The sequence below is a fragment of the Aythya ferina genome (genome assembly GCF_964211825.1).
Source record: "Aythya ferina genome assembly, chromosome: 1".
Classification (NCBI taxonomy): Eukaryota; Metazoa; Chordata; class Aves; order Anseriformes; family Anatidae; genus Aythya; species Aythya ferina.
Window position 1 is genome coordinate 154,564,499 of NC_140296.1, and position 144,179 is coordinate 154,708,677.

Consider the following 144,179-nt stretch of genomic DNA (forward strand, 5'->3'; position numbering starts at 1 on the left):
TGATCCCCAGACAGAAGGTGTGGGCCCTAACACAGCAAGCAGAAAACAAAGAGGTGCCATGTGGTCAGAGATCTCCTCTCAGAAATGCTTCTGCCATTTGTTCAAGGTTGTGTTGGTTTTGTTTTTAAGGAAAAGTGCAATCAGTCATAGGAGGAGAGTAAAAAAATCTTTGATTACTCTTTCACATGGGAACAGCCAAACTGCTGATCATCATACTCCTGTTGTCCATTCACTAGTAAGATAAGTTCATTGCTGCAGAGCACACAGCTTCAACAGAAAAACTGGAAAGTATTTTCACCAAGCCTCTAACTAAAGAGTTAGAGAAGGTAGCTTTGCTTAAATTTGAATCACCTTAGATGGAGGAGAATAGAATTTGATTAGATATTAGGAAGAAATTCTTTACTCAGAGGGTGTTGAGGCACTGGCAAGGCTGCCCAGAAAAGCTGTGGATGCCCCATCCCCGGAGGTGTTCAAGGCCAGCCTGGATGGGGCCTTGGCCAACCTGATCTAGTGGGTGGTATCCCTGTCCATGGCAGGGAGGTGTAATTGAGTGGTCTTTAAGTTCCCTTCCAACCCAAACCATTCCATGATTCCATGTTTCTAAGATGTTAGCTGTACATCCAGTGCTCTAAGCGTTTATTGACTATATAGAAAGGGATATTACATGCCTGATAACTGCCTTTTAGAAAAGGCAGAGCCCATCATAACTGGTTTCTAGCTACTACTAACTGTATCTGTTTGTGCAGTAGTGAAAACACATAACATCAAATTTGTCAAAAGAGATTGTTGAAAAAACTGTCACTATTAACTTCAGACAGCCACTACTTACGTCTGGACTACTAGTCTTTGTCTTTCTTCCTTTCTTTCAAGTTTTTGAGCTGGAGGAATCTATTTAAATAGCCTAGAATTATCGCAGAAGGTCCACAGATAAGACCCAGAGCCTTTAAGATTATTAAAATCACATTTGTAAGAAACGAGATTTTCCTGGTAGTCTTGAAAAGATGTCTGTGAGGGCTGGGACTGGTTTTGGTTGAAGGAAATAGAATTGAAATGCCCAGTATTTACCTGCAAAGTTTCTTGTGACCAGCTAAAGAGAATATCTACTTTTCAGATTGACAGGAAAAAATAAACCAAAGTTTGGATTTGCATTGATGCCCAACAAACACCTGTATATTTCCAGTAAAAACTACTTCCAATTTGGTCCTGATAGTACATATACCTTCTTAATATAGAGGTTGATTTAGATGATTACCACAGTAAAATGGCCATGTTAGTCACCTGTGGGACTACTCAAGTACAAGATTCTTTTTTGGAAGCTGGTTATGGATTTGAGATAATGGCTATAAATTGGGTAGACCAATTGACTTGCTGACTTTTTGCTAGGCTGTTCCCATGAGACAGCTCTTTTAAATAAAATACATGCTAGATTTTGTTCAGGTGATTTGTGTTGTATGAGACAGTGCACAGCTTTGTTTTGGAAGAGTTTTGTACACTAACCTTAGGGAAACAACATTTGAAGAAGGTATAGGCCTAGAATAACTGTCAGTTAATCTTTAGAAAGAGATTAATTCCCACAGGTGGAAGTTTCCAAAGATATGAAGAACAATAATGTGTATCACTTGGATCACTTTATTGGTAAATTTTGACTACCTTTGCTGGAATTAGAACTTGTTTTACACTTCTGTGGGATATTGATGAACAAGCATTAGTATGCTCCAGTTATGTACTCTTCAACAAAACTCTATATTGTTCCATTCTTTGATCTGAAGTTTTAAAAATAATTTTCTGTGTTAAGGAACAGTAACAACTCCAAGAGTTATAGCAGAACTAGGGGAGGCATCATCAGCTTCTTTCATTCCATTTTTCATAACTTTAGTTTCCATGACAACAAAGGAGGCAATTCTACAAAGCCAGCAGCTCATTATTTGAGACAGTTTTCAGTTTTCTCTGGAGAAGTGAGACACTTTTTTAAGTCTCTTGTAAGAAATTCATAATTCAATGGATGAAATCTGAAGCAAAAATAATTAAAGTGAAGCCCCCCTTTGGAAACAGGGTATATTTTGTGAGGAACACTTACTGAGCCTTATATTGGTTCTTTCTCCACTCCCAATTCACTGACTTATATTACTAATATTCCTTCTGTTGGTTTTCTGTGACAAAATCTGACATCGTTCGAACTCTCACTAAGAAATACTTGTAAGGTCAGAAAGATGTTTTATTTATTTATTTATTTGTCCAAAACACACAGCTTCCATCAGTTCCCCATTTAGTGACTAAAAGTACTGTTGATCTTAGTCATGTTGAGTAGTCACTAAGATATGGAACACAACCCTTTAAAAGGACAACTTGCTATTATTAAGCAAGGTCCCAACTTTAGCTAAGAATTGCTTTATAAGAAGGCCAAAATCAAGTTTGTTATAAAAATACAAAGAGTAAAACAAGGTTTCTTTGTTAATGACCTGGTTCTATCACTGAAAATATCCTCTTAGGAAGGGTATTACTGAAGTGAAGAATACAGCATATTTTCCATAATATTTTTTTCAGTAGTTCTCTAAATGCTTAGAATGTAGGTAAGGAGAGAGAAAAGTTAAACCAAACTGAATATTGGAATAAGGAAATGGAAGCAGAAATCCTTTAAGAAGAAGGATTTCTTCATATTATCACCATTTAAAATGCAATACCACAATACCTGAATATCCAGTTTCAGGATTTGGATCAAAAAAAAATCCTTCCATATGTTTTAAAAGGTCCCTCTAGCAGTGATCTTGTCACAATCAGATCTTGCATAAAATTATTACATTCTTCACAGTCTTCACATGTCTCTACTGAAGAGTCTTTTTTATGGAATGAAGATAGCATTATTTTGAAAACTTCACAAATGCTGAAAGCCTGGCACCTCTGTTGAGCCAAAAATGTTTTTCTTACATTATTAGTTAGCATAGAATAAATTGCATTACCTAGTTTAGAAGAAACCAGGTAAACCAGAAGTTCAGGTCTGTTAAATATAAATTCATCCAGAGCTTGTGCTTCCTGACCTCACATGAGATTCTTGGATCTTGGAGGTTTTAACTAGATATCCAAAAGCAATTCCAAATCTTCTCCAATAGAGAGAGAGATTTTAATGTATCATTTAGTGGCACATTAAAGTCTTTAAATTTAAAAAGTGCTTAGCAAAGAGAAATGGCCCATACGGTAGCAGTAGGGTCTTAAGTAAAGTGGAGGGATGTATGAGGGCACTGACTCTTCCCTTTCGTCATCAAAAAATACATGATGTTTCCGTACTAGCAATCCCAGGCGTCCCAGGCTAATGTCTAATGTGATGAAGGACTCCTACACTGTATTCATCTCTTTCTCCTTTGACTTCATTCATTACCCTCATCATGTGAATACCCATAAATAAATTTTCCCACCTGGAAGTGACTGTCCCTACTCCAGTGGAACTCAAATGGCCTCTCCTTAAAAAATGATGCCTACTCTATTAGGGTAAAAAGTTGTTAATGAAACCACTACATTTAACAAAGGCTAATCTAAATAGATCTATCTGGAAAGATTTATATTCAAAAGATATAACTAAGGTCTGACACAGACCTTTTTACAGCCTTTACTCTATTTTCCTTCCTTCTTGAATGTGATTTGCAATTACTTGTTTTTCGGCCCTGGATTGCTTATGACTTGACTTTAGCATCCAGACCCCAGCTACGAGGAGGATAGCCCAATAGTAAAATCTGCTTTCCAGTTTGTAATCCACACATCTTGAGATTCCAGGAATTACTTCTAGGCAGCTAGTAAAATGTGACATGAAGAAAACAGGGCCATGGATTGTTTTGCAGCAGTCTGTGGGTCTCTGTTTGTTGTTGTTGTTGTTTTGCTTTGTTTCATTTTGTTTTCTAAACTGTTCTATGCCATCACTGGAAAAATTTGTGCAGTCCACAACTTGATACAAGAAAATACTCCACGCATAATACAATGGTATGCTGCAGTAGAATTTTAATAAATAAATACTGATGACATCAGAGGATATGAAAAACTAAACGTATTACTTTAAGTGAACTTATGCTTCATTTTACAATAGCATGAAATCCACCGGTAAATTTAAACCCATAAAGTAGTATAATTAGTAACTTACATGAGTATTGAGTGTCCCCTGTAGAAGTTTGCACTTCATTTTCAGAACCAAGTTTTGTAAATGTTTTATTGACCTAGTGGTTGAATGCAAAGACACACATGTTTACTTGGACTATAAATTTATTAACAGTGCTTTGAAATGAATCTTTAGCTTTCTTTCAAGAAAATATGGTTTGTGATGTGCATAGGAAATCTGGAATAATGATTTTATAGGATCATAGAATCATTTAGATTGAAAAAGATACATAACATCATCAAGTCCAACCACCAACTAAAGTCCACCACTAAATCATGTCCCTAAGTGCCACATCCACATGTGTAAAATACCTCTAGGGATGGTGACTTGACTTCCCTGGGCAGCCTGTTCCAATGACTAACCACCCTTTCCATGAAGAAATTCCTCCTAACATCTAATCTAAACCTCCCCTGGTGCAACTTGAGGCCATTTCCTTGTGTTCTACCACTTGTCATGTGAGTAAAGAAACTGGCACCCTCCTCGCTGCAACCTTCTTTCAGGCAGTTTTAGGGAGTGACGAGGTCTCCCCTCAGCCTCCATTTTGCCAGATGAAACAGATCCAGTTCCCTCAGTGGTTTCTCATATGTGTTGTTTTCTATTTCTGATCGAATTGTACCTTTTTATTTCTGTAAAGAATTGATACAAGAAAATTTCATTAATCTGCCTCTAAAGTGATCTGAAAACATCAAAACTAGGAAAGCTGCTGAAATTTGCTTTCTTTCCAGGATGCCCTGAAATATACTCTGCATGATGTATGAAAGCAGCAAGTCCTACAAAATGTTTTCCTGTAATGTTGTCATGCCACCAGACATACTTGCCTTTCAAAGACATAATGCTGGGTACACATCTGAGGTGAGGCATTTGTTCCTTGATACTTGATGGAAGGTGATTTATGCTTATTGTAAGATGTACTTACTCCCTGTGCACTGATACATGATATTTCCAAACAGAGGAAGAAGTCTCTAGCTGCAGCTATATGAAAAGGGGGCAGTAGTCAGAAATCAGCAGTTCAACATGAATTGACTGCATTTTTCTCTGAGGTCATAAAGATCTGTGTGTTCTCTGTCACAGAGACAGCAAGGTCTTGAGGCACTGTGTTGGTGTTACTATCCTCACATGCTAGCAAGAACAAATAAAATATGTTCATTTGGAGATCTAACAAGCTTGCTTGTACAGCTTAAAAATTACTGACACATAAAATTAAGGGCTATGCTCCACAAGATCTATCCAGTCTTGTGATCAGATCTTTGAACTCTGTCATTTCAAGAAATGAAAGACTGGAATGGGGGCAGAAAAGGTTAACAAAAGAAACAGAGGGCAGAAAAACTGGCTTGCTGGAAATGCAAGATGAAAATCCAATTACCTACAATATATCAAAATTTTACTCCAGGAATCAATTAAATACAACGAAGTTAATGCAAGCTCTTTCAATTATGACTAATCATAGCACACCTAATCACATTTTTATTTTTAAAATATTAAAGTAACTGGATAATTTTATTACTAAAGCTACTACAAACTCCATAAGGCAGAAATTGAATTTTCTTTTAGCAAAACAAACTTCTAAAAAATCTATTATTTTTTTTTCTGTGTAGTATGGTTCTAGTGCGTCTAAATAAAATGGAATTATTTTTGGTTACTTCATTTTCTGGGATCTACCATAGCTGTTATACTATGTGAACATACAACCTAACCTCTCACCATTACTCTTATGGTAATGGTAATTACCATACTTTTATGTATGAGTAATGTAATTATGTATGAGTATGGTAATTACCATACTCTTATGGTAATTACTCTTATGGTAATGGTGAGAATGGCAAAGCCGCTGCTGATGTTTTCAGCGTAAAATTCACAAGAATTATGTATTCTCATTACTAAACAAGAAGATAATTTCTTGTCTTGAGCACTGTTACCTACTGTAACATTTGCACTGTTTGAAATCTTCCGATTACAAGTAATTGCCTGATCTTATGCTGAGATCTGCCATTATAGACTTCTCTCCTGATGTTTGTGACTACAAAGAGGAGCACTGGTGGATCCAGTAGTAACAACTGAAGCCAGGGAGGTAACCACAGCACTGCTTTTCCTCTTTTTTTTTTTTTTTTTTTTCCCCTACAAGAATCAGGCCACACACCATTAAATTGCAAAGCTAAAATTGTAATTGGGATTGATTTCAAATAAATCTGCTCCATTATGTAGAGACTTCTCTTTATTCCATATTGAAAAAAAGGCAGAAGCTAAGAAAAGAGTCTTCATTGGCTTGAAGATGAACCAAGAAGAAGAATGCAGTCTGGAAAAAAATGTATTGTTAGGCTGTGTGGGAAAAGATTGTCATGAAGTTTTATGGAAAAGAACTATTGATGGGAAAGGTTTTTTTTGAAGAAAAATATTTGTTGTTTCTTCTCTTTTAGCTTGGAGGCCAGTAAACCCCCCAATCAAGATGCATAATGAAGATATTGACTTGGAAAGATACTCTATTCAGTCCAGAAAATTGGCCAGCTGCCAGAAGCATCACATAAGATTATTGGTTTCTTTTTCTGTTCCCCAGGGGTGAGGCTCTGTTAGCTACTTTTCCTCTGAGGCAGGCTAAGAAAAGGTGTGAACTAGTTCTTCATACAAAGGCCAGAGTTGAAAAGCAGTATCTTCAGTCTTGAATGTCAGTTTTCCTGATTACCATCAGAACAATTCCAGATTATGACAAGCCCAGCCAAAGCAATCTTACCTCCAATTTTCAGGTAGGGAAACAATACATCCAGTACAGTATTAGAGGAAAGGGAAAAGTATCTTAAATGCTAGTAGTATCAAGTACTGCAACAAAAATAACAGCTTTCAGAATAGATGGGTGAAGATGAAGAGATTGAGTACTTCAGCATTGTGGTTTCAACTCCATAGCAGTTTCTTACTATCTGGTTTAAACAATTATATTGTCCCTCAGTATAATGAGCACACTTACTTCCCTGGAACTGATCATTTTGAAGACTGATTAATTGCTTTGTGGAGCCAGGGTAAAATCAGACAATGGAGAGTTCATGCTATTTGCTGAGCATGTAAAATCTTCACGTTTTAAACGTAAAACACACACACATATTCATTGTACTCTTACTTTGCAGGTCAAAACAGATGTTGAAGACTGCTTTGTAGAACAGGTTATTCTTCATGTGATAAATCTAAAATACTTGGGTCCTCCTCCTCACACCTCATTTCAGCCCAGCACAAATTGCTGCTCTAGTTTCTCAAGTATGGCCCTGGCCTTTGGATTCCAACCGAAAACAAACAAACAAACAAAAAAAGAGCTGTAAGTCATAGGTGGATGTCAAGAAACTCTGGTCCTTAGAATTCAAATTCAATCATCTACCAGGGTTGTGTTTTCCAAGGCCACATCCGGAATGAAGCCTAACGTTTAAAAACACTCATCATTGTATAAAATATCCCCTGTTGTACATACACTGTTGTTGTTAGAATATGGTTAGAGCTCCAGCAAACAAAATAATCCCCTCAATTATGTTTTTCCCCAGGAATTTTTGCACAGTATATAAATAATTGTACTGAGCTATGTGTCAATCAAATTATGTAAACAAGTTCCTAGTGACAAGTTCACTTGGAAAACATCCATTTACCCATAAAACTCATGAGAAAAATCAAATTTGTAAGATGCCACAATTTATGTATAAATCACTTTATGTCTCAGGAGAAGAGAAGTTAGAAAAAAATCTGCATAAATGCATGAATGCGCTTCTTGTAAATTTCTAGATTGGTGTTATTCACTGTAAATCTCCTATGTAAAAGTATCAGGTATCATAAACAAGCTAGCTAGCTATTTTATTCTTCTTTTTTATTTATTTGTATAATAACTGCATTATTTTGTTAGAATTAAAAGATCGTTGAACAGGAAGTGTACATCAGGGTAGTACTGTATCTCTTGAAGTATTATAAGCATACTGCTGCCTTAGTATGTATTTTGCACATAAACATAATCATGATCACTGGAGCTAAGCTACAGAAATTTATAATTCTGTGATCTAATTTTTTATCTGTCAGGATGAAGGATAAAACTTAGTATTACTGAGATAAATGAAATTCTTTCCAAAAATTATATATGATTTTTATAAAAATCTTGGTACAGCAGATAGGTTTAAGATGTTCAGTAAAAGGACCTCTTATTTTCCTTTGATGTTATACCGTTAGTGTTCTCTAGTATGATATACTGGATTTTAAAAAACAGTAAAAAATAGTCTTGAAAATACTCCTGCATTTCAGGATTGTTAGGTGTAATAAGGTGTAAATAGGTGTTAAGTATAACAGCTATTACCTTTTTTATGTGGAGTATCACTACCTCTTTTATGGAGCTCATTATTTTCAGTAATGCTAAATTAATTGAATTTATGCATACAAATTAGTACTTCTACATTTTCAATTTTATTACATGTATACATCACTATGTTGTACAGATTAATAAAAATACCCTTTTATGTTAATGAGAGAGGAAGAGAAGAACGGTAGTGAAAATGAATATCAATAAGAAGTTGTAGAAAATCAATTGAAAAAAAATAAAGAATAAAAAGGAAGCTCTACAGTTGACAATAAGGAAAATAAAACTAATTTTAGATATATTTAGGATGAAAGGTATCCTACCAATGCTATTTTGGGAACAAACCACCACCAACAAGATAATAACAAAAAACGCATAGTTTCAATAAATATTTATTTTCTGGTGGGAAAAAAAAAAAAAAAAGAAATACATGCTACATATTTCCCATTAAAAAAAATGTTACTTAACAGGTTACTAGATGGGTAAAAACATGTTGGACGCCTGTGCTTAGAAGTTCATGGAATTCTACCTGGAGCTGATGACAAGTGAAGTATAAGGGTCTGTCATGGGACCTGTTGTGTCTACTGTCTTGACTTGGAGGAGGAGTCACCAAATCAGGAATTCCAAGTGATGTGCTTGAAGGCAGGGCTGTGGTTCAGATGGACCCATATTCCATCTGCAGGTTGGCAGAATAGGTAAACACGAATATTGTGAAATTCAGTGAGGACACATGTGAGTCCTGGTCCTGGGCTGGAAGAACCTGATACCACACTCTACGATCCTGCCCTGGATGAAAATGCTGCTTCCATGATCCAAACTGACTTCAAGCAATAAAAATTTTCAGTCTTTCTCTAATCTACACTTGGCTTGAAAAGCAGCAGCAGGGTAGAACAAGTAATATGATGAATTTCATTCTCCAGACAGATGAGCGCCTGACCACCTTTCCCTGGGTCATTGCACAGGCTGAAACCCTCTCTCTGTAATCCTGACCAACTGTCCCCCCTCTTCTCAGTGGGCTAGGCATACGAGATCAAATTCTCACATGACACAGAAGAATAACCTGGGCCCAGACAGCTGTGAAAGCTGTGCTGTGAGAAGGTTAATAAAGAGAGAAAAGACAAAAGTCTCACTCAGGGGTAGAATTGTTGAGATAGCATCATTAGAATATCATAGAGAGAGTAAAAAAACACCTTTGCAGGTTTAAAGTCCTAAATAATAATAATAATAAATAAAAAGGGGGAACAGGAGGCTACCCTGTCTGGTGCATTTATTTGGGAACTAAATTTAAAGCACTGAGTCAAATTGCCAGTGCCATGAGGGTTGATGGAGATGGTGACAGACAGGAACGCAAAGTGTGAAGGATGTGTCCCAGTGAGTGGTGGTGGCCAACCCTTCCCTCTCCTGGTTGATGATGGCTTCTCAGCAAAGCCACTTCATACCAGAGGCAGTAGGCATGCTAATGCTTAGACTAAGAGCTCATTAACTCCTAACTAACACAGAATCACAGAATCTCTAGGTTGGAAGAGACCTCAAGATCATTGAGTACAACCTCTGACCTAACGCTAGCAGTCCCCACTAAACCATATCCCTAAGCTCTACATCTAAACGTCTTTTAAAGACATCCAGGGATGGTGACTCCACCACTTCCCTGGGCAGCCTGTTCCAATGTCTAACAACCCTTTCGGTAAAGAAGTTCTTCCTAACATCCAACCTAAAACTCCCCTGGCACAATTTTAGCCCATTCCCCCTCATCCTGTCACCAGGCATATGGGAGAATAGACCAACCCCCACCTCGCTACAGCCTCCTTTAAGGTATCTGTAGAGAGCAATAACGTCACCCCTGAGCCGCCTTTTCTCCAGGCTGAACAAGCCCAGCTCCCTCAGCCGCTCCTCGTAGGACTTGTTCTCCAGACCCCTCACCAGCTTTGTCACCCTTCTCTGGACCCGCTCAAGCACCTCCATGTCCTTCTTGTAGCGAGGGGCCCAAAACTGAACACAGTACTCGAGGTGCAGCCTCACCAGAGCCGAGTACAGGGGGACGATCACCTCCCTAGCCCTGCTGGTCACACCGTTTCTTATACAAGCCAGGATGCTGTTGGCCTTCTTGGCCACCTGAGCACACTGCTGGCTCATATTCAGCCGACTATCAACCATTGCTCCCAGGTCCTTCTCTGCCTGGCAGCTTTCCAACCACTCATCTCCCAGCCTGTAGCTCTGCCTGGGGTTATTGCATCCCAGGTGGAGGACCCGGCACTTGGCCTTGTTGAACTTCATGCAGTTGACCTCAGCCCGTCGGTGCAGTCTATCCAGATCCACCTGCAGAGCCTTCCTACCCTCAAGCAGATTGACACACGCACCTAGCTTGGTGTCATCTGCAAACTTACTGAGGGTGCACTCAATGCCCTCGTCCAGATCATCGATGAAGATATTAAAGAGGACTGGCCCCAGCACTGAGCCCTGGGGGACGCCACTAGTGACTGGCCTCCATTCACCACGACTCTTTGGGCCCGGCTATCCAGCCAGTTTCTAACCCAACGAAGCGTGCGCCAGTCCAAGCCAAGAGCAGCCAGTTTCTTGAGGAGAATGCTGTGGGAGATGGTGTCAAAAGCCTTGCTGAAGTCAAGGTAGACCACATCCACAGCCTTTCCCTCATCCACCCAGCGCGTCACTTGGTCATAGAAGGAGATCAGGTTCGTCAAGCAGGACCTGCCCTTCATAAACCCATGCTGACTGGGCCTGATCGCCTGCTTGCCCTGCAAGTGCTGCGTGATGACTCTCAAGAGAATCTGCTCCATGAGCTTCCCTGGCACTGAGGTCAAACTGACAGGCCTGTAGTTTCCCGGGTCTGCCCTCCGGCCCTTCTTGTAGATGGGCATCACATTTGCTAGCCGCCAGTCAACTGGGACCTCCCCCGATAGCCAGGACTGCTGATAAATGAGGGTAAGCGGCTCGGCCAGCTCCTCTGCCAGTTCTCTCAGTACCCTTGGGTGGATCCCATCCGGCCCCATCGACTTGTGCACATCCAAGTGCCGTACCAGGTCACCAACCAGTTCTTCGTGGATAGTGAGGGCCACATCCTGCTCCCCATCCCCTTCCACCAGCTCAGGGTACTGGTTATCCAGTGAACAACCGGTATTGCCGCTAAAGACTGAAACGAAGAAGGCATTGAGCACCTCCACCTTTTCCTCATCTCTTGTAACTAAGTTTCCCCCCGCATCCAGTAAAGGATGGAGATTCTCCTTAGTCCTCCTTTTTGTGTTGATGTATTTATAAAAACTTTTTTGTTACCTTTAACGGCAGTAGCCAGATTGAGCTCCAGATGAGCTTTGGCCTTCCTAATTTTGTCCCTACACAGCCTTGCAACATCCTTATAGTCCTCCCTAGTGGCCTGCCCACTTTTCCAAAGATTATAAACCCTCTTTTTTCTCCTAAGCTCAAGCCACAATTCTCTGTTCAGCCAGGCTGGTCTTCTTCCCCACCAGTTCGTTTTTGGGCATGTGGGGACAGACCATTCCTGCGCCATTAAGATTTCCCTCTTGAAGAGCTCCCAGGCTTCCTGGACTCCTCTGCCCTTCAGAACCGCCTCCCAAGGGACTCTACCAACCAGTGTCCCGAGCAGCTCAAAGTCAGCCCTCCGGAAGTCCGATACAGCGGTTTTACTGGTCCCCTTCCTGGCCTCGCCAAGAATAGTGAACTCCACCATTGCGTGGTCACTCTGCCCAAGACAGCTCCCGACAATCACATCCTCCACCAGTCCTTCTCTGTTTGTGAAGAGAAGGTCTAGCAGGGCGCCACCCCTGGTAGGTTCACTAACCAGCTGCGTCAGGAAGCTATCTTCCACGCTCTCCAGAAACCTCCTGGACTGCTTTCTCTGGGCTGTGCTGTGCTTCCAGGATACGTAAGGGAAGTTGAAGTCCCCCACGAGTACAAGCGCTGAAGATTTCACAACTTCTGTCAGCTGCCTGTAGAACTCCTCATCCATCTCCTCAGCCTGGTTCAGCAGTCTATAACAGACCCCGACCAGGACACTAGCCTTGTTGTCCCTGCCGATCGTAACCCAAAGGGACTCGACCTTGTCACTCCCAGCCTCGAGTTCTACAACATCGAAAGACTCTCTAATATAGACAGCCACACCACCACCCCTTCTGTGCTGCCTGTCCCTTCCGAAGAGCTTATAGCCAGGCACTGCGGCACTCCAGTCATGAGACTGGTCCCCCCACGTCTCCGTGATGGCAACCAAGTTGTAGCCCCATGTTTGGTAAGGGCCCCACTGCTGACCAGAGCCAAGCCAATAAGCAATGTTGTTTGTGCCTCATATTTAAGACAGGGAAAAAAACACTGCGCCACACAGCAGCTGGGAGAGTGAGAGGAGTGAGGCACAGCCTTGCAGACGCCAAGGTCAGTGAAGAAGGAGGGGGAGAGGTGCTCCAGGCACGGCAGCAGAAGTCCCCTGCAGCCTGTGGTGAGACCCTGGTGAAGCAGGATGTCCCCCGTCAGCCCATGGAGTACCACGGTGGAGCAGGGTTCCATGCTGCAGCCCGTGGAGGAGACCACGGTGGAGCAGGTGGCCCTGCACCGACAGAGGCTGCCACCTGTGGAAGACCCCTGCTGGAGCAGATTCCGGGCTGGACCTGTGGCCCGTGGAGAGGAGACCACGCAGGAGCAGGTGAGCCGGCAGGAGCTGCTGCCCGTGGGGGACCCAGGTTAGAGCAGTTTTCTCCTGAGGGATGGACCCCGTGGTACGGACCCGTATCTGGAGCAGTCCTGGAAGAGCTGCTGCCTGTGGGAAACCCACGCCGGATCAGTTCATCAAGGACTGCATCCCGTGGGTGGGACCCCACAGCACTAGGGACAAGAGTGACCGAGAAGGAGCGGCAGAGAAGCAGTGCTGTAGACTGACCATAACCCCCATTCCCCTGTTCCCCTGCGCCACTCGGGGGGAGGAGGTGGAAGAGGGTGGATGGGGGGGGGGGGAAGGTGCTTTTGGTTTCTTTCCTTTGTTTCTCACTTCTCTAGCTTGTTAGTAACAAGCAATAAATCTTACTATCTCCCTATGCCGAGTCTGTTTTGCCCGTTACAATAATTACTGTGTGATCTGCTTGTCCTTATCTCGAACTTTGAGCACTTTTCATCGTATTTTCTCCCCGTTCCTCTTTCAGGAGGGGAGCGAGAGAGCGGCTGTGGTAGAGCTCGGCTGCCCACTCAAGCGGAACCACGACAGAAGGTCACGTTTCATCATACCGCGCAGCCCTAGCATTGTTCCACGTTGACATGAATCAGATGAACACATTTCACGGGAGGTTTAGGTTGGATATTAGGAAGAACTTCTTTACTGAAAGGGATGTCAGGCTGCCCAGGGAAGTGGTTGAGTCACCATCCCTGGGTGTCTTTAAAAGATGTTTAGATGTAGAGCTCAGTGATATGGCTTAGTGGAGGACTTGTTAGCGTTAGGTCAGAGGTTGGACTCGGTGATCTTGGAGGTCTCTTCAAACATAGATGGTTCCGTGATTCTGTTGCAGCCTCCAAGCTCAGAGCCAACCACCTATTAGTCCGGCGCAAGGGATTTTTTTGTTCCTTGCACTAGCTGTTCCTTCACCTCCTCTTCAGGTACAAGGACACGCATCTCTTTCATGCTCCTGCAGGAGCAAACAAGCCGTGATAGATTAAAGCCTCTTTCTTCAGGTCAGTAAGATCCCTGCCTTTGGTTTCAGTGAGAATTCAGGCCCTAACAACTCAAGTGTCTTCTGGACAGGGTTTCTTCTGGGTAGAATAATTTCATTTCCCTTTGGAAGATTTACAAGGATGTAGTAACAGAAGCAAAAGGCATAAAACGGTCCCTGAGGCACAGGCTACTTTTCAGCCTGCTGCAGGTATGATATCATTTCGGACAGCTATGGTCTACATTAAGTGAAGTGTTCCAGCATGCAAAGACAACAACAACAGGGAAGGAACTTTTCCTTCACCTAATTTTTTTATGCTGCGACTCCTTCAGGTGACCACAAAGAAGTTTGCACCTCCTCCCCCCCCCTCAACACAACCCAAAAAGAGGACATTGTGGCATAGAGGTATAATTCCAGTTCACACCAGAAGACGTTCTTCTCACTGCAGTACAGTTAGGAGCCACAAAGAGCCAAAAAAATCACACACAGACACACACCAAAAAAAAGGTAACGTATTTTCAAATCAGTTTTAGGTGTTGGCGTTATTTACTTGACTGATCTTGCATTCGGCGCTTGATCTATGTGGAGGGGAACGTGTAATGCCATGCAAGGTTGTTTGGTTGTATGACTGACAACGGGACTTTAAAAGTTTGAACTGTTTGTATAGAAGCAAAATACAGAAGAGTACGCTATGCCCAAGGGAAACGCAGAAACTACCCATTGCGTCTCAGGTATAAAGTTTTCCCTTAAAAGGTGTAAGCAGCTGTTAAGGTGTAGGAAAAGGTGTAAGCAGCTGTTTGAGTACAATCCTTACGTATACGTGAACATTTTCCTCTCCAGTTTCCAACTTGGAGTGCAACACTTTTCATCATACTCTTAGATCAGGATTCTGATTCTAACCATGGTTCCTAGTGCAGAGAACTTTTCCAGAGGAGAGAGAAGCAAAGCAGTCCTGACTGCTTTGAATGAGATGGAGATAGCAAACAAACGTAAAAGAGGAAAATAAGCCTGTGGGAATGTTTTCAGATAATTGTCATAGTCCAAAAGCGTTAAATTGGTTCAGTCCCTGAAAGTTAATTAGCGTAAACTCAGGTTGCATCACTGAACTTGAAGTAGTAGGATAGACTTGCCCCATTGCAGAGCCTCAGTCACATTGCCATTGCTTCTAACTCTATACAAGAATGAAAGAGAAAAGCACTCCTTTCTACTTTGTCAGCTACTGGCAGACCTAGAGAGAGGGGAAAAAAAAAAAAGTTGTTATTTAAACTGTAAAGTTGTTTTAAGGCATTTCACCAAATCTGTAATATTCGGTAGTGAGCAGACAACAAATGAAAGGGAAGAGGAAACAGTAGAAGGTACTTGCATGGCCTTAGTTTATGTGGCAATTGACAACAAGAACGACTTGCAAGGATTTCAAAGTGCCTTCCACCATTCACCCTTGGGACTCTGGGGACCAGATATTCTCGCCCTCTCCCTGCCACACGTAACTCTCCTACCTCTCAACACATCTGTGCATGACGCTCCTTAGGATTTCTTTAACCTTTGACAAAACCTTAAGCGCATTCTGGAGACATACCGAGAAGAACGTACTCGTGTGAACATCCCAAGGATAGACGAAGCTTTGGAAGGCTACCATAACTCGCCTGGAGGAGAAGAAAGGGAGAATGAACAAGCGGGAAAACACATCTTCCCCCGAGCCTCCCTCGGAAACTATGAACAAGGACGCCTTTCACACTTTTTCTTCAGGGAGCCCGTCTATGGGGGGACCAGGACTGGGGACTTTTCTGAGGGTGACAGATAGGAGGGGTCTCCCCACCCTTGCTGTTGCTCGGCAGCCCTCTCCTGTGTCCCGACAAGGCGTAGAGGCTGCCCCCGTTGTACACATGCAGAACAGAGGGCCAGACTGTCCGCAAGAGACAAGGGGCTGGACACTTGTCTCGGCTCGAAGCAGAAAGAGACGTCTGCCCCCGACACCCACGCTGCCACCTACCCCCACGGCGTCCCTGGGAAATAGATTTGAGGCTCTCAGAGAGGTTGCGGAAGAGGCTGAGGGCCTGGACAGTAGTCTGAACCCGGGAAGCAACCCCGAGAAGAGAGTCAAGATTGGGGGAAGTGCAAAACATAAGGATCAGGCCCAGAAGGAGCACCGCATTGTGACCTGTGCCACAAAAAAAAAGAGCGGAGATAGCAATCAAATGTAAATGAAGAAAATAGACCTGTAGGAGTGTTTCCAGATAATTGTCGTTGTCCAAAAGCGTTAAATTGGTTCAATCCTTGAAAGTTACTTAATGGAAACTCCAGTTGCATCACTGAATGTGAAGTAGTAAGATGAACTTGCACCATTGCAGAGCCTCAGTCATATTTTAAATCGGCACTGCCTCCTTCACAAGAATGAAAGAGAAAGGCACAACTTTCTACCTTGGCAGCTACTGGCAGACCTAGAGAAAGAAAAAACGTAAAGTTGTTAAAATTAGAAAGTTATGTTTATTTTGTTTGGTTGGTTGTGTGGTTCTTTTTGGACATTTCACTGAATATGTAATATTGGAGTAGGAACCAGACAACAACAGAAAGGGAAGGTGAAACAGTAGAAGGTACTTGCATGGCCATAGTTTACATGGCAGTTGACACCAACCACAATCTGCAATGATTTCTACTTGCCTTTCACCATTCTCCCTTGAGACAGAAAAATGGGATTCCCATGTTATGTAAGGAGAGTGCAACCCCTCTCAAAATACGAGAGCCTGGGGTACGCTACAGAGCACTGAAAATGTTAAGACTAGGAGGCAACGAACTCAAAAGGCAAAGGAGGCTGAGCCTTTCTGGCTGTTCAGGTAACAGAAGGGAAACTCAGATTTGGGCCCAGGAGCTGCGATTTTAGGGAATGGGGCCCCTCCCCAACAGGAAACAACTCCAGAACCCAGGAACGCTTACCTGCCAGCTCCTGAACTTGAGTCACTTCCAAGCTACTTCCCAGTGAGGTCACACCATGAGGCTTTTACTGTTCTGAGAAGACACCACCAACACGGCTAGCTCATAGAGTCTCTAAAGCTATTTCACAGAGACAGCAGAAAACATGAACAATCACAGAACTGTAAGGGGTTGGAAGGGACCGCGAAAGATCAAGTCCAACCCCCTGCCAAAGCAGGTTCCTCAGAGAAGGCTGCCCAGGTAGGCATCCAGACAGGCCTTGAATATCTCCAGAGAAGGAGACTCCACAACCTCCCTAGGCAGCCTGTTCTAATGCTCCGTCACCCTCACCGTGAAGAAGTTCTTTCGCATGTCAGTGCTGAACTTCCCGTGCTCTAACTCGCAGCCTTTGCCCCTTGTCCTATCCCCACAAACCACTGAGAAGAGGTTGGCCACATCCTTCTGTCCCCCACCCCTCGGATATTTATATACATTGAGGAGACCCCCTCTCAGTCTTTTCTTCTCCAGCCTGAACAGACCCAGGTCTCTTCATAGGGAAGATACTCCAGGCCCCATATCATCTTTGTGGCCCTCCACTGGACTCTTTCCAGGACATCCCTGTCTTTCTTGTACCGGGGAGCCCAGAACCGGACACAGTACTCCAGGTGAGGCCTGACCAGGGCAGAGTAGAGGGGGAGGATCACCTCCGTTGACCTGCTGGCCACAGTCCTTTTAATTTACGCCAGGATCCCATTAGCCCTCTTGGCCACAAGGGCACAGTGCTGGCTCATGGCCAACCTGTCGTCCACCAGGACCCCCAGGTGCTTCTCCTCAGAAATCCTCTCCAGCAGGTCGTCCCCCAGCCTGTACTGATACTTCAGGTTGTTTCTTCCAGGTGCAGTAGCTCTGTCAGAGACTGGCAGACCTAGAGAGGGAAAAAATGTAATATGTTAAAATCAAAAAGAAATGGTTCTTTTTCGTCGCTAGTTCGTTTTATTCTTTTGGACATCTCACTGAATATTGGAGTAGTAACCAGACAACAACAGAAAGGGAAGCTGAAACAGTAGAAGGAACTTGCTGGCCACAGTTTACATGGCAGTTGACACCAACAAAATCTGCAACGATTTCTATTTGCCTTTCACCACTCGTCCACGGGACGGGGACGCGCCTCAATTCTGCGCCGTTATCCAGTGAACATCCGGTATTGCCGCTAAAGACTGAGGCGAAGAAGGCATTAAGCACCTCCACCTTTTCCTCATCTCTTGTAACTAAGTTTCCCCCCACATCCAGTAAAGGATGGAGATTCTCCTTAATCCTCCTTTTTGTGTTGATGTATTTATAAAAACTTTTTTGTTACCTTTAACGGCAGTAGCCAGATTGAGCTCCAGATGAGCTTTGGCCTTCCTAATTTTGTCCCTGCACAGCCTTGCAACATCCTTATAGTCCTCCCTAGTGGCCTGCCCACTTTTCCAAAGATTATAAACCCTCTTTTTTCTCCTAAGCTCAAGCCACAATTCTCTGTTCAGCCAGGCCGGTCTTCTTCCCCACCAATTCGTTTTTGGGCACATGGGGACAGACCATTCCTGTGCCATTAAGATTTCCCTCTTGAAGAGCTCCCAGGCTTCCTGGACTCCTCTGCCCTTCAGAACCGCCTCCCAAGGGACTCTACCAACCAGTGTCTTGAGCAGCTCAAAGTCAGCCCTCCAGAAGTCCAATACAGTAGTTTTACTGGTCTCCTTCCTGGCCTCGCCAAGAATAGCAAACTCCACCATTTCGTGGTCACTCTGCCCAAGACAGCTCCCGACAATCACATCCTCCACCAGTCCTCTGTTTGTGAAGAGAAGGTCTAGCAGGGCGCCACCCCTGGTAGGTTCACTAACCAGCTGCATCAGGAAGCTGCTATCTTCCACGCTCTCCAGAAACCTCCTAGACTGCTTTCTCTGGGCTGTGTCGTGCTTCCAGGATATGTCAGGGAAGTTGAAGTCCCCCACGAGTACAAGCGCTGAAGATTTCGCAGCTTCTGTCAGTTGCCTGTAGAACTCCTCACCCATCTCCTCATCCTGGTTCAGCAGTCTATAACAGGCCCTGACCAGGACACTAGCCTTGTTGTCCCTGCCGATCGTAACCCAAAGGGACTTGACCTTGTCACTCCCAGCCTCGAGCTCTACAACATCGAAAGACTCTCTAATATAGAGAGCCACATCACCACCCCTTCTGTGCTGCCTGTCCCTTCTGAAGAGCTTATAGCCAGGCACTGCAGCACTCCAGTCATGAGACTGATACCACCACGTCTCCGTGATGGCAACCAAGTCATAGCCTGCCTGCTACACACGGCTTCCATCTCCTCCTGTTTGTTACCCATGCTGCGTGCATTGGTGTAGATGCACTTCAGTTGGGCCATTACCTTATCCCCCAGCCTTGCTATCGTTCCCCCTGGTACAGCTCCAACAATCCTTGCTTCAGCCCCATCCCCCTTCTTACCTAGTTTAGAGCCCTGTCAACGAGCCCTGCCAGCTCCTGGACCAGGATCCTTTTTCCCCTAAAAGATAGGGACCCGTCTGCGGCCACCAGGCCAGTTGCCGAGTAAAGCGCCCCACGGTCGAAAACCCCAAGATTTCTGCATTGGCACCAACCCCTGAGCCACGTGTTTAACAGGTGGGCTTTCCATGTCCTCCCTGTACCCCTCCCTGCCACTGCAGGGATGGACAAAAACACCACCTGCACTCCCGCTCCATCCACTAACCATCCCAGCCCCCTAAAGTCTTGTTTGATAGCCTTCAGAATTCTCTCTCCTATGTCATCACTACCTGCCTGGACGATTAAAAGGCGCCTCTGCGCCCCAGCGCCTCTGCGCCCCAGCGCCTCTGCGCCCCAGCGCCTCTGGAGTGGAGCAGAATGGAGCTTAGAATCCACCTAAGTAATTTCATGGAAAACCGACAAGGTGAACCAAGTACTCAAACTCCTCAACAGTAACCACTGCAGACCACTGCAGAACCCATGAACACTTACCTGCTGTCTTCTGAACTCGAGTCACTTCCAAAGCGCTTCGCTGTGAAATAGTGCCACCAAGGTTTTATTGAAGAAGGCACCACCAATGTAACTAGCTCACAGAGTCTCTAAAACTATCTCACAGAGAGGGCAGAAAACAGGAAGGAAAAGCAGCCTACTGGGGAACGCTGAGCCCTATTCACCACAAGAGAAAAACGCCCTAGGCAACCCAAGCCTCAGTGTCTCCCAGGGAAGCAATTCCCCCGCATGTCCTCAGGCTTCCTATATAGCAAAGGTCAAATGACCCACACCTGGCCGCTTTCACTTCACAAGGGTGGAGCCAAGATACCTCCTGGAATAAGCTCCTCTACCTGGCTTCAAAGTTTTAAGGTCAATTGCTCCTTATCACTAGTAGAAAGAACCTGACAAGGGGCTTAGTGGTTAGAGTACACCTAATGAATTAACTACAAAAGGTGCACAAGGGTCGTATTTCTGTTAGTCATTCTGTGAGGAAAATTAGTACAGAGCCTGTTAAAAATAAATAAATACTAATAAATAAAAGATATGAATAAAAAAGAAAATGACCTTAAAGGCAAACTTGCCATCATAGATTTTCATCTGTCTAGTCATGACAGATAAAGAATTTAGCAATCAGAATTCCTTTTCTTGATATTAATGTTATTTAAATGTTCTTTTCTGAGATCCCTTCTTTATGCAGGACTTTTCTAAATCTAGCCCCATGACCTCTGACTCCACTATTTATAGAATCATCGAATATCCCGAGTTGGAAGGGACCCATAAGGATCTTCAAGTCCAACTCCTGGCACCGTACAGGTCTACCCAAAAGTTTAGACCACGTGACTAAGTGCACAGTCCAATCGCTTCTTAAATTCAGACAGGCTTGGTGCAGTGACTAGTTCCCTGGGGAGCCTGTTCCAGCGTGCAACCACCCTCCTCTCGGTGAAGAACCTCTTCCTGACGTCCAGCCTAAACCTTCCCTGCCTCAGCTTAACACCATTCCCGTGGGTCCTATCACTGGTGATTACAGAGAATAGGTCAGCACCTGCCTCTGCACTCCCCCTCGCGAGGAAGTTGTACGCTGCAATGAGGTCCCCCCTCAGCCTCCCCTTCTCCAGGCTGAACAGGCCCAGTGACCTCAGCCGCTCCTCATACGGCTTCCCCTCTAGGCCCTTCACCATCTTCGTCGCCCTCCTCTGGACACTCTCCAGCAGTTCACTGTCCTTTTTGTACTGTGAACTGCAGTACAGCAGAACTGCACGCAGTACTCAAAGTGAGGCCGCACCAGTGCAGAGTAGAGCAGGACAAACACTTCCCTTGATCAACTAGCAATGCCGTGCTTCATGCACCCCAGGATATGGTTGGCCCTCCTGGCTGCCAGGGCACACTGCTGGCTCATGTTCAACTTGCTGTCAACCACCACCCCCGGATCCCTCTCTGCAGGGCTGCTCTCCAGCGTCTCGTCACCCAGTCTGTACGTATAGCCAGGGTGGCCCCGTCCCAGGTGCAGGACCCGGCACTTGCTCTTGTTAATCTTCACGAGGTTGGTGATCGCCCAGCTCTCCAATCTGTCCAGATCTCTCTGCAAGGCCTTTCCACCCTCAGCCCCTCATCTGAGTCTACAACTCCTCCAAGTTTGGTGCCATCAGCAAATTTGCTCAAAACACAATCTAGTCCTACATCTAAATCGTTTATAAAAACATTGAAGAGGACTGGCCCTAAAATGGAGCCTTGAGGGTCCCCACTAGTGACCATGTGCCAGCCTGATGTGGCCCCATTTACCACAAGCCGTTCAGCCCTGCCTGTCAGCCAATTGCTCACCCATCGCATGATGTTTTTGTTAGGTTGTGTGCTGGACATTTTGTCCAGTAGGATCCCACGGGAAACCGTGTCAATAGCTTTGCTCAGGTCCAAAAAGGTCACGTCAGCTGGTTTCCCTTGATCAACCAGATGGGTGATCTTATCATAAAAGGAATTCAGATTTGTTAGGCAGGACCTACCCCTCATGAACCCATGTTGGCTGGGACCAATGACTGCATTGTCCCCCAAGTGCGCTTCAAGAACTTCAAGGATCATCTTCTCCAAGATTTTACCAGGTGCTGATGTGAGACTAACAGGCCTGTAGTTGCCACGGTCTATTTTCTTGCCCTTCTGGAAAATTGGTACGACATTTGCCAGCTTCCAGTCCACAGGGACCTCTCCAGATTCACAAGACCGTTGAAAAATAATTGAGAGAGGTCCCGCGATGGCGTCAGCCAGCTCCTTAAGCACCCTGGGATGAATCCCATCCGGACCCACAGGCTTGTATAGATCCAGGTGGAGCAGCAAATCCCGCACATGTTCAGGGTCGGTTGGGATTTTATCGTTCCCACCGTCGTGGTCCTCCAGCTCAGGGCACCTGGGGTGTATTTACTTCGGCTGCGTAGAAGCTATCGCGCATACATGTAAATGCCAGGATCCGGATCCTCACTCACTATTCAGGTCAAGGACTGGGCTGCAAGTTTTGGCTTTAATTTGGTTACCTGCCTACATTGCTGTTTCCTGGCAGGTCATGGGAAGAAGATTAGCTGGCTTGCGGCAGCTTACATACACGTGGCTTTTAGGCCGCAGTCAAAGCGTTCCTCTCGATCTGGAAGTTTGAAGATGGTTGGAAAAGCCATCTGAGTGGTTAGAAAGCTGCCTGGCAGAGAAGGACCTGGGAGTACTGGTGGCTAGTCGACTCAATTTGAGCCAGCAGTGTGCTCAGGTGGCCAAGAAGGCCAACAGCATCCTGACTTGTATAAGAAACAGTGTGGCCAGCAGGACTAAGGAAGCGATTGTCCCCCTGTACTTGGCTCTGGTGAGGCCGCAGCCCAAGTACTGTGTTCAGTTCTGGGCCCCTCGCTACAAGAAGGATATTGAGGGGCTCCAGTGAGTCCAGGGAAGGGCAACAAAGCTGGTGAGGGATCTGGAGAACAAGGCTTACGAGGAGCGGCTGAGGGAGCTGGGATTGTTCGGACTGGAGAAGAGGAGGCTCAGGGGCGACCTTATTGCACTCTACAGGTACCTTAAAGGAGGCTGTAGCGAGGTGGGGGTTGCTCTATTCTCATATGTGCCTGGCAATAGGACGAGGGGGAATGGGCTAAAGTTGCACCAGGGGAGGTTTAGGTTGGGTGTCAGGAAGAACTTCTTCACTAAAAGGGTTGTTAGGCATTGGAACGGGCTACCCAGGGGAGTGGTTGAGTCACCATCCCTGGAGATCTTTAAAAGATGTTTAGGTGTAGAGCTTAGGGATATGGCTTAGTGGAGGACTTGTTAGTGTTACGCCAGAGGTTGGACTACGTGATCTTGGAGGTCTCTTCCAAACTAGGTGATTCTGTGTTGTGGTCTCCAAGCTGGGATACAACCACCTGTTAGTTCGGCAGAACTGAATTTTGCGTTCCTTGCACTAGCTGTTCCTTCGCCTCCTCTTCAGAGACAAGGACATGCATCTCTTTCATGCTCCTTCATTAGTAAACAAACCAGGATAGATAAAGCCCCTTTCTTCACGTCAGTAAGATACCTGCCTTTGGTTTCAGTGAAAATTCAGGCCCTAGCACCTGAAGTTTCTTCTGGATGGTGTTTCTTTTGTATAGGGTAATTTCATTTCCCTGTTGAAGACTTACAAGGGCATAGTAACAAAAGCAAAGGCATAAAACAGTCCAGGAGGCATAGGCTGCTTTTGAGCCTGCAGCAGACTATAGGTATGATATTATCATTTCAGACAAATACAGTCTACGTAACGTGAATGGTTCCAGCATGCTTGCAATCTGCCAAAAGCCAGAAAATGGGACCTTCATTTTATGACCAGATGGAAAAGAAAAAAAAACGACGACAAAAATTAAGAGAAGGAACTTTTCCTTCACCTAAATTTTATTATTTTGCAACTCCTTCAGGTGTCCACAAGGAATAATCAACACCCTCCTCTCCCCTCCCCAACCCTCCCCCCCCCCCCCACAAAAATTAATAAATAAATAAATAAATAAATAGAGGGACATTGTGGCAGAGAGGTATAATTTCAGTTCACACCAGAAGACATTCTTCTCACTGAAGTACAGCTAAGCCCTACAAAGCGTCGAAACAAAACAAAAAAAAGAATGCCAACAAGGGATGTGTCTATAAGTTAGTTTTACGTGCCGGCATTATTTCCTTGTCTGGTGTCGCATTCAGGGCAAGATCTATCTGGGGGGGAACATGTAATGCCATGCAAGGTTGTTTGGTGGTATGACTGACAACATGACTTTAAAATTTTGAGCTGTTTGTATAGAAGCAAAGGACAGAAGAGTACACTATCCCCGAGGGCAACGTAGAAACTACCTGTTGCTTCTCAGATTTAATATTAAAAGGTGTAAGCAGCTGTTTGAGTACAATACTGACGTATACATGAACATTTTCCTCTCCAATGTCCAAGTTGGTGTGCAACATTTTTCATCGTGCTCTCAGATCAGGATTCTGATTCTAACAATGGTTCCTAGTGCAAACTTCCAGAGAAGAGGGAAGCAAACCAGTCCTGACTGCTTTGAATGAGATGGAGAGAGCAAGCAAACGTAAATGAAGAAGATAAACCTGTAGGAATGTTTTCAGATAATTGCCACTGTCCAAAAGCTTTAAAGTGGTTGAATCCTTGAAAGTTCATTCCTGAAAACTCTGGCTGCATCACTGAATTTGAAGGAGTCAGATAGACTTGCACCATCGCAGAGCCTCAGTCACAGTTTAAATGGGCACTGCCTCTAACTTCACAAGAATGAAAGAGAAAAGGTCATCTTTCTACCTTGTCAGCTACTGGCAGACCTAGAGAAAGAAAAAACAAGAGTTGTTAACATTGAGATGTAATGGTTTTTTTTTTTTTAGGACTTCTCACCAAAGGTGTAATATTGAGTAGTAACCTGACAACAAATGAAAGGGAAGATGAAAGAGTAGAAGGTACTTGCATGGCCTTAATTTACGTGGCAATTGACAACAACCACAATCCGCAATGATTTCTAAGTGCCTTACACCATTGACCCTTGAGGCACAAAAACAGGATTCCCATATTAGGTAAGGGGAGTACAATCCCTCTCAAAACACGGGAGTCTGGGGTACACGACTGAGTACTGAAAATCTTAAGACTAGGATGTTCACGTGCCAGAAAGGAAACTCACATTTTAGCACTAAACAACGATCTTTAGAGACAGGCTAGGAACCGGTTCTTTCTAACCCAGAGTCCATTTCAGCATCTTCAAAGCTAAATAAATGGTTGACTGCTCTGTTGAATTGTGTTCCAGGCAGAAAGACTCACGTTCCTATTAACATAAAGAGCTTAATACCTTGTGTAATAAATAGCTCAGTCTTCAAAATAGGACTATAATCAAAGTTTACAATTTATTAAAGGAACAGAGGTAAGCAAACAGCGCTGGGTGCACCGGGAGTCTGCTCCACCAAGACGCACACCAGTTACATCAAGCAGCTGATTTTTATGCTCCTAGGCTAATACATATTCATTACTACTTCTAAAAAAAACAGGGTTATTATAATTAGATTCCGGAATCCAAACCCTCCTACTGGAGCATGTGTATCAGTCTCCGGTGGTCCCTCTGGGGGTCTCTCATGCTGAAGGCTCAGTCTTCCTCCCTCTTGTCCAACTTGGCTTTATGTCAGAGACTTGTGAAACGTCCCCTGCAAGCTTTGTCTTTTAGTTGTTCTTCAGCTCTCCCCGTCTCCTTGATCTCCTGCCCAGATATCAGAGACTTGCGTAGTGTCCCACGCAACAGTCATCATAGTTAGCAGTTATTCTGAAACCCCCCAGACACCAGAGACTTCAAGGAAAAGTCTACAAATGCATTTCCCTTCAAGCTCTCTATTGACACGAATTGCTAAAACATTCCTTTGCAAGATACAAGAACTATATACATTAACCACTCTGTTTTTCTTAGACTTGTGGTTATACAACGGTATGTAAGACAGAAGGTCATATTCATCATACAATGCGGCCCTAGTATTGTTCCATACTGACACGAATCAGATAAACATATCTCACACTTGCTTCTGTCCTAAAGATGAGTTTTGGATTCAAATGTACCCCCTCCAAGATGAACAACTACCTTAACTTTGTGGGGTTGATATTCTGCATAAGACATTTGTAACGTCAAGCTTCACAGCTTCTCCTCTGGATGCAGGAAAGAAGTTACAGATGTATAAAAGGGCAAGACAACTTCCAAAACTAAATTGCATTGCCACAAAACTAATGTAACATATCCCTGCAAGCACAGAAACTCCTTTGCAAGCCACCACAGATTAGACATTAGGGCTAAAGAGTGCGGAAAGCACTGTTTCACAACAGTATGCATACTGCCAACTTTATGAGCCAGTCAAATGGAGATGAGAGCTTGAGATCCCAACGGTGGCTTGGATATGCTGTGCACCATAGCACTTCCTCCGCAAAAGACATCTTGTTCGGAAGCGCCTCAAAATTCTGCGCCTCAAAATTCTGTGCCCAGTATCCATCCTAATCTGTTTCTACCTGCCACAAGGCAAATTCTGCATTCACACTGAGGTACCTTTTTCACACAGCCCATTTTTCAAGCTTCCAAATACTTAAGAACATTCTTCAAAGTCACGTTTACCTGTGTGCACTTGGGTTTCGGAGGCCTTTGTTTTTTTTTTTTCCCCGTGCTTGGAATGGAGCTTAGAATCCACGTATTTCCACTGAAAACAGACAAGGTGAAGGAAGTACTCAAACTCATTGAATATTGGAGTAGTAACCAGTGAGTTTTGGATTCAAATGTACCCCCTCCAAGATGAACAACTACCTTAACTTTGTGGGGTTGATATTCTGCATAAGACATTTGTAACGTCAAGCTTCACAGCTTCTCCTCTGGATGCAGGAAAGAGGTTAGAGATGTATAAAAGGGCAAGACAACTTCCAAAACTAAATTGCATTGCCACAAAACTAATGTAACATATCCCTGCAAGCACAGAAACTCCTTTGCAAGCCACAACAGATTAGACATTATGGCTAAAGAGCGTGGAAAGGATTGTTGAACAACTTTATGAGCGACTTCTGCGGCAGACTTCTGTGTAGTGGTTTTCCCGTGCTGGGCAGCTAAACCCCACAACCGCTCTCTCACTCCCCCTCTTTTAGATGAGGAGGGGGAAAAGTAAAGCAAAGAACAACTCACGGGTTGAGATAAGGATAATTTAATTAAAGGGAAATAATAATAATAATTAAATAAAGATTATTATGAACTAAACAATTTAACTAAAGGGAAATAAAAAGGGAAAGGGGAAAAGGGAGGGGGAAAGGGAAAAAATAAAAAGAAGGGAGGAAAACAAACAAATAAAATAAATGAAGGCTCTATGGAAGTGCAGAAAAAAGAAATTACTCTCTACTTCCCACAAATGAGCGATGATTGACCACGTCCTTGAAACAGGGCCTCAACGCACATAGCCGGTGTTCGAGAGGAGGACCGACGTTTTCCCAACGAGAGCCCACCCCTCCCCTCTTCTTCCTGTTTCCACCTTTTATTGCTGAGTGTGACATCACATGGTATAGAATATTCCTTTGATTGGTTTAGGTCAGCTGCCCTAGTGATGTTTCTCTCCTCACTTTTTGCCCACCCCCTAGGAGGGTTAGAGAAAGGCCCGATGCTGTGCCAGTGCTGCTCAGCAGTAGACACAACACTGGTGTGATAACACTGCTGTTCCAGCTACAAGTGCAGAGTACAGCACACATTCCAGCCATACCCAGAGAAGCACCACAATTCTGCGCCACAATTCACAGAATCACAGAATTTCTAGGTTGGAAGAGACCTCAAGATCATCGAGTACAACCTCTGACCTAACGCTAGCAGTCCCCACTAAACCATATCCCTAAGCTCTACATCTAAACATCTTTTAAAGACTTCCAGGGATGGTGACTCCACCACTTCCCTGGGCAGCCTGTTCCAATGTCTAACAACCCTTTCGGTTGTTCTTCCTAACAACCTGTTAGGAAGAAGTTCCTGTTCTTAGGAAGAAGTTCTTCCTAACATCCAACCTAAAACTCCCCCGGCGCAACTTCAGCCCATTCCCCCTCGTCCTGTCACCAGGCACGTGGGAGAACAGACCAACCCCCACCTCACTACAGCCTCCTTTAAGGCATCTGTAGAGAGCAATAAGGTCACCCCTGAGCCTCCTTTTCTCCAGGCTGAACAAGCCCAGCTCCCTCAGCCGCTCCTCGTAGGACTTGTTCTCCAGACCCCTCACCAGCTTTGTCGCCCTTCTCTGGACCCGCTCAAGCACCTCCATGTCCTTCTTGTAGCGAGGGGCCCAAAACTGAACACAGTACTCGAGGTGCGGCCTCACCAGAGCCGAGTACAGGGGGACGATCACCTCCCTAGCCCTGCTGGCCACACTGCTTCTTATACAAGCCAGGATGCTGTTGGCCTTCTTGGCCACCTGAGCACACTGCTGGCTCATATTCAGCCGACTATCCACCATCACTCCCAGGTCCTTCTCTGCCTGGCAGCTCTCCAACCACTCATCTCCCAGCCTGTAGCTCTGCCTGGGGTAATTGCATCCCAGGTGGAGGACCCGGCACTTGGCCTTGTTGAACTTCATGCAGTTGACCTCAGCCCGTCGGTGCAGTCTATCCAGATCCTCCTGCAGAGCCTTCCTACCCTCAAGCAGATCGACACACGCGCCTAGCTTGGTGTCATCTGCAAACTTACTGAGGGTGCACTCGATGCCCTCGTCCAGATCATCGATAAAGATATTAAAGAGGACCGGCCCCAGCACCGAGCCCTGGGGGACGCCACTAGTGACTGGCCTCCAGCTGGACTTGGCTCCATTCACCACAACTCTTTGGGCCCGGCTATCCAGCCAGTTTCTAACCCAACGAAGCGTGCGCTAGTCCAAGCCAAGAGCAGCCAGTTTCTTGAGGAGAATGCTGTGGGAGATGGTGTCAAAAGCCTTGCTGAAGTCAAGGTAGACCACATCCACAGCCTTTCCCTCATCCACCCAGCGCGTCACTTTGTCATAGAAGGAGATCAGGTTCGTCAAGCAGGACCTGCCCTTCATAAACCCATGCTGACTGGGCCTGATCACCTGCTTGCCCTGCAAGTGCTGCGTGATGACTCTCAAGAGAATCTGCTCCATGAGCTTCCCTGGCACTGAGGTCAAACTGACAGGCCTGTAGTTTCCCGGGTCTGCCCTCCGGCCCTTCTTGTAGATGGGCGTCACATTTGCTAGTCGCCAGTCAACTAGGACCTCCCCCGATAGCCAGGACTGCTGATAAATGATGGTAAGTGGCTTGGCCAGCTCCCCTGCCAGTTCTCTCAGTACCCTTGGGTGGATCCCATCTGGCTCCATTGACTTGTGCACATCCAAGTGCCGTACCAGGTCACCAACCAGTTCTTCGTGGATAGTGAAGGCCACATCCTGCTCCCCATCCCCTTCCACCAGCTCAGGGTACTGGGTATCCAGAGAACCTGAGCCACGTGTTTAACAGGTGGGCTTTCAGTGTCCTCTCTGTACCCCTCCCTGCCACTATAGGGATGGACGAAAACACCACCTGCACTCCCACTCCATCCACTAACCGTCCCAGCCCCCTAAAGTCTTGTTTGATAGCCTTCAGGCTTCTCTCTTCAATGTCGTCACTACCTGCCTGGACTATCAAAAGAGGATAATAGTCAGAGGGGCATACCAGGTTGGGAAGCTTCCTGGCAACGGCCCTGACCCTGGCCCCAGGGAGGCAGCAGACTTCCCTACGGGTAGGGTCAGGCCGACAAACAGGGCCCTCTGTTCCCCTAAGAAGAGAGTCTCCCACAACAATAACCCTTCTGTCTTCCTTGGTGGAGGCAGTCCTGAGGCGTGGAGTTGACCTCCTCGCCCTAGGCATCCTCCTGGGAACACTCTTCCTCACCCACCAGTCTCTCAAGCTCCAGGGCCTCAAACCTGTTGCGTAAGGGCACCTGGGAAGGTGGGGCCGGAAGGGGAGGGCATTGCTTCCGATGTCAAGCAGGGACCTGTTTCCATTCCTCAACTCCCAGATCCCCTCCCTCTGACCAACGGCGACAGGACAGGGGGTCCACCCCCAGCTGGGGTGTCTCACCTCGATACCTCTCCTTGAGGCCCTGCAGGGAGTAGCTCCACAAGTCCATCTCCCGCTCACACTCCCTGATATCCCTCAACCTCTCCACCTCCTCCTTGAGCTCTGCCACCATGCGGACCAGGTCATCCACCTGCTCGCACGTCACGCACACAGTTTCTCTGCCTCCCGCCGATGGCAGGAACAGGCTCAGACACTCCTTGCATCCTGTGACCTGAACTGCTGCATTTTTTAACGGGTAGTCGGTCTGGGTGTGTACCGACTTCCTGGAGAGCGCACTCGTGCCTGGTGGAGACCATTATCACCTAGCTAAGGGCTGTTGTTAAGGAGGTGTTGTTTGTGTGTAGGGGGAGCACTCTGCCCTTCCTGCTCGCCCTGCCTGCTCTAACTGCTGCACCACTCCCTTCTGACGCAACACGCCCTGGTCACCGCGCTCCCTAGGGGCAGCTTTTGAACGGCTGGGGAGGGGGCGCTGCTGGCTCCGCCTTCGCCTCGTCAGCCTCCCTCACGAGGGCTGCTGGGTCCTGGCGGCTCCCTCAAGTAGGCTCGATGCTGGAAAAATTAGCCCTGCCTGGCCCGATCCCCCGCTCCACTGCAGAACGCGTCTGCCCCGGAGCCGATCGCCTCGGCAAATGGCCATATCTTTTATATGTTAGCAAATAAATTTACTTTATACCCTGGAGGTGCACACATCCTGACTGCAGACTGTCTTTCTTTGTGCCTAGCTAAAGAAGCCTGAGCGAAACAACTGGAAGAAGAACCATAACAACACTGCAGGAGCACATCAGTCCCTTGGGTTAACCTTGGAAAACTGACTTTTATCTTACAGATGCCTCAATATTTGCTAAGACTCCACCGACTAATTTGAATTTCTCTGGAGATCTTCTCCAAGCATTTTTCAGGAAGGAGCCCAGAATAGCCAACTAGAGACAAAAAGCCCAATTTTGTGACCCTTGCACTTTCATAACCTAGAGCTGACTACAAGTCTGTTTCTCCAGTTTCTAAAAGGTCTTTATTTTTCCTTTCCATACAGTTTCCTTCTCACAGAGAAGACCTCATTCTAAGTTTCTTTGAGATATATCAAAAAAGGAACAGTTGATGGCAGATTGTCATCATCATTACAACTGACAGATAGGGCTGAGCTGAAAGAGTGTCCAAAACTCAGGGAACCAGAAGATTTGGCAGAGATCAACAAATACCAGTATCTCACACAGATCCATCAAGAGCTTATGTAAAGGATGTCAGTAGACTGCTTCTGGTTCTTCAAACCCCATGTCAGTATGTGAAGTCCCCAGCCCTGCTGAGGTAGCTCTTCCAGCTGAACCTCTGCAGGAGGGTTCAGACACATCCTATGTGTCATTCCAGATTGATGCTCAGGAGCAGAGGCCCCCCTGGCTCTGGTGAGCATTTGGGCTGCTTGTGACACTGGTGTCACTGGAATGTGCAGCCACTGCTGGCAGCACCTGCAGGAGAAAGCTGAGCTCAGGGGAGTTGTGGAGTTGCGATTGCTTAGTTTCTGCTGCAAGAAAAGGTGTTTGGTTATGCTATTAACAGTGCAGCAAGCTCAGATGAGAAGCTGAGGGGTTGTGGCCAAGTCTCTTATTCAGCACAGGATGAGTGTAGCATGTAGGAAGACAGGTGTGGTGCAGCTTTCAGTGGTTTGTGGAACACATGGCCTTGCTCAGCTTTGATGCCCCCATTAAGAGAAAAGTGTTGATAAACTGGCAACTAGCTTTCAGGAGAACGAAAAGAATAATTACTAAAATTCACTCTATAATGCAAAGCCTTATGGTTTCTTCTATTTATATGAAATGTGAGTCTATATGTAACTGTTGCACTATTGTTCATCTAACCAGCAAAGATAGAGCGCAATTTAGCCAAAGTTGTAAGTGGGCAGCATAAAATGAAAAATAAGAATTATATCAAGAGAGTTTACAGATTTCTATGGATTCTCTAATACTGGAACTAATTTCAAACTATGATCACTGGGTTTTAAGATGAGCCCAACCTGAAATAATAATCTAGACTTAAAGGCTTCATTAAACAAGTCTAGCAGTTTAGATCTTGACACCCCTTCCTTTTTTATTTTTATTTTTATTTATTTTTATTTTTATTTTTATTTTTACATTTATTAACCTATGAATTGCTGTCTCCTGATGAAATTCAGCTCCATGCCACCACCCAGTGGCCTTTTCTTAACCAAGACCAAAAGAACTGCTTGCACACATGGAGTACCAGTGGAAGTAAGTGTGCTGGAAATTATTTTACTCCATCTTTTCAGTGGATTGGCTCAGTTGAAATGTAGACATGTATTTGATTTTACCCTCTGAAGCTAGATTACCACAAATTTTAGATGTTTAAATTGTTTAAAAAAAAATTATCTACATAGTAAGTTTGCTGTTGCTATAGAAACAGTCATTGTGAAACAACCAAATTCAGTTGGCATCAGAGAAAACGTTGTTTGTTTGTTGTTTGTTTTTTTTTTAACAATTAAAAAAATTAAACTTGTTTCAAGTTTTTAAATAAATACAAAATAGATTATATTACTGGCTTTTGGTAAGAAATAACCCTTTGGTTTGCAGCACATATTTTGTACACTCATACTAAGAAAAAGTATTTTCTACAGATTTATTTTTTTCTCCAGTTGAGATCATTTAGCTATTTGCAATGGCATTGCTGTTTTAAACTGAAATAAATGTCTTGGATTTATACCCTGAAATGTGTATGATAAAAGAAGTTCTATAAACATGAGTTTCTTTGTTAAATTAGGTGGTTTACTTCATGTGGAAGTACTAGGTCTGGCCTTACTACCAAGCATTAATATTTTAGAACATTTACACATACACAATGATATTGTAACACAGTGGTTCACGTATACCTATATTCTTGGTATTTTTTATATTAAGAGTCACACGGCTGTTAGTTCTCCCATTTGTCTGCCCCTTCCATCTCTTTCTTTTCTGTTGTGTCCCCAGCTTCCTGAAATGTGTTGCTTTTCATTAAGAATGTAGGTGTGTGTATAGGCAGTGTGCGCTTCTAACACTTGTGCAAGAAAAATCATTTTAGGGAAACACTGCTCCAGGAAGAAGTGCAAGATCTCTTCTTCCACGTTGGTTTGAGAAGTAGAAAATAAACTCCTCTGATGCCCCATCACAGCTGTGACTGCATCTTCTTTACCTCTTATGTCTAATACCAAAATCACCCCAGAATCTCTCTCTTCTTTCGCATTCACTAGCCCTGCTACTGTTGTCAAAGCACTGTTTACAATTTATTAATGCTACCATAGCACTGAAATTAAAAGACAATGAAATTAAAGGATAATGAAAAGCTTTTCAGCCTGTAATTAATCTGCAACTATTAACAGATGCAAAAGTCTGTAGTCTTCAGCACAAATTAGATTTTTGCAGAGTAGGAGTAATACCACAAACGTTTAGAAAATAATTCAAGCTGCAGTCACGGAAGTCCTACAATAATCATCTTCTCTGACTTTTGTATAGCACAGTCTGAAGGAATGGAAGGAATGTTTTTGTATTGAGTTCATAATTTTTAAGAGACTACAACTTTTTGAGAGAGCCCTTACTAAACTGACTATACTTTTAAAATTATTATTATTAACAGCTGACTAAGGTCCAAGACACCTTAATTTCACACTTTCCAAATAACATTCTGAAAATAAAAATTAAAAAAAATAAAATTTAAAAAATAACAATTAAAAATAAAACATTTTGAGTGTTACCTACACATTATACTTTCAAGTTGAACTCATTTCTGACTTTTATTTTTGCTTTTCACTCACAAGTTTTTCATCAAATGGTAAATACTGTAACTTCACCACACACATTTTTTGTTTTGTGAATCCAAAGCCAAAGAAGACAATGACCTAAAAGAGTTTACAATATAGCCCTGCATCTTCAGAAAATTAGAAATGTTAAAAAAATTAAGAGTGCTACTGTGAAAATTGCGTCTTTATGCTTTGTTGTTGTTTGTTTTCAAAGTACCTTCCAGAAAGCTGGCAAACAATCTTTATTTTCATAATCCACAGAGCATTAATTTTAGGTTCAACTTCTATTCAAAAACCTTAGGATCTCATCAAGTGCAAAGGTTGACAGCATGAGCATTATTCAGAATTTACATGTACTTCAAATTTAAAACTTCCATGAAATCTTCCTCTTTTATTCAATTTACCACCAGTACTGGCTCAGGTTTCCCACAGAAATATGCTTAATTCTGACTTCTGACAATAAACCCAAAAATCTGGTGTTTCAGACAGCTTCCAACACAGGCCCCTGGTAATGCTCCTGGTGAGCTCCCACTGTGCCTGCAGACCGCCACATAACTTCTCTTCTGCGGTGCAGTCAGGTGTGGTGCCTTTGAAAAGCAGATGTGCCAGAAGTAAATGGAAATCTGAATCTTATCGGGTTTCTTTACCAAAAAAAAAAAAAAAAAAAAAAAAAAAAAAAAAAAAAAAGAAGGAAAAAAGGAAAACATGAAAAGTCATAAAATGGACTAGGTAGCCTTTCATTTCCCTTTTCAGTTCCTCTTACTTGGCATGATTAACATGAAGGACATGCTCAGGCCCCACTAATTTGTGATGAAGTCCCTTCATAAGTGTGCTTGTTCTGAGATGGGAAGTGTGGATGTGGGCTGGAAGGGCTCTCCATCCCCCACTTCTGCAGCTGGATTTGTGAGCACTTGCTGTACTAGGGAGATAACTACCATGCAGAAGTGGAAGATGCTGGCACTGTGTTTTGTCCTCATTGTGCACTCCCAGTAAAAATATTTGTTAAATACAAAACGTTTTCTATTTTCAGCATGATTTATTGCTCTTAGTGCAAAGGCAATTTATCAGTGTATCTCCACGTTATCTCTATGCATTAAAGAACAGACTGGCTTCAGAGAAGAATACTGCAAAAAGGATGGTGGACCAACAGTTAATACACTTTTGGGCTCCAAGAGTGAAATTATCACAAACTGGTGTATGTAATTGATTTTAAAATGACACAACAGTAATCACTGGTGTCTGGAAAACAAGTGTTGCTTTTTTTGTTCTTTTTTTTAAAAAAGAGCATCATAAGGAACTGTTGCAAGTCTGACTCTTCCTGAAAATTAGATCAGTGTTTACAGATACCTATATATAGGTACGGATGTGTAATTTATAACTCTTTTAATCTTGAGCAGAGTGCATATGAAATACAGTTTTGTGCTTTTAGATCTAAAGTGCAATTCAACACGTTGACACATATACAACAATTTAAAAAAATCATACTTTAAAATATTTTTTTATGTGTATTGGTTTATCAACCACTAAGTACATTTTAAGCATATCAAAGCATTTTATTAAGCGTATTAAGCATTTTAAAAGAATCTCTGTCTACCTAATTTAATCCAATTATATTCTTCACCTAAGGTACCAGTTTTATTTATATTATCTATAGAGAAAAAATAGAAACAATGATAAATACCAAAAGTGAAATAAGTAATCTAATAATAAGTAATCATAAATCTCAGTGATACAGAATAAATTTATGCTTTTCAAACCTATCAATGCTACAGATGGACCATTAATTTGAGAAATCAAAACACCATCAAAAAAAAAGCTTTCACTGCATTGTCTTTGGAGAACGAAATTAATGTGCTGTACTCAAAAGAAGAAATTATATTACAGCATATTTCTCTGAGATGACAAAAGAAGCACATTAACGATTATAGTGGAATATAAAATATTGTATATTATAGCTGTATGTTTGAGAGATGTCCTACTTCCAGCAGATATATGCACCATGATCCTAAGCACAGAAATTTGCTATTTTTTAAGCTATCATTAGAAAATATGATGGAAACTGAAAAAGGGCACTGAAGAAAAAACAAATACAATTATGAAAAATAAGCATTTCTTTTTGTTTATTAACAGAAAAGACTGTTGAATATTTGGTGCCTATGGTCATTTTCTACCCAGTATTATTATCTGATGAAGATCTAAAATTTTCATGTATTTTTTGAAATCTTTTACGCAGTAGCATGAATGAAGACTTGAATGCTGTGTTGCCACACGCCAGGGATGCTGAGCAAATCAGTTTTGTGCCACGTATGTAAAACGTGCAGTAGAATTTCTAAAAGCTCCTAATGCTCCATGCCTGTACAGATAAGCCATGAAGCTTACTGCCACGACTCTGGTGAGCCCGGGCCAGATCAGATACACTGCATATGCACTGAATTTTAAGTACACAATAACCCTAAAAGCCCAATGAATTTCCTACCATGAGACAGCCACCTGTGGCTGTACTTTCATCAGTGTACTTCCATTCCTCTCCGGAATATCCTCAACAAAAATACAGCTGTACTGCTGTCAGAGAGCAAAACCCAAACTGGTGTAGGTAACTAACATAAATTAAGACTTCTAATTATAAATATTCAATTTGTGTGTGCAATTCTTAGGGAAAGAACACCTAACAGTGCCAGCCTGGTAAGTCTGGTAGATAATTCTACATATAAAAGTAAAGCTATTCCTTGAAACTAAAAACAAATTGAAAAATCCATTGATAAGTTTTCAACCAAATTTTATTCTGAAAAACAAACAAATAAACAAATAAAAAGAATTTATTTATTTTACCTTATTTTTCATTTAACTTAACTGGGCAGTAGGAGAAACTGAACATAGATATTAATAACTGCTAAAACAAGGTCTTACTGCAAACCAGCATTATCTGGTTACTGTACAGGTTCTGCCACCTGGGTCTCCTTAAAGCAATCTAAGCCATATGTGTAACTGCTGTGAGTAGGCTGCTGACCTACAATATACAGTACAGTTTAAGTCTTTTTAATGTTAAAAAGGAGGAAAGTTATTTCCAGTTTCAAATCAGCATGTCTTTGACTTTTAGATTAGGATGAGCAATTGTAGGACATGTACTTTCCATCTGCAACTGGCAGTTAATTTAAGTCCTGCTACTTAAAAAAATAAATAAATCCTTGTAGTAAATCATTATGGGTTAAGTAAAAAAAAAAAAAGAAAAAAAAGGGGGGGGAGGGGAGCTGGGGAGGGATTGGGAGAAAAACGGCCATTAACAAAATCAAAAAATCAAAGCTTCCTGCTCAAAGAGATCTGAGGAACACAGTATACTCCTCTATAATCATCAGGGGTCCAGGACTGTTTTACCCTTCAAAAATCATTTTTTTTCTCTAGGTATGAATTTTAACAGAGTTGCACTGTAAATTATGGATATAACTAAATGTTGTTTGGAAATAACTGGAAATAACTAGATGGAAATAAATAAATGTTGTTTGTAAATGAACCTTGCAAAGGCTTCTTCAAGACACAAGGTAGAATTCATCTCGCCTAACTCTAGAAGTCTAAATGTTACAACTAGTTACCATAAACTCCCTATGGATATATATATAGGTATCCTATCTGTGATTTATGTTGAGATTATTTGACATTTGATGGTATCATTGACTACAGAAAACCTTGAAAACATTAGAGTAAGAATGTTACATTCTGTTAAATTCTTAAAACAGGTCAAATAAATGTACCTTCAATTTCTCAAAAAATATTCAGGGATTCCTTGAATGTTATTTCACTTACACTTTTCATATCTCAGAACATCTTTCACTACATGGCAGGGCTACCTGCCTCTGACCTCTAAAATAAACAAAAATAATAAATATTCTTGTCAGTCCATTATGATTTTTTTCCAAGTAATAAACACAGGAACAATGAAATCATATGGTTGATTTCATATGATTTTCATATGAACAATTAATCAATACCATATGGCAAGCCAAGCCTGTACTGCACCATATGCTTGTTTTGGGATCTCACATGTTGTTAAACCTTCAATGCACAGAATGGAGCACAGACACTACTTCATTACAGACACTCCTGTGTGCTGTATGTCTGAACACTTGTACTATTTATGCGTACCACAGATGAGTTAGTATCTGTGGTCCTGAATGCACATATCTGCTTTTATTTTCATAAGGCTTCTATTTGTTCACTGCTTTCCAAATTATCAGTGACAGCTACAGCTACTTCAAAATGAAATCCTCCTGGTAGCTACAGAACTGCTACTCTTATTCATATCCATTTTGTAGCTTCTGTCATCCTCAGCATAGGCTGAAGTCACTTGCAACTCACCAGATGATTTCCTTTCTGTGCGCTTGGGGTTTTGCTTCCCATCTGAAAACATGAGCTGTATGATTTCATGATACAAGTCATATTTGTCACTGAAAATTTTTAGTTACTGCATAGTTTTCAAGAAGAAAAGGGTTTAGCCACTACGATCACATTAGATACTAGGACCCAAATGACAAGGTTAGGCTCTGACTATAAATCTCCAGAATTCACCTTAATTCCCTGAACTACCCAAACATAACTGATAAAAGCAATCATCATGCTAAAACTATGTAAAAGAACCACTCAGCAGCAGCCTCCTCTTATGTCTGAGTGTACGTTCCTCTTAATACAGATGAAAACAAACTAAATGATTTGAGTATAAAGTCACGGTCTAGATGAACTCATCATTTATCCTCCTAACACTAGCTAGACACCAATGTTCGATGCTGTGTGTATATTTAACAAACAGCACATTTCTTCTATGTCCCAAAACAGCTCCTTAGCTTGGAGGGACAGTCTTAAAGCACAGTATCAGCTCTCATAAACCATCAACTATAAAAGTCAAAAATAAAAGTATTTGTTTGCTGTTCAGCTCTGAATTTATGCAGTGAGGAGCAAACCAAGCAGGTCTTTAGTCCACCCTGAGAGTCCATAAGCAGATAGGTGCAACATTGCCATAACCACTTAATCTGCAGGTCTTTGCTTCCAGCACCAGAGCGCCTACTGTGGGCAGAGACCAAAGTCTCTGCTTAGAGAAACATTCTTACTGCTTTTAGCACTGACGTTTTTGTAACACAAACTGTTTCACAGCAGTTAGAAGACTAAATAACATCCAGTATATTTGCATATGTTGAAATTTAAATCTATATGCCACTTCTTATGTTACATAGTGATTAAGTGTAGACTGAAAAGGTTAGTAAAACATTAAGATAAGTTTTTATTTTTATTTATTTTATTTTTTTAATTCACAAAGCGGGATCCTCAGATACAGCTTCTCATCAGACTTGCATCTTTCTTCATTGGATTGATATCACAATATTAAAAAAATAAATAAATACAAATGTGTGGATAATCTTTAGTTTATGAAAATAGAGAAATAAATCCAGTCTTGAAAATAGTGATCGGTCACTGTTAATTGAAAATCACTTAGAAGACAACAAAGTTCATGCCAAAAGCTGTGCACAAAAGATATGTTGAGGGTCCAGTTACACAGGAGCTTTGTGAATGGACCAACAGTTCTCTTACTAAGAGTTCAGACTGAACCACTTCAGATTTTTTATTTTTTACCCACCCTCCAATGCCAAAATGGTTTTATTTAGAGTAGCCAACTAGGTAGCTACATGGCTCTCAGTTCATTGTTAACAATTCACTCAGCAGCTTCCAGAAGGTATACATGAGCTAATAAAAATTATTCTGGAAATTGATATTCCAGAGCTCTCTCTTCACTAATTTTATTAAATAAAGTGCCTTTCCTCCTTTCTTATGCTCACAATACTTCTGCTTATTAATCTATTTAGAACTGCTTCTAAATTCTTTGAATGGTGATTTCAAACAACTACTTTTAAGGTTACATTCAGGTTTTTAACTTCATGTTCTTTATCTTAGTGTATGCATAATTTATCACATTGTAAAGATTAAAAAAATCTAGATCATCCCATATTTCCAAAGCTTCTCTAAGTGTCTTAAAGGAGGAAAAGTATTTGTTTTCTTTTTCCTCTTAGTAGCACTAAATATATACCTTCTGAGATGGGTACAGAGTGATGAAGTCCTAGTACCTTCGAGGCCAGCTAATGAGATGATCCATTTATGTTCCTGTTGTGATTTCCCAAGAAGTTACCTGCAAAAGAACCTGGAAAGCTTCACATTCTGTTCCACAGAACCAAAAAGAAAAAAGAATGCATTGTACCTAATGGTTTCTTCCCCCATTATTTCTGATTCACAGCTTCACCAGTCTATAATGAAAGGAAAAAAGAGATGTCTAAAGTTACCTGCATTCATTGAATATCCAATTTAAAGAGTAAGATTTCAGACTGTGCAGCCCTATCCTTTTCACTTCATTGTACTCACAGGACATACTTGAGAGACCTTAACTACTTAAGATCTGCAGCTTTCAGGGAGCAGAAAACAAACTGCTAGAGAAGAGACAACTTGAGTGTGACAAGATAAAGAACTGTGGCAGGACTTATGTGCCTCTTTTTCATGTTTCCACATATCCAATACAGTCATAGCATCGTTTAAAGAAGAAAAAAAAAGTAAAAAGTAAAAGGAGTGGACATTTCTTGGTACAGAAATCGGAAATCATTTGTGCCTACTATAAGACTTTATTACTGAACTAACTTTTTAACTTTTCATCCATTTCAAATTAAGAGTTGAAAACAGTAGCTTTTACAGACAGCCTCCATAAACTATTATCTTTCACACTGGACTTTTTTTTTTTCTAGTGATGACCAGATCAAAAAATAAATTATCTCTTTATCTCCTTCCTCAAACCTTTCCTGCCACCCATTCTCAATACTTTTCTCCAGAAAAAGATGATGGGTCAGCTGTTACAGTTCTACTCTGTAAATAAAAGCAAAAGTTCAAGTTCCTACTCTGCCTGACCTTGGGCTACTCAGAGCTACTGCTGCTGTATCTCTGCCTTCCAGTGGTGCTGAATTATCTCAGAGAGCTTCACACTGCAGGCCGAGGAAGTAGCTGAGACACTGGACTGTACTTGCTTCTAATTGCCACTGTCCTGGGCTGCTACTTCATGGTAATTAGCAAAGTAAAGCGTGAGGAAATATGGAAATTTAACTTTCTTCTTCAGCCTCCCTTACCTCCAAATCAACTAAAGGTATGAAGGAGAGAAGGTGATTTGGAGAAATGACAAACCCCCTCTCCTACTTTAAACCAGCAATGATGGGGCTAAGGTCAGATACCATGGCAGTTTCTGATTAAGGTGCTCTATCTGATCAGGCTGTCTTAAGCTTTGTTGGAAGAGAGGGAGGCATTTTCAGGTGCCACTTCAGGGAAACCAGTGGTCTGTTTCCTGTTACGTATCACCAAGTACTCAGAGTAGAAAGACTGAAGAGAAAGGCAACAGTTAAAAGCTTAATCTTGCATCATTTTACCTTTTATGAGCAATATCATGGAACACACACTATGTATCCTGAATTCCTCCACAATCCTTAACAAAATTCTAATCCTTAACAAAAGCAGAGAAGAATGACATGAATGAAAAAAATAGGGTTTGCTTTTTAGAGAGAAGTCTGTTCTTTCCCACACATCAACTGAGTCTTCTCATTGCTAAAGAGGGTAGGATGTAAAGCTATTAAATAATTTGAATGAATTATGAATGCTAACTGGTTACATTATATATTTGATTCAATTTGCAAAATACAGAGAAATTGTATCATAAAATAAACTATTAAATCACCACCTCCTATTATCTGCGCTACTCCCCATGAAGAATCAAGCATATAGAATACTTTGTCAGTAAACTTTTCACTAAATTTAACACATGAAACAAGTTCGGTTTTCAAATGCATCATTCAAACTTCATCCAAATGCTTTACAGCTATATACCATCTCTAAAAATGTACTGGTATACAGATGGTATACCAGTCTAGAGTAATAACAGTAATCCAGGATGACTACTGATCAACGAATTACTAGTGTAAGGCTTGCAGTTTTCTGAAATCTTTCCTATATAAGTAGAAATCTGACATCACTGCAGATATCTGCCCAGCAGATGTAACAACTGACGGCAAACTGAGAGGAGGTCTTTTTAAGGTGACAAATCTTAACATCGTGTTTAACATTTCCTTAGCTAGAGTATTCAAAGATAATACAGGGTAACAGACACATGCAAACAAAGAGGATGAACTTCAACCACAAATTCATGTGGATATTTGTTTTGTGTTATTCACAAGTTACATGTAGCTATCACTGAAAGTGTTGTGCACTACTAATGAATAGTTGTACTTCCTCGTAAGTGTTTTTGGTCAGAACCAATCAACATTGCCAATTACAGCAATTATCAGGAAAACGTAGAAGGTAACGCATAGAACAATATTGGCAGTTTACATTTACATTCCCTTTCTCTCCTCGAAGAACAGACATGTCCATTTCAAGAAAGTCTCCAACATTGTCTTAGGACTTGGTTTCAGTTTTTCCTAAATGATAACACAGAAAAGATGCAAAGCCTTGCAAAGTGTGGAAAAACCCTCAGGATACTGAAATAAGAAGCATTTTAGACAACTCAAACTCCAAACTTCATTTAACAGCACTTTTCAAACATTTGAAACCATTTTATATCTCTATTCATACCTTTTTAATTTTTTTTTTTGCATTCACTTTGACTTTAAATAATTATATTGTAATACTGTATAATTATTGCAAATTTTATAGAGAATGTCCTGAGAAATTTCTGCCAGACAATCCTTACTTTAATATCTAAATAATCTTTATCATACATGTACTTGGTTTTTGGAAAAAGTCATATATACTTTTTGCCGAAAATGATTTAAATCTACCACATCTTTAAATTCAAAGCACTTTTTTGACCTTTGGTAATTTTTACTCTTTGTAGGGAATGATAAATAGCCATCTGAGTCTAGTTTATGTTCTTTCATGTGCCAAACCTTATCCAACAGTCCACAAAACACTCCTAGCCTTGGCAGTTCATGAGGTATCAACTATGTCACATTTTACTGCTCTCATTTTACTCCCCTCCAGTAATTGTGACTAACACTTCCTGTTATTGTGACTACTACTGCTAGAAAACAAATACTTTACACAATGCAGATGTAGACAGTACCAAGCTCTAACGATTTGGAATTTGGGATATTATGTAGCTAACAGAATTTAAGTTTAGAAATACAGACCACTTATTTTCAAGGTAGCAGGTCTCACTGACTCTCAAGATAGAATAAATATTTTCAGAATGAATATCCTCCACCATTGGACCAATGACATAAATCAAGCCAACATCAAAATCAGAAGCAAAAAGACATTATTTATTAAAAGTCCTTTAATAAAATGGCCACAGGCAACTCAAAACCTGCCATTAAAACTTATGCAGAGGTTTATGTATTTTGTTGTATTTTCTGAAGAAGAAACTCCATTTGTAAGTTTAGATTTGGCTGTCCTTTCTTGGTCTTCTTACTCAATATTTTATAAGCTTCCATTTTCTTTTGCTTGTACAACCGTTGAGCTTCTTCTCTTTGTTGTCTTCTTTTTTCTGCTTCCTGAAATGAAATGAAGAATGACGATTATGAAAAAATTACATCATATATAAGCAGTATCATTTATTTTTGTAAAAACACTGGCAATTAAACATTATTGACACTATAGACATATATAGACATATAGACAGTATATATATATATATATATATATATATATATATGTATATAGACAGTATTGACACTAGGCCATTACTCTTAAAAGCTGAATTAAGACTCTCTTTTGGAGCACAGTGAAATCAAAATGTATTATATTGTCTAAAGCTTTAAGAGAAGAGCCAGGTTGTCTTCAGTAGAGCATCCTATGATAAAGATTTGCAGCAAAAATTTACAACATCCTTTCTGCCAAATGAACTCCTTTGCTTTTTTTCTCCAATGGCTAGAGTACCAAAAAATTTCCACTTTCTCCTTCTGATTGAGAGACCGAAAGAGTTTGATACAGCTGCCCCCACGTAAATTTCTTGCCAAAGACAAAGATGTGCTAAGATACTGGACATGTGCATGAGCCTGGCAGATAGGATATAGGACACATTCCACCTGGAAAGTGGGCATGTTTGTGATACCAGGACAGCATCACAAGCAGCATTATGTAAAGGCAGCTTAAGCAGGACCAAAATGACATGACCCGTCCTCTCTAAAGTAAAACAGATTGCTGTCTTTACTAAGACAGAAAAAAGACTAACACAATTTTCAGTTACAGACACTTTACTTGTTGAGAACACTGCATGCATGCAACCAAAATACTAATGGAGGCACTCACTCTATATGGATAATTATTATATTACGTTTGTTTTTTTTATCAAAGAGCTCACACCCCCTTCTCTAGTGTTGTAATTTCAGTAAGTAATTTGGGCAAGCATTCACAATAAGCAAGCTAACTAGCTTCCTTCACTTGCATCATGTCCTACCAAAATAGGCAAGTCATCACAAATCAGACTGAAGGATTCTTCTCATAAAGCCGATTTGTTGAAATTCAATACCATGCTAACCACAAAGGCAAACGTTTCTGAAGAACATCCTAACAGATGACAGTTTATCAATCATGTTTGTCTTCATGGCACAAATAGCTTCAGTGATGTACAAAAATTAGTTAGAATGCTCTCTGATGTTGGAATATAAAATTATCTAGAAATAACCCCCAAAATATTTCTAAATACAAATCTAAGAGGATTCTGGGAAAAAATAAAATTAAATAAACACTCTGAGCAGGTAATACCTCTCTGTTCAGAATGCTTTGCATATTTTACCACAATGATTAACACTATTTTTTTTTTTTAATAAGAGTAACATCAACTTTAGCTTACTCGTAATTCACTCCCTAATAATTTTTTATTCAACTATATAATCTCCTTATCTCTTTGTAATTATTATACAGTAGTTACCAACGTTTAGTTTGTGAGCATGAAGTTACACAATTTCTACAATTTGATAATGGGTGCCAGTCCAACCAACAATGTACTAGAAGAGACCAAGACTAAATAAGGATGTCTCAGTTGAATAACTGAAATGTGTTATTCAACAATGATAACATTAAGGTATTCCCTGTAAGAATATGGCCCCTTAAATTAGAATGAGAAAAAGCATTACTAGTGGTTCTAAAGATTTTGTCCATGGATACTGTTACATTTAATTGTTTCACTGTTGATCAAATAATGTAAAAAAGGTAAAGACTGCATTGTAGTAAGACCATAGGAAATGGAATGGAGAATTCACATTTCATGACAAGGCAACATTATTGTTCCACTGGGACATACAAATCAAGGTCTAAGTATTTCTCAATGAACCAAATAACCTAATAAAATCCATCTAACAGCAAGAGCAAGACAAAAAGAGAAAGAACTCAAGAGTCGTAATTCAAAAGACCTGCATTCCTAAGTATCACTGGCAAGCTGAAAGACTGGAAGAATCCTATGTTCCCCTCCTATGGTCCTATCTGGAGTAATTTAGTCTCTCTACCATCCAGAAATACTTGTTTAAGATTTACCTCTTTCTTTTTAGCACGCTCAGCCTTTATTTTCTCATACTCTTCTTTTGCCTTCTGATTCGATGTTTTTTTCTTAAACTTCTCTTCAGTCGTAACTGACCTGTAAGAAGAAGTACATGAAATGTAAATATGTCTGCTTGCTGACAGCCCATAACTATATATCCCATAGCTACTGCGCAGTCAGAGCCTTCAAATGTTTTTTTTGCATACTTGGTTAATTCAATTAGATATACAGACTTACAGACTATGTTAAGAAGCAAAACTCATCTTTCCACACTGTATGAATACCTACTAGCAATACAGTTCCATGACACTCAACAGCATTGCATGTCACACAGTGAGCATCTAGCAACTCAGCAAACCAAGTTCCTTCAATTCTGAGCATACTGAAGACTGGAGACTGGACTGCACAGAACTTTCAGTAATACACATTATCTGCTGGATCTTCACGTGTATAGTGTCCCATGAAGCCAGAACATTGCCTATAGAGTTTTTTCCCCTATCATACAAGATCTTCTGAGCTTGAAAAACTGTACACTCTGGCTTAGAGCTGCATTATCTCATTTTTAGGTCCAAATGCATGCAACTGCAGATATGAGGGCAACTGTCTGTCAGAAGACTGTGAACCTGAGAAGTCATGCTGACATGGAGATGGGAAAAAATTCTGAAATTAGGAGCTGAATTTATATCCATTCCCAATTTCAGTAACTAAGCAGGTATCCTTGACAAAAGGGAACAACAAAAAAAAAATGCCATTTGTCTGGCATTTACAGATTTACACACTACTGTGAGTGGATTTCTCTATTTATTTATTTCATGATTCACAATAAATCCATCACATAAGCAGTATGGTATCAAACATATCACACATGAACAACTGAAAAACACAAACCTTGCTAGGTATTTAACAACTGTTCACAGAATGAGCTTTTGATTAGTCTACCGCTCACACTAAAAAAATCTGAAAATTTACTATCATCGTCTAGGAGCTCTCAGACAGAAAATCAAAAAGCTAAGTGAAGACATTTGCTCATACTTTCATACAGGAATACTCCTATTCTGGGGAAAAAATAAATATTATTAAATTCTTATCTCCATCTTGTGGCAATACCATGTAATGACACTTCACCTTCTCAGAAGTGCAAAACTACTTGAATTGCAACATACGCTATATTTTAATAGAATTATCCAGCTAAAGTCCTATTTTTCATCCCCACTGAAGCCTATTTAACAGTCCATACGCTTCACCCCAGCTCCCAGATTAGCAGCCACATTCATGCAGAATTACTAACTTGGTTTATAATCACAACTTTAGATTAAGCAAACTGGAAAAAAAAAAAAAGATCTGGTTTGAAGAAAAACACCAGTCCTATCTCAGATACCCCTGTGAATTAACTGCCTATTCCACAAAAAACACTACCCTTCTCCCACTGCAGGGTTTAGATCCGACTGCCTTTCACCTCCTCTCTCTCATGTATTCTTCCCCAGAAAGTTTAAAGATAAGGAAAATGTAAGCACACACCTTGGAATTCAAAGATTTAGAGCATTCCTTGCACTAGTGACAAAAAGGTATTGTCTCAGTCACCATACTTAAATATTGTTTAAAAACACTGCTATAAGAACATTAGATCTGCATGAGTCCTGCTTTTACTGACAAACCTAACAAGTACATGTATGTCAGGGGGAATTACTGCCAAACAGGAAATATACATCACTAAATCACCTGACATTTATTAGATCTCAAGTGAAACACTCTGTTTGATTTCTCTCACCCATTCTAAGTAAATTAAAAACAAACAAACAAACAAAACAAACAAAAAAAACAACAAAAAACAAACAAACAAAAAAAAAAAAAAACACTGGAAAACTATTTTAAGTAAATAGAGAAAAAATAAACACTCAAAAATTATTATGACATCTCTATTATTTAAAATGAAAATTTTGATTAGGAACACTTTACTATGTTATGTAAGGTTTTACTGAATCTTCTCTCTCTTTTATTTTTTTTTTAAAGTTTCTAGTTAAAATCCCACCCCCAAAACAAGCTACATCACAAAAGGATAACAGCACACAATATCATTCATTTTAGCAGAATAAAATGCAGTATAAAGAAGACAACTTATCAAACTCGGAACAGAAAGATAATGTAAAAAATATTTATGAAAAATAACTTTAATTTAAAAATACCAAGAATTAATTTAAAGCAAAAAATCTAGACAAATATCAGGCATTTATAACACCAAACAGAGTATCATCACGTTTTCTTTTTTGAAGATGATGATGAAACATATTCATCTTCTAAGACCACAAGGGAATATTAAAATTAATCTTTGATGCACCTTGATCTTGATATTAGACTGTTACACCACGGGACACTGCTAGAATTGAGAAAATCTCAATTTAAAAATCCATTTCAAGGAAACCAACCACTTTCAACTACCACTATCCAAAAAATAAGAGACGTATTTGTACTTTAAAGTGCATGTGTATTTGAAATTATTTAATTTGGATTTATTTTTCTCTTAATTTAGGGATACAAACCTGCCATAAGGCACACAGTACCAAATTTCTCTGTAGACTGAAATGAGCACTACCTGAAACGCAGACTTTTCTCTTTGTTGATATGGTATTGAAAATCAAAAAATTGGTCAATGACTACTTGCTCTTGAGCTAATCCTTGAAGTGCAATGGTAACTTTCATATTATTTCTCTAAAATCAATTTTTGCTTTCTGATTCTGTCGCAAACACAACAAACTTTTATCTTTAAAATTTCTAACAATTCAGAAAAACATGTAAGGCCTGACAGCATTTTCAATTAAGCATGTCACCATAATGAAGTCCATGTGAAGTGTAAAATCTAGGATATTTTTTTAAGGATGAAAACAATTACTTGTTTTTAGAGACATATTTTAAAAACTTACTCTACTGCTATGTTAAGTTTTTCTTCTGATAAAACTGAATCATCTCGTCTCTTGTGCTGTTTCTTAAGCCTCTCTTCCTCAGCTAGATAAAGATGTTTCAAGTGCTCTGGATAAGTATCAACAAATTGATTATCTTGTGGTGAATTGATCTTTCGTTCCTTTTTCAATAGTTTCCTGTATTTTCTTTCAATCTTCTGTTTTCTCCGAAATGCAAATCCTTGTCCTGAAAACACAAGAGAAAAGGCAGTCAAATACACCCGTACTGAAGTAGTACCAAACCATGTTCTTGTCAGGACCACTTCCCACCCACGTGGTTTCCCAAAGAGAAAAAGGCACTACTTTTGGTGATTTTAATTAGGATCTTTCAAAAATTCAAGGAAAAACATTGATAAAAATCTGATTCCTAATGCAGCACTATAGCTATTACAGATTTACTAAAAATTATCACCTAATCTCTTAATAGAACACATCATCACAAACATGACATGCAATTTATATGGAACATTATATGCCTTTGCTTTTTCAATCCAGTGAAAAGAGGTACTAACACTTCTCTTCTACTTGTAGCAGCTTTACACACAACATCAAATAAATTCCAAAATACATTTCTACTCAGTGTCAACACAACACAGATAGAGTAATATTGTCTGCTTAAGCAGCCTGCACAGCCATAATGCCCCAGGAAAAAAGTCACTCAGCTACTAAACTATTAATACTATTTTATGCCACATTAATATTTCATTAGATCTTTCCACAAAAATAGGATTTTTATTCCTAGCTTCCCTCTTTCCACGTTTGTCCAAGAAGTTTTTCTACAATTTCATAAGTATGCTTCATCATAGAATTATTTACCATTGAAAGAAACAAAGCTAACGGTAGTTTCAGCCTCATACATAACCACTTATCAACCTGAAGTCCAGGATATTTTTCTTAATATTACTGTAAGTGCGTTAGTCTTAAGAGGAACTGCCTTGGATGACACTCAGTAACCAACTCTCTTCTAAAAGCAGCAAGCCCAAATCTGACCTGCCCTTTGATTGTTTCCCCAAGGCTGAAATTTCAGCGACGTGCTGCATGACCTGACACTGTTTTTATGTTTGCATAGCTTACTTCCAGAAATCCAAACCTGCTTCCAAAGGCACTTCCTTCTCCAACACACAACTTCATAGGAAAGGCAAAAATGGGGAATTGTCACTGAGCGGCCGGAGCACACCACTTCCAGAGTGGCTGGAAGTGGTGTGCTCACAGCGCCAGAGAGTGGCTGAGGTGGGGAGGGACACCTGGGGGTCACCTGCTGCAGTCCCTGCACAGCGGGGGCCCCAGAGCATGTTGGGCAAGGTGGCATCATAGAATCATTAAGGTTGGAAAAGACCTCTGAGATCATCAGGTCTCACTGTACCCCTGCCACCAATGTCACCCACTGAACCATGTCCCCAAGCACCACGCCCAGCCTCTCCTTGAACGCCCCCAGGGACGGTGACCCCACCACCTCCCTGGGCAGCCCGTCCCGGTGCCTGACTGCTCTTTCAGACAGAAATGTCTCCTCGTTTCCAGCCTGAACTTCCCCTGGTGCAACTTGAGGCCATTCCCTCTGGTCCTATCACTCGTTATCTGCGAGACGAGGCCGCCCCCAGCTCCCCACAGCTTCCTGTCAGGTGGCTGTAGAGCAATGAGGTCTCCCCTGCGCCTCCTCTCCCAGAGCAGGAGACTGCGCAGCCTGTGCCAGCGCCCTGTCCCCCTGTCCCCCCCCGGTACCGAAGCGTTTCCTCCCATTAAGCCGGGCCCCCCCGCGCCCCTCACGGCTCACCCTCCTGCAGGCTGCCCAGCAGGCCGCGCAGCGAGGCCGGCCTCCACAGCCGCTTTCGGCGGGCCCCGGCCCCGGCCCCGGCCCCGGCTCCGCGCCCGCTGCCGGCCCCGCTGCGCTCCGCAGCCATCCCCGCGGCTCCTCCCGCGTCGCGCCGCCAGCGCGTCACGGCCGGGGGGCGGCGCGCCGAGGTGAGGCCGTCGGAGCCGTCGGCGGGGGCCATGTGGCGGCCGCCCGCCTCGCTGCCGCCCCAGCCGGCGGCGGGGGAGGCGGCGGCGGCGCTGCGGCGCCTGGCGGCCTTCTTGGGCCGCGCCCTGCCGCTGTGCCGGGCCCACGCCACGCAGCTGTACGCGGGGGGGCTCTGGCAGCGCCTGGTGGCGGCGCCGCCCGACGCCGTGCTGCGGGCGCTGCGGCGCCCCCTGCGGGAGCCCTCCGGTGCCGCCGGGGGGGCGTGGGGTGAGTGGGGCCGGGGGGGGGGGGGGATCGAGGCTGAAGGGGGCGGTCCCCGGGGGTCGGGGATGGAGCGGGGCAGCCCTGAGCGGTGCGGGTGTCTCTGGGAGAAAGTGGGTTTCTTTCTGTCGAGGCCGGTGCCAGCGTGGGTCTAACGTCGTCTTCCGGGCTTTAATAAATAAAAGGAGAAGCTTCCCCCAGCCGCCGAGCCGCTGCTTTTTTTGTGCCTTTGCCTGCACCCGGTGCCTCTCCGCTGCTGCCGCGGTGCTGTGCCATTGCTCCGTCCTGCGGCGGGGCTGTGGCTGCCTTTCCCTGCCTGTGCCTGGGTGGCAGCACGCACCTTACCCAGGACGCGTGGTCCCGATTCAAACCAAACAGAGCCTTTCAGGGAGGAATTGCGCGTGAGGAGGCGCTCACTAGAGGTTGTTGTGATGGTGGCCTCATCTTAAAGCTTCATCCAATTTCAAGCTGAGGAACAAAGTGAAACTCCTAGCTGTCAGGCACACCCCTCCCCCCCCCCCCCCCCCCGACTGACATCTGAAGAACAGAAGTAAAATGAAACCCCCAAAACCCAAACAAATAAACCCAACCAACCAACAAACAAACAAAACCCAACACTCCAGTGGAAAGATGTAACGGTTAAAGTCCTCCAAATGTCCAAACGCTGGAAACGTGGAGGACAGCTGGAAAAGACTCAAACGCTGCTTTCCTATATGTCTGTAATAATGAGTGTCTGGCAAAGGATGACAGAGAGCAGCTTTATTTCTGACAAGTTATTTAAGAAGCACTTCATATTTTTAGTAATTTTCAAGTAACTAGAGGAGGGCAGCTACGAGACTGTATGAGAGGATTTACCGCTCTCCAAGTAGAAGGGAAATAGACCAGCAATACACTTCCAGGAATGAAGATAAAGCATCTGACAGGTGCTTTATTTTGGGGGCCCGAGTTCTGTCAAAGAGATTGGTTTCAAAACTCACATAACAGCTTTGACAAAGAAGGTAGCAGAGGAGCAACCTGCATCCTGCCAAAGCTTGTTAAGCATAGATAGTTCTCATGTAGCGCTACTTGTGGCACATGCAGTGACACATGAGACAGAAAAACACGTTGAGTGCAATGGAAGGGTCCATGAAAAATAGCGTGTGGAGCTGTGTACTTCTTGGCATAAATGGCAAACAATAATTTGATTTTGAAAAGTGATTGAAGAACTGTGAATAGCGACATCACTTGTAACGTTTGTCTCTTGGATCTGAAGATCTTCAAAATATTAACTGTAAGACTGCTTTTTAAAAGTTTGAGGTATCGGGGGAAAAAGAAACATAGTTTATTCATGCATGAAAAAGACACTGGATTATGAATTATCTTTGAGAGCCAGCTGGAAACAAGGCAATGATCCAGACAGCAAGCAAAAGTGTTTGGAAGCAGCGAGAAAAACCTTTAATATATTTAAGGAGTAATGTCAGAGTCAGAATTGATTCTAAGCAATAACAGGAACATAAAATTAAATGTAAATAGAGGTTGGAACAAAACTACTATTTGGATAAACTTATCAAAAAGAGAACTGTAAAGGAAAATTACCTTGATCCTAACTGTACGTATAGGAAAGTCCATGAAATGATTTAGATACTGAGGTGGTGGCCTGAAAAGTAGAAAGAGTCAGGAAGACAAAGTACTGTTTTCTAGATTTTAAAATTGGAAAATCATTTATTGAGCCATATTCAAAGTGTGTGTTATAGAATCTAATATAGAAATTACTGGATCAAAGGATACAATTTATGGCTGAAATGAAGCACATGTTTTAGAAGAATATGAAGCCTTCCCGCTGTGGCTAAAATAGAACATTCCTTCTTATGTTTCTGTAGAGATTAATTGTACTCATTAAAAAAAAGAGAATTCATCTCTTTTCTAGCATAAAAATATAGTATGATATTTTACATTTTGAAGGTTTTGAGACACGCTCAGGATTTTGTGAGAAAATTGGAAGCATTGTTAATGAAACGCGTATGTGCTTGCTGATCTGATGCCTGAATTGTTTGCATGCTTATTATCTGTCCACCCTGTCATCTGATGAAAACCCATTGTAACAGAATACAATTTTCCCAGTGAAGTTACCTGCAAACATCCACTTATATCTGAAAATGAATTCACTATATCCTACAATAGCCTATATTAAAATTAAGATTGATAATGTGAGAGGGAGCTACTTTAAGTCCATTAGTTCAACTCAATAACAATAGATATCAGACACGTATCTTGAAACCCAACATCAACAGAAAGGCTCTGTATGTGTGGTTCTTCAAAATTGTCAGATATTTAAGTGTTAGTTATACATTTAGTTTGAAATGAGTACTCAAATGCTCTCCTAACATGAAGTCGTTCACAGAAGTACCTTTTTTGGGTTGTAGCTGTGAGAAGAAATTTAAAATACCTTACTCAAAGAATATGTAAAATGGCATTTTGATTTCACCTGGTAAAACCTTTGCTTCCCAAGAGTTTGAGAAGTTGTGCATTTATACAATCACAGTCCCCATACTATTATGAAAGTTTTCCAGAATCTGTCCTAATATGGATCCTAAATGAAATTATAGGAAAGCACAGGTTACATTTGACCAGCATTGGTTTGAAAATGTAAAGTAGTCAGTTCATATTCACATAGGTCTGCAAATTCAAAAGTTACATTACTGCAGATTGGCACAAAACTGTTATTCTGTACAATATTTTATTTTACTGTAGGGATTTTGTTAAATGTACATGCTGAATTGTAGTTTTCTCTGAGAATTAGGTGAGCAAGAAATTGTAATTCTGTTGTACAATATTGTATGCAAGAGGATGACTACATCTTCTGTAAATCAGTTTCAAGGAATATTTTCAGAAACTCCTCAGACAATATTTCATTATAATGACCCTATAAAGAGTGGGACCCTGGTTTCCAGTTGTAATCTACAGAAAATTTTCAGATCCATTTTTAGATACAGAAAACTACTTTATATATTTGATACATTTAAAAGTTGACTTTTGCCATGTTGCATCTTATTTATCACGTGATTTAATCAGATTGGTCACAGGCACAGAAAATCCATGTCTAAGTACTTTCATATTTTACTGTAAGTTACCATTTGTACTACTATTTGTGCATTTTTTGGCATATATTTATTTCCGCTGAAGATTTATTTGCAAATGTATGGACCAACTCGTTAAAAGACATATTAGATTTCATCTTGAGAGCCACCAAAGAGGAAACAATTTGAGAAAACTACCATTTTTAACATTCATAAATAATCAGTAGTACAACAACTGCCATTCTGTAGTTTGGAGGGATGCCTCGGATATCTTAATGTAGATGGGTTTTTTCTTTTAACTGGCAAGCTGGGACAACAACTGAAATTTGGTAGGAGCGTTATTACAGATGATGCGCCTATTGTCTTGCATGAGATCCTGCTAGTCCTGTTAATGTTCTTCCATCGGACAACTGAATTCAGGGCAGTTCTATAACGTGTACTACTGCTTTTAATTCTAGTTAAGTGAGATTTGTAAGGAGAATTGATAACTTCTTTGTCACCTGACATACTAAAAGATAAAGCAGGCAAGCTTTGGGTTTGTAAGCTTTTCATAAATTCTGACCAATGAAGCAGAGAAGTGTAAATTTCAGTAAACACTCTTCAACCTAGTTAAGTTACAGAGTATCAGGATGAGTTGTACTTGTGTGATACAGTTGCATGTTGGATGAGCATGAGGTAAGGTGAAGATTGGGATAAGTAGGTATGGGTATGTTCTTTTATAACAAAACCAGTTTACTGAGTACACAATTTATGGTCCAATAGAGTTCTAAATATTAATTTTCCTGCTTGTACCCCAAATACAATCAGCTCCCTTTAAACTCAAAACTGAGAGGCTGGTTTTGGTTTTGTGAAACAATTTCTGACACTGATTTTTCTTAATTGATGGAGCAGGTTCTTTCTGGTACATTGTGACAGTTGTTTTCATGTAAGTGATTTCTGTGAGAGAAATTTAAGGAGTCAGAAACAACAGCGTGAGGTTTGGGATGAGCATGAGAGCATCCATGGGTTTTTGATACCTAATATGGAGAGGGTCTGATTGTGTTGGCTGCAGAGATGTGCCTTATTTTTTGACATGGCAGGATTTGGTTTCACTTGTTATTTGTTAATCGTGTATGTGCTTGTGCCCATGTTTTGAATTAACAACTGCTCAGGATTTTCTCGTTGGAAAAAGAGGATGTATTGGGAATGTGTTTGCTGGCCTAGACCTTACAGATGCTTCCTTTGGACTGTGATGCTGTTCTGGTTTCAGATGATAGGCAAGTTTGATGCTTTGAAACGAAACTTTTTTTTCTGGTATCTGTTTGGGTACCATGCACTAGAGGGTTGATTTTGTTGTCAGGGTGAGTTTATGTCCAGCAAAGGAAACTAACTTGCTTGGAGATCTGCCTATAATAGCAAAACAGGCATGTCTCAGGTATGGAAACAAACTGTGTTTATCAACAATTCTGAGCCACTGAATATAACTGAAGCTGTGCATATTAGTACACTTTTAGTCAACGAAGTCTTCTAATACCACTGATACGTGACGCTGACATATTTTTGTGAATTCTATTGCTATGCTGTTATCCAGAGGAAGAATGACAGTGTTTCTTACAGTACCCCAAGTATGCAATGTCACTGTAATGATAGAAAGCTTTTTTTCTTTTTCCCACTGGTAGTACAGTTGAGTCTGTTTAAAATATAAAGTCAATGAAAAACATTCAACATCTACCCAACATTTTGAAAAAATACTGATTAGAAACCAAAATACATTTTCAGTGTAAGTATGGATATTTAATATATATGCATGCTTCAAAATGAAAGTTAGAAAATTACAACTTTATTCATATGTTTCTCATATGTCTCACATATGCTAAAGACGTATTTTGTAATAGGATGACGTTCCAATGTATTTTCAGAAGTCCTTTATATCATACAATGTCATGTCATTAAAAAAAAAATGTATTTAGGAGGAAAGGTTTTTGTGTGACTGATTTTTGCTTTGGTTTGCAATACAAGATTAGCCAGTATATTTAAAAGTGTGTGCCTGTTGCTAAAAAGATTATATGTTTCAGCGTTATGTGCTGCAGCATTTTAAAATGCTAAAAATAAAATTTCTTCCAGTGGAGTAATGAACATGCATGTATTTTATAATGAGCAGGAATTTTCACAAGTGTTATTAGTACTATACTAATGAAAAGAGTTTTTATTATACATGAAACAAAGTGGAACACCCACTTCTCATCGGAAAAGTAGATTTTTTCTTTACCTGGCAAGATTGCTGAGCAGCTGGCTGGTCAAAGTAGGTTTAATGCCTCATCTCTATCATTTTCTCAGTACTTGCTGGCATGAACTTGCTTGTTGAGTCTCTTCTTAAACTTTGTTCTCTTTCCTGACTCTTTAGTGATTTGTCCCCCTTGTAACAGACATAAAGATTTCTATGTATTTTTACTTGTTTAAGCTACCTTCATTTATACATTTTATGGCATGCTGTTCATTCCCAGAAACTCTAAAATAAGTTAAATGAGTGAACGTCCCTTACAAATTTTTTTTTCTTCGGCAACAACTCAAATTTCTTGTTTTGCCAATTTGTTCTTTTAAGAAGAAACTTAAACTTTTAATTCCCTGCCTAACAATTATCCAGAAGAAAGAGAAAATACTTCTTGTGTGTAGTTATTTACCTCCTTTTATGGTTGTCAAGACTTTGGGGGAAAAAATAACAATTCCTTTTATTGCCTAAAACTGTTTAATTACCATTTTCTATTCAATTAGTCTCATGCATTACTTGCTTTATTTGAAGGTATTGCCAGAAAACGTTGTTTTTCTTCAGTCATTTCAAAACACATCCAATTTCATGTATCGTATCTTCCTTTATCATATCTTACAGAGACATTGAAAAACAAAATAACCCCTTCTCCCTAAAAGGTTCACAGTCTTTACTCTGGCTTAGTGTTTTGCTTTATTTTCTATTCTCATATTACACCCTTATCTTTCTTGACACTTCATTAACTAAAAGTTACTTGATATTCAGAAGTACAACCAAGGAAAAATCATTTATAGAGAAAGGTAGCTTTCTTTTTTGATTTTGTATTAGAGAGAATTAGAGTATATAAAATTAGAGTGCCATACAGACGCTGAAATAATATTAATTCTGGTTATAGCTTAGACAATATTAATGCTGGTTTTTTTTTTTTTGCTGGACTCTTGCCTTGGTAATGTTACACTGTGAGAATAAATGTGTTGACATTGTTGGGACTGTTTTCAATAGACTGTAATTTATATGTGACTAGTAGTCATGCAAGAAAATTAAGAGTATTAGGGGTGGGGTCAATAAAAGCAGCTGCATCCTTTGTTATACAGGTGGGAGGTGAAGTTCTGGAAAGCTAGCCTGCTAGGTATGCACTTGCTCAATATCTACCCACCCATGGGAGAAAAGGCAAACCAGGAGACATTTTCTAAACCAGTGTAACAGTTTGTTTGCTGGGCTCGCTAGCGTTAATCTATTTTAAAACATTTACAAGTATTTAGAAATCTAAAATGACTTCTAGCAAAACTATAGAGAACTCAACAAATTGTTTTAGCTCAAATGCAGAGGAATCAGAAAATGTAAAGTTATCTCAGTATTAGTAAATGATTCATACCAGTACATTTCACTTAAACATAGTGAAATAGTTCGTTTTTAAAAAGGGAGCATTTTTTAAAGAACTAAGTAATGCCAAACTGAAACATTTCATCCTCAGTCAAAGAAAATATGCTAAGGAATCTAACTTTGGCTCACAACTGATTGGTAGTAAAAATTAATTTGATTCTCCCAGCAGATTCACCAGCTACAAAGCTGCTAGGAAAGTGTATGTAAATGCAATGATTGTAAGTCAAAACATTTCATCTATTGAACAGCTGCATTTCTTTTAAAATCAGATCTAATGGTATATATTGTCAAATGGGGATAACTAGGAAAGGTGTAATGAGCAAGTTTGTAAACAGAAGAAAAGTGATAATGTTTATTGAATTCTCTTGTCAATTATACTAAAGTAGCTCTGCTAAAATAGTAGAGTTTTCCACGTTTGCACTAGCTCAGCTAAGAGCAAAACTTGACCTTAATTTTGAAAGGGGAATACACGTGAAGAAAAATAACCAATTCCCCCACTTATGCAAAATAAATTTCTGTCTGATACTGCAAATTTATTGTTTGTTGTTCTCTGACAACACTATTGCGGAAGTGTTAAGCTTTTTATTAGAAATCTCTTCTTTTTCTTTTCCATACAGATGATGACACATTTTCTAACGTGTTTTGTGAAAACTCTAAGAAAATTATCAATGTACACTTGTTTGCCCTGGCCGTCAAATATTATTCTTTGTCTCACCTTGGAGTGTGTACCCCATTAGAAGAGCTACTTAAAGCACTGGGAGGAGACAACCAAGGATCAACCGGTATATTTACATTTATATTTCAATCTTTATTCTCTCACTACAGGGTCTTCAGATTTTTGTGTTTTGGAGGGTGGTTATGTTTTGTTTGTTTGTTTGTTTGTTTTTGCTGTTTCGTTTTGTTTTGTTTTCCCCCATATGAGTTTCCTTCCTACATGCATCTCACTTCAACTAATTTGTTCTTAGATAATTTCTTCATTTGTAATTCATTATAAATTTTGAATTATGTTTGAATATAAATTCATAATTTATATTCAAACATAATTTAGAAAATGGATTCTCTTGCTAAAATTTCAACAGAGAGGTCATGACAGTCAGTCATATAAGGCTTTCCCGAGACTCAGTTTTAAAGGATATGAAATAGGCAAGCGGGCACATCATTATTTGACATACAGATGAAACATCTGTATTCTATGTATATCTATTCCCTTTGTTTATCTTCTCATCTTCTCCTCAGCCATGATTGCTAGTCTTCCTTTTTTCCTTTTTTTTTTTTTTTTTTTTTTTTTTAAGCCTAAGCCTAATAGCCGGCAGCCATACCTCCATGAGTAGTATTTTTTGTTACAGCTTTTGTTTACTAATAATCATGTGCTTAGACATTTAATTGAATATGGACCAGTAAGTGTTTGATATTTCAAAATAAGTTGATTTTATTCAAGCTGTATTTTTTGAACCAATACCAAAAAGGCATCATAAAAACTAGAGTAATTTCATTTTCTATAGTTGAAAATATTGACTGAAACACTCTTGAGTTGGTATCTTTACAATGAAAGTCTTACCCCGGATTTTATTTATTGTTTCAGATGATAAACTGACATTTATACTTACTTTTGACTGTTGTCATTTTCACAGAAAATGTGATCTTCATGCAGTCCTGTCATTACAGATTTGTCACTGTCTTTCAGATTTCTCCTTAGTTTTTCAGAGACAGACTCTAAGCTCATCTGCCTTTGCTTTCTAGTGTGTTTTGTCTCTATAATACTTTGAAATGCCAGTGACATTTCTATCCTAAGTGATATCACCATTAGATACATAGGGTATCTCTCCCATTTCCTACAGCAGTCTTCTGTTTTCAATTTTACCATTTTCCATGTTTGGGCCTCCAGTTTTCAGTTTCTTCAAAATCACAAAAAAAGTAGCTAAAATAGTCTTAATGGTTTGCTGTGCATTGGTCTTACTATAAGTTTAGTTCCTGGCCTCTTCCTTCTGCTATTTTTCAGTCTGAGGCTATTTTGGACAGCTGTGTGCTGCTTTTCTTTTGCTTGTTTTGTAGCTCTTACCATTTTTGTTATGTTCTCATTCCCTGTGTTCTGCCTAATTTTTGTAATTCTGTAGTTTTGTCTTGTTATACACATACTTAAGTTCATACTTGGATTAGCTTTATTAGACAAAAATACAAGGATTCTTTCATCTTTTTGTCATGAAGAATGGAACATCTAAAATAAGGCAATTGATGATTATTTTGTTCTGTGTCTTTCAGGAGTGCTGTTTTGTTGGGTAGCTGGGGCCTGGGATTGCAGTGTAGTAATTCTTAGTAGTACTTAGAAAATAAAACATGTTCCAAATGGTATTATAATTCAAAACTTTTGTGTTGAATTGGCAGTATCAGTTAAATTAACTTAGTAGAATTTCCTGGTAATTGTTTGGCAAAAGCAAAATACCAAATTATGTATTTGTAGTATGAAAGTTGCCAAATGAAAGTTTTGATCCCTTAAACTATTTTAGGTATTTTGGAGTTAAGTCTGTATTTCAGAAAATATTTCATTTCCTGACTTACTAAACCTTGCAAATCAAGAGACATGTCAGTCTGAGAAATTAGTAACTTTATGATGGCCCTAACCATATTCTGAAAAATATGCTTCAGGATTATTCAATTTATGTTTGAGATGTTTTTAATAATTTTTCCTGTTCTAAAACAAGCATGCTTATAAGCCCATTCCCACAGACTGCGTACTTGCATAGTTCTCAAACTTCTTCAGCATAGTAATATAGACATTTTGCTATTCTTCCTTAGAATGATTTCTTGAAAAGCTAAGTACCAATATTTAAATGTAATCTGAATGTGAAGGGATTTCTCCATTGCTTCCTACCAAAGTTCGCTGTGGTCCTCATTGCCCCATTGGATTGGTTGCAGTGAGCACACAGGATCCAGAAGAACCTGGTCCAAGGGACAGAAGTCAGCAAGGAGAATTTCTCTTATGTACCTGATATAAGAAGAGGGGATTACTAGAACATTGGAGTTAGAGTACTCTCTACCTTTTCAATATGTTTATGGCCAAGGTAACAGTCATGCAGTGACTGTTAATAAACCCATCTTTAAATTGCATGGACTATAAATATCTGTTTGTCTCAATGTCTTTTAGCATATGGTCATCCCAGACCCTGCCAGTCTGGCTGAGAGAATTGAATCACAGTACTGTAACTTCTGCACTGGTGGTGGTTTGGCATGGACTGTGAATTTTTATCTAGTATACCTGAATTTCCACAAGTAACAATGGTATAAAAAGCCCGCATCCTGCCATAGAAGGTCTTAGGAAAACCTCCTTTAGGCCCATAAGACAGTCTCCCCTTACTCTGTCTACTTCATAACTAATGATGTAGGTGCAAATGGCACTGTATAGGGTTAAAGCAGTTTTTCAACTGGAAAACAGCTACTTATGCTAGGGGGTTCATGGTGTAAATAAGCAGCATTTGAGTACCACTAAAACATTAAGCTTTCCTTTATGATATCCAGATAAATTCTATGAAGTATTTCAACCTCACTTTATTTTTTGTCACAAAAGGAAGTTCTGGCCATATAAACCATCCCCTAAATAGAGATTTTTCTGTTAGATCACTGTGTGTTTGCTTGTTTGTCAAAAAATAAAATAAAATAAAATAAAATAAAATAAAATAAAATAAAATAAAATAAAACAAAACTATCCCAAGAAAAAATTTGCATAAACTCAACAAAAATAAAATTTATAAAAAGTAGGTAATTTTCTGTAAACAGTGTAATTTTCCATGTGCTGCAGTATAGGCAGTGTTCATTCTGCGATAAGTAGGCAAGTAGTTAAGAAACTTCAGTTACTAAGGTGGTAAATACTTTATCTAAGTAGGTGTAAGCAAGCTGTATTTTTTTTAACTGGAACCTCAGTTTTTGTCAGTTGGGTCTTGTTTCTGGATTTATCCCTTGGTGTTTGAAATGCATTTATTTGTCTTAAGTACTGTTTGAAATTCTACTTTGCAGAGCATTGCCCTGTTCAGTCATTTGAGTTCAAGGTATTGAACTCAATTATTGCAAGGTATAAAAGGTGTGATATGTGGTGATAGTTCAGAGTGAATGTGCTACTTTGGAGACCAGACAAACAAAACTTACATTTTTGTAAAGGAAAAAAAAAAAAAAGTCTGTTTCTTCATGTCCCACCCCCCCTTTTTTTTTTAATAAGCTTATCCACATAGCAAAATGTTTACAGATAAATGAGAAAAGGTCTATATTTTCTCTCTCTTTTCTTTTTTTTTCATTTGAAATGGTTACAAATTCAGATTTTTTTAGGGGGCCACAGAGATCTCCGTAATTTTAAAGTTAATGAGAATCTTTAGTGAACACTTTAGCAGATCACTTGTTGCTGCTTTTTTTTTGTTTGTTTAAAAATATTTTAGGCTATTATTTTCTTTTGTCAGTTCATAGAGGCTATATTACATTTTAAGTATTGTCATAACAGTTTATTATAAAAAAACCAGATGTTTAAGAAATGGAGAGATCCTGTGGGTTTTGCGAGAAATACAGAAAACACCAGGTTTCTCATGAGCTCAGTGCAATTCCCCACTCTCTTTTAAAGAAGTAACGCTCTTGGCTGTGTTCCCAGCATGGTCTGATCAAGGAATGAACATAGTTTTTGCCTAACGATCAGATTCTGGACAGATGAACACATACTGTGCAAAAAGCAGAGAACGGGAAAATATTAATCTCCATAGCTATGTGGAAACATTTTGTTTTCTAGGAGCATGCTCACCAGTAGCAGGCTGGTTTCTTCTATCCTCACCCAGACATACAAAAATTGACATCAATTCAACTCACAGGGTTTCTCACAGGGAAGCCGCTTCTGAGCTCTTCATTAGTTGGGGGATGTAACGATGTAAACCGGTGGCAGAAGTTGACTTCCTCTCATCAAAAAAATCTGAATCATTTTTTCTGGAAAGATATAGCAGATCTGTAATCTATCTGTAGCTTAAATAAAGAAAAAAAATGCAGCTTCCTTTGAATTTCACCAGCATTGTTCATAACTTTTATTTCAGGTGTCTCCCAGTTGGTACTGTGACCAAATCTGGAGAATTAACAATCTGCACTATGTGATTGTTAATTGTCCTTGCCCTTATATTTCAAATATGTAAAGGTAAATGTGATAAGTGACATAAAAATTAATATTCTTAATGAACAGGAAAAAGTAGTAGTTTTGTAGTAGGAGCTTGTATCTAATATCTGGTCAGATATTAAATATGTACATTTTTAAAAAATACACTAGCAGAAATAAAATTTAAAGTGTGTTGCATTTTACTAATTTATCTGTAATTCAGAAGTTTAGTCTTGTAATTATATAGTGGGCGTTTAATTAAATATTACTGCACTTAAAATATAGAAAATTTTAAAGCATAGTTTTAGGGTGATATTTATTTTGACTAATAATAAATTTTAATTATTGTGAATTGTATTAATGTATATATTTTTGTAAAAATGATACAGGTATCAAAACTGATGAGTTTATGAATAATAAGAAATCACATGAAGTGCAAGTGATGTCTGAGCTTGTGGACAAAATAGCAAATTACTGTGGTATAAAACAGGTAAGAAAGGATTTTGTACTGAATGTTACTGTATAGCTTCCAAATTGTTCTCCTTATTTTGTTCAAATACCATGTTTTGATATTCTGCCTCTGCCGTTCTTATTTTTATCTAAATAATTGTAGCTAAAGAAGAGCATTCCAGTGCAAGCTGAAGGACATTTTTGTTTACACATGCACCAGTATAATGAACTGCCTTTTAGTGAGTCATATTCATTTTATGGCTCAAAAAAAATATTATGTATATAGATATATATATATATATATATATATATAATCATCCTCTATACATTGAACAGCTAAAAATCGTACTGTTTTTTGCTATGCACAGGTACTATCTCACCTATCTGTATTACATTGCTGGCAATTTACCACAGACATCAGTAGTAGAGCAAAACTTTATCCTTCTGTCAGACACACAAGACTACCAGATAGACACCAATGCTGAAATTCTGGGAAATTTTTAAAGCACATCTTTTTTTTTTTTTTTTTTTTTTTTTCTGGAACAAGGGATTTAAATTATTTCCTGTTCTTTAATACTGTTGTTCAGCTTTCTTTAATGTGGATGGAGATCTTCAATTAGGAGTTTAGATATGACCTGTTCAGTTTGCAGAGAACACTTGAAGACTTACAGGGATGGGGCCTCCACAGCTTCTCTGGTCAACCTGTTTCTGTGCCTCACCATCCTCACAGTAAAGAATTTCCTCTTTATATCTAATCTAAACGTTTTGTAGTTTAAAGCCGTTACACCCTGGCCTGTCAGTATGCTCCCTGACAAAGAGTCCCTCCCCTGCTTTCCTGTAGGCCCTCTTCAGGTATTGGAAGGTTGCTATAAGTCTTTCCATTAGCAACATCTTCATCATTCAGATGGTGAAGAATTGCAGTATTCCTTTCTCAAAATGTGACTGTAACTTTCCTTTTTTTTTTTTTTTTTAAATATATATAGTTATGATTGCACAGTTCTCTAAGTCACTGTTGCATTAAAACTTTGTAGATGCTTATTTGTAGGCCTGTTGACAAAAATACAAGTATCACAATATTCGACTTTATTCGCTACCTTATTTCACATTACATTAGACAAAAGTAACACTTCCTTATTTTCCATATGAGTAATTTGCCTGTGAACTCTTTATATATGAAGCATTATTTGATTCTGTGATGCCAATCTTTGTTGAGATAAGACTAAATTTTTAAGCAGTTGAGTGAAATGAGTTGTTTTAACCATTTTAATCTCTGTAATGCTAGTTAGTGCCTAATGTATCTTCACTCTTGCTTTAGTCTGTAGATGACTAGTTAACCTGGACTCTGTTTTTGATTCTGTTCTACATCTAAGCTGCATTTGCATTCTAGGCGAGCAGCTTTAGGTGTTAGCTCTAGGAGACTAACTTCCTCCATCTTAATATTCATTCCCAGAAAATTTTCTGGAGGACACATTTTATAGTTATTTAACAATAAACACAACACTAATAAGGTTATCTGCCTAGATTTCATGAGTTATCTGCCTAGATTTTATGCTGAACCCCCTGAGCATTTTTTGCTTTTAAAGAAAGTATGTCCGAGTCTAGTTAAAATTACTGTATCAGATGTGGGTAAAGGAAGAGAGACGGCTGCACTTTGTAAGACTAAGTCTGTGTTGTTTTGATTCCTGATATATCTTGTCCCCAAGATGTGCCTGGCCTTCACAATGAGAGAGTTAGTTGGCCTACTTCATACCTGGGAGGTTGCTAAAAAGTAATGGCACAGTAAACCTGCTGGTGGTGGAACATAGGACCATGTTCTGCTTAGTGGTATGGATGTGACTGCAGGGTTTGATGCTGCCACCGTAAGTCCATGGCAGGTCCCAAAACTTGGATTTTGCTCTGAGTAGCTGAAGAAGAACTTTGTTTTGGAAGTTATTTGGCTCAGACTGAGTTTAATTTAGATAATATAACCAATATGTTCTGGTGAAGTACTCTTCATGGGTTTGTGTCAGGCATCCAGTGTCCATGGAATCTGAGATCAAAACTCTGCATTCTGACGTGTCTGTTTTGTGAGGAACAGCTGCACAGGGCAAAGTGTTAGGCAATCTTCTCCATACAACTGGGATTCACAAGTAAATAGAGAACTGCAATTAAGGCCAAATATTACTGGATGAGCCATGATCAGTTTGTGAGCATCTGCTATCGTTCAGAGATGGAGCGTGATCTCTCCAGTAGCTCCTTCAGGAGCCAGACACAGTGACAAACACAGATGCCTTGAACAACCACAAAGAGTAAAAATGCAGACGTAGTAGATAAATAAAAGTAACTTTCTCTATTAATTAGCATGTTTTTTGCCTTGCTTACCTTATGCTTTGGGCAAGAATCAGTTGTTCAAGTGTTGAAGACTTTCATATACTGAAAAAGTTGCAGAAAAGTATAGTTTTCTTATAATGTAATAATAAATGTTCTCTGCATTTGCTCGAAGGTGAGTTGGTGGTGTTTCATATAGCATTTTCATTTAGATTTTAAATAGTTCCTTTGAGATTCAGGAATGAAAGGAAAGGAAAACCCATATTCAGAGAGGAAAAAAGTAGAGCCACCTTAATGACCTAACCTAAGTCCCGATGTAGCTGGTTACTCGTAAAATCTCAAACCAATCATTATTAAGTATCTGTCAATATGCTGCAATTTCAGCTTGTGATTATGCACTTGTAGTTACAGCTTGTAGTATCTTTAGGATTATTTTCTGTTTATTTTTTGAAAAAAATATAGCATTTAATGAAAAATATGATTGCAATATATCACTGAATATGAAATGCCGACTGCTTTATATTAACTTTTTTCCATTTTAGTCATACACTGTAACAGAATTTATTTGTTCAAAGTTACAAATCCCTAATATATGAAAAGAGCTTTCCAGTACATGTTAAAAAAAAAAAAAAAAAAAAAAAAGAGAGAGAAGCCAGCCTCCTCCTTCTTAGTTATTAAAAAGCAACTTCTTTTGTTTTGGTTACCTTTCAACTTAAGAAAATACAGGAATTGTAAAGTTTTAGGGGAGTTTTTTTCTTTATTGATTTCTTTCTGTCCTTCTCAGCAAAACAAAATGCATGTAGCTTTTAATTAAAATATCTAGAACTATGAAAACACAACACATGTTTTACAACAGCACGTGTCCTCAGGGTGTTTCTTTCAGATATTACAGATCACTGACAGATTGAAAAATGCCCTCCATTTCACCTCCATACCGTGATGTATAATGGGTGGTAGGGGATATTGTCCTCTTGTGGTATTTTACAATATAGTATAGTAAATAATAAAAATGAGAATAAAAGCAAAATTTTTACTACTACAGTAATCACTTCTAGGTTAATTATTTGAGTTAAAACATTAAAGCAAACCAATTTAACATTTTTTTTTCAGTTGTTTACTGCCCCTCTTAAATATCATTCTTATCACACAAGTGGAACTTCTTAGGAAGTAGCTCTTGATTAAAGTTGGAAAAGAAGCCAGTGATAATTCTTCTATGCTTAAATGCACATTTGTTTTCTTTAATGTATTTATGGAAGGTTTCCTTGGAAATTACAGCATGTGCAGCAGGAGTTGCAGTGTATAACCTAAGTGTAATATAATTCTGTATTCAGCATCCATTAAATTTGTGATTTGATGCTGGGAAATGCTGGAATGCTTCTGGAAATGGAGTTCTTGATTGTGCAGTGCCAGAGACTGTGTTTAAACATAGTACCCAACTCAGCATGGACAGGACCTTTGGAGTTCTTTATATCATGGAAATTTCATTTTAAAAGTTCATGCTTGGCAGATATACTGTGGATTGCTGATTACCTTTCCTTATGTAATCAAGGGAAGGTAAAGCAAGGATTAATTTAATCCAGTCTATTTGTTTAGCACAAGATCGTTGCCTTCTTATTTTTAGTCAAAATTTCCTCTCTTTTTAGAACTGTTCTCCCAGTGCTAATTTAACAATGTGTTACTGCTGCCCAGAGAAGCTGTGGATGCTCCATCCATGGAAACCTTCAAGGCCAGGCTGGATGGGGCTTTAAGCAACCTGGTCTGGTGGTAGATGTCCCTGCCCATGGCAGGGGGGCTGGAGCTAGATTATATTTAGGCCAGTCTATGATTCTATGATTCTTTTTGCTTGGAAACAAATAAAAAAATCTTCTCAGTTTGTCTTTACAGCCACTGGAGTTCACATGTATGAGTTAGGAATAATTTACTAATTTACTATCCAAATACTGACTTTCACAGAAATAGTTAAAATACCTTGTAGAAGTGGAGTTGTGCATATTCTACATAATAGGTCTGTCACATAAAATGGTGAGTAAAATTATTCCTTAGGCACTTTTATATCTTTACTTTTAAATAATCTGGGAGGTTATTGGTGATAAATGTGACAAACATTTTCAAAATGCAAAAGATGCTTAGAACATATCAATTCTATTTCTCTAAATCCTCTCCTGTACAGATTTCATTCAAAAATGTGAGGATTGTTGTATACTTAGATAGCAATCATGTGGTAATATTACATGAAGAATGCAGATGAAAAAGCTACATGTGGCCTAGATAGACAATTTTTACGTAATGGTGTATATTCTCCACTGATTTAAGTAGTCCTTAGTGAAAAAGTAGTTCGTTTCTTTCTAGCTCCATGGCTGTAAGCCTCTTGAACATTTTTAGAATAAGGAATAAGTTTTTCTTTTTCATTTCAGTACAGATATTGATGTGCTGCATGTTCTTACCTAGTAAAAAACAATGTGATTGAGTGTGAGATAGATCCACGTAGTATATGCTGGTATTTAGACTTACACAAATCAATGTAAGCTTTTTATGAATATGTGACAAACCAAGAACAATACATAAAAAATATTCTTGAATTAATCAGTTTCAGGAACATCTACAAAGAAAGTTATTATGGCTATTCCATAGATACGTACCTGAACAGAAGGAAGCATTTTAATTTCTTTCATTTAGAGAAATGTCACTCTGACTATTCTTGTAAAATATGCTTTGTATTATAAATTAAAGCATGCATGATATAAAACTTTGATCAAGTAATTAAAGTTCTCAGGTTGCTCTTGTTTTTGCTACTACTCGGCATAGTGTTTTCCTTCCTACATATTGTCAGTCACTGAAGTAGCGCATGCTATCAGCTATGAGAGAAACTAAACTTTCAGCTAATTATCCCTCTTTTCACTTCTTCCTACAGAACACTCAGTGGAAAGCACATGTGATGCCCTTTGTTTTATTACAAAACCATCCTTATGTTACACATATAGTGGTGAGCATAGCTGCCTTCCAAGCAGTTGACCCGGGTTCGATTCCCGGCCAACGCATCTGGGCTTAAGTTGCGCCAGGGGAGTTTTAGGTTTGATGTTAGGAAGAACTTCTTCACTGAAAGGGTTGTGAGGCATTGGAACAGGATGCCCAGGGAAGTGGTGGAGTCACCATCCCTGCAAGTCTTCAAAAGACGTTTAGATGTAGAGCTTAGGGATATGGTTTAGTGGGGACTGCTAGCGTTAGGTCAGAGGTTGGACTCGATGATCTTGAGGTCTCTTCCAACCTAGAAATTCTGTGATTTTGTGATTCTGTGATAAGGATGTATGGATCATTTTCACAGAATAGGAAACTTTTATAAATAAGCATTTTGACTTAGGAGATAGTATTTCATATCACATGTCTTTAGGTCATGTCTGAAGTGATTAAGTTAGGCACTTAACATGAAGATGCTTTTTTCTGTATACTTAGTGGTAATAGTCTCCTAAATACAGCAGCCAAGTGCCTAAACTTAATACTGTGAACACTTAAACTTAATATTCTGAACACTTCCTTTCCTAACTCTATGTTCTGGTGCAATTTAGCAAGGGTAGGTGGTGGTGTTAGTGTTTTATGGTTATTTTCTTTAACAGAAGGCAGTTCTATGTCAAAATATATACTGAAAGTCTTTTCCAAAAGTGTCAGAACATGTATAGTGCATAAGTCTTGTATTGTCTGTTTCCTGGAGGAAATCAATTTAGACTTAATTCTGTGTTTTAAAGTCAAAAGGTGCACCAAAAAGCAAATGGATGAAGCATGTTTGGAAATTTCACTGATAAAGTAATTATGAAATTCAAGCTTAATTTTTTAAGCAATTATTTTTCATTTGATTGAAATGTGTCTTGTTGCTCACTAATTTAGTAAATCTGTCTCATTTTTATTTGTCTCTCCATTATCTAGGTGATTGATATAGGTTCTGGAAAGGGCTACCTGAGTTCATTTTTGTCCATGCAATATAACTTAAAAGTTTATGGAATTGATTCCTCAAACACCAACACCAATGGTGCTCATGAAAGGAACAGGAAATTGAAGAAACACTGGAGAGCTTATCAGAGTCGAGCAAGAGCAAATCCCAAAAGCCAGAGATTAGAAAAGGCAAATGACAGTCCAGTGCAAAATGAAATTAAATTTAAAGCAGTCAATGAAAGGACCTTAAATAACAGCTGTCTTCAAAGTCAAGACCAAAGGACTACCCAAGACTTAGTTCCTTCTTGTGTTTTCACAGAAGTAACTACATCTGAGACCAGCAAACAAACAGAAATTGATTTGGTGGCTCAGGCACAATGCAATGAAAGTGAACTTTCTGAAGAGGCTATTACTATTCTCAATGTTCTGCCTGCTGATGCTGTAGAAATTTTTTCTTCCTCCCAGTGTGACAGTGAGGAGCTCTGTGAAGAGGAAAAGGCCCAAAGAAAAATGGCATCTATCAAAGCCAAAGCGAGCAAGTCAAGTGAATCAAACCTTTATTTTCCATTGACTTCCTACATCACTTCAGAAACAGAACTCGGTGACATCATAACAGATTTGGAGGTTATGTTACTCATTTGAAATGTATTGTCCATTGTCTTTATATTGCTGTTTTCATACATACATAATGTTTGATGACTGTACATAAAATGCTATTGGTCAGTGAATATTCGGACCAAATGTTTTTCAGCCAGTTTACATTAGTATTTCTAACATACACAGAGATATTTTTTTCTATTTTCTTCTTCTTCTTCTTCTTCTTATTATTATTATTATTATTTTGAAGATGTAAAGCAGCCTGTAGAATTTATGCAGTAGATAATTATCAGCTGTCAAAATAAACAGCATACATACTAGCATGTTCAGGTATTTCACAATTGTGGATATAGATAATATCTAATTATTATGAAAATAACTAAATTTACCACGTAGGCAAGTATATTAAGCACTGGAATTTAAATTTCCATGAAATTTATTATTTTTCAAGTTTTATATTTTTCTAATCTTGGTAAAAGTTTGAAAGCGTGACAGAATATATTGACTATAAAAGTCAACATAAAGAGTTTGTAACGAGCTTTATTTGTAAATAATACTTTTATATTTTGGCTTTCCAGAGTTACTGTAAATTCATTTAGTAATCTGCACAGACAAGGACTGTGTCTACACAAACAAGCACAAGCTCAGCTGCTCAAAGGCAATGGTACAAGTCTAGAAGCTGTATGGCTGGTTAGTTGCTGTGCCTGAGGTAACTTACGTGGATTGTGTAGATATATTCAGTCTCTTTTGGAAAGATGAAAACTTGTATGTGTTCAGGGGTGTAATTCATTTTTAATACAAGACTATAGGTTTGTTACTTATGGAGGAGCTGTTTATGCTCCTGTAAAACAGTAAGTGAACCATATGCCTCTAAATTTGCACAACTGGTTTTCATCTCCATTTATCATATGATTTGCATGATATAAAAAGCAGAAGAAATCCTACATCTCTGCCTGCTTTTAAAAACATTACTGTAAAAAAGTAAAAGGTTTATTGTGTTAAAAAAAGTAACAACCAAACTGCACAGTATGTGTGGTGAATGTGTATAATTAAAATACCTAAAAAGTACAATCATTTAAATGGCTCTAAAAGTATTCTGTGAATATTTAGAAATAAAAATTTATTTTACAAATAGCTTTACAAACATCATCATTTTTTATTTTAACCATAAATTGATTTTTTCTCAATTTTTCCAAAGCTGGGGAAAATGCCTATTTACTAATCTGTGCAGTAAGTTCTGAAAATGATTTGAATTGCCAATGAAATATTAGGATAGAAATGCATGTTTGTATATAGGCCCAGGACTGATACTGAGATATCAAATTTTACTACACTTAAGCCAACAATCCAGAAAGTACTTTCAGTTATACCCAGGCAACCTCAGTGAAGTCAGTTATGGTCCAGAAGTGTACCTGACACAGACATATTGCACTGATATCGTTCTGAAGTTTTGAGCACACTAATGTTCTGTGAACACTGAATGGATGTCATGTGGTAGGCACCTTTCGCTCCCTTTCCCCTGAAAGAATCTAGCAGGGCTAGGGAGGTGATCGTCCCCCTGTACTCGGCTCTGGTGAGGCCGCACCTCAAGTACTGTGTTCAGTTTTGGGCCCCTCGCTACAAGAAGGACATCGAGGTGCTTGAGCGGGTGCAGAGAAGGGCGATGAAGCTGGTGAGGGGCCTGGAGAACAAGTCCTACGAGGAGCGGCTGAGGGAGCTGGGCTTGTTCAGCCTGGAGAAAAGGAGGCTCAGGGGTGACCTTATTGCTCTCTACAGATACCTTAAAGGAGGCTGTAGCGAGGTGGGAGTTGGTCTGTTCTCCCATGTGCCTGGTAACAGGATGAGGGGGAATGGGCTTAAGTTGCGCCAGGGGAGTTTTAGGTTGGATGTTAGGAAGAACTTCTTTACTGAAAGGGTTGTTAGGCATTGGAACAGGCTGCCCAGGGAAGTGGTGGAGTCACCATCCCTGGAAGTCTTCAAAAGATGTTTAGATGTAGAGCTTAGGGATATGGTTTAGTGGGGACTGCTAGCATTAGGTCAGAGGTTGGACTCGATGATCTTGAGGTCTCTTCCAACCTAGAAATTCTGTGATTCTGTGATTCTGTGATTCTGTAATTTTAAAGCAGCAGTTTAACTACTGCTTTTGCAGGTGCATATCTTCTATTAGTCTCCAAACTTCATTATTGTTCCACTCTATTTCATGTGGAAGAAAAGATTTGTGCAATGATGAGCTGAAGCTGGCTAACAAGCAAAAAATATTTAAAAACTAAGGTGAAGTGGAACTGAACTTTTGCCACCTAAAAATGTTGGGTGCTAGGGCAGTCAGAAAGCAATCACAGAGAAGCAGCACAAGCAAAGTGGAAGGTGAGAAAAGTGATGGGAAGAAGAAAGAAAAAAAAAAAAAAAAAAAAAACAGAGGAAAATAAAGGGAGGTATATGTACGAATGCTATATAGTACGGAGAGAAAATCAAAGTAATACATGACAATAAAAATAGATGTGTGCAAAATGACTGCAGAAGGGCACTGCAACTGAATGTACCTTGGCTAATTATTTGTTGATAACCTTTAATAAATAAGGCTGAAATTCAAAGGAACAAGCACTATGTTTACCATGTAGATTTCAATTACTAATGCTGGAAGGGAAAAGTCTTTTTCTGAACAGTGAGAAGAGGGCTGATTGTGATGGAGAAAGAGAGAGAAATGGGAAACTGAGGAAAAAGGAAAGCAGAAAGTAAAATAGGCAGAACAGAGTAGTTGAAGTTCTTTGTTTTTTGTTTTAGGGAAGAAAATACCAATCTGTTGTTGAATGATAGTATGCACACTGCAAAACTGCAGTACAAGTATAGTTCTGGAAATAGCAAAGCAGATGGAGCAGGGCCTGCTCTGCAAATTACACTAGTACTTAGGAAGTGGTTTTGATTTCAGCAGTTCAGAGTAGCAGAAATGCCACAGATAGGTCCATCTGTTTATGTTATGGTAGACAATCTGAAGTAAGAAAAGGAAGTATCAGTAGTAGTAAAAATTGTAACAGGAAAGCGAGGAAAAATGAGACAAAATGGCCAGTGTCCAGTCATCATGTAGATGTCCCCTTCCATGCAGTTAAACCAGCTGCTGTTCACACTCCTAAACTTTTGCTTCCTCTTGGACACTGTGGGTAAAGTATAGAGAGATGTATAGTTCCTAAGTGAACAAAATGCTGAGCGGTCGTTTTCCCCATAAAGGAAGTACACTGTGTTTTCTTAGCACTGAAGGGCTTTTATTGTTCCTAGAAAAATTCCAGAAGAGAACACCAGGAGTCGTCATGGAGTTGTATATTTAAACCTTACAAGTGAATAACCATTTGCAGGATGTTTGGGTTTTGGAGTTGTTGTTATTCATAGTCTTCCAGTTGTACAGGGAGATGCTTTATTGTTGCCTTTTTTTTTCTTTTTCTTCTTAGGACTGTATAATGGTGGGTCTGCATACATGTGGTGATCTTGCTGCAAATACACTACGAATATTTACTGCCAAGCCTGAAATCAAAGCAGTTTGCAGTGTAGGCTGCTGCTACCATCTGTTGTCAGAACAATATGAAAACCAAGAAGGTAATTCTGAGTTTAACTCGTGGCTGCCAGTTTGCATGTTAAGAATATTATACCTCTTAATTAATAACCTCCTGATGTTTGTTCCTTTCCAATAGCTTATTTAATACCGATTTTAATTACTTTATGTGGGTATTTCACTCCCGGATGCCCTGTAGCTTTCCTGTTATGCCAATATTGCTAATATTCTTGCTGAAATTAGGGACATTAGTGCAGAATGTTTTTATGTGGTTATGAATACAGCTGTTTTTATTCCATTACTTCACTCGTAAAATGTTGAGGCTTTTTTGGTCAATATGTTTTCATCCTTTTGAAATATTTTGTACCAGATTTTGCCTTTGGCTGTCGACATGCAGCATCCATTTATGTTGAATTGTACATGTATAACTATAAGCAGAATTAAGTCCTTGTAATGTAAATTATTACTCTAAAAAGCATTCATCTGAGTGCTTTGCTCTGGGGCTTTGCCAGTTTAGAACATTATGGAACAGTACGTTTAACAGTTTTTCTTGGGGTGACAAGCTGAAAATTATTTGGGGATTCACACCTCAGGCAAATTTTCCTTCTTTTCTATTATTTCAGATAGAAAGCTAGTATCTTTAGCTGAAAAGTAAATTCTTTACCTTTCTGTACAGCTTTCAAACAACAGAGAGTTACAGATTGTCTTTGCACAAATGTAGTGATTGCCATAGTAGACGAAACTGATGGATTGCTGGGTTTATCATGGAAAGCTCATGCTGTTTCTGTTGTCTAATATTTTATAGTTAACAGTGATGGAGTCATTGCTAACAGAAGTACTATTGTCTGGTTTAATACTTTGTGTATATCAACTTGAAAGCTATTTGGTATAAAGTAATAATAAAGGATATAGACTACAACTAAAATTTGTCACTTTCTACTTCAACATCCAAATGCTGTGTTTTCCCGAGAATTTTATACAGCATCTTCTGCTATTATTTTAAGCAGTGTACAGATTAACAGATGCATTAACATTTTAGTTTCTATTTAGTTCATTTGTTTTTAATGAATAAATAAAGTATTAAATATCTGGCTTTCCTGAGCAAACAAGTGTAATGCAGCTGAGCTGTCTAAATGACCATCTGCTGAAGTCTTAGAAACTGATCACCATTATCAACCAAATTTGAGAGAGAGGTGGATTGGCAAAGTTTATTTAATCTCTTTCAGGGAACTTCATGGACAGAAAGGCAGGAGGAACTCAGTTGGTATTCTGTAATAGTTGGCTGCTCAGCCAGCTGAGGCTTAGCTCTGGATTGACCACAACACATGCCAGCTCTTGCATGTTTTAGTGATCTTTTTATGTTACTCAGGATAGATCTGCAACAATTTTGAAAGATTTTGCAGTGTATTATTTCAATTATTTCACAAACTTCAAATTAACAACAAAAAAAGGGGGGGGGGGGAGGGAAGATACAATTGAAATTTATTTTCCTATATTTGCATTATAGAAACACACTAAGTAAAAACCAGACAATTCTTTTTACATTAATGTTTTAAAAAACTATGAGCTTTTCACATACCTGAGATTAAGTTTGTGTGTCTCAAGTATTTGGTTATTTCATGTTACTGAAAACACGATATAACTTCCTGTTCTAGCAGTGGGATGATTATTTTTTCCAGACCAGTGCATATGGCCTTACTAAATTATTGTTCTTCAGACAACACCAAAGGATCACCTGTGATAACCTGTTAAAAATTCAACTAAACAGATGTGCATACAGTGATAAGAGATACTGCAGTTTCACAATAGTATGGAAATGAAGCCAAATTGTGTGGTGAAATTTCTAGCTGTTTGATTTTTCTCAACATGGTGGATACAAATTATAGAATCATAGGATCATGGAATATCCCAAGTTGGAAGGGACCCATAAGGATCATCGAGTCCAATCCTGGCACCACACAGGTCTACTCAAAAACTCAGACCACATGACTATGCGCACAGTCCAAACACTTCTTAAACTCCGACAGGCTTGGTGCTGTGACTGCATCCCTGGGGAGCATGTTCCAGTGTGCGACAACCCTCTTGGTGAAGAACCTCTTCCTGATGTCCAGCCTGAACCTCCCTTGTCGCAGCTTGACACCATGCCCTCAGGTCCTATCACTGGACACTAAAGAGAATAGGTTGGCACCTGCCCCTCCACTCCCTGTCATGAGGAAGGTGTAGGCCATGATGAGGTCTCCCCTCAGCCTCCTCTTTTTCAGGCTGAAAAGGCCAAGTGACCTCAGCTGCTCCTCATATGTCTTGCCCTCTAGGCCCTTCACCATCTTCGTAGCCCTATTACTCTTAAAGAAGAATTCTATGCAGAGTGAAAGGAAACTGTAGTATTCTTTTTTGGAGAAAAGAACATGCAAGTTCAAGTGCTGCTCAAATGAATTGTGTTTTTTTTTTTTTTTTTTTTTTTTTACCATTATTGTGAGCATTATCAAAATGTCATTGTCATATTCCTGTTGAAAAGACATCTATTATGTGGCTAATGACATATATTACATTACTGTGATATCATAAATGTTCAGTGGTGGAGTAAGAGTACAGGGACCAACAGCATCTAAGAGATAGAATTTCTTCAAAGAAAAAAATGGAAGGATGGAAGGAATTAACACTTGAATTAGGGCTAGTGTCTACACATCCCATGCATAGATTTCAAACTGGCAAAGTGTTCTAGAGAATTATTGACTCCATAACTAACCAGATGGTACAGATCCAACAATTCACTCTGTACAATAAATAAACTAATTCCTCTTGCAGCTGTCTGAAGCAAATGAAGTTTGGTACTGCATCCAAAATGGAACAAATACAGAATTGTGATGAAATAATTTAAATTGGAAGTGGCCTCCAGAGGTCCAAATCTGGTTCAAATCACTGCACAAGGCAGGCCCAGCTTAGATCAGGTTGTTCAGGGCCTTGTCTAGTCATGTTTGTAAAGTATCTCTAAGGACAATGATATGGAAGCCCATTCCAATGTTTGACTATCTAAACAACATTTTTTTTCCCTGTATCTATTTGAAGTTTGCAGCTTACGAGTGTTATCTATTGTCCTTTCACTGTGCACCTCCAGAAGGAGTCTGGCTTAACCTTTTCACTTGCTTTTAATTAGGTAGGTGAATACAGCAGTTAGATCCCTCCTTGATCTTCTCTGTAGTCCTATAGCCACTGAAGTTCTTCAAGTAAGTCAGCATCTTGGTCTGGAAAGCCCAAAGAAGCACTCTAGATACTCTTGTTCTCACAAATGTTAAAGAAGGGAAATAATCATGTCCCTAACCTGTGGATTACACTGTTGAACCTTTGAGTCCTGTCAGTTTTTTACACACCTTGTAGTCTACCTGCTGGAATCATATCTTGCCAATTTGGCTATAAAGATACTAAGGAAACCTTCCCAACAGCCTTGCTAAAGTCAAGGTAAACTATAATTACTGCTCTCCCCAAATTCCTTGAGTTAGTCACTGCATCACAGAAGGCAATGTAGTTTGTCAGTCCCTGATAAATCTCTGCCACCTGTTAGAATAGAGTAGTTAGTTGGAAGGGACCTACAAAGATTATCAAGTCCAACTGCCTGACCACTCTAACTAAAAGTTAAAGCATGTTATTGAGTATTATCCAAATGTCTCTTGAACACTGACAGGCTTGGGGCATCAGCCAGCAGTCTAGGAAGCCTGTTCCAGTGTATGACCACCTTCATGGTAAAGTACTTTCTCTAGTCTAGTCCGAACCTCTCCTGGTGCAGTTTTGTGGAGCGACCTCCCTCTACAGTTTTCCTCCTTGGGAAGTTGTAAAGAGCAATGAGATCACCTCTTAGCTTTCTTTTCTCCAGACTAGACAATCCAAATGTACTCAGCCTCTCCACATAGGACATGCCTTCCAGCCCTTTCCCCAGCTCTGTTGCCCTCCTCTGGATACTTTCAGGTACCTTACGTTTCAGATACCTCTGAAATATTGTGGAGCCCAGAACTGCACACAATATTCAAGGTGAGGCCACACCAATCAATGCTAAATGCAGCGGGAGGATCACCTCTTTTGACCATCTTGCTATACTAATTGCAGTTTGCCTATTTGGCTGCCAGGGCACAGTGCTGATTCATGTTGAGCCTGTTGTTGACTGTTCTCAATCTCCTTCTTGTTCTTCATGTTCTTCATGTAGCTGGACATGAATTACAAGAAGATTTGCTCCATAATCCTCTGAGTACTGAAGCTAGACTGGGTGTGAGGCTAGACTTTGCCTTTTTCCTATCACCAGGAATCTCCATTGACAGATGTGACCATTCAAAGATGACAGAGACACCAAGTGCCTTCACAAGACACCAACCAGTTCCCTCAGCTCCTGAAATGCATCACATCTGTTCTCATGGACTTGGGTATTTCCACTTGGTCCCTGAACCAGTCTTATTTGTTCTGTAGGTTGTGCTTCACTTGCCACAGACTCTACCAGGGAAGCTACTCACTAATGAGGGCCTTAGGTGAAAAGACTAGTTAAAGTATTAGGAAGCAGACTTTGAGCTAGGTATCTGTGGTTACAGAATAACTTCCTAAGAAACAAACAGAACTGCGCAGAATTTGATGGAACACAGCATGTCAAACTTGTTTGAAATCAGTCCAATAAGCAAGGGCTTGCCTGTGAGGACACAGTGGGAAGTTCTGTTATAAAGCATTTTATACTTGTTTTGACTGAGTAGCTTTGAGGATTCTGTTTTAAAAATATAATTGCTTTGTTTTATACTTATACTTTTGCCTGGTATAAAAGCTTTTTATCTTCTTGAGGTGGTTACTCTTAAGGAAAATGTTGAGGCAGGTCCATCTAAAACCTCTTCCTATCTTATTCTCCACCGGAGAAAAAACTTCTCAAACTGCCTCCCCCCCAGCCCTACCCCAACCCAAGTACCACATTTTCCACCTTTGCTGCTTCTTATTCTTTAATGTAAATGCAGATGGTTGTTCTCATAAGCCTAGTTGAAGCAGATGTGCCAGCCCACAAAAAAGCTGCTGTGCACTGACAGTTACCATAACTTGAAAAGGCTGGGCTGTATGTTGCTTGGCTGTTATGTTTTATTGAATACCAAAGTCAGTCTTGTTTGAGGCTAGTGAAAAATTGCTTTTTCATTTTGTATTATATGGGATTAAACAATACTCATGGGAAGAAAAATTATGTGATTCAATGTCTAACATAGCTTTTATATGTCTGAGATTACGAGTTGATAAAATATCAAGAAAATGTTACTAAGCTATTGTTGTGGGGCTATTAAGTCACCTTGGTTATCACAAGGTTGTTTTTTTCTTTCTGAGAAGCTGACTATGAAGACTAATAGCTTACATTTCTCTTAGATTCTGAAAATACTAAAGACATGGTCTTTATGAATGAAAATTACATGATTCAGTTTGCCATTGGTCCTTCTATGAATGCTTTGGGAGCATTTTCAATGAAAGTAGATGCCATAGTCACAGCCTTGGATCTTGCAGTCAGAATACAGTATATTCTTCTACGTGCTTATAAATAAACTAAATTCATCTGGAATTTTCTGTAATGAGGCAACCCCAATTATGCTGGGAATAATTTTGAACTCTTAAGAACATGAAAACCTTTGTTTTGATTTATTAGTAAACACAACAACCAAGAGGAGCTGCGTCATCTCAAATTTCTATTCAATTAAAAAAAATTGAAGCCAGTGACTTTTAACACCTGTCTTTAAATGTCACTGCTGTTATAAGCAGTACTTAATACTAAACTTCAGTTTATATGAAATATTATGACAGCTCTTGGAAAATTCTAAGTAGTTTTATTTTGGCTTTCTCTAGGGAGAATTGGCTGTTCATACAGAGATTTTGCTATGGATTAAATGCACTAAACTATTAATGTGATAGATTTCTTTAGAGTTGTTCTTCACTGTTACTGCATCTGATAGTCAATTACATCAAAGTAGTAAGGATTTTTCAATATATTAGAAACTTTTTACATAAACTTATTTATGTAGTGAGTCATTATGGCAGTTTTTTTTTCTGGAAAAAATCAGTTTGCTAATGATTTTTAGGTTGAAACAAACCCTGTTTCACTGTTCAGGAACTATTCGTGATCATGAATTAATAGAATTTTCAATTCTTGGAAAGGTAATGAGGAGGATTAGCAGAATTGCCGCCCTGGACTTCCAGAGGGCAGAGTTTGGCTTGTTGAGGAGACTGGTTGGCAGAGTCCCTTGGGAGGCAGTCCTGAAGGGCAAAGGTTGGACACTTCAAGAAGACCAAACTAATCTCCTTCTATGACAAGGTGACACACTCAGTGGATGACAGAAAGGCTATGGATGTAGTTTACCTAGACTTCAGTAATGCTTTTGACACCATTTCCCATAGCATTCTCCTGGTGAAACTGTCTGCTCATGGTTTGGGTGGATGTACACTTTGTTGGGTTAAAAGGTGGCTGGATGGCTGGGCCCAAAAAAATGTTGTGAATCTGAGTGAAAGCCAGTTGGAGGCCGGCCATTAGTGGTGTCTCCCAGTGCTCAGTACTGGGGATGCTTCTCTTCAATATCTTATCTTGATCAAAGATCTGGACAAGCAGATTGAGTGCACCCTCAGAACTACACCAATTTAGGTGCAAGTGTTGATCTGCTCGAGGGTAGGAGGGCTCTGCACAGGGATCAGGATTGGCTGGACAGATGGGCCAAGGCCACCTGTATGAAATTCAACAGGGCTAAATGCTGTGTCCTGCACTTGAGGCACAACTCCATGCAATGCTACAGGCTGGGGAGCAATGGCTGGAAAGCTGCCATGCAGAAGGGGGCCTGGTGGTATTGGTCAATAGCTGGTTGAATATGAGCCAGAAGTGTTCTCAGGTGGCCAAGAAGGCCATCAGCATCCTGGCTTGTATTAAAAATAGTGTGGCCAGCAGGGTTAGGGAAGTGATTGTCCCTCTGTACTCAGCTCTGGTGAGGCCACACCTCGAATACTGTGTTACTCTAATACGAGGATACTGAGGTGCTGGAGCATCTCCAAAGAAGGACAACAAAGCTGGTGAAAAGTCTAGAGAATGAGTCTTAGAGGAGCAGTGGAGGGAGCTGGATTTGTTTAACCTAGAGAAGAAGAGGCTTGGGGAGACCTTATTGTTCTCTACAATTACCTTAAAAGAGGCTGTAGTGAGATGGGGATCAGTATCTTCTCCCAAGCACTAAGGGATAAGATTAAAAAATCACCTTAAGTTGTGCCAGGGGATGTTTAGGTTGGATATTAGGAAAAAATTCTTCACTGAAAAGGTTTTAAAGTATTGGAACAGGCTGTCCAGGGAAGTAGTTGAGTGACCATCCCTGGAGATCTTCAAAAAATGTATAGATGTAGTGTTTAGTGACATTAGTTTAATGGCAGACTTGGTAGTGCTAGGTTAACATTTGGACGAGATGATCTTAGAGGTCTTTTCCAACCTAAATGGTTCTATGATTCTATGACTCTATGATTCTATTCTTGGGATTTAGGGGAGCTGTTTTATCATATATTCAGCTAGCACATTTCTGGGGCAGTGTAACAGTTGGACTCTGATTATTACTTAACAGACAGAAACTGCAAATTTAAGATTTTTCTAAGTCTTGACTTCCCTTAAAAAAGAATGGATATGTTTCTGTATTCTAATTCTCTTCCTCCCATCCTCCATACCCTGAAATAGATCACAACCAATCTAGAAAGCAGCAAATTTTTTCAGTTTGATATCCTCTGTTTTGAGAAAAGAACACACAAACATTACCATTGCTAAGTAGTTGTGTATACATATTTTAAAATATAAAATAAATCATATAAATAGTTATAACTGTAGCTTGAGTGATAGCTGTCTGATCAGAACCCTTTCCTGAAATTATCCTGAGGACTGCAGATTATAAATTCCAGGTTTGTAAGGAGTTCCAAAAGCGGGTCACTAGTCTAGGAAGAAAAATATAAATGGTAGACAGAGGAATTCTAGAGTTTTACCTGAAATTGTGAAGAAGTGCTTGTCTGCAAGGCATTCTGTTAAAGTTAACAAATCTGTTGCAGAAAAGTAAGAATCTATAACTCTCAAGTTAGGTAAATATAAGATTTGGCTACATTTGTTAAGCTCTAACTTTTAGAAGATAATGCACATAATGAAGAAAGGCTGGGGATGTGCAGCCTGATGAAGAGAATGCTCCGGGGAAACTTAATTGCAGCTTTTCAGTACTTACAGAGGACTTATAAAATAGACGGGGAACAACTTTTTGCTCAGTCAGACAATGATAGGACAAGGGGGAGTGGTTTTAAACTAAAAGAAGGGAGATTTAGATTAGGTGTTAGGAGGAAATTCTTCCTTCAGAGGGTGGTGAGGCACTGCAACAGGTTGCCCAGAGAAGCTGTGGATGCCCCATCCCTGTTCAAGGGCCAGGCTGGACAAGGCCCTGGTCAACTTGATTGAATGGGTGGCATCCCTGCCTATGGCAGGGAGGTTAGAACCAGATGGTCTTTAAGGTTTCTTCCAAGCCAAGCCATTCTATGATTCTGTGATAATAAAGGGATCTGAAAGGAATGCAAAGGGTAGTTGCAATTCATGTACAGCATTTTATCAGATTTGTGAAAACTGTGGAGGCTTTGAATAAGTTGGAGTCAGCAGACACAAACTTCATAACTGAATTTTCTAAAGGACTCCTTACACAAACATAATATTACTCCATTCCAATGAAATATGGAAAGATTGGTCACTGTTTTAGAAGTATTAGAGTACATATGATTTATATGTTGCCTAGCTATATTTTCAAGGATATTCCACATCCCATGTCTTAAAATAGCTATCACTGATACCATGGCAACACAAGAAAACACTTGCAAGCAAAGGATCAAAGAGCTTGATTTCCTTTCCAGGGCATTTTTAGATATTGCTGCATGAAGCATCTTTCCATGAATTTGTGGCAGACCTAACTAGTGACTAAAACCCACATTTTCTACCAAAACTGACCCTGAAGAAAATATGAAACTTCAAAAAATATTAACTGGTTAAGTTTTATGAACATTAAATGACAACACTATGTATTTAAATTGTAAGGGTGTTTTACAAGTAGGAGATTACAATTGAAAAAGCCAGGGCTTCTATAATATGCAATTACTGCAACATACCCTAGATTTGAATTTGGAAAATTGTTTAGAAGACAAGTGATGCTACATCCTGAAATGGAGGATTTTATTTATTTTTTTTTTTTGCCCCCCCCCCCCCGAAAATCCCATTTAGTGGTGGGATTTTTAGGAAAAGTACAGATTCAAGGAACTGTGAAGTCTTTGTCAAAGGAAGATTTAGTCTTTCCCATAAAGGAAAAAGGAAAAGGCAGTTCAAGTTCTTCCTCTCCTTTCTTCAGAACCTTAGAAGTAGACTGAAATACTACTACATCATTGGAAGCCATGAAGGAACTAAAACAGGTTGGGTTGTTTGTCTTCCAGTGTGTTTCAACAAAGTTATGATTAGTTTAATCAGGCATAGCTTCTTCTATGGATATTTAGTTCCTTAAGCAATACTGTGGCTTAAGAACTGCATTCATTTTTTTTCCATACTTTGTTTCCTTGAACAATCCTTTATAGTTTTATCAAAATGGTAGTCCTGTAACCACTATCTACTTGTAAGAAGGTCTGTATACACCCAAATATCTGCAAAAGGTCAAAGAGATTTGAAATTAAAAATAAAGAAAAGTAGAGGTCTATACAAATTATTATCGAAAGAGCATATAGAATTACTTTTTACTTTTATAACCCTTGAAAGAAAAACATTTTGTTTGCCTGTGCTGATTACTCTACTGACCTAATAAAGTTATCTGTTAATAACCTTTTTTTTCTTCTGTCACTCTGCAGAACACAATACATAGATTGTGCTTGTGCTCTTTCAAGGAGAGTCAGAATACTACCCTAACAATTTCATGCTCTGAAATGGAGTCAGTATATTCAGAGCATAATATCAATTACATAGCTGAGAAGAAAACCTTTCTCTTTTTGTAATGACTGTTATAGAGATAAAGTGCAAAAAGATTAATCACACTGAGAGCAGAAGAATTACTAAAGCTATAAATCTTTGGTAAGCAAGACTACTTTTCTATTGGAATAGTAGTATTTATAATATTGTTGAGGCACAATGTCTATTTTCTGCTTTCTGAATAAGTGTTATTCTTCCTGGGCTTCAATAAGAATAGAGTTTGTATGTAGTGACAGCCTTTGTTTGTCAAGAGCAAAGATCTTAGGGTATATGAACTAAGGCCTGTTTCTCCAGCAATCAGTGAGGACTCTAAAATGAACTCTGTGGAAACAAAATATCATGAAAATGATGAACTACACATGTGAACGACACATTTGATATGTCATTGATTTCAGTAACGTGTAGGAATGTAATAATAGTCTTTTGAAAAATAAATATAAAGTAATTGCCTACTTTTTTAAAACAAAAAATTGCATTATTTCAGCATAAAATCTCTTCTATTGTGCAAATAGACTATACAAAACTAGTCACATAAACACATTTTCATATTTGACAAGGGAGAACAAATAGAAAGCATCTTGAATTGAAATAAAACATAGAAAGATTTATTTTAAAAACAAATGCCATTTTCAAATACAGAAAAAATTGTCCCATCTTGAAATATATTTTTTGCAGTTATTTAATTTAGTGGCAATGATTGCTTTTTTTAAGTCTCAATTTTGTTGCCTTTTATACAGCGTTGTAGCATAATATCAACATAAATATGCAATTGTACATACTCTAATCCTTTATTCTGCAGCATTTAAGCCGGCTACACAACCTGTAGTATTTGAATGATTTCGGTGGGGTTCCTTTTAAGCAGAGTATTCTCAGTGAGTATTACAATTTCAAAGCCTTAGTGAGAAAAATCTAATGTACAGTGTGACTTTCGAGTGCTAATTCCCACTTGGATGTGCCAGGGTTTGTCACATAGAAGACTCTTAATGCATTATAACAACAGTACATGTATGTCCACTCCTGCAGTTATTTAGGTATAGCTCATGTTTGTTACAGACCCTTTGCCACTAAGATAAGTCATAAATTTGCCAATTAATGACATCTGGGATGAAGAGAAGTAAAAGTAGGAGGTATAAAATATGATTCTGTTAATGTTACTGGTTACATTAAAAGGATAGTTACATATTGTATTTATGTATATATTGTAATTATTCCTCTTACTTCACAAATGTATGATTTAAGACATATATTATTTTACTTTTTTAAATTTGTGTCACACCCTGCTAACTGAGTGCCATGAGGGATGTCCAGTAGTATGAAAAGGCAATAATTGGCTTCAGTGGGAATTTTCTCTAAGTAAAAGAAGTATGCATGTCTAGTGTACAAAAAAGCTTTCAGCAGTGTTGAAAATCATCTCTCTTTTGTTTGGAGTTTATTTAAAGCAACTGCAGAATAATGCGTTCTCCAGTTTAAGAAAATATTTTAATACACCACAAAGTTGAAAAAATATTTAATTACAGTATAAAGAGCTTAAATAAAGTAGTCTTCCTTTAGCTTCTACATTTTTAAGGCAGTTTATGGATTTTGTATCCTATAATTCCATTTTATTTGTGCACTGAAGAGCATGGATGTATTTATGATATTTACCAATAAAGATGAGCTTTCTTCCAGGTAATTTAACTTAAAATTAGGAGTCATTTTCCTTTCCAGTTAATGTAATTCCGATTAGGACTTTGCAAAAAAGTAACATTTTTAATATTTTATTTTTAATTTTGATTACTATAATATAATGTTTTTACTAGTAAATGTTACTAGTAATGTTTACTAGTAAACTGCCATTTAGTAGTAAATGTTTGCTAGTTTTTACTAGCAAATGTTTTGTTTGTTTGGAAAATGACTATTTCTTTTGAATGTTCATATAGGTGGAGATGGCATAGTATTTAATATACTATATACTATGTATTTCCAAATCAATGGCCATATGTATTTTTTATCCCCCTGGTGTTTGTATTGGAGTTATAGTGCACCCCATCATTAAAAAGCGTTTCATGTTTCTGTTGTTGACTTTTAATATGACTAGTGCTAACTTCCTAGAATTAAGTAACAGTTCTAAGAAGCAATATTTTAGTACAGTGTTAGCAAAGAACTTGTTTTAATTTCCTGTCACACCTACTAACCTCAATTTTTATGGAAGTTCTTGGGTTTGTTGATAGTACCAGAACGAACTCTGTTTTCTCCTGGGAGACCAGGCTTCTTCTCTGATCTGCTCCTGAGCCTAAGCTTGTCATCTCCACCCTCACTCTGCTGCTTTCATTTGTCTAGATTGTAAATTATTAAAGGCCTTTCAAGTGGTAGAGAGTCTGGAAGACTGGGGATCCCTCCCTGCGATTTCAGCCCCTGATGAAATGTCAGTACCAACAAAATTGTCAGTAGCCATTTATTTGTTTTTCACTTGGCGTTTTCCTTGAAGGTTTACTTTCAGTTTTCAGTAATATGTTTCTATTATTAACCACATTTTATTGTGTTCTGATTAACAGAAACAAAAGTCACTTTCTCTACAGAGAATATTTAAAGAATATTTTAAAGAATCTGATTAGTTAAAAAAGAAAAAAAAGTAAACAGGAGAAGGGAAATGGAAAATAATGCCATGTACAGTTGTCAAATGAGCTTAACCTTGTATTTTCTTTAGATGTTAACTTCTAGGAATGCTGGTGGTATTCCTTGGAAGTAGAAAGGCTCTAAGGAACACAGAAGGAGATCACAGCTTTTTATATAGATAAAGGGTGTTGAGGCACTGGAACCTGCTGCCCAGGGAAGCTGTGGATGCCCCATCCCTGGAGGTGTTCAAGGCCAGGCTGGATGGGGCTTTGGGTAACCTGGTCTAGTGGAAGGTGTCCCTGCCCAAGGCAGAGGGTTTGGAACAAGGTGATCTTTGAGTTTCCTTCCAATCTAAACCATTCTGTGATTCTATGCAATTTGACCATTTACAATATACTTTATGATTCTCTGATTCTAAAGGATACATTGATTTTCAAGCGATTTCAAATACTAACATAACAACGATGAGATAAAGAATAATAAAGAATGAAGGGAGAGGGGATGATTTATTCCTGTCTATTACAGCTGTTTTTGTCTTGACAATCAATATATCAGTAACTACCCAAGCAAGGACATGATTCCTATGGTTGTTACCTCTCAGTTATAGCTCTTAGAGTTCAGCAGCTGAAGATCCTAGTGCCAGCCTTGTGGATTCAGCCATGTACGGGTTTTAGGTGCCATATCACGTTACTCTTCTCTGTCTTTGGAGAGAATCCCAAAGCGTTGTTGGCCAACAAGTATATGATTAATACAGAGATTTTTCAATGTGCTTGGCAGTCCCTGTACAATTACCTCACGCTGACAGCTGTGCCTGATCTTCAGTCAGTTTTGCTTTTTCTGTACAATTGGCATTCCTTTAATTTTTTTCTGAGTATTCTGTAACTACTCAGAAGTCGTTCAAAATGGAGCCTTCACATACTCTTGCTTTTTTTTTTTTTTTTTTTTTTTTTTTTTTTTATATACATGTACATCTTTTATGTTTTCTTTTTCTTTCATGATCACAGAATATGGTAGGCACTCTAGTGCATTGGATGTGAAGTACAAAAATGCAGTTGAAGTGAAAGCAAAGTTAATAATTAAGTATCTGAACTCCAGGTTCCACATGCTTTGAAATTGATAAAATGAAAGGAAGAAAGAAAAAAAAACTTTCAAAAAAGCAGCTCCATGGATCAGTGGGAATTAAGTGTCTTAAATACATAAATCGTACACTGAAGTAGAGGTGCAGACTGAGGAATTATACTTCATAATTGTATTTGAATTTGTAAATTGGAGAGACAGACTGTAAGGATGAACAAAGATGGGGCATTAAGACATCAGGAAGGCATCAGCTGAAATAGATGTTAGTATTAAAATAAAAGAAGTCAATTAGGAGATGTCACTGTTTTAATGTAATAAAAAAAGATAAAATATAGAAAGGAAATTGAAGTTCTTTTAAGAGTACTTCTCCTACATTAACTGATTACATTGCTACATGCAGTATTTAAATGAGCTGTTACTGATCACAGTTCATAAATAAAAGGATAGGTAGACATTTGTATCAAATGTAATTTATAAGTGGTGACAGACAAACAAGTATTTAAGCATTCATTACTGACAAGATAATACTACAGTGATAATTTACTGAATAGTATTATTAAGAACTAGTGATAATACACCATTTTGAAATACATTTCAAATTTCTGAAGTGAACGTTTTAATAGTAACATTTATTTATTCGTTAATACATTTCTGTATTAAAGTAAATGCCAAAATATGATATGTAAAGTTGAGAGCCTGGTTTCAGTCTTAATGGTGATTTTTAAGGGAATTTTAAGATATCTGTCACCACAAACTATTGTGTGAGTGGTTTCATACAGCACTGTCTGTGGGCAAACAATCATCATAACAGCACTAAATAAACAGAATAATGTCTTATTCTCCCGAAGTTATGTTCTCATGCTGAAACACTTTAAGAGACTGGTGTTTCACAACATTTCAGTAATAAATTGCCTAAGATAAAGTTTAGAAATTAAACAAACATTGGTTGTTTTTCTAAGGAGAATATAGTTTCTTAAACAAAATACAATAGTGAGTGAAGTGGGGACTTTAGCCTGTGTACTAAAAGCATAATTCTGCCTTCTCTTTGCCACATACTATTCACAATCTGATAAACTTGATTACTAGAAAATAAATATCATCTGATGTAGTTATATATATACTAGAAACTCCTAAAATCTTAAAAATAGAATTAAAAAAAATGTTTCAAGAAAGCTAGAATCATCTATTTTATAGTACTTTGTCATTTATTATTACTTATTCATGTTACTTTGTTTTAAAGTCCAGACGAAGAGTTTCAGAATGGACATTATAATCAGTCTATACAGTACCACAAAAGTGAAACAAAGCCCTGTGTTGTTGTGTTTGCTTTTTTGTTGTTATTCATGGTGTTTTTGTTGTTGTTGTTTTTTTCCATAAATTATTGGGATAGGCATTGTTCTGTGACAATCTGTGTTCTGGATTGTTTCTGTGAGGATGAATTTAAGACATGGTTTCAATAGATAATTTCAGTAAAATTAGCAGAAAATAAAGCAGGAAACAAGGAAACAGTTTCTAGTAAGAGAGTGAAAAGATGAGAAGCATAAATGGAAATATGGTTTCATGAGGTGTTAACAAAGGAAAATAAACAAGAAAATACAAGACCTTGTGGAGCCCTAGTTGAGCTTGTTTGTGTACTAACAATTAAACCTATTTCTTTAGATGATCCTAAGAGTCTTTTCCAACCTAAGTGATTCAATGATTCTATGACGTTTCATAGAAACTATATATTGCTATAAAGCTGTGCGATGTAAATTTTAAAGGTTAACATGCTAGAAATTATAGTATCTTGCTTAGAGTTGAAGGAAGTGCTATGTAAGGCCGAATATGAAAGATAGCAGAGGAACTTGTCCCATTCTCTTAGTCTATCTTGAAAAGCACTGTGCATATGCAGAGGGATTAGCCTATAAAATCCTTTCATGTTATTTGTACTGCCATATATTTTTTTATCTACTGAAAAAAAAAAAAAAAGTATTAATAAAGAACATTTGGTATTCCATATTTGGAAATCCTGTTCCCCTAAGAGTTTTAGCGGCTCCATGAATAGGATGGAAACAACAAGACTTGCCTGATTCTTTTTTCTGTATCCAGACAGAATTAAATCAAGATGAAGGAAGTTGTTTGATCTAATTATTTTTTTTTTCTGTGATTTCTTTTTCATTACTCAGTATAATGTTTTCAATATGCCAGATGTCAATATGTATTGTCATATTTTTCACTTGGAACTTAAGTACAGTGAGGAAAAAAAAAAACATTACAAACAGAGCTCAGAATAGAACAGGTGCTGCAAATGGTATATGCCATTACTATCACAGTATTACAAAAATTATACAAAATGGAAGGAGGCTGATGTCGCTACAAAATTTAACAGCAATTTACTGAAGGTGCTACACAAAGGTCTAAATAGAGGACAAGCAATGACATATGACTTCCAGGACTGAGTTAAGAAATAAGAAATTCATTCTGACACCATTAAAAATCACTGGTAGCATTGGGTTCCCAGAAGTGGAAAGAGGTAATCTGATTTACTTTATAGAAAATTTGGTCTTGCTCAGTTTATGATAAAATATGAGACAGCATTTATTTGAATGTGAAATGTTTTACCTGAGGCTTTGTCTTCTCCTTTGCTAGACAGTGTTGAGTGAAAAATTCTATGAATATTTTGCAGTTCTGGCTGGCATCTGGATATGTTTGCATTTGTTTCCCATAGTGTTTAATCATCTCCTCCACAGGATTTAGAGTATGTCATAAACCAAAGTTAAGACAGCTTCTCCATATAGTATTTTCTCTTCAAGACCTATTGCATTTCTGCCTGTTAGAGGAGTGTGAGAAATCAGCTGCTGAAAGGTTAGTCATGAGACATCCTTGTGGTTACAAGAAGACTCAGTATATCCTTGGAGGGATTGCTTAAGTTGTGCAAATATTTCAAAAGATTCTCTGATTGCTGCTTTAAGTTCCATAAAGTTCCTTTGTTTTTCGAAAGACATTTAAAAAAATGTTACAGAAAAAAGTGGTGACAATTTGGAAGTTCCTGTTAAATTATTTTATGGGGAGAAGAGATGTCATGGCTATCAGAATAGTATTATTTACCGTCAAAAAAAGAAAGGTATGGACAGGATTAGTTTGTTTAAATGTGTGCATATAAACAACTCTTCCATGAAGCTACGGATGTTACTGAACTCAGAGGGAAATAATAGAAATTTTTACTGTGGTATTCAGCATTATACATGTACATTTCTGTGTAATCTGCTTTGTTATACCCTGCTGTGCGTAGATTTTGATGAGTATGTTTCCTTACTTTTAGCTGATGTCTCCATTTTGTGGTGACAGTAAAAATGAAAGCAAGTATCTTCAAACTACCTTAGTCAGGATTTTACTTGTATAATTTCCAATGAAACATCCTGTTGCAAAAAAAAAAAAAAGAATTAGAGTAAAATTTTTCATGTTGGTTATGATGTTGCTTTAACTCTATCATATTTATGTCAGGATTTACAGATTTTGTTCTAATATGGCAGATGTTTTTTCCTTTGCAAATTTTTTTTTGATGCAATATTTGCAGCAATTCCTTTTATTAAATATGTGACCTGCTGTTTTTAGGAGGTTAGCTTGGAGGTAAAGTCATAGTTATTTAAGTAATAGGTTCTAGGATTACCCCAGCATAGTTTCAGTTCAGCTCATTGATTGCTTAGAATTCCCATATTGTTAACCTCTCCTGGAAGGAGAATTCTGTCCAGCTGGCTCCCCTGTATTAAATTATGACATGATTTATTAGTTGCTTCATGCACTGTTGATCACTTGGGCTGTTTGCTGTGAAATCTTCCATAGAATACCCATACTTAAAATGTAGTTTGAATGTTTTTAGAGTTTTATGCAGTTTAGAACAGCTGCTGTGTTGTCAGATAGAAGCATAAGATGGTAAATAATGAGCTATATATCATTGAGTGTATCCAAAAATAAAGGCATTAAAAGAATTTCCAGATTTGCAAAGTCTAGCTAATAAACACATAAACTTTATAGCAGTATATTTATCTTACCTCTTTTTTTTTTTTTTTTTTTTAAATCAGCAGTGTGCTTGAGAATCCATTGGATATGGAAAATAAACAGAACTTAAGGGAATAGTGTAGATATGTGGTCAACTTTGGAAATACACACAGAAAAATATAACTTAGAGTATTAGTTTATCTCCCTTTACAGTTTTAATAAAGAAGATGGTGATTTGCCTCATTATCTTTTCAAAGGTGTCATAAATTGTTCAGACTTATGCATGGGTACAGTGCACTAATACTGAGATTGTAGCTCACTGGGTAGCGATTTTAATTGCCTGGATGATTAGTTTGCCTAGAGAAGAGGGTGTAAAATAGATTGGATAACTTGAAAAGATTGATGATTTCATCTTTCTAACTCAGTTTGCACATTTTAACTTTGAAATAGTCTGTGCAGTCTATGTATTTGAAATATTCTATGTAATGTGTATTAGAAAAGTTTATTGATGTGACCCTTGCAATAGGAACCATGGGAGTCATTGTTTGCTTTCCAAAAATATATATATTTAATAAGATCTTATTATAATCCCTGTAATAGAAATACCAAGAGTTTCATTCCATGTACTCAGTAATTAGACCTAAAGTTAACCAATCACAGAATCACAGAATTGTAGGAGTTGGAATGGACCTCGAAAGATCATCGTGTCCAACCCCCCTGCCAAAGCAGGTTCCAGGTAGGCATCCAAATGGGCCTTGAATATGAGGCACTTACAAATTATTATATGGTCCTAGAGCTGAAACCACCTGCAATCTGTTTTGTCAAATCTAATCTTCATGGCTAAAGGAACTTTCTTTCTCTGTCTGTTAATTATCCCTCATTAACATCCAGTTCTTCAATAGTGGTCCTCAAACCAGTACACAGTCCATAATATCTGACGTTCCTCAGGGCTAAAAGGAGAGCCAAGTGTGAGGTTGCCTGCAGAAGATTTCTCGCTCACTGTTAGTGTCTAGAGATCAGTGAAGACTGGGAGCTGCTGCTGCAGGGAGGAGGGCTGTATTCTTTGGAGTTTCCTATTTCCCTTTTTCTTTGCCTAGCTTTCACAAAATGAATTCTGCTTATGTGTTTGTATCCCAGACTTCTGGTAAATTTGAAGAGTTGTATTTCTGCTGTCCTTTTTTTAACCCCATTACAATGATTTATCTCCAAATATGCCTGAGTCATCTTTCTGTGCTAAAAAGCCAGGATCCTGGCCAATTTGTTATTCTGTTGTTGTTTAAAGAAAGTATTAATTCTTATTCTGTCTTCTTAAAAATCAGCTGGCAAATACACTAATAAAAATTCTAAATGTTTTAGATTTCGTCTACATTTAAACACGAATATTTTGAACAACTAGGCTGAACTTGTAGTTTAGTTTTCCCACATTTTCATTAGTGGTAAACATGAAGGGTTTTGTTGTTATTCAAAATATTAATGGTACTGAAACAAACTGAGCACAGATTGTGATGCAAATGCTTCTCAGTGTTTTGAAGAAACAGCAAGAGCCTTTGCAGCTGCTCATTTCTGGAGAACAAACATTCTGTCTCACAGCAAAGCACAGACCTTCAGAACTGAAATAAACAAATACACATTGTTCTGTGTGATGTTTAAAAGATGTTTATGATAGAAGAAGAAGCCAACAAGAAGTGTTACTGAAGTCCTGCTGCACAGAACGACTGCCTGCCTTGTATCTTGTGGCACAGGCGTGGGGTGCCAGGAGTACTTGCAAGCCCTTCTGTCATCCCTTAGAACTTCTTTTCAGTGGATTTTCATAAAAACCACTTGAAAAAAAAAAAAAACACACTTTGGGGAAGATCATAATTTTAATACCAACATGATTTTGGTACTGTGTTAGAACAGTTAAATGATTCTGCTACCATATGTTAACTACTGTTCATCTTGCTCAATATACTGTTTACTCTGTAAGTAAAAGAGCTCATGAAAGCTGTGCCTGTGTTTTTCCCATTTTGCAGACTGCACAGAGGAAGTGTGGGGATTTCCCATGTGTCAGTACTTGAAGGACAAGGGCTGGTGTTGTGGTCGCAATGCTAGAATGTCAGCATGTTTGGTATGGTTCCCCTTCTTTTCTTTTTCCTACTGAGAGCTTTATCCAGATGTTACAGAATTCATTGTTTTTGGCTTCTATTCCTAGAGCCATGACTTTAATCCAAGACTCTACAGAATAACATCATTAATGTTGTAAGCATGATGAATTGTATCTAAAAAAATAGTATTGACCTTCCAGCATTATATATTTTATACTTGCTGGAGGCATGAAAAAATGAGTATTGACAGAAATGTATTTTAAGAGTGGACAGAGAGGCCAACCCTTTGCTGAAACGTAAACACAGTAACTCCTCGGGGTAATAGTTCCTGGCCAAGGACTTAGGGGGGAAGAAGGTAATTGTAGAAGGATTGCAATCAGTAACTCCCCCAACGTCTTCATGATTCATAATATTGAATGTTCTGACTGTTTGAAACCTAAACAAACCTGCCTCTTCCAAAAACTATAAGAGCTCTAAAATCCTTGTGGCTTAACAGGCTGGAAACATCTTTTTAACACTGCACCAGGAGATGCAATGCTCTTAACGACCTAGCCTCAACAAGACAGGATGATGAACTCTTGTCTAATTTGAAAGAACAGATATGTATCGAAAGTTTTGACCACTATTTCAGTTAGAAGAGTAGTATTCCTTTACTTTATTAATTTTTAATTTCTTGTATTGAGATGAATCATAAGAGGTTCTGGTGAGCTTCTGGTGCTAGTTCTGTGCTTCTGTTGGAGAGAATAGTGTAAACTAAAGACTCAGTATAGGCTAACGTATCAAGGTTATATGAACTTGAGCTAACATGATAATTTACTGATAATAATTTAATTTAATTATCAGAAGAAGGTATAGGAGGATGGTTATTTAATATTTCTTAAGGCTTAAATGTGTTACCCTTGGCAAGGTTCAAAAAAAAAAAAAAGTGCTACTTTTAGAGATGATGGTTGTAAAACTATTATCGCAAAAATACTTTCTAAAAAGGAATTGCCTGTTTTTCTTTTTGTTGCCAATGTCATGCAATACCATTTCTTCCTCAGCTATTTCCTTTCTCATTCCCTTTCTTTTGGAAAGGGAAAGTTTGGGCTGTCTTTCAATAATGGTAGGAGGATAACTTTTGAAAGCAAATGACCCCCAAGAGATCATACTGAACATGCCATATATATCTATTTTAGATTTCATAGAATTCACAGAAATTTGGCAGTTAAAAATGTTTTTGTTGTTTAAACTTTCACAAAAGGCAAGGAGCTCTTCTATGTCACTAAATACTTCTACTGTTACTATGTTTGTAGTTCCCTGTATGCATTTTACATGACTAGGATATTCCTTGCCTTCTAGGAGGTACAAGGGAGAGAGTGCAGTGCAGCTGGGCACCTACCTTCTTCCTAGGGCCAACGGTCTAGCTTGGGGAAACGGAATGTGCTGAACTATGTTAATATACTCAGCATTATTACATGTATTCTTTATTATGTGTTGTTCAAATTGGTTAAAGGGCCAAGGGCCAAAGGGTCTGGATGAGATACTCAGTTTTGGACCCTTCCAGTACATGTTAGAGCCCACATCCATCTTCTATGATGTGCACTGTATAAGTTTATACAACAAAAGTCAGATTTGATACTTGGGCAAATCCATGAATGGAGGAACTGCAACTACTAGGACAGTAGTTGAAGAACAGTTTGAAATAAAAGATCAGTTCTCAAATTAGGAGAAGGAAAAATGGATGATTCAGAGAGAAGCAGTTCTATTTGCTGTGGTGGAGTCTGGGGACTAAAGGTGATGATAATATGTAAGCGGTGAGGCATTTTTGATTTTTTATCTAATTTATTGTAGTGTCAGGTAATTTACTGATTTTTTACCTTAATTTCTAGTGCAGTCTTTACTACTCAGTTGAAAATTTTACAGGCAAAGTATCTTTTCAACTGCAGAAAAACATTCCATACTTTTAATTATTTGCCATTCTTTTTTACTATGGATCATAAAAATCAAGTACTCTCACACTAGCATCAGGATTTGAGGTCTGAGGAATTTTTTGTGAGAGATAATGAACAACATTTTAAACTTCAATCCCTCTGAAATTTTTATTTTATTTAACTTTACATAAGGATGTTTGATTTATCTGTATACTAGAGCGTGACAGTAAAGACATTGTACGTTGAAATAATATTTACTTTAAAATACTGATTATGCAAAGTGAATTACTCGTATTTCTGCAGAAACAGAAAATATTAAACAGAAATATATGACATTGCATTTATAACATTATAAAATATTTAATTATAATCACACCATTAATCTTTTAAGATGTCGTATCCTCTGACTTTTATACAATGTGTTTATAAAATGTTCTGATAAAGAATAAACATATCAGCAATTTAATTCCTTCACTTTTAAAGGCTTTGGAGCGAATTGCAGTTGGACAAATGGTAAGTAATATTGTTTATTTTAACCATTCTAAGATAAAATGTGTTTTCCCCCTTTGAATGCTCTCAGTCCATGACCTTATATTGAACTTCTGAATTTCTGGAATCTAAAACACTAGCACACACTACATCAAATCCTGATAGATAGCATGTGTCATCACAAAATTGCATTTTTATTGCTGCAATTGTACCTAGTGAATCTGTTTTCTTTTGACAATTAAGAGTCTGAAAAAAAAAACACAGCTTAAAATTTAAGTCTTTAAGATACTCTTCCTAACTTCTTGCACTATCTTTCAGCAACTACATAAATTCAGTCCAAATGTCTTTCTGATATCCCTGGTTTGGATCACTCTATCCCAGTGTTATATCAACTAATGTAAAAATAGAAATTGTTATGACAAAAGCTTGAATCTGTAAGAAACATCATCATTCTCATTTTTAATCCCTGTATTTTTTTTTTTTTCTCTGTGAATACTTTGAATTCTTGTTGTACAAGTTATCCTATCAGGGATGGTGGACACCAACTGTGCAGATAGTTAAAAGACAAGGCTGAGTACTCTTCTTTCTGTATGTAAGCCCCCTGATCCCAGTAGTATTCTATACTGTAGATGCATTTTGCCATGAATTTTTAATCAGCAAGTATTAACTAATTTTATGCAAACACAAAGATATGAAGTTTTCAGTGTATTCTGTTTTTAATAGCATAGTACTTTCTGAATGGTTGAGACTACAGTGTATGATGATTCAGCTAAGGAATTATTCCTTTGTCTTTAAAACAGTTTAGGTAAATTGTTATATTTATTTTGCATAGTAGAATTTGGATCATGATCAGTATATTTTTTCTCTGTTCTTTTTCCCTCTGCCAACCTTTGAACTGTACTTCAGAGCCCGAATTTCTTTTTTTTTTTTTTTTTTCCTCACATTAATGGTTACATTAGAATCTGACCAAAAATGTAAATTTAAGTGTGTGCAAGAATATTAGTGAATTGTCCCCTTAAAGTTGTTATGACTGATTGTAAAGAATGTAAGCCAATATGTAGTTAAGGAAGCCAATACTGGTTTTGTTACTCTGATATTAATTTCAATGCCAATTTTAAATCCTTGCTGTTGTAATGTATGTATGTATTTATTTATTGATTTTGCAGCTGCCTACAGAATCACTGTTTTATCGAGCTGTTCTTCAAGTTATTATAGAAGAAATTTATGGTGTCACCAAAAGGTAGGAAGCTCTGAATTCACAGACCACAAACCAAAGATCTAATTCTCTGCCATCTCTGTTCTGTTTTTCTTAAGAAGTCATGTTTAAGAATCAGACTCATTAGACTATAGACTATCAATTGGTATTAAAATGAAGGATACATTTATTCATCCACATCACAAATGTGTTACCTTTCCTTTACCCATAGTTTAAAAAGGTCCTCCTTGGTACTAGATGCATGGAAAAAAACATGTCTTCAAGAGAGAACAAACAGCAAACTCACTAAAAGTCAAAAAAAATCTCAGTCTGCATTGTTATTCGGAATTCCTAGCAACTTTAATAGTGCAGAAGACAAAAAGGCATTCCTGTTTATCCTGAGAAAAATCTGCTGTATGACCAACAGTTAGCATGGCTATAAAGGACTGCTTACTGCCTATGTCTACATTAGCAAGTACTGCACCCTTGTAAAATGGGATTTGAATAGTTGCTGCTGAGGTCTTGACATCAGCACTAAACTCTTCTGGAGCTGTAGTTGGATTAACTTTTATCTAATTCTGTGGTATGTGTGCCCACTAACATTTGGAGCACACCCAGAAGCACATATTCAATTTTAATTTAATTTTTGAGCTCTGAGCCTGTTCCACAGTGCTAACCACAGTATAGGAGGTGGGCAAAACCAGAAAAGTCACTTCAGATACTTGCTGCTGGTTTAAAATAAATGCTAGTGCAGATACCCCCAAGACTTATGCTAAATGTGGAGCCAGGCAGCTTACTCTTCAGAAGGTCGAACTCCTGAAAGAAGAGATACTTACCTATTTATTTTTCAATTACATATAAGATAACATATAAAAACATTGTTACTAAGTTGTAAAAAAAGTGTGAAATAGATGATAGTATTCTTCATTTGTTAAAGGAAGCATAATTTGGAGGAAGTAGTTAGGATTATACTTTTGAAAAAAAAAAAAGTGGGGCAGGACTACTTTCGAGCTCACCAACATGAGTTGTCACCATTTTCATTGGAACAGCTAACATCTTTATTGTTCTGAAGCATTGAGAGATTGTTTTGTAGTTTTTGAGATGTCCATTTCTGGAATGAGTAACACCTAGCAAACACATTAATACAATTAAGAGAATGAACTGTAAGACCTTGAACTATCATTAATCTGTTTTGCTTTTTTTAAACTACTTGTATATATCAAGAACCTAGTAAATATATTGTAGTATATTTGCTGACCCTGGCCAGCAACTAAGCACCCACCAGCCGCTCACTCAGTACCCCCACAGCAGGATGGAGAAGAAAATGGGAAGAGCAAAAGTGGGAAAAATCCATTGAGATGAGGACAGTTTAATAACTAAAGTAAATAGAAAGGAAAAAACAAACAAACAAACAAACAAACAAAAAAGTAAAGCAAATGCAATCACTCACTGTCTGCCACCCCAGCAAGACAGTCTCCAAGCAACAGCTACCATGGAAAGATTACCCCCCCCCCCCCAGTTTTATTGATGAGTGTGACAGTACATACTGTGTAATATCCTTAAAGTCAATTTGGGTCAACTGTCCTGGCAAGGTCCCCCCCCAGCCCAACCCAACCCAACCTGCCACAGGGCAGAGCTGTGTGACAGCAGATGAAACATCAGTGTGTTACCAGCACTTTTTTAGGCACAAATCCAAAATACAGCACCATATGGGCTGCTATGAAGAAAGTTAACCCAGCCATACCTGGTGCAATGTCTTTCCTCCTATAGCAGAATTAGGAGGACAGAAGCCTGTCTTCCAGTATCAATGCAGCATAATCAACTGATTTTCAAACCACATGAGCCCAAATGTTTAAATGCATCTCAACATTAAATATGACTACAGAAATTATTTCTTCTTTAAAAATAAACATGACTTGATTCTCAGTGAGTGGGGATCCCTGCCACTCAAAAAACGTTAGAACTGCTACTGAATAAAGTCTTTCTGTTAACCTCAGTGGATGTTAATTCTGATGCTTAAGTACGGAGTAAGAAGGATTACTATTATTAAAGAGAGGAAAATGTTTAAAACATGTTAAAAGTGTTATTTGTTTGTTCTTAAGAAGATATTTGTATTTAATGTTATTTCTCCTTAACTAGTTGAAGTGCATACTCAGGAACAGCTACTGTAGCTGAAAATGTAACTCCTACACAACAAAACTGGAAGAGGGCAGTGTTACAGTAGAGCATAGTCAAGAAGGTGAATTCAGACTAACAAAAGCTGTGTGTAGTTTCTCCAAAATATTTTAAACACGGCAGGGAAAAAAATGTATGTGACCTTCTATGAGTCAATATTTCTATATGTTTGTTACATTTTCATACATTACTGTAACATTTTATGAAACTAAACTACCCACATTTTAGCTGTCTTCAAAAGTAAGTTGTGTCTAAAAAGTTTTTCAAGTATTAGCTAGCTATTATAAGTGAAAGGTGGAAAAGGAACATTGCTACTAACTTGACAGTAGTGGCTGTCCAACAGCTTTATTTGCCATGAATTAAAAATTCAATTAAAATTATTTTTAAAATGTGTAAGTTTCTGTTGCTGGAATGCATGCATCTCAACACTATATTTGCAGTGAACGACATGTTGGGAAAATTTTCTCCAAATCATCCTCTTTCTTGGATTATGTCAGAAAGTCTCTGAAAAAATTGGAACTGGATGATTCAAAGGTGAGTCGTGAAGCAGAGACTGTATGAAATCCTTATATCCATGTGAGTTCATGAATTCAGCACCACAATGCAGTGTTTAAACCACCGAGTTGTGTAGTTTGTATATTGCTGTATAAATATAAAGTAGTTTTATTTTTAGCAATAATAATAGTATAATCCATACTGATATATTAAAGAAATAAATCAAAGCTGAGTTGTTTTGTGTTTTTTGGAAATCAGCTTCCATGTATAAATCCTTTAAAAGGTTTTGGTTTTTTTTTCTAATGACTTTATATAAAGCAATCCTTTATTATACATAATGCTAATGATCAGAATTTTTGAAAGCCTTTCCAGTATTTATGAATGTAATCCTAAAAATCACCTTTGAGGCAAAAAAAAAAAAAAAAAAAAAACACAACAACAACAAAAAACAACAACAAAAACAGTGCTACATGCTCCATTTTATACATGCAGTCATTTAGAAGTAAATATAGCCATAAATATTGCTGAATGAAGCAAACATGAAGAACTTCTTGCCTGTGCGGATAATGTATACTCTGATAAAAGTAACTCCTGCACCCTTTTAAATCCATCTGAAATACTATCCAATACAAACTCACCGCTTTTTCATGTGTACTTTCTCATACAGTTTGGTTCCTAAAGTATCTCCTATTGATTTTAGCCTTTAGACAGTCTCCTTAAGTAGCTTTTGAAGATCTTGTGAAGCCTCTGTGTGTACAAAAACCTATTACTTTCTTATTTAAATTAATGAATGTTAAGGATGAATGTTAACATTTTAAAATAACTTTCCTACATAGAGAAAAAGAAGTAGGTACAAATCTGAGATTTAAAATCGAAAAATCTTTCAGATTTTTTTCATGTTCTCAAATGTCTTGTCTTAGTTCTTTACCATACAACTGTTAAATTGGTCAACAGATGGCAACATAGCATTAGGCATGGAATACAGCTATGTGAGTGTAAGGTCATAACCATGCTATGGGAATAAATTGTGTAACAGAAACTAGAAGGTATTAGATTATTTTTAAAAATGTACAAATCAAAGAAACAATAGCTGTGGCAAGTGAGTAAAGTATTTAAGTTGAATGTACTAGCTTTCAGTAACTCAACTCTTACAATCTGAAGCCAAAGTATGAAATCACTTAAAATTTGCCAGATACATCAAACCATGAGCTAGGAGAAAAATGCAAAACCTAACAAAAATGCAAACATAAATAAAAGACTGAATAACTGCAAATGATGTTGGAATCATGCTTGCATGATAATTAGGCACTAACATAATGCATTTGCCTCAGTTGAAAGCAACTAGTAAGATGCTACCTTCCTTATTCTGTGTACAATCATCCAAACGCAATAGTAGATTGATTGTATAATAGTTTATTTAAGCAATTATTGATTAAACGCTGCTGGTGAGAGTTACATAGTATTTCCTTTAAAATTACTGAACATGTAAACTTCATGTTCGTGTGTCTGATTTTAGAAGCACTGCCTTTTGCTAGAAAGGGTCTGGGCAAGGCTGCCCTGAGAGAAACGTCTGGCAACACCACTTCAAGCTACACATTTGTTTAGGTGCTTAAGATCTGATTCAAGTAAATGTTAATTTTTGCTTGTATTGCTCCTCATTTTTATGTGCAGCTGGCTGCATGGTGATGACTGAGTTTTATGCTGATCTAAATAATATTATTTTTTATTTCCCAGCTATATTCAAATCTGCATCAGGACAAAACCAGTGCTATTTTGATGCTAGCATGAGGAAAGTTGTTACCGCTTCCTCAGCAGTGGCTCTGACATTGCAGTTTTCATGGTGGAGTCAGCACTATTTCTACATGCTAATGGAGAATGTGTTAAATTTCTCTTTTCAGAAGAAAATACTTACATAGCTAAAATTGTGATGAAGGCTAAACACTTGCTCTCAAAGACAACAAAAATCAAAGAGAAATTTATGTGAATTTGTTTTCTAGTTCTGTTTTAAAAACTGAACAAAAGAGCAGCTGCACCACATAGACCAAATGTCTGGTCTGTCTCTGACGGTCACCAAAAACTGATGCTTAGGAAGAATGTAAGATGGGAGTAAGCATATATGAATAATATTTCCAAATAATCAAAAATGTGCCCATCAGCCACAGAAAAAGGAGGCATTCATCATTGTCTCCATGAAAAAAAAAAAAAAAAAAAAAGCAGCTAAGGAAGACTTGGTCAAATCAGAAGTGTTTAGTTTATTATTTTTCCAAATCTGGAGATAAAAAAGTGATCCACAACAGAGCACTGGCACTAGGGGAAGTAATTAGGGCTGCAGTGTGATACAACCAGGGAGAACTGTAAGAAAATATTGTTTACATAGTGGTCTCTGCTTTATGACTGCAAATGCTGGATATTTAACAAATAAATTTTTAAAAGTCAGAAAACTGAGAGTCATAATATCAAATAGTAATGCAATTCTTTTACAATGAGAAAATTTAAGAGAGTTTAGTCTCTTATATATAGAGACTAAACTCTCTTAACCTCTCTACAAGAGACTAAACTCTCTTACTGTCTCTACAAGAGAATAGAGATAATGACCAGCACGGTACCATCCAGTCATTTTCTAGTCTGGACAAACAGAGAGGTAGGATAAAGAGGGCAACTGCATAAAACACCTGACCCACCTCAATGCGCATTTACATAAATACAAGCCTTTTTGCTAAATAGAGATGAGGGCTCTTCTCAGGTATAAACATCCAAACAGCAAACTGATTTTTGCTATTATTTTTCAGTAAGGTTAGGTACTTCAATCCTACCAGTTCTTCATTTTAACAAGCCTCTCTGCCTCTTTTGTTGTGAAGACCTTTGCTTATCTGAAATCAGAACCAGACCCTTTATGAAAAGATTGTCAATTGGGAGTGAGTAAGAGTGAGACAAAATAGTAAAATTATTTTTTCTACAAAAAATAACATTTACCTATCACCTAGGGCCATTCACTGTTACAAGTTCCTGCTCAGGGACTGAAGTTTCCCATTACCTTAGCCAAAATAATTTCCCCCATTATGTTTTCTTTTCAATGTAGAAGAGCCTGTCAAGTCCAGATCACACACTGAGATGTAAATGAACTTTTTTTTTTTTCCTGTCTTTTAGTAGAGAACCATTCTTTTGACACATTTCTCCACCTCAATGGTAAAACTAAGGCATACACCATGACTTTTGAATGTCTGAACACATTGTGAGGGCAGAGACGGAGTCTTTTAGTGTCAGCTTGATGCTTCACAGGTATAATTATATTGCTTCTAGATTTAGAACTAATGGTATTGCTCTGTGGGCCAAGGATCCCTGCACAGGTCTTCAGTAATGAGTGTGGATACACACTGAGGCAGAATTTTATTCCAGATTGTTTTCTTTGTCTTAGTTCACTCTGTTCCTGTGTGCTCCATGTTGTATGAGCAAAGCATTCAGCATCACTTAGATATCTAAGGGAGAAATTTGATCAGACTCCTTCTCCCTTTTAATCAGTTTTACCTAATTTAACAAAAACGTGGGACTCTCACTTGAAAGAATGAAGTGATTGTGTCTGTTCTTTCTTCTGGAGGATCTGGCTGCTCTTCCACCAGTTAGTCTTGCTTCTTTCAAGCAACAAGGGCAGTCACTCCTGCCTGTTGCCACGTTTCTTCATCAGAATGAGTTTCAGCTCTATTTGTAGCCTTATTGCAGATAGACTTAAAAGTAAGCCTCTTTATTAAGTCATTTGGCTACTACTTAGGACAATAAGTACTACAAATGGCATAGCCACAGCAAAAAGTACTTGTGTAAGTATTCATGTATATCTAGTCTTAGAAAAGATAGAAAAATGTTCTTAAATTGCCTAGTGTCCTGTAATTATTGGGATAAATCATCAAAATGTTGTTGTTAGAGCTTACCTTACTTTGATTTAAGGTGATTAAAGGTTACAGGCTTACCAGGTTAAGGCTGGGAGACGTGGGGATCTGCAGTCCAGCTAGGACAACTGTTCTGGTAGTGAGAGCCTCAGTGGGTGGAGCTATTTAGCAAACAGAAGCTGTCCGGGATTCATTTAAGCACAAAACACTATTTAATGCCACATCCAATTGCAGGAAGATACACAGGGCTGGGAACACTCCTGATGCATCCGCAAAGGAAAGCTATTAGCCACTTTGATTTCATCTCCTGCTATACACATACTGGAGTTACTGCTATGGCCAAATAGCATACAAGATAGTTATATAGTCAAAATATTTCATTAATCACGTAACCCTTTCAGATGTATACATGTGCTCACGAGGAGCAAGAGCAACTTTGAAGGAAGGGTCACTGTAAACCTTCACACACAAAAGAATGTCTGTCAGTGAGCCTGTTGTTGCAGATCTACTTGGTTTTGTACATCCAAGCTTCCAGGTGGCCTGTGACTGGTATTTTTCAGTTTTGAACAGTCTGGTGTCTGCACATAACCTGAAGTTCCTGCTGCTCTTACCCCTGTAAAAAAAAAAAATAAATGTCATTTATTTGGCAAACAGTCTGAGATAAGATCTGCAACAATAAACAGATGGTTACTGCTCAGTTTCCACTATCCCTGCTTGCTCTACCCCAACCAGACTTCCTAAAAACAGCTGCTGCCCATTTGTCTTTTTCTGATCCTGTGCTTCAGGTAGAGCATCCCACACAGATTTACAGCTGTCATATCTGAACTGGTGGATCAGGAAAGGGCACTAGACCTATGTGTGAGGTGTTGTACCCATCACAGCAGCACTTAAATTAATAACACAGTAAGAGAAACTCATGTCCTGTGGAAACCTCATTTATCATCTTAAGTGATTTAAACAACTTTGATATTTGATATGTTATGTCTAACAATGTTAGAATATTTCAAAGCCTTGATTTAGCTGTGTAGCTAAATATAGATATAAGTAGTATCATCCTATATATTCTGCAAAGGTTGTGTATTTAGAAGTATATTTAATTAAATGAATGCGTTAGTACTATTTCGCTACAATAACCAAGACTTTGGGGTTTATTTATAATTGATAATGGATACATAATAATATATGATTGCTATATTTTTGTAAGATTTTCTCAATTTATTACATATTATTCATTTATAAAATAATCCTTATCCTCTAGCAATTATGCTTGCAATTTTTATCATTAAATAAATCCAAAGAGATCTGAAGTACACTGGGCTTGCTAGTTCAGCTCTACTGGAATTCCTAAATGACTTCCCTTTTGACACATTGACTTTGTGCTTTTGCAAACTCCATAGCATTTAATTTGAGTAATAAAACATGTAGAGAGAATACTAAAAATAGATTTTGTGTGAAATTACACTAATTACTTTGTTCAGTAACTGGTTACTTTTTTGTCAGACAAAATTCATTTTCTTATGTCTTTGATCACTTTTTATATAGTTAGTGTGAATATTTGACATATGTTTCATACAACAGTAGTGTGTGGGTTTTTTTTTTTGTTTGGTTGTTCGTTTTTTTTTAATGGCAATAATTTTTAAGAAAACTAGCAGAAGAGCATGCATATGTGACTTTTTACTTTATTTTGGTGAAGCAAACACCTAACAGTAACACTTGCCTGTACGTACACATAAAGTCTGAAAACTAAGTAGCTGAGCTGAGTGATTTCTCAGTGATATATCAAGTAACAAAGAAAGTCAAAGGTCTGAATTTAATAAGCCTAATAAAGTAGCTGATTCTATTGATTTTTAAAATAAAATAAGGATACGCTGATTTTAAAAATAATTGGTTTTGCAGAAGGATCACAGATGTATTTTTATTCCAAGTTTCATGTGATTTGTCACTGTTTCAGAACAGCAGTTTTAATACACATTTCCTTTTTATAATTGCTCAGATGGCAGAGTGAACATGGATTAAGGAGATGTCTTCTCTTATGAGCCAGTTATTCATGTTAGCTAAATCTATATTTAATATATCAAGCTCAGTCCTGAATAAATTTTCAGCAGACATAACTTATGCTCTGCTTGCTTGCACGTATTTACATGATAACAGCGCTCTTTTTAAAATGAATACAAAAACAATTCCAGTTTGCTGTGTTCAGATTCCTGCAGCATGAGACGGAAGCAAAGCCAAAAACTTAAATATGAGACTTTCAAAGATTCCTCCTAAGAGAGTTAGAAGTTCCCGTCACATAAGTGCTTTGTGAAAATGCTGTGGTAAATGTACCTTGCAGATAGCTTCACAATGTGTAGCTGGTAAAATGTTTGGAAATGCCTCTGGAGTTTCTTGGGATCCATCCCTAATATCATACCTTCCCCCTTTTCAGACCAAACCAGGGACTATCTGACAAGCCTTTTCAAGCTTTATGGTCACTCTGAGAAGTATGCAGGTGGAAGCCCTCCTCCTCACCCCACCCCAGCCATGTTAGCTCTCTGTCCAACCTGTGTTATGAGCTGGCCTGATTTCAATCCCTAACCATGTTCTACTCATGTAATGACAAATGGTCTTTGAGGAGGTTCCTTCCCGTTTCCACATCTGTTCTACTCAAACAATACTGTTCTCAATTTCACTTATATTTCCTAGTTTGTTCCTATACCTGCTGTTTCAGATGTTCTAATGATCTTCCAATTCATTAAACTTGAACACAGTTGTATCAAAATATGTTGAACAGAATGTTTTACATGTTTTTAATTGTTTTAAACCATATAATGAAGAGACTCTGTGCTCTATACATGTCATTGACAAACGACATTGCAATTAAGTGAACAGGTGAGCCCAGGACAAGATAAAAAGCCTCCATCCTTATGGAGCTTGTCAGGGTAAGTTTCATTATTTAGAAAACTGAGCTTTTTTAGAGCAACATATTTAGGAAGTTCCATCCATCCTAGAATAATTATTAATAAATTATGTTTCCACACCATGTGAGAACATTCTAAAGTAATAGACTGAACTCTAGTTCTTACACCTTTAATATATATATTTATAATTTTGCTTTATTGTTTTTTTTTGTATGAATTTCTGAATAAGTAATGTTACAAGATTTTGACCAGAGGAGCATGGCATTCTCTAAATTTATCCAACAGGATTAGCTGAGTGATGAATTTCTAAATTTAATTTCAGCACCAATATGAAAACTCTTTAACCAAAGGGATTTCTTATACTTTCCCAAGTTCAAATGGCTGAATATGTAATCTATTTCCTACATGTAATGTTCAGTTTCCAAAACTTGGCATATAGTAGCTTTTTAGGAGTCTTAACTACAGAATTACTACTTGCAAATACATTTTGTTTTGTTTTGCCTTGTTTTGTTTTTCATGTGGCACACTAGTTGATGTGCCAACAGGCTAAACCAATGTTGTTTTCAAGTAGAATGCTAAATGAATGTTTGGGTCTTCCATGAACTTGTCAGTTGTATGTGAATGCTTCCTTCCTTCCTTCCTTCCTTCCTTCCTTCCTTCCTTCCTTCCTTCCTTCCTTCCTTCCTTCCTTCCTTCCTTCCTTCCTTCCTTCCTACCACACAGTTGCTAGTGTGAAAAGAATGTGTCTGGTGCTTTTGCTGTACTAAAACGCATAAGAACACCGTCCTCATTTTTTGGCATTTGTCAGTGTCTCTTAGAAACATCATTGTGCTGTGTCCTGCTATGAAGTTAATAAATGCTTATCTTAACGTGATAGATTAGAATATTATAAAATGTGGCTGGCAAATAAAGCAAAATAAGAGGAGGAGTCATACTGTATGGCTTAATTTTACTGTTATTTTTAAAAATGTTAAAAAGCCACATACTTAGAATTGGGGAACTATCAGTAGTGGAATTGCATAATACATTAGACATGAATTAACTTGAATATATATAACTATAATTGGAAGTAAACTGAGAATTTTTGTAGAAATCAGAAAAGGAAGGGACTTTTAAAATGAGATTTCTTATAATTGTGAAGGATCTTGATGTCTACCCCCCACCAAATTCTGTGTTGAGGTCTTTAAATGACAGTGAAAACCTCAAATTCTGAAGTTCATTTGTTAGTTTGGGAAATACTAAATGAAGATGTGGGTAACACAAGTGTATAAAATATACACTGCATATATACTCTGCATAATGCTGTTTTCAAGTATAATTATTTTTGAAACAGGCAAAATACTGTCCCAATTATGGTAGCATAACATTTTAGTCTGAGGCGTAATTTTAAGAAGTGTGACTTTTACTTCAATTAGATACAATTATAAATGATATAGATTGCATTTATTTGAAATGCATTTCAAATGAAACTCTAAATAAACAAAGGCTTCTCAGTAATTACATTATTTGAGAAGCAGGAAGATGTATTTTAACTACCTTAGTCACTGGAAAATTGTAAAAAGTTGTTGTCTGGTATGGCCTCTCGAGCATTTTGAACTGACCTAAGACACCGCTCAACTAAAAGGGTTGCCTTATTAGCTTCTGGTACTCTTGCTAGTGTTCATGACAGCACTGCTGCAAGGAGAGAGACGAAACATGGAAATGTGCAACCAGCACAGGAGTAAACAGTCCCATGGAGGTGGCAAAGAGCATTATGTCTGTTTGACTGTGGGCAGGGTCTCTAGAATCTGGCTCTCTTCTGTAGAGAGAGTGCAGATTGGGCAGTAAAAGAGGCTTTCTTTAATTCAGTCATAATATTTTTAGCCTAGGGAAAGTCACAGCTTAAAAACAACAACAACAACAACAACAACAACAAAAACACTCTCTAGAGAAGTTTTAAGTGTGGGATTACTAGTTGTCACCCACCTTGTGCCTGCATGTTCTGTTTTCAGAGCGTGCTCATTCAGCACGTTTGTGAGATTCCAGTATAACTTGGGTCTGCTCAAGCGTGCAGCACCTCAGTTGCTCTCAAGGATCTGTTGACAGCCTCCTCATGCTCACTACAGATGAGTCTATTTTATGTGCCACCTCCAGCATGTAGCATTGTTATAACTAGGACAATGGGAATCTCACTGACCTCTAGTTACTCTTGGTTGTTTTGGCTGTTTCAGCCATCACACCAAACCACAAATAAACTACTTTAAAAGAAAGGATGCACCACCATCACGGTGCAGAGAGGCACTTTTGTTCACAACCTGGTAAAGATCAGGAGCTAAATCAACTAAGGTACACTTGCCAAAAAAGCTCCGTATGCATTGAGTCTTCCTTACTACATCAGTAGCATAATCTAGATCTTTGAGTGTCTTATTAAGAGAAGGGCATGATATTGTATTTAGTTTCTTTCATGCATTTTAAGTCATGCCATGAGTTCGTAGTATCAGCATCATAATGTAAGTTTAGTACATGTATTTAAAGTTATATATATATAGAGAGAGAGAGACAAATCTGTGGCAACTTTCTATGGAGAAGAGTTATACACACAACTCTGGTGGCTAAATGGGGCTTGCTTTACATATATATGTAAGTCCAACCTTTTCCTGAAAACACAACAAATAATTTGGTCCTACTTCACCTCAGAGGGATAGCTGAAGATTCTGTTGGGTACCTAGGAAATACTGAAGCCAGGTAGCAAACTGTTGCAGTTTCAAACAAAACCACCATAATCCAAGTTTTGATCTTCTTCCAGTCAATTGACCACAGAGCTAAGGACCATTTTCCTTTTAATGCCCTTTTCTATCAATGTATTTTTTTGCAGACGCTTTCTCTCTTTTTCATCTGGCCTATTATATTCAGCTGGGTCACAAACCAAACTTTCAGCTGAGCTACAATTTGGAGTACCACCTAATCTACCCATGACAGCAGGATGCATTCTGTCAAAATGTGTTAAGCAAGGAGGGAGTGCAAAAGCATTTGGGCTCAGTACTTGAGTATGGCTACAGCTAGGAGACATTTTTGACCCAGCTTTTTATTTGGGAAACATTTCACAGTTAATTGGAATGTTTTGTGAAGAAAATTGGAGAACATAAAGGATGCAAAAGTAGAAAGATTTAATGTTCATATTTTTACAAATGCAGATCTTTATATTTTAATCCAAATAGCCTATAATTTCAAAAATCCATTATACTGAAATGCTTTTAATTTTCAGTTGAAATGAAAAGCTTATAGAGCAGAGGTCAAATAAACTATTTTGTTTATCTCATGACTGATATATTTTAGTTGGTTTGGATCTTTCGATATTTGCACAGCTTTACTGGAAATAAAATATCAACAAGACCAAAAAAGTCAGTGCATTAGTACTGTCAGATCAACTTCTCAACCTTGCTGCTGTAGTTGGGAAAAAAAGTTCTTTTTAAATTAAAAACAAAGAAAGAAAGAAAAAAAAAAAAAAGAGTCAAAGGCTACAAAAGTTCTTCTAACCCCTCCCTTTCTTTTAAGGCAGAGCTAGAATTTTGCATCATTCCTGAAAAATGTATCTAAACTTCTTAAAACTTTCCATGATGATGACTTAAAACCTCCCCTGTCCTGAATTAACCTCACAGAGATTTTTTTTTCAAGTTTTTGACTGATTTTCTTTGCTGCAATGCAAGTTCATGAGTTCTTTTTCTACCCACTGTAGATGTAGAGAACAACCTTCCTTAACTCTTGGTGGCAGCTTTGTAAAAGCTGGTATTATGCCCGCTCTTGATTTTCTCTTCTTTACACTCATCGGTTCCAGTTCTGTCAATCTGTCTTCACAGGTCCTATTTTCTAGATTTCTGGTCTCTTTTCTCTCTTATGTTTTTTTCAAATAGCTCATTTATTTCTGTGAAATCTGCTGCACCAGAATGGATACAGCATTCCAGCTAGAGCTTTACCACTGCCAAGCAGGGTTGAAGGATTACTTCCTGCTTGTCCAAGCTGTTCTCCCATACATGTCTCAGTATGGTGATTGCTTTTTTTTTTTTTTTTTTTCAGTAGTACAACTGTGACTCTTGCTCAGCTTGTGATCTGCTACATCTCCCAGGTTGTCATTTGGAGTTCCTCATAGGGAACCGCTAGTTATTTATGCCTGAGTGTGGTCTCCCCTGCATTTCCATATAGCACTTCAAACACTTTTCTAAGCAATGATCCAATTTCTAAAAATTATTTTAAATTCTAGCAATTCTGTACTTTCCTGTTGCACATTTGCAGAGTTAGTTAATGTGGTTTCTGTTCTATCATCTGAGTTCTTAATGAAAACATTCTGCATTTTTTTTAACAGACCTCCACTCGGTCTGTCTTTTCAGTTGTTTGGAGACTCATTAATAACAACTCTCTTGTTATGGTCATCCAAACAATATTCACACACTTTATAATACTTTAATCTAAAACTTGTTTCTTATATTGGGTGTTGAAATTGTTATATGAAATGGTGCAAAACCCTTGCTGAAGTCAAAATATATGACATTTGGTTTTCCCTAACATGAATCCTTCCACCCTTCTTTTACAAGCAGGCTGACCTGTGATTTATTCTTGACAAATTCATTACTTATCTGTTTAGTGTGTTTTAATTCTTTGCATTTTTTAATGGGTTGGATCAGACTGCTCTACAATGAAAGACACACATCTACTAGCAATCTGACACACCATCTTTGAGAACTTCTCAGTGACAGTAATAGTTCTGAGGTCATTTCATTCTCTTCTTGCTTATCATAAGATGAAGTTCATAATACATACCTGATTTTAAAACTTACAATTTATGTAAATATTCTATAGTTTGTTTACCTATTTTAAGCTATTTTATTCCTTTATGACTGGATTAGCCATGTGCTCTCGGATGACTTTGATAATAAAAGTGTGTAAAAATGTATTAGACACTTTATATTTCCTGGTCTTTTGTCACTAGCATTACTTTTCTGCTAAGCTGTGGGCTCTTTCCATAACTACAACAGAGTAGCCATACTGCAGACTCCCAGTACTGAAATACATCAGGCCAATACATCAGGCTCTTTCACCCCCACTCTTTCCAGCACCCTCTGTCACCAGTAATGTTGCAGACCTACTTCCCACTCCTCTGACAGGCTTCTTAAGTGGACAGCTCATCTGTCTTCTTTAGCATCCAGGACTGTGGACATCAGAAGGGTATAGACATCAGGACCTACAAAGCCTGGGAAATTTTGTGGTCCAGCTGTCCTTAGAGAAAATGCTTTGTGAGTGCAGTTATGGTCATAGGTCTAGCTACCTGCTGTGGTGCAGTGGCCACTAGGGGCTGAAAGGGGAAGGGGTATTTAGTTTAGTCAAGTTCTTGAGCTGCCTTGGATCAAAATCAGCCCAAAGTCACAAAATTTGCGGTTACAATGTCAGTGCTGGCAGTGTTGCATCAAGTAATTGGGAAACATGCAGTGGTTCAAATTAAACAGAGAAACTTTTATTTCAGAGGTGGGTAACTTGTGACACAGTGAAACTGTTATTTCCAGAATCTGACAGTAGGTTCTTTAATGTGAAATACCATCCAGGAGTCCTGACTTAAGCGTGATACTCTGACACCAGACTCCACTCTTCAGCCATTTAAATATATCTCTTGGGCAGGGGGGTGCAAGGTATAAGATATATGAGAAAGGAAATGAGAATATTATCTCCATTTGGCTGTGCAATGTTCATTAAAGAACGACTAGAGCTTTCTGAATAATGAATATATCTCAGTATTTCATGTCAGTGCAAAATGCCATCTGAAGAACAGTAATTGTAAATGAGAACTGAGAAATTGCTATTGGAAAATTATTATAGACTTCAGTAAATTGCTAATTTCAAAAACAAAACACAGATTTCATTTGTAGGATGACTTTTGATTAGGAAAAAAATGTTTCATATTTCAAAACTGGCATGACTGATACTTTTTTTTTTTTTTTTTTTTTTTTATCCTTTGCAGCTCCCAGACAGCTGTATAATGGATTACTATGAAAAATACAAGCACAGAATGAATGAGCTTGAAGCATTTAATATGGTAAAAGTTATAGGATTAATACCATTACCTTGTATTATATATATGCTAGTCTAGAACAAAGTCCTGTTAACTTTTATGTGGAGGTGGACTGTCTTACACTGAGGTATGCAATCTCAAAAACAAAGCAGCTCCCCCTTCCAAACTTTGGAGCATATCCTATTCAAAACTATATTAGGTGTCAGTAAAATAATAAAGTGAACACATGGAAGATTCTTTTTCAAGAGGGACTATTACCCTGGAAAATGAAATGTCAGTCTCCTTTTAAACCTAGACTGGTCTCCACACAGTTATTTCATAAAAATTCTTTTTATTAAAATTCATTATTTCCCTCTTTAAAATTGTTCTGCTTCATATAATATCATTTTCTTGTTGGACAGTGCCTCAAAACCAACTAAGTAACGTAGTTTCCTAGCTTTATGGCATTCCATGTTTTTTTGATCTTTAATATAATCTGTTTAGAAGATGTCCACCCCACAGGGAAAATTGGCAAGGTGACATTTGTACAACTACTAGAAAATGATTGACCTTCCTGGAATTGTTTTGTGGAAGTGTAGCCATTGGGAAGTGTATTGGCTCTCTTTCCCCAGATCATAACAGCATCTAATCTTTCTTTCAGTTAAAGGTTGTGCTGGCTCCCTGCATAGAAGTTTTGATACTGCTGGATCGTCTTTGCTACCTCAAGGAGCAGGTATTTTTGCATTATGTTTTATGGTACCTAAAGGCTACATCAGTGAAATGAGACTATTTCAGCCAATTTATTACTGCACAGACCAAAAGTCTCTGTTGCAGAATTATTATTCTCATATTTGCAAAAGTATAAGCATTCATTCAATTTAGTATAAACATATGCCCAGCAGATGTTTTTATTTTCAGCAAAGCAGCAACAGTAAAACTTATGTTCTTTTAATTGTATGGTAATTACAAGTCAATAAACAATACAAAAATAAATAATTTAAATATGCAAGAAATCTTTTTTAATATGACAGATATTTAATAATAATAAAAAAATGGAAATGCTAAACAAACATTATACCGTACATTCTGGAGTTTCCAAAGAATAAGTTTTAGAACATATAATTAAAGAAATTTTAGGTTAAGTCCCATTAGGTTGTTGTTATCATTTCTTAATTAAGATCTATGATAAGAGAGGGTATACTTTTTCCAACTGTATGGGTCAACTGCGGTATATTTGACTAGCATACAGCCTGGATATATTTTACAAATATAGATGTGGGATTTAATAAGCAAATGCTTCTATATTTACTCTGTAATGATTTCTGTTACAGTGTTTCTACTAACACTAATTTTGAGCTTGACCTGGATAACTTAGAAGCATCAATCACACTTTCTCTACACCAGCAGACATTTTTTGGATAAGTAACAATGTGATCAGAAGACATGGTAGCATTTTCCAGCTTCTGTCCGGCCACAGTCAAAATAAAATTTTAAAATAAAGTTTAAATTCATTCATGTGAATTACTGTTCTTCCACTATAAAGCTTTCATTTTAATAGCTCCATTTTATCATAAGTAAAAAATCACTTTCGTCTCTACCACAGTATACTTGGAACAACTGAGTTGTAGCAAATGTATGCTTTTGTTCTAACTGGTATTTTTACTGAGAAGCAATTTGAGATATTTAAATAATGATATATTTTCCCAAATGCCAACCAGTTATAAATCACATGGAGATCTGTACGATTTCCAGGATGGAAGATCAGACTTTGTGCATTTAGAGCTAATTTACCTTTTCTAAATGTAATATACCCATTGATTCAATCTTGTACTGGTTGATTCACAAAATATGTTTAGGAAGAAAAAATAGAAATGATAAAAGCCATATGCAACATGAAGACCAGATCCAGCTGGCCCTACTCATTTGAAAAGTCAGTTAATTAGCTTCAGTAGTAGAATGTGCTACACAAAACAAGTAGAACTTGATCCTTAGTATCTTCTCTCTTGTTCGACCAGAAAAAAAAAAAAAAAAAAAAAAAAAAAAAAAAAAAAAAGACAACTTTATTGATTAAAGGGTTGGTAAGGTGTCACTTGATAGTGACAGAAATAAACTGACTTTAACATACATACTTTTTTTTGTTTGTTTCCCTTTTTCACAACAAATCTTCAATAGTTTTGTTGTTAGATAAGTGTTTTTCCTGCTTTGCATTAAGAATAATCTTTTTTTTTGGTGATTTTGCATTTCAAAATGTGGACCTATTACCATGCCTTAACTTTTAAGTCAAACACATTTTAATGTACTTCAATCATATATCATTTTACAGGACAACATTGCCTGGTCAGGACTTGTGAAGTTATTTGATCCTGTGAAATCCCCCAGATGCTATGCAGTTATTGCTCTGAAGAAATAGCCATGTTTTTAAGTGGAAGCAAATTGCAGATAGGTTGAAAGCTCTGAACTGATACTGCTATTTTCTCAATGTTGTTTTTAATTGATTCCTCAAGTATACTGAAGTGTTTGCCAACTATTTACTTTTCAGCTGCAAAAATAAAAAATGCAATGCCTCTGTGAATCATGAGAAATAAATAGTGAGCCATACCTCCTTTATAAATACCACTGTTTCCTCATGTCAGTTATTAAATAATGTTGAACATTTGGCTTTATTATAAAAGTTATGAGCTATGTTATGTGATGAGTATTTTAAAATAATGTCAATATTTCTTCCTTTTAAGGCATTATCTATTGATATCTATCATCTTGATATTTTAAATCACAAGTTAATTCTTCCATAAAACTTCTCATTTTTTCCAATGGCTGGCATCAGCAGTCTCAGACTAGCCTTGCTTTTTTCTTTTCTGGATTTCTTAGTTTAAGCAGAAAATTAACCTGTACTGTAGACAAGAGGTGTGTAGACTTTGTACTTCTCTGTTCTTCATGTCATCAGAAGCAGCTTGTTATAGAGGAACCTTGCAGAGACTAGAACCTTCTGAGACTAGATAAAAAATACCCACAGAGTAGTTTTATATTAACCCTTTCTTCCTTCAGGCATGTTCCTAGCCTGACAGGCAAGAAACCATGTGTGCTCTAGTCCAGTGGATGCCAATGTTTAAGAATCAGTTGCTGTGTTGGGGTTCACTCTCTAATCCTTGGGCTTTATCAGAAAGCTATTATCTGGGCCAAATGTGTTGGGTATAAATATAAATCTTTGGTGAGTGGAAACTTGCTAGGCAGTTTCTGCCTGGTTGTACTGACTTCATGAACGGGAAACTTACTTGTTGATGCATTTATCTCAATGGGTTGCCTCAATAAAGTTGCAGATGTTCAATCAATTAAAAAAGAGAAAAGTTTATATTGTAAGTTCTAGTGCTTTTATGAGAATTTTCCACTGAATATAAAACATAATTAACTACCAGTGCACAGAATAAATAAATAAATAAATAAATAAATAAATAAATAAATAAATAAGGACAACAAATAGGTAACAAAATACTGATTAAAGAAGAAAAGGAAGAGTGTAACTTTGGTGGGCAGAAGATGAGAATAACAAGAAAATATTGTATATGCATTCTATAGTGAAAGTAATAGCCATAAGAATCAAACTGAGATTCAGATCTTAGTAGGAATAAATCTTTTTCAGACTGCAAAATATAATGAGAGCTTGTGAACATGGCCATTCAAGAAAAGAGAAGTAGGATATTTTTCTAATAAGCCACATCTCTTGATGTATTCACTTGGAAGAAATGCTTTTTTAGTAGTGTAGTAAGTTTACTACTGTCTATTTTAGGACTCTCAGTCCTTGTTAGCTCCATGGATCCAGTATGAGCTTCTCATATTTATTTAGTCCCAGTAGGTTCAATCCTTAGAGCTGTTGAACACCTGCAATACCCAAGGAAATTAACAGAAGTTGCAGGTGCTAACAGCATCTCTAGAGTGCAGCTAAGAAAAGAAAAAGGGGCCTTCCATATATGAGATTTTTTGTTATATAGGGAGTACTGAGGTAACTAACAAGCTGGTAGATTCTTTACCCAGGAGAGGCATCAAAATAAAAATCTTTAAGCATCTGGAAGGAAAAAAATGAATAGTATACAGTATAAGGAAGCAATCTAAAGTAAATAATAATTAAAAAAAAGATGAACAAAAATGTAAGAAAGTAGGTATTATCATGTTTTGCTAAAGCATGATGACTAATTAGTGAAATGTTAAGAGTCTTGTCATCTCAACCTTGTGTGCTGTTGGAAAAAAATAACTTGGGGATCAAATTGCCTTTTTTTGTGTTATGAATTGACTCTTCTGGTTTTTTTCAGCCCAAATAGTAAAAGCTGGACATATATGATATCCAAATAATGGTAGCACAGTTATTCACTGCAAGCAAGTGCTTAAATGTACCCAGTCATAGCAAAAACTAGTCATTTCAGCAAGCTCTGCCTGGTTTAATTTGAACACAGACCAAATTACATAGGATATACTGACTGTTGTTAATAGTGTATGATATTTTGATATATATAATGATATCTAAATCCAGAGTTAAATTCTTATTACTATTTTAAGAAGATGTTTGGAACAGTTTAGAATAGCAAGCACATCTCTAGGATTAGCCCAAATGCTTTTCCATGGATTCAAAAAGGTCTGAAAAATTTGATGTCCCCCCAGCAACTTCTCAGGCTTTTTCATTACTTTTCACACAATTTGCAGTCTGTGCAGGCAAAGATAGAGTCAATGTGCTTCTTAGAATAATAACTATCAAGACATTTATATGAAGAGTTTGCATGCAGCCAAATCGGTTGCTGTCTGCATTCAAAGCTGTTTCAAGGCTTGAGATGCCTGAATACCTATGAGGTACTGTTTACATAATGGAAAAATCCCCAGCAGTAATAAAATTGAATAAAACAATTTTTCTTTGTGGTTATTGCCAGAAGTTCTTCCATAATGTAAACAATATCTTAAATATGATGAAGTCTTTTGATAGAAAAGAATCTGCATTTCTTTTTACTGTGACATTGAGCTATGAATCTTGATATACTCCCTAAAGAATTGTGGATATATATGCTTTCCCTCAGGTGCTTGCCTGATTCTGTTTGTGGCATATCTGTGCATTCTGTAGCAGAATTTGAGTGATTTATTTATTTTTCTTAGGGCTGAAAGCTATTTTTGGGTGGAAGAACAAGAGGATATGTACACTATGTGTGGAACCTTAATATCCAAGTGTATGTAGTAGCCCTAAAATCTCCAACTCTGCTTTTTTTTATTTTATTTTATTTTATTTTATTTTATTTTATTTTATTTATTTTATTTTATTTTATTTTATTTTATTTTATTTTATTTTTGATTCTTTGATCCTAATTCTAATGCAGATTCATGCATTAGAACATCATGTCATAAAACAGTTTGCACTGATCTAGTTTATTTGATTTTAGTTTCAAGTCTCATTTTAATCATTTTTTCTTTATTACAGATTTTCTTCATTGGCATTATTCATTAATTTACTGCTAAAAAAAAATCTGATGTAAAAACTCTTTTTGCTATGTCATGATGGAGTTAAAATCTTGGGACTCAAAATCTGTATGTTAGTCTGCACAGAGTAAGCATGCGAAATTTATCTGTCTTGGTGGCAGCTCTATGTCCTTCTGATGATTGGAGTGTTCTTTCCTGTCAGTACTTACTGGTTCAGATGTATTTTTTCCTAAAAGCTTTCCATAACTGTCATTATATCGCCAGAGATCACTGATACTGGGACAGTTTTAAAAAATACAGAGCTGCCATTTTAAATCCCTTTTTCTCACATGCTTTTTATATGGACTGATATATGCCCTTCTTGTTACTTATTACTAGTGCTCTGAAAGGAGTGTAATTGATGCTAGATGATGAACTATGGAGAAATTTCAGTTTCTGTAATCAAGTCAAAATGGAAGTGTAGTTGGTTGTCCAGACATTTAAATTGTTCACCTAACTCTTAGAACTTTGACTTTAGTTTCCTTAGTTTCTGATATCTGTTCAAATTCTGCAGTTTTCAAAATTTCCATGCTTCCTTCCAAGTGGGAGCGTGGCCTGATTCTTTGGGATCCAGCTGCTTGTCCTTCACCACGTTCATCTGAAATAACTAACTCAGTTCAGTGGCTGTAAATAATTTATCTCCAAACTACTGCTGAATAAGCCTAAGTTAAGTTCTTTGAATTTGCTTATCCATGTTTGTTATCTTTGTCAATGTTATCTTTCAGAGTACTTTAAGAAAAGGTGTAAAATCCTTCTGAGATTCAGGATACCTCAAGGAAGTTGTACTACTGTTATAATTCTTGTTGCTTTCTCCCTTAAAGCCTTGAAATTAATTCCTGGAGATCAGGCAGATTAATAACCAACAGACACCCTGAGAGGTGTATGGTATTAAAAAATCCTATGCACAATATCTTACTTCTCTTCATGAGTCATTTTAGATTGGAGAGCTCTGAGGCATTTTCTACACAGAAATTCCAGGGTAGAGCATCATTAAACTCAAACCTCCAAGGAAACCATCCAACATAATGAAGATTTGCCTCAAACTGTTAAAACATGCTGTTTTACACCAATCTTCCCAGCATTCACCTACATCTTCCTTAAGGCTGTCTGCAATATCTGTATCAAACCAGAGAGGAATAAATAAAACACTCGTCTCAACATCCCAGTGATGCTGCTCATGAAATCTGCAAGAGAATGGCGCTCTGCTCGTGGTTTTCTTTGTGTTAAAAGGCAACATAAGTCATGAGGTATGTCCAACATCAAAATATTTCCAGATATCCAGATATCATTACTGAAATCAATTTAACAGACTTCTTCAGTCAGTTACTACTACTTTAGTAGTTACTACTACTTCAGTCAATATTGACTACTGTTAATATGTATACAAAATTATGTCTTGTGATTTATGTTCAGGTGGACCTTTTTCAAAATATAGTTTTGTCACTCATCAAAACAGTAAATGACTTCAAGTAACTGTGTATTCTAAAGAAATCAAAAAAAATGTCTTCTGTATTACCAATGAAATTTAGTGGAAATTTAAATTGTACTGCATTTGTTCTTGGGTCAGAAGGAACAGTGTATGTATAGATAGCATTATAAGGCACACTGTTGGCCAGAATCTGTAAAATTCACAAATAAAAGACACATAGGCAATATTATGTGGACAAAGTACCTCAGAGACTTGCCGTTACTATAAAATATGTAACCATTCTTTATGAACTATAGGAAAAAATATAACTATCTAATTCAATGAAAATACAAGAAAGCATGAGTTTTCGGTAATTAAACAGGGGGTTGAGATTTTAAACCTGCCTAACAATCTCGGTACTTCAAAAGCGAAAAATCCTTTTAGGACAACAAATGATGCACTGTTCACCCTAGGAAATAAAGCTATAATAAACATAACATTTATTTTATATCTACTCTATAATCCATAATTTCATTTTATCCTTCCTTTTTGATTTTTTTAAAGTTTATAATTTAATTATCTCTTTCAGCCTTTGCAGTTATATTCACTGAGTATAGTAAGCAAGGACTTTCAATTTCCTTGTGTATACAGCACATGCTAGTGAGATACAATTGTTTAATATCTTTGTTCAAAATTAATGAAGACTTTCCAAAAGCAAAATATCACTTCTTAATTTTATTACAGCTTATCTGTAGATTTTAAAACTTCATATGAAAACTGTGCTAACTTTTAACTTTTCATTACATAATTCTTAGTTTTATGTGAGACTCCTTCTCTTTCCACCTGGAGCAATATAAATTTTTTCGTGTAGATAAAGATGTTGTTAGGGCAGCTTGTATTGTGTTTCACATAGAATTTATCAAGAAAACCAAGATGCAGTAAATCTACTCAGCCAACAAATCAGATTGTTAGACTGAAGCTCAGATTGCCTTAACACACAAGCTGTCAACTCTTTCACGAATCATTGATGAAAGGAGCAAAGTTGTCTGCTTAGTGAATAACTCGGTAGTGACTGGCACCAAATTTAAAAATTTCAAATCAGAAGAAGCATTGATTACCTCTCCTGATTAAATAAACCTTCAGAAACTATAATTAAAATGTACAGTTATAAATCTACATTGTTTATTACACTTCCTATTATTAAAGTCATGAATAAAGACTGGCAGCTGAAGCAGCCATGCTGTTTCGCACCTATAAATCCTAAATTCACTTGTTAGTCTTAGAAAGGCTGAAGTCATCAAGAGGACACACAGATGTTATAAAGTGTAGAATGAACTATACGTTACTTGGATCAATGTGCCAGTTGCTAACTGTTTTATATTCAAAGACATGGGTATCAATTCAAAAAATACAACTCTCAAAATACACAATGGGCAGCATATAAACCAAATTTTATCATTTTAAGCTCTTGAATGGTTATTTATTGGCAGACTCATTAATAACTAACAAAGGTTATAAGGGTGATTTCACCAAAACTGTCACTATGTTGTTTATGATTAAAAATTTTAAGCAAAAGCAATTTTAAAAGGCAAGCCCTTACTTTCCTAGATATTTTAGCTTTAATTTGAGAATATTAAGAGTGGTACAGAGTCACGTAGATTGTCGCTAGATGGATTCTTGATTTAAGTAAAAAACTTCTGACCAATAAGCACTTTAAAGAATTGTTCTTTTGTTATTTACCAGTCACATTTCTTTTAAAGTCACATTTCTGTAGTGATGTGGAGCTTGTTTGTTAATACACAGAATTCATTTGAATTTATTTAGAAAAAGAAGATATGTAAAGAAAGAACTTTGAGACACAGCATTTTGTCCTTGTGCTTACCCTTAAGCACAGTACCGAAGAAGGGACAGAAAATGTAAAAACTGTATCTAAGAGGTGATTTTGGATAACCATTCAATTTGTACTGGTTAAACACACAAATCAAGTTTAATGTCATCTGTCTAAACACCAGTTATTGAAATCATTAGTTATGTGGAAAGAGAAAAGATCGTCTAAATCAAACATTTAAATAGCACTGAAATTGAAATTATTGCTTTTATCATATCCTTTTAATAGCTGTAATTTTTCTGTATAGAAAAGAACAGCAATTACAAAAATTCAGCGTTATGTACAAAATGTCCATAGATGAAAACATTAATGGATATGAATACTAAAACATCTTTTATAGATACTTACATAGTGAATGCCTGGGTCATCACCATTTGAACCAATGGCAATTTTTTTGTTGATTTCCATGGGAGCGGGCTTGGATACCAAAGCATTTACTCAGGACAAACAGTGTCGATGATCAAATATCTTTTGTACAAAACAAGTTCAAAATTTACATTTGTGAAGGCAAGGAAACTGTGTACACTTCCTTTATCTATATGTATTGAAGTTGAGCAGTATAGAAATTATTGTGAACTCTGGTTCACCTCTGAAATCTTCCTGACATATAGCAAGAGAAAGTTCAAATGGCTTTTTGTGTATTTTTTTTTTATTTCAAGTATCATCTTTTTAATGCTTTAAAACTCTCAGGATTTTCTTTTCTCCACTCACTGGTCCTTTAACAATGAGAGCACTGATTACAGTAATACAGAGTTAAATGGCACTCATTGTTCCTAAGAAGGACTCAAGTGAAAGGCAAGTGTCAGAGTCTGTACTTTCACTGAAACCAATGGTAGATTTCCCATGAACTCTATTATAACTTTTTATGACTAAAGGAAAGTAAGATTTAGCCCTAATTCTTCAAAAGGCAACATTTGCTACAGTAATTTAAGAGTTAGCTTGATAACAAGATTTCACTCTAAACTTGTATTTCCTTTCCTTCCCTTCCTCTGTGCAAAAATTTTATAGGACATAATAAAACAAAGAATCAAATTTGTATAAATGGTATATTTCCCCAATTAGACACTTCTATCAGCACTTTGTAGAAAGTGCATTCCTTATTCATGAACTATGTACTAAAGAAAGTAATGTTTATTATTAACTCTTTATGCACAGCCCATGAATTCAATACAGAACACATTAATGTAGACTGAGAGACATATATTTTGATTGATTTTTACAATTCCACTTGAGATGTATTGCTCAGAATGGATTTCCATGGAAAATATTTTTAGAATGTGATTATATTGAAAATGTTTTCCATCAGGGCTCAAAAGTTATGTAATTGGAGGTAGGATCTCAGTGAAGAATGAAAATAATATGTCAGGTTGTCAATGGGAATATTTTCTTAAAAATTTCTTGGTTATTGTGATTTAGCATTTAGCTTTAAGACAACATAAATTAATTACTGGTAAAATGTGTTACAATTATTCATTTATTTCTAGTGTGTTATTGAAATATTGTAGTTTCATATGTTGTTAATTTATTTTTCCTTGGCAAACTGTACCTGAGTTTCCAGAAAGGCAAATCTAGGAACATGCATGCTTTTACACATTATTGTTCTATAATTTTATCAAATGAAATTGGAGTGTTGTATAGCAGTAAATAATGTAGTTTTTCTCCCTTAAAACAGCTGCCAAAACAAGTTTGGGCACATGGAAAATGAGACTACAGTTCACAGTAAGCACGTTTCGTTACTGGTTTGTCTTTGGAAGTTAATGTCAATTTTATTCATTGTTTCCTGGTCAGTTAAGGTTTGAAACCGTAATGGCTCTGGGGAACTGGAGCACCTGTCATACAAGGACAGGATGAGAGAGCTGGGCCTAGTTAGCCTGGAAAAGAGAGGACTGAGGGGAGACCTCATCAGTGTGCATAAATATCTGAGGGGAGGGAATAGAGAGGATGGAGCCAGTCTCTTTTCAGTTGTGCTCAGCAACAGGATGAGAAGCAATGGGCACAAACTGAAGCACAGGAGGTTCCAGCTGAATATGGAGCTGGCACATCTTCACTGTGAGGGTAACAGAGCTCTGGCACAGGTTGCCCGGGGAGGTTGTGGAGTCTCCTTCTCTGGAGATATGCAAAACCTGCCTGGATGCCATCCTGCGCAACGTGCTGTAGGGAACTCTGCTCGGCAGGGTGGTTGGACTTGATGATCTTCAGAGATCCCTTCCAGCCTTGGCTATTCTGTGATTCTGTGAAACCAGCTGCAGGTTCTGATTCTCTAACTCAAGAAAAGAATGATGGACCTGCTTTACACCATGTAAAAATGCAGTATTGGTTCCCAGAGAGCTTGTTAATATGGTGATAATCCAAATTAATTCTATGCTGCCTAATGAATTCACTGCCACCAAATGCTAGGTAATTCCAGTTGAGGAAGTCAGTCTGATTTGTGCCTGACATGTCTAGTCATCCCAGTGAGTAGCCTTATTAACGTAGTCAGTCATGAGCAGTCAGTCATGTTCTCGTTTACCACTTTGAACTTCCCCAAGCTATTCTTGTTCTCAACTCTTGTTGAGGGTAATTTCTTTTTGTGCATCTCAGCTACAGGAAAATTTTGGCATGTGGTTCTTAAGGGTCCTGAAAGTTTAGCACCTTACATACTCCCTTACTAATATATTTTTTTCTGTACTTTCTATACATTCACTCAGGTGATTGTGTCCAGGTGGTGACAAAACAGTTAAACACCATAGACAGAAGCACAAATAAACTGTAATCAGAACATGTGGTGTTGTAAAGGGTCCCAACCTTATCCAAATAACTTCAGCTACAACATTTTCAAGGTCTGAGTATCAAACCTCTTTTCCGTCACTAAAACAAAAACAAAGTGATATGTCAGAAAACGTAATTATGTTCTTGGAATAAAAGGGTGGGATTCAAACTGAATACACAGTGTATTTAGCGTATCCATTGGGAAATACGGGTCTAAGAACCCTTACCTCAGTTTTCATTTTGGAGATCATCATTTCTTCATTAGAATTAGTTCTCCTTTTGTTTTCTTCATATTTCTTCTAATTACTCTTGTCATGGGGGTATAGGGGAGGATATGAGCACTACTGTGTATCAGCAGTGACAGCCAGAGCTCAGTATGCAAAGTACAGTGACATTCTGTGAGGGAAGGTGATCTGGAAAGTCACAGTATTATGGTTTAATTGTGTATTATCAAAACTAAAGTGGACCTCTTCCAAGGGGTAAATTAAAATACTGTCTAAAATCTGATAAGATTTTCACTGCAAAGAATGGAAGATTTTTCATTTTCTCCAACTGCCTTTTGATTTCCCAAGAAAATTGTTACAGAACTTGCTTTCTGTTCTAGCAGAGGTGACTCTGTGCTTTGGAATACAGTGGGGAATACTATTCCATACTACTATGGGTGTTTTTTTATTGAACTAGTGTGCTTCCATCAAGCACCAAATTCACAGACTTGCCATTGAACATTGCAGTGCATATTGTCATTCCCAGGTTGCCTAGAGGACATTATTAAAAAGAACCACAAAATAAATAAATAATTGCAAATTGTGCTCAGAAAACTTGTTTTATGTGTGATAAATCAGAAACATCCCCCCTTGCTGACAGAAAAGCACCTTTGATGTACGCTATCTGCATTATCACTACATTTGCATTCTGACAGTCCTCTTCAAATTGAAATGTTCTTTAAAGAGATTTTCAAAAACTGACCTTCAGTTTCGAAACATCTCCTCAGGGAAGCTACCCTATTGTATTAGAGATGTCATTTTTATCTTTAACTCCCAAAGACTTACTCTTTCTTTTCTTTTCTTTTCTTTTCTTTTCTTTTCTTTTCTTTTCTTTTCTTTTCTTTTCTTTTCTTTTCTTTTCTTTTCTTTTCTTTTCTTTTCTTTTCTTTTCTTTTCTTTTCTTTTCTTTTCTTTTCTTTTCTTTTCTTTTCTTTTTTCTTTTCTTTTCTTTTCTTTTCTTTTCTTTTCTTTTCTTTTCTTTTCTTTTCTTTTCTTTTCTTTTCTTTTCTTTTCTTTTCTTTTCTTTTCTTTTCTTTTCTTTTCCTTTCTTTTCCTTTCTTTTCCTTTCTTCCCTTCAGTTGTGTGATAATATGGTGCTGGAGAAAATTACCCCCTGTCAGTTGACCTAAAAGTATGCAAAATATATTTTTAAGTAATCTAAATAAGCTTTTATATAGAAAATAAATTTGAAATTTGTTTTGTAGGTGTTCAGAACAGCTGTGGCTTCTGCAAATAGTTTTAGATTTCTAAAGTTCCAGTGACGTAATGCATACAGTCACTTCCTTCAGTTTGTATGGCCTTTAAAAACAAAACAAGTCCACTCTCCCAAAAACTGAGGAAAATTATTCTAGACAGGCAGTTTTAAGACAACTTATCAATGAAAATCTGAAATCCCTAAGATTTGTTATGAAAGTTACCTAGAGCCCTATTAATATATTAATATTATTAATATTTTAAAGTTTTTTTTTTTTCCCCATCTAATCAATATATCTTCCATTGAAAGGAGAAATGTTGTTTTTTTTTTGTTTTGTTTTGTTTTTTAAGGTGTTTACATTCAGTTCCTGAAAAATTCTGTTTTTGTCTATGGTCTTAAAAGGCCAGGTTTCATACCTCTGAAATCTGTTGCTAAGAAGATGCCCTGTAATGAACACAGATAATAAATTAGTTCCCATAACAAGCATACTTCAGTAAACACTATCAGAAGTATACTACAGTTTGCTGAACAATATATTCAGTTTGCTGGACTGAATGTCATCTTTCTTTGCAAAAAGAATATTTTTCATTGAGTGTGTATGTGCTACATAAAAGAACAGAAAAACATTGTGACAGATTAATTAGCTAATTTAACTCTTTATTTGGTTTATGTGAATTCCACTTCTAGGTGGAAAATACATGTTCTACTTAAGCCTAATATAAACCTTATTTCAAGAGCTAAAAGTCAGGCTGCAAGATGCCTAACCTGATTTTGGCTCATTGCTCACTGCTGAATTCCCCCTGTTGTGAATTGTACTAGCAGATCATATTTATCTCTCATATTTATTGACTTGAAATATACATTAATTTCTTCAGGGAATAATTGTTGGCCTGCAGATGGTTCACAAATGGTATGGAATGAGTATTTACATTTTCCACTGCTTTGTTTCCTCACTGGATAATTTGTGCAGCAGAGAGATCTGTTTCTGCAGACATTGGCTCATCTGCTTAGTTTCACTACTCTAGTCCTGTTTAGGTCATGAGGCATTACACTGTAGTAAAAATAAATGGGGAATATCTTAGAAGATCATGAGCTACAACAACAAGAATGGTAAATTGAAGGTGGATTGATGACAGAATATAAATTATGAACTATATTTCTGGTGACTATTAGAGCATCTGAGCAAAATTAGTTTGTTATAACTATGCATTTAATGAAGATCATTTACTAAAATGTTTATGGAACATGGACATAAAATAGGCACAAACAAAACCAAGGAAATATGGTTTAAAAATCAAATCAACAGTAAACATTTCTGAAGTATATTTATGCCAGACTTCTCTGCAAGATAAAATTGGTATGTGTAATATACACAATTAATATTTATGTTCATATCATGATCAAATTAGTATAACATAAAACAATAAGAGAGAGACTAGGAAAGAAATTCAAACATGAGATGCCAGAGAGAACATTGCATGACATGCAGACTGAACATTCAAAGAAAGCACATGAAAAATAGCCAGATACATAGTGAATTGGACATACCACGGAATGTTTTGGAAACACAGCAACAGCAACAATGGAAACTTTTTATACTTTGTTTAGCTACAATAGAAAACAAAAGCAAGACCAACTTAATTAATTAATGAAAAAAAGATGGTGACCATTTGGAACATCACAAATGTAAACCAAAATAATTGAAAAGAATGGAAAGGAGAATTGTTTCCAGCTAGTGTATCTATTTTTACACATTGTATGTGCAACACACACAAAGTTTTATAAATAATTATCTCTAATGGGAAAATTCTAAGCCAACTCAGTGGGCGTTAAAGAAGTCAGGCAACATGTTTGACTTGTCTGCTTGAACATAACTTCGATTTACAAAAATTATTATGCTTGTACTGCCATAGTGTATAAATACATACCTTGCAGCACAATGCTTTGAACAGCATAAAATAGTGGTTTTCTATCACTGATTTTTCTTTGCCCAGATATATATTTCACAGTTTTCAGAAATATTCAGGATTTGATCAAAGTTGCAATTTAGGTAAAGTCTATGCTTTACCTAATGCTTCCTTTGAATTTTCCCATGTTTCTCTGTTTTCAAATATATTCATGTTTCAATTCTGGAAAAGAAAGTCACCTCGTCGTTTTGTTTTGTTTTGTTTTAGTAAATATTCCCACTGCTCTCTGTTGAATGTGAGATGAGGTAATACTGACATGCAAGCAATATCTTCTCAATTTCAATCCATTATTTCAATCATTAATATAAATCTAAAAGTCATTATATAGTAACCCCAGGAGCCTTTTTCTTTCCATTTCCTACCCCCTTATGCAAGCCTATTTTAATACTGGAGTGATCAGTCAAGAAGCTGTGTTGTAAATCCATGTTTGGATTTCTTAGAATGTATTTTCTGCCTACTGTTGTTCCTAATCACTTTTGTGAAAAATCTAAGGCTAGCTAGCCTTGTTGTACTAGCTTGTTGTATTTATTGGGCACAAGAGAGTGCTCTCACATTGCCCTTCTGCACTAACAGTGTGAAACACCTGAAGAGCGGTTACTCACACTCACATCTGAACAGAGACTACTTCATCCCATCCTCATTTTCTGACTATCAAGCATTCAGAAGTCGGTATTTTTTAAATGGTGAGGCCAAGAAAGTGTTATTCAGTTATTTTTTCATTTCAATGTATCTTCTGCTTTCTGAACTTCATGGTTTCCTCAGTTCAGGTTTGTCCTCCAGTTAGGTAACTGTACTGAAAGAAGATCTGAAAAGCATCTGAAAAATGTTTGTTTCATGTAGTTTTGTATACCTGCTTTTCTTTGTGAACTTGTTAAAGTTTTCTTGGAATACTTTTACATTTTCCTTTGTTAGTATAAAAATAGATACCAACCAAATAATTGACATTTATTATACAAGGAAATATCAGTTCAGTGTTCCTACCTGTCCAGGATTTCCTGTACAGCTTATGCAAAAGAAACATTAAAATTGATAAGGACATAGCTCTTCTCTGTGTGACCATAAAACTACCTTCACTCAGTGGAAAATACAAAGAATTTGCCCAACATTAGCTCAACTTATAAGATATTTAGTGTTAAATGGACACCAGTATATTTTATATTACAAACAAGCATCAACAACCTAGTTCTCATACAAGTTTCTCAGGAAGTTAGATTAATAATTATTTTTTTTATTAATACAAATGTTCCTTTTATTGTAGTAATAAGTAGAAAAAAAGTAGAAAATCAACCCTTTGGCACAATATTTCTTTCACCATATAAAACAAATGTTCAGTGTCAGAGTATCAAGCCTTCAAGGCATCAACTTTCAAAGTCATCATCCCACATTAACTAAGGAATGTTACAGTTATCCTAAAAGGAAAGCAAAATCCTTACATCTGCCAACAAAAGAAGCTTAGATTCTGTCTGGTAGGTTTCCCTTCCTTCAGACTTCACATTTGTGCCTGTGTATGACTGATCATGTGTGGTATTATTATATATTTTTAAAGTCCTACCTGGACTTTAAAAGTCTTACTGGAAAATAAAACTATGAATTCGAAGTGTGGAACTAGAGATTGCTCTTGGTCCACTGGAAATTGTTTAACCATGGTCTCAAGTTCTAAGGAGCCCTCTGTTAACCTCGTAGCATTCTCCAGTTCAAAGCAGTGTTTGCACCATAGATTCCTGAAAATTGAACTGCTTGACAGAGGCTTACTGTAAAAGTTAGGTATGGATTTTTTTCCCCTCAAGAAAATTTAGGCAGTGTTGTACCACAGCAATTGCAAACTCTACAAATCTTTCCTCTATAGCACAATGATGACCACATCACCTTGCCAGGTTTCTGTCAATTTCCCAGTCTTCTAGGTTTGCAGACCTCAGAAATCCATTTAGTTCCCCAAAGAATATAAATTTTAGTATTTGAACATGGATCTAGTTCACAGCTGAAAGTTTCCTTTTCAAAATCCACAAATTCTCTCTCCCAAATCCAGACAGAATAACTGTGCTAGGTTCAGAGAAATTCTGCAGAACTTTTCTCTGAAAGTAGGAAAGGAGATGCTATAGGACCATCTAACGGGGGAAGGAAGGAAAAAACAATGCTCTCAGACATATGGTTTGATTTTTGGGTGGTCCTGTGTGGAGCTAGGAGTTGGACTCGATGATCCCTGTGGATCCCTTCCAACTTGGAATATTTTGTGATTCCATTCCAGCTCACCCCTTCCACCCTAGCATTGTCTCTGCTTTCCGCTTGCCACTTTCCATCTGCTCATGAATCTGCCATCCCTTCATCCTCATGCCCCACTGAACCCACTGCCTGTGCATCCAAAGGTATGCAGGTGTCCCTGTATTAGCACATCTTAAGCTTATTAGCATGAAAAAACTGTGGCATAGATGGTGGCAAGTTGGCACAGAGCCAACACACCTCTGGGAAAGCTTCACATCCAATCTAACAAACAGGTGATCTTCATCCACTAGAAGCATGTGGGCTAAGTGGTCCCTTGAATGCCTTTACAGATCCATATTTTTACATCTCTATCCCAGTGTAACATTTTCTAACAGTTTTAATTTCCTTGTCAGCTTTGGAAGTGGTAAATGTGAGGTTTCAAATCTTCCCAACCCCCCAGTCAACTACTTCTGAGGATTTATATTATTATATATTATATTCATAAATTATGAAATAATAAGGCTAGTACTTGAATTCACAGTGACATAAGGAATATGTTCACAGGTGTTTCTTCACAGTTTCTGACCCTAAGCACATTCATTTAAATACATTCTCAAACCTAGATTGTAAATGAGAGGATAAAGACCAATATGATCAACTCTGGTCTGCAGAACAGATGGAGTATAAATAGACACTCACCTCCTACATGTCATCTTGCTCATTTTAAATACAATCATGTTTCTTTTCATGACAGTATTTCTGAAGTAAAGCCTGCTCTTTAGCTAGTCTGCAATATTCTCTCATATCTAGAATTAACTTCATAGACTAAAACTACAATATAAGTTGAAGACATACCTCACAAGAAAATCAGTAATATTTAAAGAGTATTTTAATTACCTGTGTTTGAAAATCAATATAAATATATACTGACATTCATTAAATGCATATGTTAATTGGCTTTCAGACCCAAAGCTTATTGGAATGATGCAATTCTGGACTCTGAAAAATGTGAGCAGAAAAAAACTGACAAAATAATGAGAAGTATAGTAGAAAAATAAAAATAATAAAAAAAAAAATAAAAGGTTTATATTTAACATCAAGAGGTCCTATATCATTATGTATGCACAAAAATGTACTGTTATACAACTTCATCTTAGACCATGGTTCCTCTGAGTAACTCACCTAAACTAAGTTGGAAGTTACACATTTCAGATACTCTTGCGAAAGCCACAAGGAATGCATTGTGTTCTGCTGAGGCTCACATTACGCAGTGCTGTTAGCTTACAGCTCAGGCTCTGAGGTCATGGTCTGACTGCACATTAAAGTCAGATTTAGATCCTATAGTGTGAGATCAAAAATCCTGCAGTGTAAAGACAGCATTAGCACCTTATTGTGCACTCTTTTTAATTTTAAAAAACAGTGGTTGTATGCCCACACCTGATCTGGATCAAAAGTATATTACTGTGTGACCTGGGAATGCACCAATCAAGTGTTAATGGCTGGGATATTATAGCCTAAACCACACATTTGTCAAGCTCTTTGATTCTCATGACTCCTGATCAATGCAGGATGCCAAGAAGGAAGCAAACTAAGGAAAAAAAAAATATATATATACACATATATATATATGTGTGTGTGTGTGTGTGTGTATGTATTGAATAATAAATAAAATAATTAAAAAGTAGTACCAGATCTGAAATTTTAGAGAGATGTGGAGTACTTTGTGTGGAACTGGACTGTCTTCACAAACACTGGGACAGAGATGGCTGTCTCTGAAACTCTTTTACAGAAATGGAGGAACACAGTACTCCACATAATGGGAAATAAGAAAGGGATTTTCTTAATCACAGAATGGAAAGAGAAGATCCAAAAGTTCCTGACTTACAGACAGCTGAAGCACCTCAAATTTTAAAGGTTAAGTTCCTGTATACCAAATCATGATTTAAATCTGAATCAAAAAAACATAATTAGTAGTTTCAACTCTTAAAAAAAAAATAAATTAGATTTTTCTTTTAACAGAGCATGCAAAGCTATCATCCAGTCTGAGCTGAGCTACTTGCAGGGGGAAGGCAATTTTGACATAGAAGATGGAAAAGAAGAGAAATTACTGCAATAAAAGGAGAAGGATAGCATATGGAGATGAAAATCAGGATACATGAAACATCTCCATGCACTGCAATAAACAAGACAATGCCTGGCCTTCAGAAGAAAAAGCAGAAACTGTAAGTAATTATATCACTTTCTATAGAGTTTACCAGTGCCAGGAGAGTCTGAAGAGGGAATGAAGAAGCAGGAATTTTTGGACATCATTGCAACAGAAGATGAATTAACCATCAATCCAAAAGCAAGTGAAACATTTATTCATTTTAAGTTGGACACAGGTGCACAAGCTTGTGTGTTGCCAGAAACAACGATATTATCGCTGATCGAAAAGCTTTAGTCAACAGAAGGTAAATGGTTAGATTCAGGGTTTAAAAGGAGTGATTTTTGCCCTTTAAGGAAGGATCTTAACTAAGTACGTGGTTAAAAATATATTGGAAATTTAATAATTACTGAAAAAAAATGAAAAAAGGTTTTCACTTTTTAAATGGCTATCTTGAGAAGATGCATTCTTGAAAGAAAGAAAATACTGAGAAAGAATATAAGGATGCTTTCGAGGAAATAAGAGATTTCTCAGAGGAATGCGTGCCAAGACTTACAGATGTGCCTACAGTTCACACCTCCAACAAAGTTCTGCTTACTGTTAGGGATCCATTGAAGACACCTTAGCTTGCAGAAATAAAAAACATGAACATGACCAGAAGTTTAGTATCATGTCAGCCATTTCCAAAGCTACAGATATAAAACATCCATATTTAAATGGAGCACAAGAAACAGAAGCAAGGAATGAACCTGTTAAAACACACAGACAGACCCTTGCAAAGCTGTGGGCCCCATCAGACTAATAATGTCCAGTGGCATGTGGGAATCCAAGAAGTTTGTGCATGGTTTAGCTAATCAGTGCCACAACTGGAGAGTGTGTCTATGCAGAACAACCCAACAGCCAAATGCAAATCTGACCTCTACTGAAGAAGAGATTAAAGGCATGGTTGTTTGAGGTGATTACACAGAAGGAACATCTGATTAACATGATAGAAATCTGTCAGAAGGCCCAGGCCTAAGCTACCATGAGACTAAAAGCAAACATGCTTGGATTGCCCGAAGATGATTAAGAGAAGATCATTTGTCTGGATGAGAAGATAAACTTAAAACTAGTAACAGCTGTTGTCATGGGACATGTCCACATGATATTTCTAATTGTGTCTCTTTGTTTTTAATTCTATGGAAAAGTAAAGCTCAAGCCTGTGCAGAAGGAGGTTTGCAAAGCTAGTACTCACAAAGCTAACTTCCCTTCTGCACCAAAAGAGATGGCCATCTCTTTTGGCCATCTCATCCAGCCTTTCCAATTTGGAAGGGTTCAGGTCCCTGTCTCAGAGTCCTGACTGCATCAGGGTCCTCAGGGTCCTGACCCCCTCCCTGGGGCACCCCCACCCACCCCACGCTCAGGACCCCTCCACACCCCCAAGGGCTGCCAGCCCCTGCCCCAGCCAGGCCACGGCAGGGCCAGGCTCCATCTCCCCACAGGCCTTCTGGGGCTGGAGCAGGCCCTAGTGCCAGGCCTTAGCCTGCTGCCCTGGCCCTGCCGTGCCCTGGCACTCTGCTCGATGTCTGAACCTATGACAGCTGCCATGGTCCAAAACAGCTCTAGGGAAACATCATTCAGTGTTAAGTTTGAACCTATGTCCTCTTAATGATGTTGATTAATTCAGACATGGTCACAAGTCAAGTTGCATATTGCTGATAGTTTATGGGTAGACTGGGAAATGATTTGAAATTTTCTATTGTATTAATGTTTTTCAGTTGTTAATTTTCAGTTTACATTCAGATGGGGAAGAAGAGAGGTGAGGAATTGGAACTTCAAAAAACTCTTTAATAGTCAGAGACATAACCTCTAAGCTCTGGGAGTTGGTTCATCCCTTGCTGCTTGCCTGGAAATAGGGCAGGAGTTCTGCCAGACTTTTCCATGATAAAATCAAAAAAAGCACTTGCTCAGTAATTGATGTCTGCAAGAAACTCAGCTGCTCTAGTTGGTACCGGAGCAGAAGGGGAAGGAGGTAGGAATTCTTTCTCTTTCCACAGAGACAATACCGCCACACCTGAATTTTAGAGCTTTCCTGGCTCATGAGCAATAAAAAAAAATAAATAAATAAATAAAAAATAAAAAATAAAAATAAAAATGCCTAAACAGTACCTGAGAAACTTAAGGAGTGCCAGAATGGATTGCACTTTCTTATTCTTAATTCATACACTCTTCTTACTCATTCTGGATACACCTCCCAGAAGAGGTCTACAGTTATTCTTGCAGAAAATTGGTTGGGGCTACTGCCATCTTTTAAAATGCTAGTAGCAGATGACATAATCATGTAATAATTTACTCTGTAAGGGACCTTGGGAGGTCAATCCCAAAGCAGAGCTAACCTTAAAGTTACATGAAGAATATGCAGCGGTCTCCATTTCTGATGTGAACAAGTGGCCAGAACTCTTGGTCCCACAGAGGGTAGCAGGAACTCAGTCTGGCTTTCCACACATCTGAAGGGCTGTGGCAACTGCCAAAAAACACCAGAAAGAGAAGAGCAATGGAAGACAACCAAGCATTCTTCTTTCTCCTGGCCATATTCTGAATGGGTTTCCTAATTCACCTGTGTGCTGTGTGGAAGGCAGGTATTTCAGACATGCTGTGACAAAGTCTCCTAGACGAGTGCTGGACCCCAAAGCAGGGACTCTGAAACACAGCCCTTGAATCCTAATTTAGATCTAGCACCAGGCACAGGCACTGCTGCTCAACCCTGCCAACGTGAAATACATATGCACACGCCAAGAATAAGAGCCACAGATATCGATGGAAATAAAGTCTGTGTTGAAAACAAGAGTGCCTACAGAGCTTAAGCAATTCCAAGGTCTGTTAGCAGCCATGCAGAGATTTACAGGATTATAGTTTTGTATATTGACACTTATATGTGACCTAAATTTCACTTGAAACCATGCCCTTTTTTGGTGCCTGTGGTGCTGCATTGTTGCTGAATGTAAGAGCACAGCTCTGTGGTTGTGCAGGTTTGCCTCTGCAGGTCATTAGCAACACTTAAACACTGCACTTGCCCTTCCAAAGTCTTTTTTCAAGATATAGCTTACATAATCTTTCTGACCTAGTATGCGCTGAACCACTGGAGAATTACTACAACTAAAGACTGTGCTTCTTCTTGTAATTGTCGAATTGCTTAAAGATGCTACTCTCCATTTCTCTTAATTATTTTATCATTGCAAAAAGTTATTTCAGTCCTTATTAGAAGACTAGTAGTTAAATCCTTTAAATTGCTTTTGCAAAGTGGTTGTGTATTGCTTTCTACACTTCTAGCACCTGATTTGTGTGCCCAGAACACATGCTTCATTAGTCCCTTTCACAAGCTCAGTATCTGCTGTTCCAAATGTAATGCAAATCACTTTTTAATGGTCACATTGACTAGATAGGAAATGCTTTTGTTGGAGTTATGACTTGTAGTTAATTAAGCCAATTAGCATTTGATATAAGCACTTCTAGAAAGATAAAGCCCAAGAATAGCTCTCAAGAGATGGTGGAAGACTTTATGCAGATAGAAATATTATGGAAGGGAAAGGGAATGAAGCATTATGAAGTTTAAAAATAATTTCTAAGTACATTCACTTTTTTTTTTTTTTTTTTTTTTTTTTTTTTTGTAGTTTACAGCAGTCTCAGATGAACTGTGAGAAAAGTTGGGGGGTGAGAATCTATTCATTATGTCTGTTTAAGGAGATAAAACTGGGCATTTTACTCAGCAGAGACAATTGGCAGTAAAATTTCTACTGAGATCCTGCTTATGTCATGAAGTTATGATTTATCAATTGTAGTTTTGACTTGCTTCCAAGAGAAGGTTTTTGACTGCTTGACACCAGAAGACACAGCAGTTCATTCCTTGTAGGCAGGGTCTCACAGTCTTTTCTGTTGGCTGAGGGATGAGAACTGTCCTTTCAGCAAAGTAAAAACCAGGGTTCTTGAACTTCAAAATTCAAATGTATCACATTCCTTCTAGTACCATCAAAGAGATGAGTATCACAGAGACATTTCATAGTTTAACCATGTGCTACCCTAGAAATGTGCAATGTGCATCAAGTCTCAAGACTTTCACTCTAATTAAGTTAATTAGAAAAATCAGCTGGGAGGAAATTGAACAAAGGAAATGGGAATTATATGCCTATGTAATGCTTGTATGCTCACCGTGGAAATTTTCTAACTTCTGTTGCAAACTTCAGGCTAGAAAATTGCTGCCAATCCAGTATTTCCCTTCATTTTTGTTGCATTCTTCTTATTTTCGTGTATTTGTACCTTGAAATCTCCCTCCCAACCTGACCATACACATTCCAATTTAACTTAATAACTAAACTTGCAATTGGTTATATAAGACTGCAGCTGACTCTCCCTGGCTGCAAGGTTTCATACAAATACAAAAGCTTGTTTGTGTAGCAGACATTTTTTTTGCAGAAGGGAAATTTGGATTATTCTAGTTCTTCAGTCTTCATCTCATAAAGAAACTCTGCTGTGGTTCTTTTAAGTGTATAAACATGCCTTGCAAAGAGATTCTGTGGCTAATTTATGACACTGAGTTATCACATTATTGTCCCTCAGTTCTCAAAGATGATTTTGTCCAACACTATTTCTTTCTTAGATGTGCACATTCAGGGAGCTAAATTTTAAAAATTATATGGAGATTAAAGTTACTTTTCTTTCCTCATAGAATAATCCTACATGTTACTCAGTTCTGTGAAGAGCTAAATACTACTTACTTATACTGACTTGAATGAAAATGGAGGTGACTCACTACATTACAGAATCAGGATCAAAATTTGGTAATTCACGGTTGGTCTCTCAAACCTTGCCTATACATACAGTTAAATTGGATTTAACTTTAGCACAAGCTAAATTCAGAACCTGACAAGGCTCCATCCATCAGTGTGATTTATTGATGTTCTAATGTACTTTCTATTACCAAGTCATCTACTAGATAAAGTCTTTTCATTTTTAGAAAGTCTACAAAATACTGAGCTCAACCTCCACTCTTCACTATAGGATGATGCAGTGGCAAATGAGTTTGGAGATTCTTCTTATTCTTGCAACACTTTGCAAACATTAATGATAAGAAATATTGTCCTCGAGGCTGTTTTGTGACCTATTGACAATGCTACTGTACAAAGATATTTGGGAATACTAATGCACTGCATGAAATCACATTAAGGGGAAAAAAAAAAAAAAAAAAAAAAAAAAAAAAAAAAAAACTTTATTTTAATATCAGCTTCAATTAGAAACAGACTTATATGATTAAGGAGAAAGCCAGATTGGAAGAAAGTATTTCAACCTGCTGAGTGGGAAATTAAAATCAGCACAATGTAAACATCACCAGCAAAACACTTCACAGTGTTTACTACTAGCTTTTTTATATTAACACTATTGCATGTGAAATTCTGCAGGAACCTATACCAACTATTGCCATAGTGCAGCAGCTGCACATCCAGATGAGATATGTTGTAAGATTCATGTCAACAGGAGTGGAGGGTGGATGTGTGCTATCCCTATGGAACTGGCACTGCTGGCTTTCTCCTTGCTCCTGCATTACTGTGAGAGGCTGGGTCTCATCCAGGTGACACAGATCATCAGCCAGACAGAAGAGGTTCATGGATTATGTGAGTGATGATATGAATTTGCCCCTGGGAACTGGGTGCTCTGACAGTTCAGAACACCCAGCACATGCTGTTTTGGAGAGTTTGCAAACTAAATTGGATGGCTCTCCTATACAGCAGACCTTACATAAACAAATGTGTGCCATTAAACTGTTGGCTGTCTTTCCTTATTGACTGGCCTTAGAGACTAAAGGTTGAATTAAACAAATGTTTTATTCCACTGTGGCTTACACCACTATGATATCTTTACTTCCAGATGTCTGTGTTTTCTAAAGCTTCCTATATGCCATTAATCTTTCTTTTACAGGCTTTCGAAGAAGAAGAGTTTTGAGTCATTCTGAAATGTGGACACAGTAAGATAACTGGAGCCATTTGACTTTTCATAGCATGTATTTATATCTAACAATCTGTTTTTTGTATGCAGCAACACCTAAGAACCATCAAAAGATGTAATGTTCCACTCAAGACTACCTGTCTTATCAACACAGAGACTGAGATGGACTGTTTTCATGCTGACTGAGAGGTCTGTGAATATGACAATTCATAAGATTAAGCTTTAGGAATATGATTTAGGAATATAAGAGTTTTCTAATAGCATTTTTCTGCACATTGGCAAAAGCCCTCAACCCAAAAGAAGAATGCCTCAGATACCAATTAAGATTAATGCACAAAAAGAATCTTCCTTCGAAAGAAATTGAATGGGCTACTGGATGAGTGCACTGCAGAATGACATAGTAAACCACAAAAATACAAGACACAGTACAGTTTAAAAAAAAAAAAAAGTCAAACAAAACTGCCACAGGAAGACTGCATATTATCTCATCAACATACATTTTGCAGTAAAACTCCAAATTGCTCATGGAAGCCTTTTGGTGCATCACAGACTATAATTCAGACTACTCAAGCAAGTGATAAAAAGTGTTCCACTTTTCTATAAACGTGTGTGTACAAGCAGTATCTTATAACTCCATGCATTCCACTTTCCATGAATCCTGAATTTGCAAGGTCTCTTATTTCTGAATTGGAAATAAGTGCCAGCTGAGTGACTGACCTTTAATTACTGATTCACTTCACATTACCAATTGAACTGCTAAAAGCCAATAGCCAAATTAGAGCTTCTTTTGAGCTGCTGGGTGACCTGCACACAAAGAATTATATATTAGGGTAGGAACCTGAGGCATGCAGCTTACTCAGGACCAGTTTAACTTCATTCTGACTGAAACTTCCAGTTATGTAATTTGGGCGTTGCACACATATGCAATTCTATGCTTTCTGTTATAGCCTAGAACAACAGTTGGGAAGTAGTAAGTCAGAGGAAAAATTCTTTATGCTCCTACAGGCAAATAAAGCAGGGGAACATCATTCAAAGTGACCAGAAAGTAAGAAAGTGTCCTGAGGAGGATGCTGTTCTAGACAGGTAGTTTTAAATAACTCAGCAGCAGATGAGAAGTCCAGGTCTGTATTCATGCCTGTCTTTGAAGAAGACATTATCTAGCCGATAAAGCTTTGTGAAATGCTTAGCAGGGAACCAGATGTCCATAAATATATTGTTGTCAGGTCACAGTTGATTGTTATCTTAGTTTTTGTATTAGTTTTTATTAGAAACATTCCTCACAGAACACACACTACACCATGAAGTGTTGTACCACCCTTTCTTGTGATTGTTGGCTAATTGGTTTCAATTAGATTTCTGTCTCAAGGAACTTTCCACTTAGGTAAGCTCTTAGTTTAACTAAAGTACAAACTTAAATGGATTATGAGACCTGGCACAAAAGGATAGGAATTAACTTAAATTGGTGAATTAAGTTTAGAATTTTGAGTTAATTTAAGATGAAGCAAAACAAGGTAGAGGAAAGCTGAAATAATAGACTTCATATGGGTTACAAGTGTTTGTTCATACTCTTTTCACTAATGAATTTTAAACAAGATTGAGTAAATCAGTTTGACTGTCTCATGTGACAAGCCCTGCCACATCATTTAAGTCAACTGGACCAACTGGAGTAAAGAAATGCCATATACAAGGGGAATTTTAATCCTGAAGATTTTTTTTTTCATCTGTATTGTTAAACTCAAATTGATTCAGCATAGACAAACCAGATACAATATACTTTTTTTTTTTTTTTTTTTTTCAGTAGAGTGAAGGCTGCTAAAGGGATTCACAGACTAAACTTTTATTTCTGTTTTCTGGCAAGGTAGAAGGGTTTGGCTGTGGGCTAAGAGACACTTTGCTTCCATTTCTGTTTCTGCAGAATCATATGACATGCATTATAATTTTTTAAGGCCAGACTTTGGACTGTGAAATCATCTCTGGAGAAGATCACAAGGGAAAGTCTCTATTTTTGTATACACGTATATATCCCAAACAAAAGAGTGTCTTAGTCTTGCTAACACTCTGCCACTGGTATACAGATGTTACAAATCATGTTTATGTTCATGAATATTCATTGCCTAAACAGTAGCAGGCATGAGAAAGTCGGAATGGGAAGCTTAACAGGAGCAGTCTTGCAATCTAATACATCTTTTTAATTTTAAAAGTAATTTTATTTTAAAAGTGTCTTGAAATTCTCTTTGAGAAAATGTTTGTTGAGTTTAACTATGAGCACTTGTATTTTAACTGCATGTTCCCCAATTTTTTTTCTAATTCAAATGCAGAGTATTAATCAAAAGTAATTGCTGTGTCTTAGAGCAGTATTTTTGCGCTGACTTGTACAAAGATTCATGAAAAACCATAGAGAATTTTTTTTTTCTATTCTGAAAGAGAGAGGCAATAACAGTTATATACAATGTTGTTTAGTAGCCTGGTTAAAATATCTATGCTCTAGTTGTGATACTGTACGTTTACAGCAGGTTTAACTAAAACAAGTTTTCTTGATTAGTTTTCATTTTCATTTGCTGTTCAGACAGCACCTTTAGGTGAGAAGTTTCTTCTGTCATACCTCCGTAGCTGTATGACATGGCTTTTTCCCCCTATACCTCTCACAGTATGATCTAACTGTGCATACCCACTCTGTGGGAAAAAATAAAAACACCAAGATTTGAGCTGAAAAACAATTTTTTCCCTCCCTCTCTCTAAAGCTTCCTTGCAGAATCTCTGAAGGAGAACTAGAACTCTTTATCTCTGGGTACAGTATATTCCTTGAGATTTTGTCTTTATATTCTCTCAGCCCTGGGTCACTCTGATGCTGGGTGGGTTATACCATAGCACACACTGCCAGTGCTCCTGGGCAAGCCTCTCCCATGAACCATGTTGCAGCCTGGAATTACCCATTGGACACAATTTGACCCAGACATGTTTTTTTAGCTCTTTAGAGATGCTGCACATTCAAACCTGCCTTTGGGGTCTGCAGGATTACAGGAATCTTGAGGTTTTGTTGTAGTAATCCTTGAGGATTATTTCTTACTGGATGAAATGGGGCTGAGGTTAAAGCACAGATAAAGGACTAGCTTGTGGAAGTTGTGGAAACATTCACACATCTCAAGCTCTCATCTCTGGGAATTTCAGGATTTAGAGATGTTTTCTTCTTTCTTCTTCCTTTCCTGCCTTTCATGTTTTTCTGTTTTGTCACTTAAAAAAGGAAAAGGAATGGGTAGAAGGAAAAAGCTGTCAAATGTCAAAGCTGGGAACATAAATTCTTCACAATATTTGATTTGAACTAAATTTAATCCAATTCTTTTTGTTTCTTGGGTTCTACTAACATCAAATGACATTGTCCAGGCCTTGCATGTTATAAAATGTGCCTGGAAAAGATACTACATGTGAAAAGAAGTTTTTAATCTTGAATTTCTCAAAGGGCCCCAGGCAAATGTCACAGTCCCAGCTACTGAATCTGGCTGGTGGTGTCATACCTTCTGGGAGAGGCTATAAATAGCTTTACTGACTGGACAAGAAACACAAAATGTAGCCTGGGAAAAGTCTTTTTTTCCAGGAAGAGGGTGGAAATGGTAGCACTGTTTATATTGACTAGGATGCTTCCGTCTTCCAGTGCAGATGTTGTTTCATTTTTTATTTTATTTTTTTTTAAAGGGGGGGGACTGACAATTGCACCAGAACACATGTGAAAACAGATCATGCATCTGGCAAATGTCACCATACTTTGTGTTAGGCTTTGTATTAGTCCTTGCCATCCTAATTGTCTACTGGTAAAATTTACTTTTAATGGTCATTTTGTGAAGTAAGAGTGAGGGCTGCATGGAGGAATTTTGGGTTGCTGTTAAGTTGTTGATAACATTTTGCACAGGGAAAATACATTTTAGCATGCTTCTATATGTTATTGAATGTTAAATCCTGGTACTTAAACGTTAGAAACTAATAATAAACTTTTTTTTTTTTCCCCACAAAGTGAAATGACAGATAGTATAGTTCAATTAATATGCACAGTGTTCATCGTGGTAAACAGCTGATGCAGCCAAACATCTGGAGTTAAAATAAACAGTATTTCAGCTGAAATTATATAGTGATGTTATAAATCTGTGCAAGAGGAACATGTCCTCTTATATACACTGTTTTTTTTCTAAACTCAAGTGGCTTATTGTTCAGCTGGTTGCCTGATACTGTCCCAATGTAGTACACGTTAGCATTTCAGTAAAGTACTTTGTCCGTATTTCCATAATGAAATACATACAGTTGGTGCAATGCTCTCCTTCAGTGAGCCTTTATGCCTATAGCACTACACAAGCAGTAGAGGTCACCATGCACCAGCTCCACCAACTTCCAAGGCTTCATCTAGGAACCGGGCTGGGTAACGATTCCCAAAACATTGGCTGAAAGTGATGTAAGAGCTCTAGACAGCAAATGGCTGCATATGGTGGGGGTAACTTTATAATTGCTACAGGAATAACTAACTTCAGGAAAAATAATACAAACATTAAAATAATTGTAATTAGTAATCACTTCAAGATGCTTACCATTAATTTGAAGCATTTTGGAAAACTACCCCTGCTTAACAAGTCCCTGTAATTTATCCAGTGCCTCTGGGGATTGGGGTGGGGTGGGGGAAGTAAAATGACTGATCTGTGCCCTTTAAAACTCATTAATAATAAAGTGAAATCCAAATGTGGTTGTTTTAGCTCTGAAGTAAAGCTTGAACTCCATTTTGAGCACAACAATAATATATAAACTAGCATGATGCTAAGTGCAGATGTCCAGCTGGTGACTATCTAGCAAAGTTTAAAACTTGTTCTACTGCATCTTGCCTTCTGAACTGTGTACAAGTTTCTGGTGAAACCATGATATACTCAGCAGTGTTTGGATATTTCCATGGATGGTCTAGAGAAGAAATGTTCTCAGACTAAGAACAACAGTGACTTTAAATATCTACAAATTATAGAGAACATTCTTGCTATCTGATCTTCTGTTATAAATTGTGCTCTGATCTACATCACATCCATAACAGTAACAAAAGTGTATAGGTTTATTTATGAAATGAATACAATGGCATCTTGAGCTTCTCTGAACCCAACAGAAGCTTGATTGACTTAAAAGAACGGCAATTTCAACCCTATTCTTTGAAGAATGGTGCATCTGTATTAAACCTTTATTATCCTCCTTTCAGTGTCATTATTTCAACATTAGAACATTCTTTGTACTACCACCTAAATGGGGTGAAACTTATGCTCAACTATTCTGAGAAATTTTGAGAAAGTTTGAGCATAGGAGCAATTTTTTCCCTAAAATTAGGTAAAATGAGTTTGGCAGTTTTAAGAAGCGGTGAGTATAAAAGGAAGGTTAAATCATTGGAGCTGCAGTTTTATTTCCTTTCGTGTCACGTTGTATAATAATTCATGATTTTGAAATTATGCCAGTTGTTAAGGTATAAAGTGCAATATATTCTTCATTATGTTTTGCTAGGGAGAGGGAGGGAAAGGAAATGTAGTAATTTCAATACAATAGCCATGAAAATGTTATTAATGTTATGTTGTCCAAGTGGTATGTTTTCTGAAACAACTAGAGTGAAGCATTTTACATGTAATCTCTCCTGTTTGGATTAAAGAGGCTCATAAATATAACATTTTAAACAAGCATAAGATGAAAGAATATTTAACTTTAAACTGAAGTCAAGGTGTGGCTTCATCTCATAAAGATGAGGAAATTGCAAGTAGAGCTGAAATTCTGTCCCTGGGTTATGTAGTGTTTTGATACTAGCGCAGAACCCAAGCAGTTAGGGATGAAGAGGGAGCAACCAAGTATGCTTCAGTGAGAAGCCTTGTGGGAGTGATTTGAGAGACACATAGACAAACTTTGAGATTTGTAGCCATGGCTAGTTTGCGGGGTGGGGTGGAGGTGAGGATTAAATGGCTTGTGTGTGGTGTGTTCTAACAAAGACAGTGACTCCTCCATATCTACTTTATGGCTCAGTGCAGAAGGCTGCAAAGCCTAATGACTGGTAACAGTTTGCTTCCAGCCTCTCTGAACCCCTGTCTCCAATGTTTTTTGTTTTGCCATTGCAGTAACCCCAGGTTGCACACTGCTGAAACATTCCTTTAAATGAAGGTAAAGCTGGGATCGGTACAAAGTCTGTTAACAATCAGTTTGGACTTGTAGAAATTAGCTATTGGGATCCCTCTCCTAAAAGAGAAAGGAGGGAGAACGTCTGTTTTTCCAGTGGAAACTCTGATTGGGGATTGGGTACTTTCCCTATGCACACAGGGTCTCTACACAGAGGTTTTCTTCTCTAAGTGATAGGTTTCCCTATACACTTATTTGCTGACAGGGCTGACAAGTGGAGACATGGTTCCTAGATGGGGATTAAAGAAAGATAGGACAGGCTAAAGGAGAAGTGAAGTGGACGGGACTTAGGGAAATGGCAAGCATCCACTCTAGCCAAAATTGCTTTAGGGTTCTGGTATTATTATTTCTACTCTACCTCTTCGGACTTTTATTAGGGTCAGGCAGAGCCAGAGGAAATCCCATACAGCACAGGTACAATACAGCAACGTTGCCAGTAAGCCAGAAGGCTTGCCTGAGGCCAAACCAAGCAAGAATAGACAAAGTCAGCTGCTTAAGAATTTGATCAAATTAATTGTGCAGTGCCCTTTTTGGACTGAGGAAAACCAGGGCCCTCCAGTGGGAGAGTACACATCTCTTCAATGAGGTCCTCGCAAAATCTTCTTCTATTTAAACCTCCTCCTGAGTACTGTAGTTCAGAAGGGGATGATGTGGTCCAGCTATTGTAAAACATAATGAAATAATAATGATAATAATAATGAATCTAATGGAATAAATGCAGTGCGCTGCC

The 144,179-nt window shown here is 37.9% G+C and overlaps 2 protein-coding genes and 1 long non-coding RNA gene across 4 annotated transcripts; 1 reads left to right on the plus strand and 2 right to left on the minus strand.

Moving 5' to 3' along the window:
• Positions 1–43,196: 43,196 nt before the first annotated feature.
• Positions 43,197–50,378, minus strand: CCDC59 (coiled-coil domain containing 59; the record flags this gene model as incomplete). The annotated part of the gene is made up of 4 exons (XM_084507388.1): positions 43,197–43,448; positions 45,430–45,529; positions 48,352–48,574; positions 50,159–50,378. The coding sequence occupies 4 exons, from the start codon at positions 50,376–50,378 to the stop codon at positions 43,287–43,289; spliced, it is 705 nt and encodes a 234-aa protein (XP_084363514.1). The 3' UTR covers positions 43,197–43,286.
• METTL25 (methyltransferase like 25) lies at positions 48,596–114,620 on the plus strand (the record flags this gene model as incomplete). 2 transcript variants are annotated; one of them, XM_084507367.1, is made up of 12 exons in its annotated part: positions 48,596–50,102; positions 57,907–58,071; positions 62,792–62,892; positions 69,078–69,707; positions 73,121–73,265; positions 92,872–92,966; positions 95,337–95,366; positions 96,509–96,582; positions 99,153–99,246; positions 111,972–112,046; positions 112,663–112,734; positions 114,325–114,620. In XM_084507367.1, 12 exons carry the CDS (start codon positions 50,021–50,023, stop codon positions 114,409–114,411), a joined length of 1,650 nt encoding a protein of 549 aa, XP_084363493.1. In that variant the 3' UTR covers positions 114,412–114,620. The 2 variants fall into 2 exon arrangements, with proteins under 2 accessions (XP_084363493.1, XP_084363492.1); XM_084507366.1 differs by lacking the exon at positions 48,596–50,102 and adding an exon at positions 50,377–50,611.
• LOC311430625 lies at positions 54,791–56,290 on the minus strand. Its single transcript, XR_014688911.1, has 2 exons — positions 55,910–56,290; positions 54,791–55,047 (listed from the first exon to the last, which is right to left on the minus strand). It is a non-coding gene; the product is annotated as an uncharacterized lncRNA (long non-coding RNA).
• Positions 114,621–144,179: the final 29,559 nt, after the last annotated feature.